Below are 143,215 nucleotides of genomic sequence, written 5' to 3' on the forward strand. Positions count from 1 at the left end.
GAATAGTGCTAGAAAAGCAATTACTGTGGATGCAGTGCCTGCTAAGACAAGCTTCAAGTAAGTTCAAGAAAAAGGGACAAGGGGGCGCTAGAGAGCGTGCTATGGAGTAGACGTGCTGTGCTAGAGCTCCGCTCAATTTTGAAACAAATTAGTATTTATCTTAACCTCTCACAACCTATAACTTCGAACAAATATGACAAAGGGGAAAGGCACCAAAAAAGGGGGCGCTAAACAAGATAATTGGAATGAGATAGACAACGAACCAATTTCAACGTCGCCGACCCACGAGGAGCTAGCTGAAGAGGCTAGCTTCCAAGAGTTCCCCACAGATCCTACTCAACGTGACATACTGGCTGCCATAAATGCACTAAGCAAGAAGGTGGACACAAGGTTGGCTGATATCTCAAAGAGTATTGGGACTTTGGCCGAAACTGTGAAGGCAACTACGAGAAGGGTGCACGAGGTTGAGCAGACGACAGTCGATCACGAGGCCAGACTACAGGACATAGAGAAACAGTGCGCAACGTTCAAAAATGACAACAAAACCCTGAAGGCCCGACTGGAAATGCTCGAATCGCATTCAAGACGCCAGAACATCCGAATATGTGGGATCCAGGAGGACACTGAGAAAGGGAAACCCACTGAATTTGTCTCGGAGCTGATACCGGCATTGCTGGGGAGTGAACACTTCAAAACGGCCATCCTGATCGACCGCGCACACAGATCACAGGCAACGAAGCCGGCCAAGGGCGGGCCACCAAGGCCATTCATTGTAAGGCTGCACTATCCCCACACCAGAGATCTCATCCTCAAGCTGGCTAGTCAAAAGTTCCCCCTTAACTACAACGGAGCCAGGGTGTCTTTCTACCCAGATCTTACCTTGGAGGTGAGGAACCAACGGAAAGAGTATGATGAGGTACGCAACAAATGCAGGGCGGCCAACATCCGATATGGATTCCTCTTCCCAGCCCGGTTTAAGGTGACAGTCGAGGGATCAACACGTACGTTTGACAACGCAAAAGAGGCCGATCTGTTCTTGACAAGCAAGCTCCCCGGCTGAGGATACAGAACGGCTGTGCCAGCCGGCTAAATGGCCAAATACAGGCCAGGAATGGGTTTGAATTGAATTTCCGGCCTATGTCTTTTCGATCAGAAGATCAGAAATTGGGACTTATAGGATAGGTGAGATGTTGTGGCTAATATAGCATTGTTTGGCATGTCATGTTTTGGCGCCACTCACCCCCTAACGTGAGAGTTAAGTTAAGTGTTATTTAATATTAGTTTATATGCGGAGCATCTATAGACGACGAGTTAGTTCAAGCTGTATGTCTAGACACCCTAAGGTTTGTGTGTTAGCCAAGGAGTGCTTCGTTTGGGGAAGTCACTCAGTAAAGGGATGGGAGGGGGGATGGGGTCTGTGTTTTATGTTCACGTTTATTAATACAGGTGGCATGACAAGCTCCCGTACGGCGGGACGTTTTTCTTCTGGGTTTTGTATGACAGCAGCAATTTGCTTTAAAATAAGAAATGCCACATAGTGACCGAGCACAGAGTAGACCAGGTGGAATAAAGATAGTCAGCTGGAACTGTAATGGATTAGGGCATGTCGTGAAACGAGCTAAGGTTTTTTCTCATCTTAAATCACTGGGTGCTGACATAGTGCTTCTTCAAGAAACTCATATTAAACGCTCGGCGCAGGCCAAGCTACGAGTCAGCTGGATCGGTCAGATATACCAGTCTAACTTTGATGCAAAAGCGAGAGGGGTAGCAATCCTGATAAGGAAAAACATTCCTTTTGTTTACTCAACCTCGATTTCAGATCCTAATGGTCGGTATATTATTGTTGCTGGTACACTGAATTCAAAACCAATAACCTTGGTCAATTTATATGGACCCAATTTCGATGATCCATTATTTTTTCAAAGGGTATTTAAGGCCATACCAAATATCTCGGATACAAGTGTTATTGTTGGAGGTGACTTTAACTGTACGTTAGATCCTCTTTTAGATAAACAGCTATCAAGGTCACTTCAACAATCAAATGCCAGTGTCTGTCTAAATACATTGATGACAAACCTTAACATTGTCGATATTTGGAGACTGACGCACCCAACAGACAGGGATTATTCTTTCTTTTCATCAGTTCATAAATCATATTCCAGAATTGACTATTTCTTGTTGGACTCCAAACTAATTTCAGCAGCTGAGTCGGTTACCTATCACCCCATTCTAATTACGGACCACTCTCCTCTGTCCATGGTGCTGAAACTCGACAATATGTCGACAGGTCGGCGACCGTGGCGCTTAGACGCATACCTGTTGAAAGATGAGGCTTTTTGTCAGTATTTGAAGGAGCAGATTGCCTTTTTCCTCAGAACTAACGACACGGGGGATGTTGACGACTCCACCCTTTGGGAATCTCTAAAGGCTGTGATTAGAGGTTACATTATTTCTTATACATCAGAGAGGAAGAAACGTGCCAATACTAGGCTGAGAGAAATTGAAAGAGAGTTAGGGGAACAGGAGAACGTTTTTAGGACAAATTCCTCATATACAGTCCTTGAGAAGATCACAAAGTTAAAATATGAATATAATACCATCCTTTCGAAACGGGTGGGCTCTTTACTTGCTAGGACGCAACAAAGTTATTTTGAACTGGGGGACAAACCACATAAATTATTAGCAAGACAGCTAAGGCATGTACAGGCATCTAGAGCTATTCACAAAATAAAAGACAAGAAGGGTAAAATAGTAACATATCCGCAGGACATTAATAAATGCTTTGCGCAGTTTTACTCAGAGCTATACCAATCAAAATGCGATGCTACTGATCCACAAACTATGGAACGCTTTCTCGCTGAATGTGAACTTCCTAAACTAGACAGGGGGGCAGCTGCTGCACTCGATGCAGGGATAACCTTAGAGGAAATTAACACAGCGATAGCACAATTTCCAAACAGCAAGGCCCCTGGGCCCGATGGATATGTAATAGAATTCTATAAGAAGTACTGCGCTAGTCTATCTCCACTTATGTTACGAATGTTTCAACAATCAAAAGAAAATGCCAAACTCCCGCAAACACTGTATGAGGCTACAATAGCCCTGATCTTGAAAAAAGATAGAGATTCCGTGGAGATGTCGTCGTATCGCCCCGTGTCGTTACTCCCCATAGAAAACAAGGTGTTGACAAAGATATTGGCAAACCGATTGAAAAAATATATTTCCGACATCATACACCCTGACCAGACAGGTTTTATCCCGGGCCGACATATATACTACAATTTGAGACGCCTTTTCAACGTAATGTATCATGATCATAAAGTTGAGGCAGTGGTAATAGCTCTTGATGCAGAGAAGGCGTTTGATCAGATTGAGTGGAAGTATATGATGTCGGTTCTGGAGCATTTTGGGTTTGGAAAGGAATTTATTAATTGGATAAGAATTATTTATGCACACCCAATGGCCTCCGTGGTGACCAATCAGGAAATGTCGCAGTCATTCCGCCTGTTCAAGGGGTGCCGACAGGGGTGCCCTATTTCGCCTGCTCTCTTCGCTATAGCCATGGAACCCCTTGCTACTCGCATTCGGGCATGTCCCGATATAGCTTCTGTTAAAATAAAAGACACACAGCACAAAATTTCCCTATATGCAGACGATGTTCTTTTGTTTTTGTCCAAGCCTAAAACTTCTATTCCACCCTTACTTAACTTGATAAACACATTCGGCTCCTTCTCTGGATACAAGATAAACTGGCAAAAAAGTGAGTTGATGCCAATATCACGGCCTGTGGATATGCAATTTCTGCAATCTACCCCGTTTAGAACAGTGAGGGACAAGTTCACAAGCCTTGGCATTGTAGTGACAAGAGACCTTGATCAGCTATTGAAAGCGAATTGGGACATGAAAATATATCAGCTTAAACAAAATATAGATTTTTGGAAAACTCTGCCTATTTCCTTGGTTGGTCGTATAAACGCTATTAAAATGGTTGTCCTACCCAGGTTTCTTTACCTCTTCCAATGTCTACCCAATTTCATACCACAAAGCTACTTTAAGAAACTGGATTCAATAGTAACTCCATTTTTATGGGATAACAAGGCAGCCAGAATTGCAAAGAAGCATTTATGCAAGTACAAGATAGAGGGGGGCTTTGGCCTTCCTCACTTCAAACTGTATTATTGGGCTGCTAATCTGAACATTGTGTCTTTCTGGAGGGAAAGTTTACCTGCGATGAGACAGAAGGATATGCCTTCATGGCTTTTGATTGAGCAGGCCTCCTGTCAACGTTCCTCACTCCCTGCACTTGTTAATAGCCCATCATATGTGAAAAAAGCCACTTATGACTCCAATCCAGTCATTTGTCATACGCTTAGGATCTGGAAACAGATTAGGGATTTTCTTAACATACCCACTGTTTACATAGACAGCCCGATTAGCCTGAATCATGCTTTCCACCCTGCATTGGATGATGTGGTGTTTTCACAGTGGAGGGAGAAGGGGCTCACAACAATTGGTAATCTATACATAGATGGTCAGTTAGCTTCATTTCAACAACTACAGGCAAAGTTCAACATGCCAACAACACATTTTTTCAGATACCTCCAAATCAGGAATTTCTTAAGGACACATATCCCACAGTATGGCATGAAGCCAAATAGTCCTACATTAGATAGCTTGATCCTTGTCAAACCCCATTCAAAAGGGTCGGTCTCTAGACTGTATGATGTGCTACAGGCCCACATAGAGGTATCCACAGACACCATTAAAAGGGCTTGGGAACAAGAACTTGGTTCAGAAATCTCAAATGAGGACTGGATAGAAGCTCTCAGGAATATAAACCACAGTTCAGTGAATGCCAGACACAACCTTGTACAGTTTAAGGTGATTCACAGGTTACACTACTCAAAGGTAAAACTGCATAAAATATTCCCGGACACCTCACCACTGTGTGAGAGGTGCAAGCAGGAGGAGGGGACGTTGACCCACTTATTCTGGACATGCCCTAAATTACATGCTTACTGGGCTCTCATTTTTGATTACTTATCTAAGGCCTTTGATAGAGTTCTAGCCCCAGACCCATTGATCGCTCTGTTTGGTACAGTTGATGGGAATAACCAGGAAGGGAAAGCTGTCTCTCTTTGTACTCTATTAGCCAAAAGGCTCATATTGCAATTTTGGAAATTGGAGACTGTACCTACCTTTGAAATGTGGTTACGGGATTTAGGGAATGTAATACATATGGAAAAGATTCGATACAACACCTCAAATAGAAGTCCATTATTTTACAAAATATGGCAGCCGATACTGGATAAATGGTCTAGTCCCGCTTCATAACTGGGCTGACGATCTGCTGCTACTCTGTGCTGTACTACACTCAATATTTATTTTTGGCTTAACTACACTGCTTGTAATGACTATATGCTGTCTTCTTATACATGTACCACCTAATAGGATTTTGTTTTATTTTGTGTATGTGTGAGTTAACTTTTGTTTTGTCCTCTAAAGTGGCCATCCCATTCAACTGTACAATGAATGTCATTGTTTGTATTGCGGTCTTTTTTACTTTATTTTTATTGGAAAATAATAAACATATTATAAAAATAAAAATAAAAAAAATTAAAAAAAAGGGACAAGCACACACACAGGAAAAAAAGTAAACAGGATGCACTTAGCGAGCAAGGACAGAAAATATGCTCCAATTGTGGGAAAACGCCTCATTCAGTGCCACAACTGTGGTAAGAGAGGGCATTATGGAAAAGTGTGTAAGTCAGGTAATGCAGTAAATGCTGTCTCAGAAGACAATAGTAGACTTTTCTTTGGCACAGTGAATGCAGGAGAAGACCCATGGTCCGTACGGATACAAATCAGGATTACCAATGTCAAGTTTAAGATCAATACAGGAGCTGACCTGACTGTTATACCAGAGGAGGTGTACAAAGAGATCACTAAAGAGGACAATATAGACAATCTAATCGCTGTCAACAAACCACGGTCTGGGCCAGGGGGAGCTTGACTTAGTGTAGTTGGGGTAGCAAACAAAGACATTTACGTAGTGAAAAACCTACACACAGCTTTAACTAAGCTGAAGTTAGTGGATAGGCTAGATAGCATAGACATGGACACAGTTAAAACTTCTTATGGCTGCGATCCCGTAATCGATATGACAACAGCCAGTGAAAGTGCAGGGCGCCAAATTCAAACAACAGAAATCTCATAATTAAAATTCCTCAAACATACAAGTATCTTATACCATTTTAAAGGTAATCTTGTTGTTAATCCCACCACAGTGTCCGATTTCAAAAAGGCTTTACAGCGAAAGCACCACAAACGATTATGTTAGGTCACCGCCAAATCACAGAAAAACACAGCCATTTTTCCAGCCAAAGACAGGAGTCACAAAAAGCAGAAATAGAGATAAAATGAATCACTAACCTTTGATGATCTTCATCAGATGACACTCATAGGACTTCATGTTACACAATACATGTATGTTTTGTTCGGTAAAGTTCATATTGTTATGTTCAGTAGTTCCAAAAACATCCGGTGATTTTGCAGAGAGCCACATCAATTTCCAGAAATACTCATAATAAACGTTGATCAAAGATACAAGTGTTATACATGAAATTTTAGATCCACTTCTCCTTATTGCAACCGCTGTGTCAGATTTTAAAAAAGCTTTACGGAAAAAGCAAACCATGCAATAATCTGAGGTCGGCGCTCAGAGCCCAATCAAGACAAAAAGATATCCGCCATATTGTGCAGTCAACAGAGTCAGAAATAACATTATAAATATTCACTTACCTTTGATGATCTTCATCAGAATGCACTCCCAGGAATCCCAGTTCCACAATAAATGTTTGATTTGTTCGATAATGTCCATCATTTATGTCCAAATACCTACTTTTGTTAGCGCGTTTGGTAAACAAATCAAAACTCACGAAGCGCGTTCACTAGTTGCAGACGAAATGTCAAAAAGTTCCGTTACAGTCCGTAGAAACATGTCAAGCGATGTATAGAATCAATCTTTAGGATGTTTTTAACATAAATCTTCAATAATGTTCCAACCGGAGAATTCCTTTGTCTTCAGAAAAAGCAAATGGAACGGGAGCTACCTCTCATGTGAATGCGCGTGACCAGCTCCTGGCACTCTGCCAGACCTCTGACTCAATCCCCTCTCATTCAGCCCCCCTTTACAGTAGAAGCCTCAAACAAGTTTCTAAAGACGGTTGACATCTAGTGGAAGCCTTATGAAGTGCAACATGACCAATATCCCACTGTATCTTCAATAGGGGCTGAGTTGAAAATCGACCAACCTCAGATTTCCCACTTCCTGGTTGGATTTTTTCTCAGGTTTTTGCCTGCCATATGAGTTCTGTTATACTCACAGACATCATTCAAACAGTTTTAGAAACTTCAGAGTGTTTTCTATCCAAAATAGCCTAATAATATGCATATATTAGCAACAGGGACTGAGGAGCAGGCAGTTTACTCTGGGCACCTCTGGGCACCTTATTCATCCAAGCTACTCAATACTGCCCCCAGCCATAAGAAGTTAAAGTAACTTACCCCAAGCTCTGTGGTGGTTTAGGTTTAGTGCAGCAGCCTTACACAACTAAACTCAAGCCAGATGCCAAATAGTTCTCACTCAAGGTGCCATGGAGAGTTCCCCTGCTGTTGTTCCCCTACCGTTGATGGAAAAGGTGAAGTAGGAATTGAAGCGAATGGAACAGTGGGACGTAACCACCAAGATAGAGGAGCCTACTGACTGGTGCTCAGGGATGGTTGTTGTTCCTGAGAAAGATGGCACGGTTCGCATCTGCGTGGATCTAACCTCGCTGAATGAGTTTGTGTGCCAACATCCTGCCAACATTGGAGCAAACACTGTGAATGTTTGCAGGAGTACAGATATTGACCAAGCTTGATGTTAACATGGGATTTTGGCAAATACCACTAACAAAGGAGTCGACACACTGCACTACGTTTATCATTCTATTCGGTAGGTATTTTTTCAACCGTCCATTTGGGATAGCCTCCGCCCCAGAACACTTCCAGAACTAGATGGGGACGGAGGTGACGGAGGGTCTCGATGGAGTGGTGTACCACATGGATGATGTGCTAGTCTGGGGGAGAGCTCAAGCTGAGTACGACGCGAGAGTACACACAGTCCTGGAAAAAGCCAAAAAAGCAGGCATCACAAAAGTGCGAGTTCGGGAAAAGAGAGGTGAAGTTCCTCAGTCATATCATCTCCACAGATGTTGTCAAAGACAAACCAGTGGTACTGGGGATGGGAGCAGCTGAAAGCGTTCCAAGGACTTTATCATAGGACAGTGGGAGCAGAGCCGATGGTGAACTGCTGGAGGATACAAACATCTATATCGACACAATAATAGAGAACTTACCCACGAGTGATCACTATCTGCCGGGTTCAGAAGTGATGAGACACTGCATAGAAGGATGGCCGGACATCTCCACAGATGTTGTCAAAGACAAACCAGTGGTACTGGGGATGTGAGCAGCTGAAAGCGTTCCAGTGACTTTATCATAGGACGAGAGATTCTGAATGTGGCTCATTAACTATTCTTACTTCATCACTCATGTTCCAGAGAAGAGCCTAACAACAGCGGATACGCTCTCACGCGCAACTGTGTTGAACAGTGGGAGCAGAGCCGATGGTGAACTGCTGGAGGATACAAACATCTATATCGACACAATAATAGAGAACTTACCCACGAGTGATCACCATCTGCCGGGTTCAGAAGTGATGAGACACTGCATAGAAGGATGGCCGGACCCAGACTGGACGGGGCACTAAAGCACTACTGGACTGAGAGAGCTCTGTTGATTGTGCATGAGGGTCTTCTGTTACAGTGCACTAGGTTAGTGATACCATCTACAATGAGAAACAGTGTGCTCGAGAAAATACATGAGGGACACCAGGGAGTAGTCTAATGCAGAGAACATGCTAGACAATCAGTATGGTTGCCAGGGCATAGCAGTCAGTTAAGCAAGTTAGTCTTGCACTGCAGGTTGTATGTCAAGGAGTGAACAAATGTGAGAGAGCCACTCATGCCAACCAAACTACCAGACCGACCATGGCAGAAACTAGGTGCAGACCTATTCACATTGAGCGGCACTAGCTACTTACTGGTGGTCGACTATTTCTCAAGATACTGTACGTAGATGTAGCTCAGCTCAGTCATTCGAGGTCCACAGATGTCATTGTATATTTGAAATCTATTTTTGCCCGTCACGGGATAGCAGAGACATTAGTCACAGATAATGGGCCACAGTTTTCAGGGAGAGAACTGCAAGCCTTCGCAACAGACTATGGTTTGAGCATGTGACGAGCAGCCTTCGGTTTCCCCAGAGCAACGGGGAGGCTGAACAAGCCATTCAGGGGGTCAAAAACCTGCTGAAGAAGTCTGCGGATCCATATCTGAAATTGCTTGCCTAGAGATCTACAGCTCTGAGCAATGGATACAGTCTAGCAGAGCTAGTCGCCTATGCATTACATTACCAGCCACATTAGAACCAGTACTTCCAGACTTCAGGAAAGTTCAACTCAAGGAAAGAGAGAAGAGGTGGATGGAAGCAAAATGCTACGTCAAGAGACATAGGGTGAGAGACCTTTCCAGACTGTCACCAGGAGACAATGAAGCAAAAGCACAGGGCACAGTGACATCTCCACATCGCAATCCCTGCTCTTACCTTATCAGCGAGCCACAAAGCACACTGGCACACCGCCATCATTTGGTGCCTATGCCTGCTACAAAGAACAACTGTGAAGAAAGCCAACAGCAGCTACCTGAGGTGGACATACTTCTGAAAACTGCCTTTGTGAGAACAAGATCAGGCAGAGAAGTGAATAACCCCTTATGACCTGCTGAGACAAAGGTACTACCACCCTTTGTTCTTCAGAAAGGGAGATGTGGTGTAATGTTAATGTTGAGCAGTAGGGGGGGCTGGAATGTCACGGGAAGAAGGCGGAAGCCTAGGTATGCTTTACATGCTGACAAGACCGGGCGTGCGTGTGTCCGCATGCCGCATTGCACGCAAATTCATTTTGTCCAGTCACACCAGACGCCATCAGGACACGAAGGTTTAAATATAAAACCAAACTGAACCAACTATATTCATTTGGGGACAGGTCGAAATGCATTAAATATTCATGGCAATTAAGCTAGCTAGCTTGCTGTTGCTAGCTAATTTGTCCTGGTATATAAACATTGGGTCATTATTATTATTATTACCACCACCAACTGGACTGGAGTGTGGACCTCAGTTCATTTTTTTAATCACCCACGTGGGTATATGCTGCTAAAAACCAATGAGGAGATGGGAGAGGCGGGACTTGCAGCACTTCAAGCGTCAAAAATAGAACCAAGTTATATTTTAGCGCCTGGCTACGCAGACTCTCGTTGACGCACGCAAGCAGTTTGGATTAAATGATTGAATAACATGTATGTGTGCATTTATTTTGCAACGCTTGCGCGCGTAACGCGAGTGGTGTGATCAGCATGTTAGCCAGCATGTGTGTTCAATAAAAGGCTTTTATTACTTTATATTAAACAGTATAAACGTACAGAAGTAGTCTGTGTCTTCATAAAGTAACTTACAAAAAATATATACAGTATCAGTCAAAAGTTTGGACACACCTCATTCAAGGGTTTTTCTTTATTTTTACTATTTTCTTCATTGTAGAATAATAGTGAAGACATCAAAACTATGAAATAACACATATGGAATCATGTAGTAACATAGAAAGTGTCAAACAAATCAAAATATATTTTATAGTTTAGATTCTTCAAAGTAGCCACCGTTGACCTTGATGACAGCTTTGCACACTCTTGGCATTCTCTCAACCAGCTTCATGAGGAATGCTTTTCCAACAGTCTTGAAGGAGTCCCCACATATGCTGAGCACTTGTTGGCTGCTTTTCCTTCACCCTGCGGTCCAACTCATCCCAAACCATCTCAATTGCGTTGAGGTCAGGTGATTGTGGAGGCCAGGTCATCTGATGCAGCACTCCATCACTCTCCTTCCTGGTCAAATAGCCCTTACACAGCCTGGAGGTGTGTTTTGGGTCATTGTCCTGTTGAAAAACAAATGATAGTACCACTACGCGCAAACCAGATGGGATGACATATCGCTGAACAAATGCTGTTGTAGCCATGCTGGTTAAGTGTGCCTTGAATTCTAAATAAATCACTAACAATGTCAACAGCAAAGCAACCCACACCCTCACACCTCCTCCTCCATGCTTCACGGTTGGAACCACACATGTGGAGATAATCCGTTCACCTACCCTGCGTCTCACAAAGACACGGCGGTTGGAACCAACAATCTCAAATTTGGACTCATCAGACAAAAGGACAGATTTCCACCGATCTAATGTCCATTGCTCATGTTTCTTGGCCCAAGCAAGTCTCTTCTTCTTATTGGTATCCTTTAGTAGTGGTTTCTTTGCAGCAATTCGACCATGAAGGCCTGATTCACGCAGTCTCCTCTGAACAGTTAATGTTGAGATGTGTCTGTTACTGGAACTCTGTGAAGCATTTATTTAGGCTGCAATCTGAGGTGCAGTTAACTCTAATGAACTTATCCTCTGCAGCAAAGGTAACTCTGGGTCTTCCTGTCCTGTGGAAGTCCTCATGAGAGCCAGTTTCATCATAGCGCTTGATGGTTTTTGCGACTGCACTTGAAGAAACTTGCAAAGTTCTTGAAATTTTCCTGATTGACTGACCTTAATAACCTTTTAGGGATAGCCCCCTTTTTTTCAATTTTCGCCTAAAATGAAATACCCAAATCTAACTGCCTGTAGCTCAGGCCCTGAAGCAAGGATATGCATATTCTTGGTACCATTTGAAAGGAAACACTTAAAAGTTTGTGGAAATGAGAATTGAATGTAGGAGAATATAACACAATAGATCTGGTAGAAGAAAATACAAAGAAAAAATCAACTGCTTATTTTCTACCACCTTCTTTGAAATGCAACAGAAAGGTCCTGTAACGGCAGTCTAAGTCGTCCTCCTCCTCAGACGAGGAGAGGCGAGAAGGATCTGAGGACCAATGTGCAGCGTGGTAATTTTCCATTATTTAATTAACACAAAACAAGACACTATACAAAATGACAAAACAAACTAACCGTCACAGTCCTAGCTGGTGCAGACAAAACACAAAGACAGGAAACAACCACCCACAATCCCCAACACAAAACAAGCCACCTATATATGATTCTCAATCAGGGACAACGATTGACAGCTGCCTCTGATTGAGAACCATATTAGGCTGGACACAGAAACAGACGAACTAGACACACAACATAGAATTCCCACCCAGCTCACGTCCTGACCAACCCTAAACAAGCAAAACACATAAGAACTCTGGTCAGGACGTTACAGGTCCCACTTCTAGCCTGGCATGTGATGTTTCTAGATGGCATGTGTATGTGCAAAGACGGATAACTTGAAGAATGAGTGAACTACATGACATTTAGTGTGAAGTCACCAGGTACATTTGGGCAAATCGTGAAGGAGACATTTGCATTCATATTACATTTTTCTGCAAGAATATCGTCAAATCTGTATACTTGGACTTTGATTTATCTTTTCCAGTATTCGTAGCCATATTGTAAGTTCAACATTTGCAAAACAACCAATTTTCATAACTTCATAACTCTGAATATTCTTATCATTTTTGTCCAAAAGGAAAAGGCATGATACAGGGTTTCCTCCCATAAAGCCCAGCTCATTGGCTATCTAGCTAGCTATGTTTGACCCCGATTGGTGCTTATTTGACAAAGTTAGAGTTGATCAAGTGAAGACTGCCCGCGTCATCGACGTTCCATGAAGGGTCGCTCTATGACCAAATTTGGTGTCCTATAGGATATACTACACCCCTAATTATATAGTGAAGTCTGGTTACGTTCTAGGATCTCTGAGGAATACATATGAACGTGATTTGACTGGTTGAAACAACGTTTATGGTTAGATTTTCACAGATTCCTTTCTTTGCAAATTGAACGAGGAAATACAAAATCGAAATACAAAATCGATCGTGCATACTATATGGACCTTTTTAGGATATGAAAAATGATTTTATCTAACAAAACGACACTTCATGTTATCTCTGGGACCCTTTGGATGATGAATCATAGCAAGATTCAGAATGTAAGTACACATTTCACCTTCAGAGGTGAATTTATCAAACCTATAGCGGTGAAAATCTGTTTTGTTGTTAGGAGCTCTCCTCAAACTATTTTTTCGCAGTAAAAGCTACTGTAAATTGGACAGTGCCGTTATATTAACAACAATTTAAGCTTACAGCCGATATAAGACATTTATACGTACATTTGTTGTTTCTCTAAAATCTGCGATCGTGACACAAGGCGCTGCAGAATTTACAACTGTCTTCTTTGCTTATTTGAGCTGTTCTTGCCATAATATGGACTTTGTCTTTTACCAAATAGGACTATCTTCTGTATACCACCCCTACCTTGTCACAACACAACTGATTGGCTCAAACACATTAAGAAGGAAATAGGGTTGGACCCCTAAGGACTTTTTACCTACGAAGGACTTCTTAGTAGGTAGGTCGCTCAGATGGGCATCTAGGATATAGGGTTGGGCCACGTTTCATCCTAATAGGACAATAAAAAACAATATATTTGTAATTAATTTTAAAATGTAAAGTTGAAGTCGGAAGTTTACATACACCTTAGCCAAATACTTTTAAACTCAGTTTTTCACAGTTCCTGACATTTATGTAAAAAAATTAAAAATAATCCCTGTCTTAGGTCAGTTAGGATCACCACTTTATTTTAAGAATGTAAAATGTCAGAATAATAGTAGAGATAATGATTTATTTCAGCTTTTATTTCTTTCATCACATTCCCAGTGGGTCAGAAGTTTACATACACTCAATTAGTATTTGGTAGCATTGCCTTTAAATTGTTTAACTTGGGTCAAACTTTTCGGGTAGCCTTCCACAAGCTTCCCACAATAAGTTGGGTGAAGTTGGGCCCATTCCTCCTGACAGAGCTGGTGTAACTGAATCACGTTTGTAGGCCTCCTTACTCGCACACGCTTTTTCAGTTCTGCCCACAAATCTTCTGTGGGATTGAGGTCAGGGCTTTGTGATGGCCACTCCAATACCTTGACTTTGTTGTCTTCAAGCCATTTTGCCACAACTTTGGAAGTATGCTTGGGGTCATTGTCCATTTAGAAGACCCATTTGCGACCAAGCTTTAACTTCCTGACTGATGTCTTGAGATGATGCTTCAATATATCCACATAATTTTCCTCCCTCCTGCAACAAAGCACCCCCACAACATGATGCTGCCACCCCCGTGCTTCACGGTTGGGATGGTGTTCTTCGGCTTGCCAGCCTCCCCCTTTTTCCTCCAAACATAACGATGGTCATTATGACCAAACAGTTCTATTTTTGTTTCCTCAGACCAGAGGACATTTCTCCAAAAAAGTACAATCTTTGTCCCCATGTGCAGTTGCAAACCGTAGTCAGGCTTTTTTATGGTGGTTTTGGAGCAGTGGCTTCTTACTTGCTGAGCGGCCTTTCAGGTTATGTCGATATTGGACTCGTTTTAGTGTGGATATAGATACTTTTGTACCGGTTTCCTCCAGCATCTTCACAAGGTCCTTTGCTGTTGTTCTGGGATTGATTTGCACTTTTCGCACCAAACTACATTAATCTCTAGGAGACAGAACGCGTCTCCTTCCTGAGCGGTATGACAGCTGCGTGGTCTCATGGTGTTTATACTTGCATACTATTGTTTGTACAGATGAACGTAGTACCTTCAGGCGTTTGGAAATTGCTCCCAATGATGAACCAAACTTGTGGAGGTCTACAATTTTTTTCTGAGGTCTTGGCTGATTTCTTTTGATTTTCCCATGATGTCAAGCAAAGAGGCACAGTTTGAAGGTAGGCCTTGAAATACATCCACAGGTATACCTCCAATTGACTCAAATGATGTCAATTAGCCTATAAGAAGCTTCTATAGCCATGACATAATTTTCTGGAATTTTCCAAGCTGTTTAAAGGCACAGTCAACTTAATGTATGTAAACTTCTGAACCACTGGAATTGTGATCCAGGGAATTATAAGTGAAATAATCTGTCTGTAAAAAATTGTTGGAAAATGACTTGTGTCATTCACAAAGTAGATGTCCTAACCGCCTTGCCAAAACTATAGTTTGTTAACAAGAAATTTGTGGAGTGGTTGAAAAACGAGTTTTAATGACTCCAACCTAAGTGCATGTAAACTTCCGACTTCAACTGTAATTTAGCTGTACATTGCTTTCATTTGCATCTCAGAGTTGTTATTTGTCTTTTCCTCTAAGGAAAGCTATACCTTGTTGGGTTTGAGTCGTAGCATCGCTTTACCCACAGATTGGTTTGCTGTTACATATAACAAAACACCCACTCGCTGCCAGTTGCTTTGGGATACAGTGCATTCGGAAAGTATTCAGACTCATTAACTTTTTCCACATTTAGTTAAGTTACAGCCTTATTCTAAAATATATATATTTTTAAATACCCTCATCAATCTACAATCTAATGACATAGCAAAAACAGGTTTATGGTTAAAATGTCAAACTGAAATATCACATGTGAAGGAACATTTTATATTTGTGCTTTTCTAATGACCAATTCGACTGGTATCATGCAAGTGACTGATTGATCGTGCCTGGAAGGAATCCTCACTATCAGTTTTAGCGATTTGGCAGTACGCCCAAAACAATGTTTTGAGAACCGAAATGGGTTTCTCAGTTTCAAGGTCTCAGCTTGGAGAGAAGAAGCCATGTGAAGTATTGGTCGGTCACATGCATGAACCAAATGTTAATGATTAATTAATTATGAATAAGGAATGAGCTAAGTCATGCAAATATAACTTGTATGTCTGTGTAAGCAGTATATAAGAAACCTAACGGGACTGCCCCGGCAGAGCTCAATTCAGATCGGTACTTTATGCATCTAAGTTTGACTGTTACCTCCAGCTTGCTGATAATAAAGAATTATTCATTTAAGATTGACTTCATGTGTACCTGGTGACAATTTCCACAACAATTAGCCAGCCGGTGGCGCATTTTAGGAAGTGTGAGGTGAAATTCCCGTCTGACCAAAAGACGACGAGGACCCGCCCAGACCAGACCCTTACTGTGAGCTGCCCAGGAGGACACACATCATCCGCGAACATTTGAGGGACACAGCGACTGAATTTCAGTAAGTACATTTAAATGAATTTGTATAAAAAAATTTTTTTAAATAAAACTAAACATAAAAAGGTACCACTTGTTTTAAGTTAAGTAATAGCATGAGGTGTTATTCTATATGTATGCGGTAAGACTATAGAGTCTTTAGAGACTGTAGCATCTAAGACTGCATAGATTACTGAGACAATAGACACTGAGATACTATAGATACGCAAGACTATAGATACTGTACTGAATATAGATACTGTAGATACTATGGCGACTGTAGAGAATATAGAGGCACCACAGAAGATACATATGACAGAAGAAGGCTAGAGCTATACCCCAACCAGATCCGCGAACATTTGAGGGACACGGCGACTGAATTTCAGTAAGTACATTTAAATGAATTTGTATAAAATATTTTTTTTAAATAAAACTAAACATGAAAAGGTACCACTTGTTTTAAGTTAAGTAATAGCATGAGGTGTTATTCTATATGTATGCGGTAAGACTATAGAGTCTGTAGAGACTGTAGCATCTAAGACTGCATAGATTACTGAGACAATAGACACTGAGATACTATAGATACGCAAGACTATAGATACTGTACTGAATATAGATACTGTAGATACTATGGCGACTGTAGAGAATATAGAGGCACCACAGAAGATACATATGACAGAAGAAGGCTAGAGCTAGTCTTATAGAGAAGACTAGAGCGAGGGCAAGTAACGGTACCATGAGAAAGTCCTGCTGACAGGTGTCTGTAGGCATTTATTTGAAGTGTCTACGTGGTCTGCAGGGGACTAGCTTCGGTGTGAAAGAGGTGCGTGTACCTCTCGGGAGGGCTGCGCTGTGATCGTTTTGCTGGTGGTGTGGATGTAAATACCTAAGTTGATTTATAACGTTATATAGGGAATCTGTGTATGTGAAGAGATGAAAGGAGAGAGTACTATTCCCGAATATGCTGTTGAATAGAATACTAGTGTAAAAATGTAAATGTCTGTATGAATAGAACACTAGTGTAAAGGAGGAATTTGTGAAGAAGAGTATAATGGGTTACTAGGGATTTGATCAAGTAACAATGGAAATAATAATAATATACAACTTGCACACCCACACGTAGGCGTACGTAAGGGGTGTAAAAGGTGTTCAGGGTGGTCCCTTTATGGTTAATTTGATAAAGATAAGGTTCAAGCATTGTATGACTGTCTAAAGGGTCTGGGAAATAAAGTCTCAGACAAAGATTGGCGCATATCCACTTTTGGTAAAGGAACTGACTTACTCCTAACCAATAAAACTATAAACGGTTATGAGATTTCCTCCACCCGGTAATACATTTTGAAACAAAACCAATGCCCTGTTAAAATGAACCAATGAATGTTGAACATGTAAAGACTTGTTAAAACCTCTAACACCTCCCAAACCCGGATCCGGGATCCCCCCCATCACAAAAGCTGACTAGCATAGCCTAGCCTAAAGCCACAGGGATATCATATAATAAAATGTTCATGAAATCACAAGTCCAAGACACCAAATGAAAGATACACATCTTGTGAATAAAGCCATCATTTCTGATTTTTAAAATGTTTTACAGGGAAGACAAAATATGTAAATCTATTAGCTAACCACGTTAGCAAAAGACACCACTCCCATACTCCACCATTTTCTTACTGCATCAGTAGCTATCACAAATTCGACCAAATAAAGATATAAATAGCCACTAACCAAGAAACAACCTCATCAGATGACAGTCTGATAACATATTTATTGTATAGCATAGGTTTTGTTAGAAAAATGTGCATATTTCAGGTATAAATCATAGTTTACAATTGCAGCCCCCATCACAACTCTCACTAAAATGACTAGAATAACTACAGAGACCATCGTGTATTAGCTAATTACTCATCATAAAACATTTCTTAAAAATACACAGCGTACAGCAATTGAAAGACACAGATCTTGTGAATCAAGACAATATTTCAGATTTTCTAAGTGTTTTACAGCGAAAACACAATATATCGTTATATTAGCTTACCACAATAGCAAACCAGACAACAGCATTGATTCCAGCCAAACATAGCGATAACGTATTCACCACCAAAATAAATAAATTTTTCACTAACCTTCTCAGAATTCTTCAGATGACAGTCCTGTAACATCATATTACACAATCCATATAGGTTTTGTTCGAAAATGTGCATATTTAGCAGCACAAATCGTGGTTATACAATGTGATCAGTGGCAACAGGTCATGCATTCTGGCCGGCGCCATCTTGGAAAGGCACCTAATCTAATCAATAAATAATCGTAAACTTGACTAAAAAATACAGGTTGGACATCAAATGAAAGATGCATTAGTTATTAATTCAACCGCTGAGTTAGATTTTTAAAATTAACGTTACTAGACATACAGTGTGCGTTACAGCCAGACTAGTGCCGCAATAATGGCGGACAAATCCGTTTACATTTTTCCACATAAATACGGAATAACATCATAAATAGCTCTTACTTTTGGACAAGCTTCCATCAGAATCTTGGGCAAGTGGTCCTTTGTCCAAAAGAATCGTTGCTTGGTTGTAAAACGTCGTCTTCAACTTCGGAATTAGCAGCTAACAATAGGTATGTGGCCACAACATGCCCAAATCCTCAAAACGCAATACTAAGGAAATTCCGAAAATAGCAATATACTCGCATAAACTGATATAACTCGGTTTAAAATAACTTCGTTATGATGTTTCTAACACCTATATCGAATTAAATTACAGACGGATATATCTAAGGTCGATAACTGAGCGTTTCAAAATGCCATCCTGAGGTCTTGCTTTGCGTAATGACGAACGTCGAAAAGAGAGCTCCCCTCGTTCCTTGGCCTTTTATAAGCTCTGAGAACTACGTAGAAACTCCATTCCACTTCTCATTGGTTACTGACATCCAGGGGAAGGCGGGTGCAGTTCATGTCGACCCATAGGATACATACAGAGCTTTAAACTGATCTGAGAACAGAGCCTCGTTTTCAGACCTTCGCAGTTCCTGTCATGGATTTCGCTGCAGAAAGAGTTCTGTTTCACCCACAGACATAATTCAAACGGTTTTAGAAACTAGAGAGTGTTTTCTATCCAATAGTAATAATAATATGCATATTGTACGAGCAAGAATTGAGTACGAGGCAGTTTAATTTGGATACGAATTTGTGCTATGTCGAAATGGCACCCCCCTAGTGGCAAGAAGTTTTAACTAACCTTAAGGCTACAAGTTATTATACTCCCGATGGAGTTTTCGTTGATATCCCAAGTAATGAAGTACTAAACCGATTCGTGAATAGGCTAAATCTAACCACTCCCCAAGACGGAGTCGGAAAACTGGCTCTGTTTCCCAGTCTAACCCGTCTCAGGTATCACAACCCAGATGCAGACACAGGAGGTGGATAGTACAGTTCTCATAATATGTATTATACAAGGGGACAGGCCAGGGCAGGCTCAGGGCAGGCAGAATGGTCAGTAGTCCAGGATAGAGTCAATGAGGTACAGCATGGCAGGCAGGGTCAGGACAGGCAGAATGGTCAGAACCGGGAAGACTAGAAAACAGTAACAAGACAGTCTCGAAAACGGGAAAGCACGCTGGTAAGACTTGACGGGACAAGACGAACTGGCAACAGACAAACAGAAAAGACTGGTATAAATACACAGGGGATAATGGGGACAAATGGGAGACACCTGGTGGGGGGTGGAGACAAGCACAAGACATGTGAAACAGATCAGGGTGAGACATCAGGTGCCAGACTTATTATGGGACAGCCCAGTGGACTGATAAACAGTGCCAGCCTTGTTCTAATACATGTTGATCTCAGAAAGTTTATCTCTTCCCTTCTGAATTGGCCGATGTATTTTTATAAATTCAGGACATTACATGTTAATTTTAAGATAGTATACATTTAACAAGTGTGAAGCAGAAAGTGAATATCCAACAGAAATTGGTAATAAATATATAGACTAACATTGCTAGGGTAGACTAAAATGCCTTCTAATATGGAGAAAGTTATCGTGTTTGTTTTGTTTTTAAACCTTACAATAGGGGTAAAAGCAGAACATTGTTTGAGAGTGATCCGTGTGTATTAGCAGTAGTGATTGCGAGGGTCTTGCTATTGGGAAGGCCTAGTTGAAAGAAACAGATATGGAGACTAGTGAAAGTAACAAAGTCAATGGTAATATTAGTGCATTTCAGATAGGACTCTAATAATGCAATATCTTAGTAATTTGAGGAAGTAAATGTTTCAATACAAGGTCACATGACAAACAGAAAGATTGAGTCTTGGGACATTATATTAGAGGCTGCCATCTGGTGTTTGGGTTAGAGAAACGCTTCCTGTGGACAAAAAGATAATAAAGAATAATAAAATAAGTGGTACTCACTGAACTCAAACAGTAAAGGACATAGTGGGACATTTGGGACAGAGGTATCAATAATTGAATAAGATACTTTTTTGACAATTTCCCTTACTCAATAGTTTGGGTAACACTAGTGATTTAAGTAAGAAGGTAATGTCATCTAAAACAATAATCTGTTTCCATCACGTGGAACTGTGTCCAAAATTGAAGTAGATCTCCAAGTAAATGTTTTTAGTAACGAATATTGAGCTGATAAGCCAGCGCCAACTTTTTGAAGGACCTAGCAGATTTGTTAAACAACAGGTTTCAAATAAAATCAAATAAAATTTTATTGGTCACATACAAATGGTTAGCAAATGTTAATGCGAGGAAAGCAAAATGCTTGTGCTTCTAGTTCCAACAATGCAGTAATATCTAACAAGTAATCTAACAATTCCCCAACAACTACCTAATACACACAACTCTAAATGGGTGGAATAAGAATATGTACATATTGATATTGATATATGGATGACCGATGGCCGAGCATCATAGGCAAGATGCAATAAATGGTATAAGATGCAGTATACACATATGAGATGAGTGATGTAAGATATGTAAACATTATTAATGTTGCATTGTAGTGACTATTAAGTCTCTATGTAGGCAGCAGCCTCTCTGAATTAGTGATTGCTGTTTAGCAGTCTGATTGCCTTGAGATAGAAGCTGTTTTTCGGTCTCTCGGTCCCAGCTTTGATACACCTGATTCTGACCTCGCCTTCTGGATGGCAGCGGGGTGAACAGGCAGTGGCTCGGGTGGTTGTTGTCCTTGATGATCTTTTTGGCCTTCCTTTTGGCCTTCCTTTCCAACCTCCCTTCGATGAGGATAGGGGTGCTCCCTCTGCTGTTTCCTGAAGTCCACGATCATCTCCTTTGTTTTGTTGATGTTGAGTGAGAGGTTGTTTTCCTGAGTACCCTCACCTCCTCCCTGAAGGCTGTCTCGTTGTTGTTGGTAATCAAGCCCACTACTGTTGTGCCGTCTGCAAACGTGATGAATGAGTTGGGGACGTGCATGGCCACGCAGTCATGGGTGAACAGGGAGTACAGGAGGGGGCTGAGCACGCACCCTTGTGGGGCCACAGTGTTGAGGGTCAGCGAAGTGAAGATGTTGTTTCCTACCTTCACCACCTGGTGGCGGCCTGTCAGAAAGTCCAGGACCCAATTGCACAAGGCGGGTTTGAGCCCCAGGGCCTCCAGCTTAATGATGAGCTTTGAGGGTACTATGGTGTTGAATGCTGAGCTGTTGTCGATGAACAGCATTCTTACATAGGTATTCCTCTTGTCCAGATGGGATAGGGCAGTGTGCAGTGTGATAGCGATTGCATCGTCTGTGGACCTGTTGGGGTGGTATGCAAGCTGAAGTGGGTCTAAGGTGGCAGGTAAGGTGGAGGTGATATGATCCTTGACTAGTTTCTCAAAGTACTTCATGATGACAGAAGTGAGTGCTACGGGCGATAGTCATTTAGTTCAGTTACCTTTACCTTCTTGGGTACAGGAATAATGGTGTCGATTGAAGGGAGCGATTGAATATGTCTGTAAACACACTAGCCAGCTGGTCTGCGCATGCTCTGAGGACGCGGCTAGGGATGCCATCTGGGCCAGCAGCCTTGCAAGGGTTAACACGTTTAAATGTCTTACTCACGTCGGCCACGTAGAAGAGGAATGAGGGCCCGCAGTCCTTGTTAGCGGGCAGAGTCGGTGGAACTGTATTTATTTACTATCCTCATAGAGGGCAAAGAAGGTGTTTAATTTGTCTGGAAGCAATACGTCGGTGTCCGTGACATGGCTGGTTTTGTTTTTGTAGTCCGTAATTGCCTGTAGACCCTGCCACATACGTCTTGTGGCTGAGCCGTTGAATTGCGACTCCACTTTGTCCCTATACCGACATTTCGCTTGTTTGATTGCCTTGGAAATAACTACACTGTTTATATTCTGCCATATTCCCAGTCCTCTTTCCATGGTTAAATACGGTGGTTCGCGCTTTCAGTTTTGCGCGAATGCCGCCATCCATAGTTTTTGGTTAGGGTAGGTTTTGATAGCCACAGTGGGCACAACATCTCCAATGCACTTCATTATAAACTCACTCACGAGTCAGCGTATAGATATATGTCATTCTCTGAGGCTGCCCAGAACATTTCCCAGTCCGCGTGATCAAAAGAATCTTGAAGCGTGGATTCCGATTGGTCAGACCAGCGTTGAATGGTTCTAGTCACGGGTACATCCTGTTTGAGTTTCTGCTTATAGCACGGTAGAAGCAAGATGGAGTCGTGGTCGGATTTCCCGAAGGGAGGGCGGGGGAGGGCCTTGTATGCATCACGGAAGTTAGAGTAGCAATGGTCCAGTGTATTGCCCGCGCGGGTGCTGCAATCAATATGCTGATAGATTTTTAGGTAGCCTAGTTCTCAAATTTGCTTTGTTAAAATCCCCAGCTAACATAAATGCAGTCTCAGGATATATGGTTTCCAGTTGACATAGAGTAGGGAAGTTCCTTGAGGGCCGTCGTGGTATCTGCTTGAGGGGTTATATATACAGCTGTGATGATAACAGACGAGAATGTTCTTTTGCGTGTAGATTGGCGAGGAAAATGTTTCATTTAATCCATTTTAGAATAAATCTGTAAGGTAACAAAATGTGGAAGAAGGAAAGAGGTCTGAATACTTTCCGAATGCACTGTATAGTGTATAATACAACAGCAACATGTGCACAGACATACACACATGATCTCTCTAACACACTCCACCATGCACTCACCATGGTCTCAGTGGTCTCTTTCGGAATTTCCAAGGGCTAGTTGCTAGGCAACCAGGGCAACTTCTAAAATCACCGGTAACTCCACTGCAGATGGGGGGGGGGCACACCGTTTGGGTGAGTGTTCTCTTCTTTCCCATTCCTCTAAACCAGTTGATGTGACGATGCACAAGTCATGCAACAATCTGACAAATGGTTTATATTTCTGCCTTTCTATGCATATTTTTAACCCCTGATTTTATATAAGCCTAAATCCTATTGGCACCTATATCATGAGTGAGTGGAGGGGAGTAGTGAATTTGTGATTTCTCCTGTCGTTACACATCGAGCCTGAATAACTGACAAGTCAATGCATAGGCTATGTATTGAACAACTCGTATTGAACAACAATGGGATCTGGATCTGGCATGACAATGACAAGTTGGCTGAAGCAGAAACAGACTATAGCATCCAGACCATTGGATGTTTATCTTCTGTTAGCTGTAACTTATTTATGTATGTATGTATGCCAGAAACATCTATAATTCATCAACAAACCAATCACTTGTCCCAGACTATGGTTGCGTTTACACAGGCAGTCAAATTCTGATATTTTTCCCAATGGCAAAACAGCTGATCTGACCAATTAGCGAAAAAAAGAACAGAATTGGGCTGCCTGTGTAAATGCAGCCTTGTCTTCTGTTTTGATCAGCTGTTAAGTACGAACATGAAATGAGCTAACATCTGTCTGTTTGTTGACAATATCTCTGTTTGTTTGATGATGCAAGTGTGTGTGTGTGTGTGTCTATGTTCAAGAGGACATGATGGGGTGATTTATATAATCCGATTAGTTCGTGTTACGCTGAGGTACACTCTCCGAAGACAGCAGGGGGAATTTGACAACGGTGGGTGTGCATGTACATGCAGAAGAAGGCTACATTGTGTGTATATGAATGTATATTCCCTTGTGTTTCATGTATACGTTTTCATTACATGATCATGTTTTCATTTCTGCTAATGGTTCTTTTTATAAATATAATGGGGCCAATGTGTGACACTGGGACCAACATTTTAATATGGTTTGAAACAAAAAATAAAAAGCATTGTCATGCAGTTAGACATGTGTACTTACAGGAATTAAAATGAATATATGCAAATTGGCCCATAACTCTACCTATACAACAACATAGGCCTAGGACTATACATTCTTTAAGCAGGGTTCATACAGACATTGTCAAGTCAAATTCAAGGACTTTAAGGGACTTTTTCAAGCACTTAATTGTAATTTTCAAGGACCTCAATGTTATACAATTGTATAATTTATAGGGCCTAATATAGAACCTCACCTCCCCCAAAAAATAATGCAAAAAGTATAAAAAAAGAAATAAAACAGGTTCCTATTTTAATGGAAGAATTTGTATGGAAAGCCAAGTTGAAGCCAGCGTTAGATGTTGTCATCCACATAATAACCACATGTGGTTTTACCGCAACAGAGGAGCACAACATCCTTCAATTGAAGCGGCGGGAAACAAACGAAAGTGACCATATCACTCACAGAAACTGATCAAAAATGAAATCACGGATAACTATAAGGAGAACTTCTAAATTGGCAACAATAATTACAATGACTTTAAGTACCGAATTGAGGAAATGTCTGATTTTAAAGGTAGGCCTATTCCAGTGCTTGCATTTCTGAGCTCCAAATTCAAGTTCAATTAGGCTACTTCAAGCCCCTTGTATTGTTTAAAATTGCAGGTGTAACATGGAAAACAAAATGTATTTGACATGTTCTTTCATTACCGGATCATATTGTGAAGAAACCCACTAAGCTATGTAATTTGTCATTATATCCAGAATAATTCATAGGAAAAGCGTTGGGTGTTGCACAATAGTTTATCTGATATTCACCCCCAGTAGACTCGTGTCCAATCCAAGGCACAAAAACATGAAAAATCTGTTAAATCTGTTAAATTCTGTTAAATCTAACGAGACCCTGCTGTAAATCAACAACAGATGGACACCAAATGCACATCCAACAAGTATTATGCATATTTTTTGAACCACAATGACAGTATCGATTTAGGTTTTAAGTATCAAGCAGTGGAGGCTTCTCGGAGGAGGGAGAGGACCATCCTCCTCAGTGTATTTAATAAAAATAAAAATAGTTAAACATTTAAAAAGTTAGATAAAACTATACTAAATATATTCACATCACCAAATAATTGAATAAAACACACTGTTTTTCTATGAAGGTCTACAGTAGCCTCAACAGCACTCGGTATCAAATCAAAAATCAAAGTTTATTTGTCACACTTGTGAGTGCATTTGACAGCAAATTTTTTTTCAATTTAGAAATAGGGAATTACTTTCAAAACAAGACAAACTGCCATGTAGGCTATGCCGCCTTGAAGGACACGTGAAACTAACCTAATATAAAAACCCTGTCCAACATCAACTAATTTCAGTTCAAGGGTAGCCTACATTTTCAGATGAAGAGATGCAAAGCACCAGACTTAAGTTATTCTCATTATCCATTTAGTTTAAACAGTTGAATGAGCAGTCATACAAATTGCTATTCTTTTGCATTTTCTGTTATGTCAAGGGCTCTTCAAATTGTCAATTTCTTGACAGTAATCCCTTAATTCTTTGGCAGAAATTTTCTAAACTAGAGCATTCCCAAAGAGGACTGTAATTTGACACAAATCTATTACTGCCACCTATTGGCTTGTTTGAAGATTGCAGCCCATGACACCTTCCACGAAGACAAATTCATAAGACATCCTCCAGGGATGTTGGAAAAGTAATATCCCAAGTATATAGACAGTAAAGTACACACACCAAAATATAAAAATAGGTTAAGCAAAATAGTGTTTATACAACTGCAAACTTCAAGGAATAGGGCATTCAAAGAGTTGGTTGGATGGGAAGTTGTGATGTCAGCCATAGGAGTCACATTTGAATATTACTAGCTAGGTAGCTATTTATTTATCATATAACCGTCCTCCACTGTGGTCCCTGAGTCACTGGTCAGTGGTGTTACCTGGACCACCTATTGAGATGTGCCTTTTGTTAAGTAAATTGGGTTAAATGGATGTGAAAAGGAGACTGGAGTACCACTTTAAACCAAGACTTTTAATATATTTTATGAAAGCATTTATTTTCAATACACTTTTTGGTTTATAAAAACATTAAGTGACAAGCATCGTCAATGAAGACTTAAAAACAAAACCACATTGATACTGAAAAGAGATGCATCCTGCCACCACCCCCATTACTCCCAACTTGCGTGGGAAGGTCGTTCAGAAAACACTTGCACAAGTGGTCTACATCATCTTCAGTGGAGATCTACCCATGACTGAGGTGAACAACCAATATGGGGGCCACTCCCACCGACCGTACCATCAGCTCTATGAAGGAGGTCTGAAATCTCCCTTCACTGAAGATACAGTCAGACTCATTGGCAGCATGTGACTCGTCCTCATATTCACCCCCCTCTACATTGGAGTTCACCGTCTGCCCATCTTGTTTTGTCGCCAAGGCGGCCATGGTCGGTTGCCAGGGTTAGCCGTCCGATTTGTCCTGAACGGAAAGACAAATGCACTTTGGTTACGTTCTGCCTACTTGACCGTTTGCTACATGAGGGTGGTAGGAACAGAGTACTGAGATAGGATCAAAACAATGCCTTAAAATAGTATTTAGTAGGACAATAAGCCTACAAAAAAAGAATTCACTGTAGATCAAATGTTGAATATTCACTCTCAAACTTTATATTTAGTCCCACACCTGAGCCCCAGATGTGGGAGTTCGTTTAAAATTGTGAAGTGTATACAAAGATTGTGGGGGGGGGCTTACCTCCATTTACTCACACCTTGGCCTTCTTTTCAGTGTTCTGAAGTTTCTCTACGAGCTTGCGCTCGTGGCCTCCGGGGTTGGGGCGGTTGGTATTGTCGCTGGCTTCCTTCTTTGACCTCCCCTTGCGGCTAGCGCCACCTGGAAACAGTGAGTGTTCACAGTTCAGATTGTGAGACTTTGAAAACAATAAAACATACCCACTTGCCCCCAATGCAACGTCATAGCAGTCAACATGGGCCACTTACGACACGTTGAGGAGTTAGACATTTATTTTTCAATTCTTTGCGGTGACCATTATTTGGTGGTCATAACTTGATAATTCATTGCACAAACAAGCATAATAATTATTTATACTTACATGTGTATTTTTCTGAAAGGTTATAGTATTCATATTCGTCGTAGTGTTGTTCTTCAAAGTGGGTTGGCTCAACATTCTTCACGTCTACGAAGCTTGACATAGCGACTCTTCTATTGAACAGATAAAAAGTAACTGTAAACTAACTTTTCGCTGGACAGCAACAAAAACAACTTTAGAAAGCAGTTATTTTCCACGGGTGTTTCTTTTTCTTTCAACTCTCAAAATGAGTGGTTTATGCGCTTGCCCATGTGCTTTATAAAGCATGGTCGCTCCTCCCTTTCTCCATGTCTCCCAGTTTTGTTGAGTCCTCCTCCCAGTTTTGTTATGAGTCATTGGCCCTTGCCTGAGTCAGTGAACGTTGCATGAGTTTTTGGTAAATGTTTGACGCCAACTTTCAATAACATATGTCACTGTAGTTTAAGGTCAACCATGTTTGTTTATTTTAATCAGGTGCCCTTTATTGATTTAATTTGCTCTACATCTCGTGGTACATGTCGTCTTTCTCTCTCTTTATTAGTAGCCTGTTTGTATTTGTGTAATCTATTCCATTGCACAATTATGCTTTATCCTTTCTTTCTATTGGTCATCTTCCAATAGTCATTTATTTTACATGGGCAATTAACTAATTTCTTAATTCTAAATGCACCTAGTTTCCTTCACCGACGTGGTTTCTCTGCCCTATCAACTCCTCCCTCCTCGGAGACAAAGATTAGATTAACAATGTTTTTCTTTCAGTCTTATCAACACCTGTGGTTCAAAGCTTACACTTCTCACGTTTTCTAACAGCCCCCCCCTTTTCTTTGTATGACCTCCATTTGTCTGTCAAGGCCAATCCAAAGGGTGCTTTAAGGTGAGGTGCGTGAATGTGAGCAGGGTGAACCAACTTTTGGTGACAATGCTAAGTTGTTAGACAGATTTTGATTGTTCAGTAGGCATTGAACCCATTTTGATCGCAGTTCTATAGCACCCATGAAATCCCATTGTGTGTGTGTGTTCTCACGTGTGCATGTTAATAGAGAGGAAATTAAATGTATGTTGTACTGTAGGCCTACATAAAGGAATATATAAACATATATATATGTCCTAGATAGAATGATTCAGACTGTAGTCATGACAAATAAACACATGACTGTCTGTATCTGTGAAAACGATGAGGAAAGGCCCTTCCCTCACATAAATATACTCATGTTCTGACGCTGTCAAATAAATTACAGGCCTTGAACCAGGAGCTATGAGTAAAACGTCTCAAAGTAGCCTCTTCTCCTAAAGCCTGGCTTGAATATTCCACAAACCAGTCCTTTTGGATATGACCTAATTGTTTTTGAGCAAGGAAGGTTTGACGCAGGCGTACTGAAGCAGGGAGAGAGTTCTTGGCATGTTTTACTTCCCTCGCTGCCTCCATAAACAGTCATAAACAGTCCTGTACTGGCCATAAACTGGAGTCAGAGCTGAGAGGGGCGGGGTGACATGTTTAGGCTTCACTCTCTCTTTCTCCCAGTCTCTCTTATCTCTCTTTCACTCCCACGATTCATATTTCTTACATTTGTGCTTGTTTCCTTTCAACGGCTATCTCTCAGTTGTCTAATAACATTCCTGTTTTTTATTTCACTGTTTTCTCCCTCTCCCCTTACTCTTTCTGTGACTCCTCCTTCCACACTTTCTTGGCATTTCTCAGTCATGTGGGCACTCTGTTCAATAAATATTTGCTGAAATATGAGCTTACCCATATGAGCTGTGACTAAGCCTACTCTCAACAAACACACTGAACACACAAATACTCACACACACACACACACACACACACACACACACACACACACACACACACACACACACACACACACACACACACACACACACACACACACACACACACACACACACACACACACACACACACACACACACACACACAATTATAAACAGCACAGAGTGTCCCAGACAGTTTAGACACATGGCAGATAAGCCAACACTTATCTGTGTCTGTCTATGGTCCATTTTACGACCTCATTTTCTCCATGACAGCGTTGAATATTAACTTTTCGGTATCTCCACCTCACCACCCTTTGCCCCCCTTCCACACACACCCAACTAGTAATATCAAATAGATACAATATATTGCTTTACATTAGGGCACTGTCTACCTAGCTTTACATTCATATTAGTTGTCTATTGAGTTTTGTTCTTAGTGATTGTTTTGCTCTTTATGTAGCTGTTTTCTTCACCATAGTGTTTATAGCTGGTGTTTGTTTCCAGAGGCCAAACCTCCCTCCACTCCCTCGCAGAATTCTGCTGACGGAACATTTTACACAAGCTTCAGAAAAAGAACAGAACATTACAGTCCGATTTAATGTGTTTACTAGAGAACGCCTCAAAAGAACTGTCTGTATGTTTCAATATGTAAACATTGAGGAGAGATGTTTGGAAGATGGAATGTAAGTGGTGAAGTAAATTACATGGGTTGTAAACATTTGCTAAACGAATTCAAACAATTATATTTACGTGTGATTATTATATTTATTTATTTATTTTACATTGGAACACCCATATGGTAAAGAGAGACCTTATTTATATACAGTCTATGGCCGAGATGCCATATTGAAAGACGCGTAAGACAAACGTTTGGGGTAGTACGGTTTGTCCTCGCTGCCAGTCCGTAGTAGGCCTTGAAACGAATGAAAGCTAACAAGCTACCTAACTACCAAAGGTAAAGGTAGGGAATGTATAGTTCTAAACATGTTGTATAACAATTTATCAAAATGTAACTTTACTCCACAAAATAAACTGCGTTTGGTGGTTGATAAAAAGGAAAGATCACGTTTAAGTCATCATAGAAGCTAGCTAGCTATTTAGCCAGCGAAGCTAGCTTGCTAGATTTTTACAATTTAGCTGGCTAGTTTCCTGCAATATGTTTGTTCTGACCACGTTAGCTAACTTTTGCAGACAACTTGCAAGTACAAAGTAAATGTGACGTACGTTGCGAACAATACAACTACCTAGTAATGTAACCTTACTGTTAGCTAGCTAGCCAGAAGATTCCAACACTACCGTTACGCTTGTTTACGTTGAGCTGCACTGGGTTCAGAACGCAATCACGGTTAGATTAAATGCCCATTGCTGTCAAAAACGTGATTTCCTGAGTTGTGTATATATATTGTAACGTCCCAGGGTCGTTACAATATATTCCCACACGTTGTAGTTGGAATAATATTGTGAAAATTATGATAATGCCTTTAGTGTAAGAGCTCTTTCAAAATACCTCCTGAAATTTCAGATTGTTTTGGTGGGATGGAGTTTTTGCCTGCCTGGTGACATCACCAGGTGGTAAATGAGTTAATAGACCAATGGGCGGTATTAGATTATGTTGAGCTGCAGGGCACGTTTCTATGGCACGTGACATGAATGGGGAAAGCGGTGAGGGAGGAGAACCCTTCTAAAATTGAGTAGTGATCTATGCCGGTCATGTTGTCAACAAGGCAGCATGGTACATCATCCAGTAACATACAACACCTCTTTTCCATAAAATCTATGTTTGAATTTTCAAACTAGTTTTTATTGGAAAGGCAGATAATGTGTTTTTATCAAAAGCAATCACTTTTGAATGTGAAAATACAGAATCCTACTCATTACTCCACGTGCTTAAAATACGTCACTTTTGTTTTGAGCCAACTTCGCCGTAGGCTTTGAACGGGGCACCATGGCTCAGGCAGCTCGGTTCAAAAACAAATGCAATCAACATTCAGCCGTTGAATAACACACCTATCCAGGCGCCCAGGTCAGATAAATCGAATCCTATCAGTAAGCGACTGCGTTCCAAACCTCCCTGCCAATAACAGCTAGTTTTCCATTTTCCCCTCCCCACATAGACCATTCTCAGACAGTCCTAACAAAAGCCCGGTTCCAAAACAAATCAAATAAACTTCCCCCGTTGCAAAACACGCCTATCCGGGCGCCCAGGCCAGATTAATTGAATCCCCTCAGAAAGCGAGTGAGTTCCAAACCTCTCTGCCAATAACAGATAGTTTCCTTTTTCCCCGCCCCACATAGACCACTCCCAGACAGTCCTAATAGTTCTTGCCTGAGAATTTGCTAAGAAGCTATTTTTGTTTCTTGACCATTTTAATTGAAAACAGTCACAATAAGGTACTTAATTGTTACCCAGAAGTAATTTGATATTTAGAGAAAAACTGCAGCATTGGACCAAACTGATACATCAAGAAGATTGAAATCTGCTAGCTTTCTGGGAAAACTGCCCTTTTTGTCCTCATGCTAGCTAGCAGTAGCCACCGCCACCATTTTGGAATGGCAGTGTCAGCCAATCAGCTCCTTTGTTGTCTAACGCAACATGTCATTCCATAATGGCTACTGCTGGATAGCATGAGGACGAAAAGGGCAGCTTTCCGGAAAGAAAAGCAGTCGTTCATTCTTCCCGGTGTAACAGAGCAGTCGTTCATTCTTCCCGGTGTAACAGTTGGGATAATGGGGTAATTCGGAGTACAACACAATTTCTCATCCCCAGAGTCTTAATCTAACCATGATGATGTTCCGACCCCAGTGCAACTCAGTGTAAACAAGCGTAACGGTAGGGTTGGAATCTGCTGGCTAGCTATCATGTCTGCAAGGCATGTCTATCATGTTGCTGCTTAAACTCAAGTGAAACTAATTTGATGAATGCATTTTGGACATCTCGTTACCACAGGCAAAATCATGCCGGCAGACACCATAATCGCAGACCTTTTAACAGAGCTCCATCAACTCATCAAGCAGACACAGGTAAGTCTCAACCAATGATTGCTACGCCCAAGTGATGTTGTCATCGGGAGCACTGACCAGTGACTCAGGGACCACAGTGGAGGACGGTTATATGATAAATAAATAGCTACCTAGCAAGTAATATTTAAATGTGACTCCTATGGCTCTTATTTTTACATCATGCCATCATAGGGATTGCAGTCACATTTGGGAGTAATGTAATACCTATCAAAATTTCCCTGAAAACTCTTTAGTCATATCCCAGTTTATCTATTTGCTTATGGTCTTGCCTACACCTAGCGAACAGTTTTTAAATTATATGAGGAAAAAAATATTCAATTTTATTTGGAACGGCAAGCCGGACAAAATTAAACGGGCCTATTTATATAATGAATATGAATTTGGAGGGCAGAAATGATTAAATATTAAAGCATTAGACCTCTCAATAAAGGCTGCAGTCATACAAAAGTTATACTTAAATCCGAACGGGTTCTCTAGCAAATTAGTAAGAATGTCTCACACTATATTCAAGAAAGGCCGTTTTGCCATTATTCAGATTTCAACCTCGCACTTTCAGTTATTTGAAAAGGAAATCATCTCCCAAATATTGCTATTTTTAAAACAAGCCATAGAAAGTTGGTTGCAATTTCAATTTAATCTACCAGAAAAGACAGAACAAATAATACTACAAGTATTGTTGTTAAACTCAAATATACTAATTGATTAAAAAAACATACTTTTTAGATTTAAAAAAAATAAAAAGTATGATCTTCATAAATTATATCATAAATACGACTGGTGGAGTTATGTCATACATGCAGCTAACTAAAACACAGCAAAAATGGAAGAGGAAAGTGGAAGGGGGGAAAAGTAAGGAACTTGTCTGTCGGACTTGCATTAAAGACCATCATTGCTTAAAGAAAATTGTGATAAATAAAAAAGTATATCCGTTTCATTTAAGGACCAAAAAATGTACAGCTGTGCCATATAGATTGCAAAAGAGATTTTTGACGTACCGATTCCATGGCGTATGGTTTATGAACTGATACGCAAAACAACGCCGGATTCAAAACTTTGAATTTTTCCATTTCAATTATTTTACAGAATTCTTGCAACCAACAGAATGTTATTTATATGGGGGATACAACCTTCCCAGCTCTGCAGATTTTGGTGCGAAGAGGCAGAATCATTAGATCATTTGTTTTGGTACTGTCCATATGTAGCTTGTTTTGGGACTAATAACAAGATAACTAATATAAAACATACTGTGCCCGTAAAACGTATATAGGTTAAGAACTTTTTTGAAAGAGCACAGTTTGAAAGATATGGCAAATAGAAATCAAACCGGATGGACATCAGAAATATATGGGAGAGGTTGAGGGTAGAGGAATGACAAGTTAAAAACAAAATAAAATGTATAAAATAGACTGTGTCCATGAAATCTATATAGTATGTATAAGCTGGAAAGACAGGCCTAAGGCACCAACGTTGCACCAACATGGTTTAAATTAATCTAGGATTAACCCACCCATGTGTTGTTCACTCGTTTGCTCCAATTGGGGGAGGGGTGGTAGGGTTGGAGGGTAATAAAGGAAATATATATTTTTTAAAGATGTGTGTATGTCTGTATATATATATATATATATATATATATATATATATATATATATATATATACTGCTCAAAAAAATAAAGGGAACACTTAAACAACACAATGTAACTCCAAGTCAATCACACTTCTGTGAAATCAAACTGTCCACTTAGGAAGCAACACTGATTGACAATAAATTTCACATGCTGTTGTGCAAATGGAATAGACAAAAGGTGGAAATTATAGGCAATTAGCAAGACACCCCCAATAACGGAGTGATTCTGCAGGTGGTGACCACAGACCACTTCTCAGTTCCTATGCTTCCTGGCTGATGTTTTGGTCACTTTTGAATGCTGGCGGTGCTTTCACTCTAGTGGTAGCATGAGACGGAGTCTACAACCCACACAAGTGGCTCAGGTAGTGCAGCTCATCCAGGATGGCACATCAATGCGAGCTGTGGCAAGAAGGTTTGCTGTGTCTGTCAGCGTAGTGTCCAGAGCATGGAGGCGCTACCAGGAGACAGGCCAGTACATCAGGAGACGTGGAGGAGGCCGTAGGAGGGCAACAACCCAGCAGCAGGACCGCTACCTCCGCCTTTGTGCAAAGAGGAGCACTGCCAGAGCCCTGCAAAATGACCTCCAGCAGGCCACAATTTAGTCAATTGGAGGTGTACCTGTGGATGTATTTCAAGACCTACCTTCAAACTCAGTGCCTCCTTGCTTGACATTATGGGACAAGCAAAAATAAATCAGCCAAGACCTCAGAAAAAAAATTGTGGACCTCCACAAGTCTGGTTCATCCTTGGAAGCAATTTCCAAACGCCTGAAGGTACCACCTTCATCTGTACAAACACTAGTACGCAAGTATAAACACCATGGACCACGCAGCCGTCATATCGCACAGCAAGGAGACGCATTCTGTCTCCTAGAGATGAATGTACTTTGGTGCGAAAAGTGCAAATTAATCCCAGAACAACAGCAAAGGACCTTGTGAAGATGCTGGAGGAAACCGGTACAAAAGTATCTATATCCACAGTAAAACGAGTCCTATATCGACACAACTTGAAAGGCCGCTCAGCAAGGAAGAAGCCACTGCTCCAAAACCGCCATAAAAAAGGCAGACTACGGTTTGCAACTGCACATGGGGACAAAGATCGTACTTTTTTGGAGAAATGTCCTCTGGTCTGATGAAACAAAAATAGAACTGTTTGGCCATAATGACCATCGTTATGTTTGGAGGAAAAAGGGGGAGGCTTGCAAGCTGAAGAAACCATCCCAACCTCGAAGCACGGGGGTGGCAGCATCATGTTGTGGGTGTGCTTTGCTGGAGGAGGGACTGGTGCACTTCACAAAATAGATGGCAGGAAAATTATGTGGATATATTGAAGCAACATCTCAAGACATCAGTCAGGAAGTTAAAGATTGGTCGCAAATGAACATTGACCCAAAGCATACTTCCAAAGTTGTGGCAAATGGCTTAAGGACAACAAAGTCAAGGTATTGGAGTGGCCATCACAAAGCCCTGACCTCAATCCTATAGAAAATTTGTGGGCAGAACTGAAAAGGTGTGTGCGAGCAAGGAGGCCTACAAACCTAACTCAGTTACAACAGCTCTGTCAGGAGGAATGGCCAAAATTCACCCAACATATTGTGGGAAGCTTGTGGAAGGCTACCTAAACCGTTTGACCCAAGTTAAACAATTTAAAGGCAATGCTACCGAATACTAATTGAGTGTATGTAAACTTCTGACCCACTGGGAATGTGAAAAATAAAAGAAATAAAAGTTGAAATAAATCATTCTCTCTACTGTTATTCTGACATTTCATATTCTTAAAATAAAGTGGTGATCCTAACTGACCTAAGACGGAATTTTTACTAGGATTAAATGTCAGGAATTGTGAAAAACTGAGTTTAAATGTATTTGGCTAAGGTGTATGTACATTTCCGACTTCAACTGTGTGTGTATTTATTTGCAAAAAGATATATGGGCGATTGGAAGTGATGCAGACAATTACATTGATGGAAGCTACAATCTATCTTCAATATTAATGCTGATCTACCCTCAAAAATATTTAATTTATTTAAATAAATTGCCAAAACATAACCTCAATGTATTACACTGACTTTTGTGTGCACATGACATGTTATTCTTGCTGATATACTGCGTCAGGTTGCACCTATGCAACAACCACTTTGTAATACTAATCCCTTTCCTTCTCTTTTTCAGGAGGAGCGGTCGCGCAGTGAACACAACCTGCTCAACATCCAGAAAACACACGAGAGGATGCAGACTGAGAACAAGAGTGAGCCTCTACCTCGCCTTCCCACATTCCCCTTTTGTCCATCAACACTGCAACACTATTTTAGAACTCTTCATATTACAATTACACACTGTTTCTATTCATGTGTCGTCTGGCTAACTCTTTACCCCACACACACACATTATGTTCTTCTAACATCGTGGGGACCTAAAATTTATTTCCATTCAAAATCTTATTTTCCCTAACCCCTAAACCTAACCCTTACTTGTAACCCTAAACCTTACCACTAACCTCTTATCCTAACCCTAAACCCTAAGATTAAAATAGCCTTTGTCCTCATGGGGACGTGGGGAAATGTCCCCACGAGGGAGAATGTTCTTTATTATACTATCCTTGTGGGGACTTTTGGGGATTTTAGATCCCCACAAGGATAGACAAACCCACACACACACACACACACACACACACACACACACACACACACACACACACACACACACACACACACACACACACACACACACACACACACACACAGTGTAATAAGGTGTTATTCTTGTCCCCATCTCCCCCAGCCTCCCCTTATTACCGGACTAAGCTGAGGGGACTCTACACCACAGCCAGAGCAGACGCTGAGGCAGAGTGCAGGTCGGTAGCCTACACTTGAAAAAGAAAAGGCGAGCCGCCCACTCTCGGAGCTCAGATGCAATAATTTAATAACCAACGTTTCGACAGACAAGCTGTCTTCATCAGGGTAGCCTACACTGACATCCCTATGCCGCTTGCACTATGCCACTTGGAGTGTCTGCTGATCTGACATGATAGGTTTGGTGTAAGCCATTTAATGTAATGTTTCCTTTCACCTATGCAACTGTGGTAGTTCAGTGATTAGATGTGTTTTTGTCTTGCGTTCAGAAATCATCGCCACCATGTGGAGTAAGTAAGTACACCTCCATTCCAAAGTAATAACTCGGACACCACTCTCTCTCCCACAGTATTCTTCGTCATGCCCTCGACAAAATTGCAGAGATCAAATCCTTATTGGAGGAGAGGCGAATAGGTAAGGAGAGTATGGCTGTGACTGAATTCTCATAATAGCCTATATCCTATTTAAGAAGGAGAGGAGACGAACTGAGAAGAAGCCACTGTATACTATTGAGATGCAGCCCATGCCTCACTATCTTCTCTCTCCTCTCCCCCAGCGGCTAAGATGGCAGGGGTGAACAGCGACAATGACCCCCCCAGGAAGACCATGCGGAGGGGGGTGCTGATGACACTGCTCCAACAGTCAGCCATGACGCTCCCGCTGTGGATCGGCAAGCCAGGAGACAGGTAGGGTCTGATGATTCAGTCTCTCTCCTGAGCCCTGTTCAGTACTGCACAACATAGCAACATTTTTTACAACGGTAAATGAAAATCTGTGTTCTTATTGTGCACAGTTCAAGTTCTGTACCTCCCCCACTTTTCTTCCACCTGCCCCTTTTTTCTGTCCTCCATTACTATATTACTCCCCCCACTCCTAAAACCCTCCACCCTTCCCTGTATCCCCCTCTCCTCCTCCTCTCCAGTCCTCCTCCCCTGTGTGGGGCGATGCCAGCCAGCAGTGACTACGTGGCCAAGCAGGGGGACAAGGTGGCAGCGCGGGTCAAGGCCGTGGACGGAGACGAACAGTGGATCCTGGCCGAGGTGGTCAGCTACAGCCACTCCACCAACAAGTAACTATCAGCAAATCAGCTCCAGCCACTGCTAGCCAATCAAGTACAGCCATATCCCACTGTTACCAATCAACTACAGCCTTTAACACTTTTAGCCAATCAGCTACAACACAGACTGTTTTGAGTTGTATTCTTCTGCTCTGTCCTTCAGGTACGAAGTGGATGACATTGATGAGGAAGGAAAAGAGTAAGTCATTGTCTTCATTTTCTTTATTTCTCTTCCTACTATTTTGTCTTGTAGTACATTATATTTTATGCCCTGAAATTCTTACCTCGGATGTAATGACAATTATCTACTCTACTTCTCCCCCCCAATCTCCCATCCTCCTCCTCCAGGAGACACACCCTGAGCAGGCGGCGTATCATCCCCCTGCCCCAGTGGAAGGCCAACCCAGAGACGGACCCGGAGGCCCTGTTCAGTAAAGACCAGCTGGTGCTGGCCCTCTACCCCCAGACCACCTGCTTCTACAGAGCCCTCATCCACACACACCCACACCGGGTGAGACAAGGAAAGGGAGAGGAGGGGAGGGGGGGACTGATTGATGTCATTTGAATACATTTTATTTGATGACGAAACTACACGAAGCTGGTTCAGTTGGAGTTAATGTTACTGTACACCAAACCCTGCATCCAGGCTGGCCCCTTGCTTGGCAGCTTCCCCTCCATCAATCCTAACCTTAACCATTAGTGGGGAAAATGCTAAACTGACCCCAAATCAGTGAACCCTGTTCTCTCCACTAACCACCATGTTCTCTCTGCCCTCTCAGCCCCAGGACGACTACTCAGTGCTGTTTGAGGACACGTCGTACGCAGACGGCTACTCCCCGCCCCTCAACGTAGCTCAGAGATACGTGGTGGCCTGCAAAGAGAACAAAAAAAAGTAAAGAAGAGAAGAGGGAGTCAGTCGAAATCAAGGGGACTGAAGATGCTGTGTAGACAAGTGTTCCAAGACAAGTGTTTCCAACCACCCCTCTCCCCAGAATAACAATGGGTTCCATACCCTAGCCACACGTATGGACACACTGAGGGCAGGTTTGGGCAGCTATCTGTGGGGCTCAGTCAATCTAGGGAGTTGTATTGATATCCAACGGTGTGTTATCATGGCTCATCTGTATGATCATCGTGAGACGTGCAGGATGTTCTGTGCTCTGTTCTGTCTGTATTGGCCTGGTGGTGACATGACTATGCTTCTTGTGGAACGGGCTATGCTGCATGTGTGATGTAAAAAAACAAAAATGTTAACAAAAAAAAATGTTTTTTAAATTTGTATGTTGACTATGGACACTGAGTAAGAATAAATGTTTTTTTATATACAGTACCAGTCAAAAGTTTGGACATAGCTACTCATTCAAGGGTTTTTCTTTATTTGTACTATTTTCTACATTGTAGAATAATGAAATAACACATGGAATGTATGTAACCAAAAAAGTGTTAAACAAATGAAAATATATGACATATTTGAGATTCTTCAAAGTAGCCACCCTTTGCCTTGATGACAGCTTTGCACACTCTTGGCATTCTCTCAACCAGCTTCATGAGTAACCTGTAATGCATTTCAATTAACAGGTGTGCCTTGGTAAAAGTTAATTTGTAAAATGTCTCCTTAATGCGTTTCAGCCAATCAAGGTAGGGGTGGTATACAGAAGATAGCCATATTTGGTAAAAGACCAAGTCCATATTATGGCAAGAACCGCTCAAATAAGCGAAGAGAAACAACAGTCCATCATTACTTTAAGACATGAAGGTCAGTCAATCTGGAAAATCTCAAGAACTTTGAAAGTTTCTTCAAGTGCAGTCACAGAAACCATCAAGCACTATGATGAAACTGGCTCTTCATGAGGACCGCCACAGGAAGACCCAGAGTTACCTCTGCTGCAGAGGATAAGTTCATTGGAGCAGAAATTGCAGCCCAAATAAATGCTTCATGTAGTTCAAGTAACAGACACATCTCAACATCAACTGTTCAGAGGAGACTGCATGAATCAGGCCTTCATGGTAAAATTTCTGAAAAGAAACGACTAAAAAAAGGATACCAATAAGAAAAAGAGACTTCCTTGGGCCAAGAAACATGAGCAATAGACCGGTGGAAATCTGTAATTTGGTCTGATGAGTCCAAATTTTAGATTTTTGGGTCCAACCGCCGTGTCTTTGTGAGATGCAGAGTAGGTGAACGGATGATCTCCGCATGTGTGGTTCCCACCGTGAAGTGTGGAGGTGTGGTGGTGTGGCGATGCTTTGCTGGTAAAACTGATTTATTTAGAATTCAAGGCACACTTAACCAGCATGGCTACCACAGCATTCTGCAGCGATACGCCATCCCATCGGGTTTGCGCTTTGTGGGACTATCATTTGTTTTTCAACAGGACAATGACCCAACACACCTCCAGGCTATGTAAGGGCTATTTGACCAAGAAGGAGAGTGATGGAGTGCTGCATCAGATGATCTGGCCTCCACAATCACCCGACCTCAACCCAATTGAAATGGTTTGGGATGAGTTGGACCGCAGAGTGAAGGAAAAGCACCCAACAAGTGCTCAGCATATGTGGGAACTCCTTCAAGACTGCTGGAAAAGCATTCCAGGTGAAGCTGGTTGAGAGAATGCCAAGAGTGTGCAAATCTGTCGTCAAGGCAAAGGTGTCCAAACTTTTGACTGGTACTGTACACATACATAAACTCAGCAAAAAAAGAATTGTCCTCACTGTCAACTGCATAAATTTTCAGCAAACTTAACATGTGTAAATATTTGTATGAACATAATGTGTCCCTAAACAAAGGGGGGTCAAAATCAAAAGTAACAGTCAGTATCTGGTGTGGCCACCAGCTGCATTAAGTACTGCAGTGCATCTCCTCCTCATGGACTGCACCAGATTTGCCAGTTCTTGCTGTGAGATGTTACTCCACTCTTCCACCAAGGCACCTGCAAGTTCCCAGACATTTCTGGGGGGAATGGCCCTAGCCCTCACCCTCCGATCAAACAGGTCCCAGACGTGCTCAATGGGATTGAAATCCGGGCTCTTCGCTGCCCATGGCAGAACACTGACATTCCTGTCTTGCAGGAAATCACGCACAGAACGAGCAGTATGGCTGGTGGCATTGTCATGCTGGAGGGTCATGTCAGGATGAGCCTGCAGGAAGGGTACTACATGAGGGAGGAGGATGTCTTCCCTGTAACGCACAGCGTTGAGATTGCCTGCAATGACAACAAGCTCAGTCCGATGATGCTGTGACACACCGCCCCAGACCATGACGGACCCTCCAACTCCAAATCGATCCCGCTCCAGAGTACTGGCCTCGGTGTAATGCTCATTCCTTCGACGATAAACCGAATCCGACCATCACCCCTGGTGAGACAAAACCACGACTCGTTTTGTCAGTCCTGTCTGGTCTAGCGACGGTGGGTTTGTGCCCATAGGTGATGTTGTAGCCGGTGATTTCTGGTGAGGACCTGCCTTACAACAGGCCTACAAGCCCTCAGTCCAGCCTCTCTCAGCCTATTGCGGACAGTCTGAGCACTGATGGAGGGATTGTGCGTTCCTGGTGTAACTCGGGCAGTTGTTGTTGCCATCCTGTACCTGTCCCGCAAGTGTGATGTTCGGATGTATTGATCCTGTGCAGGTGGTGTTACACGTGGTCTGCCACTATGAGGACAATCAGCTGTCCGTCCGGTCTCCCTGTAGCGCTGTCTTAGGCGTCTCACAGTACAGACATTGCAATTTATTGCCCTAGCCACATCTGCAGTCCTCATGCCTTCTTGCAGCATGCCCAAGGCACGTTCACGCAGATGAGCAGGGACCCTGGGCATCTGTCTTTTGGTGTTTTCCAGAGTAAGTAGAAAGGCCTCTTTAGTGTCCTAAGTTTTCATAACTGTGACCTTAATTGCCTACCGTCTGTAAGCTGTTAGTGTCTTAACGACCGTTCCACAGGTGCATGTTCATTAATTGTTTATGGTTCATGGGAAACAGTGTGGGAAACAGTGTTTGGGAAACAGTGTTTAAACCCTTTACAATAAAACTCTGTGAAGCTATTTTTACGAATTATCTTTGAAAGACAGGGTCCTGAAGAAGGGATGTTTATTTTTTTGCTGAGTTTACATACAGTTGAAGTCGGAAGTTTACATACACCTTAGCCAAATACATTTAAACTCAGTTTTTCACAATTCCTGACATTTAATCCTAGTAAAAATTCCGTTTTAGGTCAGTTAGGATCACCACTTTATTTTAAGAATGTGAAATGTCAGAATAACAGTAGAGATAATGATTTATTTCAGCTTTTACTTCTTTCATCACATTCCCAGTGGTCAGAATTTTACATACACTCAATTAGTATTTGGTAGCATTGCCTTTAAATTGTTTAACTTGGGTCAAACGTTTTGGGTAGCCTTCCACAAGCTTCCCATAATAAGTTGGGTGAATTTTGGCCCATTCCTCCTGACAGAGCTGGTGTAACTGAATCAGGTTTGTAAGGTCTCCTTGCTCAGGCATGCTTTTTCAGTTCTAACCCACACATTTTCTATGGGATTGAGGTCAGGGCTTTGTGATGGCCACTCCAATACCTTGACTTTGTTGTCCTTAAGCCATTTTGCCACAACTTTGGAAGTATGTTTGGGGTCATTGACCATTTGGAAGACCCATTTGCGACCAAGCTTTAACTTCCTGACTTATGTCTTGAGATGTTGCTTCAATATATCCAGATCATTTTCCTGCCTCATGATGCCATCTATTTTGTGAAGTGCACCAGTCCCTCCTGCAGCAAAGCACCCCCACAACATGATGCTGCCACCCCTGTGCTTCATGGTTGGGATAATATTCTTCAGCTTGCAAGCTTCCCCTTTTTTTCTACAAACATAACGATGGTCATTATCACAAAATAGTTTCTGTTTGGCCACATTTCTCCAAAAAGTACGATCTTTGTCCCCATGTGCAGTTGCAAACCGTAGTCTGGCTTTTTTATGGCGGTTTTAGAGCAGTGGCTTCTTCCTTGCTGAGCGGCCTTTCAGGTTATGTCAATATAAGACTTGTTTTACTGTGGATATAGATACTTTTGTACCTGTTTCCTCCAGCATCTTCACAAGGTCCTTTGCTGTTGTTCTGAGATTGATTTGCACTTTTCGCACCAAAGTACGTTCATCGCTAGGAGACAGAACGCGTCTCCTTCCTGAGCAGTATGACAGCTGCGTGGTCCCATGGTGTTTATACTTGTGTACTATTGTTTGTACAGACGAACGTGGTACCTTCAGGCATTTGGAAATTGCTCCCAAGGATGAACCAGACTTGTGGAGGTCTAGAATTTTGTTTCTGAGGTGTTGGCTGAGTTCTTTTGATTTTCCCATGATGTCAAGCAAAAAGGCACTGAGTTTGAAGATAGGCCTTGAAATACATGCACATGTACACCTCCAATTGGCTCAAATGATGTCAATTAGCCTATCAGAAGATTCTAAAGCCATGACATCATTTTCTGGAATTTTCCAAGCTGTTTAAAGGCACAGTCAACTTAGTGTATGTAAACTTCTGACCCACTGGAATTGTGATACAGTGAATTATAAATGAAATAATCTGTCTGTAAACAATTGTTGGAAAAATTACTTGTGTCATTCACAAAGTAGATGTCCTGACCGACTTGCCAAAACTATAGTTTGTTAACAAGAATTTTGTGGTGGTTGAAAAACGAGTTTAATTGACTCCAACCTAAGTGTATGTAAACTTCTGACTTCAACTGTATATAAATATACACACACACACACACACACACACTACCGTTCAAAAGTTTGGGGTCACTTAGACATTTTCCGGAGTCGCCTCTTCACTGTTGACGTTGAGACTGGTGTTTTGCGGGTACTGATGCGAGAAATGCCAGTGAAAACTCCTTTATGCACAAATATTGATAAGAAGAAACGATGCATTTTATTAGGCTACAGATGAAATTTTATGATGAACTTCACAGGGTGGTGAAAGTGTATGGTGATGAGCTTGATGCTCCTTTCCAATAACCACAGAGTAGGCATATTTGCTAGTTAATGCAACAATTTTTTGCCAGTTGAGGACTTGTGAGGGGTCTGTTTCTCAAACTAATATACTTGTCCTCTTGCTCAGTTGTGCACCGGGGCCTCCCACTCCTCTTTCTATTCTGGTTAGACCAGTTTGCGCTGTTCTGTGAAGGGAGTAGTCACAGCGTTGTACGAGATCTTCAGTTTCTTGGCAATTTCTCACATGGAATAGTCTTCATTTCTCAGAACAAGAATAGACTGACGAGTTTCAGAATAAATTTCTTTGTTTCTGGACATTTTGAGCCTGTAATCGGAACAAATGCTTTTGCTCCAGATACTCAACTAGTCTGAAGAAGGCCAGTTTTATTGCTTCTTTAATCAGAACAACAGTTTTCAGCTGTGCTAACATAATTGCAAAAGGGTTTTCAAATGATCAATTGGCCTTTTAAAATTATAAACTTGTATTAGCTAACAAAACGTGCCATTGGAACACAGGAGTGATGTATTCTGATAATGGGCCTCTGTACGCCTAAGTAGATATTCCATAAAACAATCAGTCGTTTCCAGCTCCTATAGTAATTTCTGATCAATTTGATGTTATTTTAAATGGACAAAGAAATTGCTTTTATTTCAAAAACAAGGAAAATTCTAAGTGACCCCAAACTTTTGAACAGTAGTGTATATCAATCAATCCCTTTTTACATCAGCCAATGGCACTAAGTGCTGTACAGAGACCCAGCCTAAAACGCCAAACAGCAAGCAATATAGAAGTACGGTGGCTAGGAAAAACTCCCTAGAAAGGCCGGAACCTAGGAAGAAGCTTAGAGAGGAACCAGACTCTGAGGGGTGGCCAGTCCTCTTCTGGTTTTGCTGGGTGGAGATTATAACAGAACATGGCCAAGATGTTCAAACGTTCATAGATGACCAGCAGGGTCAGATAATAATAATAACAGTGGTTGTAGAGGGTGCAACAGGTCAGCACCTCAGGAGTAAATGTCAGTTGGCTTTTCATAGCCGATCATTCAGATTTAGAGACAGCAGGTGCGGTAGAGAGAGAGTCCAAAACAGCAGGTCCGGGACAAGGTAGCACGTCCAGTGAACAGGTCAGGGTTCCATAGCCGCAGGCAGAACAGTTGAAACTGGAGCAGCATGACCAGGTGGACTGGGGACAGCAAGGAGTCATCAGGCCAGGTAGTCCTGAGGCATGGTCCTAAGGCTCAGGTCCTCCAAGAGAAGAGAGAGAAGGAGAACGAGAGAAAAGGAGAGAGAGAGAATTAGAGGGAATTAAATTCACACAGGACACAGGATAAGACAGGAGAAATACTCCAGATATAACAGACTGACCCTAGCCCCCCGACACATAAACTATTGCAGCATAAATACTGGGCTCTATTTGGGTACACATGAAAAGTGTTTTTAACATTTAGTTGGATTTACTAACGAGTGGTGAGTGGCTGGGAATCTTACACAAATCTTGTACAACCGTATTGTTAGAATATAGAGTAGACTGTTCAATCTCTTTCAAGAAATCAATCATTTTTTCTTAAATTATTGAAGATGAAATATAGTAGTGTTTTTCCTTTCCCCGGAAAGCAAGCACATCATTTGGTTCTAAGATGAAGCATATTAATTAGGCTTAGACTTAAGATGTTTTTGGGAAACCAGGCCCAGAACAGAACAAAAGACAGTACAGCATAAAGAAGCACATTTGTAGGCAATGTCATAGCGACGTTGGCTAGTTAAAGCTCATGCATAGAAACACGTCACCGGGTCTAGCGATCGTCTCGCGCCAAACTGAGCATGTGCAGGCATTCAAATCAATGGCAGTCCTTCGATATAAAGTTGTTTTTGACAAAAAATGTCAGTTTGCACATTTCACGAGGTTGGAGAAATAACATGCGGTGGTGTAAAGTACTTTAAGTAAAAATACTTTAAAGCAGGGGCGCAACTTTGGTTTTAAAAGTAGGGGGAGACATAGTTATTACATAATTATTACTCCAAACAGCCTACCCGACCACTCGGAGGCGTCCGCATGGTCCTAAACCACACAATTGCCTTCGTTTTGTATTACATTCCAATGACAAAACTAGGGGGGACAAAGATGAATTTTCGGAATGTGGGGGGGAAATGTCCCCAGTGAAAGTTATGCCCCTGCTTTAAAGTACTACTTAAGTAGTTTTTTGGGTATCTGTACTTTACTATTTATATTTTTTGACAACTTTTACTTCACTACATTCCTAAAGAAAACGATGTACTTCTTACTCCATACATTTTCCCTGACACCCAAAAGTATTCGTTACATTTTGAATGCTTAGCAGGACAGAAATGGACCAATTCACACACTTATCAAGAGAACATCCCTGGTCATCTATACTGCCTCTGATTTGGTGACTCACTAAACACAAATGCTTTGTTTCTGAATAATGTCTGAGTGTTGGAGTGTGCCCCTGGCTATCCGTAAATGTAAAAAATACAAACAATGGGAAACCAGGCCCAGAACAAAACAGTTGCCATCTGGTTTGCTTAATATAAGGAATTTGAAATGTATTTATTTAATTTTTATTTAACATGGCAAGTCAATTAAGAACCAATTCTTATTTACAATGACGGCCTTCCCCGGCCAAACCGTAACCCGGACGACGCTGGGCCAATTGTGCGCCGCCCTCATGGCTGGTTGTGATACAGCCTGGAATCCAACCAGGGTCTGTAGTGACGCCTCTAGCACTGAGATGCAGTGCCTTAGACCTGCAATCTGGTTTCCGCTCAGGTTATGGATGTGTCACTGCAACCTTAAAGGTCCTCAATGATGTCACCATTGCACTTGATTTTAAGCAATGTTGTGCTGCTAATTTTAATTGACCAAAGCTTTTTGATATGGTAGACCATTCCATTCTTGTGGGCCGGCTAAGGAGTCTTGGTGTCTCTGAGGGGTCTTTGGCCTGGTTTGCTAACTACCTCTCTCAAAGAATGCAGTGTATAAAGTCAGAAAATCTGCTGTCTCAGCCACTACCTGTCACCAAGGGAGTACCCCAAGGCTTGATCCTAGGCCCCACGCTCTTCTCAGTTTACATCAACAACATAGCTCAGGCAGTAGGAAGCTCTCTCATCCATTTATATGCAGATGATACAGTCTTATACTCAGCTGGCCCCTCCCCGGATTTTGTGTTAAATGCTCTACAACAAAGCTGTCTTAGTGTCCAACAAGCTTTCTCTACCCTTCACCTTGTTCTGAACACCTCCAAAACAAACGTCCTGGGGTTTGGTAAGAAGAATGCCCCTCTCCCCACCGGTGTGATTACTACCTCTGAGGGTTTAGAGCTTGAGGTAGTCACCTCATACAAATACTTGGGAGAATGGCTAGACGGTACACTGTCCTTCTCTCAGCACATATCAAAGCTGCAGGCTAAAGTTACATCTAGACTTGGTTTCCTCTATCGTAATCGCTCCTTTTTCACCCCAGCTGCCAAACTAACCCTGATTCAGATGACCATCCTTCCCATGCTAGATTACAGAGATATAATTTATAGATCGGCAGGTAAGGGTGCTCTTGAGCGGCTAGATGTTCTTTACCATTCGGCCATCAGATTTGCCACCAATGCTCCTTATAGGACATATCACTGCACTCTATAATCCTCTGTAAACTGGTCATCTCTGTATACCCGTCGCAAGACCCACTCCACTGGTTGATGCTTATTTATAAAACCCTCTTAAGCCTCACTCCCCCCTGTCTGAGATATCTACTGCAGCCCTCATCCTTCACATACAACAACCGTTCTGCCAGTCACGTTAAAGGTCCCCAAAGCACACACATCCCTAGGTCGCTCCTCTTTTCAGTTCGCTGCAGCTAGCGACTGGAAGGAGCTGCAACAAACACTCAAACTGGGCAGTTTTATCTCAATCTCTTCATTCAAAGACTCAATCATGGACACTCTTAATGACATTTGTGGCTGCTTTGTGTGATGTATTATTGTCTCTACCTTCTTGCCCTTTGTGCTGTTGTCTGTGCCAAATAATGTTTGTACCGTGTTTTGTGCTACTACCATGTTGTGTTGCTACCATGTTGTTGTTATGTTGCTACCATGCTGTGTTGTCATGTGTTGCTTCCTTGCTATGTTTTTGTCTTAGGTCTCTCTTTATGTAGTGTTGTGTTTCTCTTGTCGTGATGTGTGTTTTGTCCTATATTTATATTTTTTACGTTTTATCCGCAGGAGGCCTTTTGCCGGGTTTGGCCAGGGTAGGCCGTCATTGTAAATAAGAATTTGTTCTTAACTGACTTGCCTAGTTAAATAAAGGTTAAATAATCAAAAATAAAAAAGACCGCTGCAGCACTCTGGAAATGATGTATACTATTACTTTTGATACTTAAGTACATTTTTTCAATTACATTTACCTTTGATACTTAAGTTTATTTAAAACCAAATACTTTTAGACTTTTTCTCAAGTAGTATGTTACTGGGTGACTTTCACTTTTGAGTAATTTCCTATCAAGTATGACAATTGGGTAATTTTTCCACCACTGATAACATGTTCAACTACCTAGGACATTGGCTCGAATCTAGGTTGTGCCTTTAGATTTTGAGAAAACGAACAACTAAGGAATAACGTTTCACCTCTCTTATGGACTTCTCATACCCCGGCCTAGTCTGCTTGGTCTGTTTCGTAAGCGTTCTCAGAAGTCTTGCGATATTGCGCCTATGGGTTTAGAAACTCTGTGACACGCGATGATGCGTCCCTGGGTTTAGAAAAACTACGACAACATCTTCTTCCCAGAGATGATTGGTCCAGAATGAGGTCACAACCTCCCCCCAGAAAACACTGCGATTGGTTGGTGAAATCATCACATTGGAGGGAAACAATGGCTGAAGTGGTAATTATTTTCCAGGACGTCCAAAATAAAAGTTCTCACCGATAAGCTCGTTTAGTGTAGAAAGCAATCTAGCACAAAAGTATGCAAACGAGTCTTTACTCAAGTAGCCAGCTAGCTAAAAACAATAGCGCGATATGTGCTAGCATAAGCTAGCTAGGTTTACTGGTGCTGCTAGCGTCAATGTTTATTTTCATTATTTACTTGCATAATATGCTATGCTTATGCTAAGTTCTAACCAAGCCAGCCGTCCCCAACCGGCTGTGATAGAGCCGATCAAACTAGACATGCTGAGTGAGATGGTTGGTGTATGGCAGGGCTATTCAAATCTTACCTTACGAGGTCCGGACTACTGTTTGTTTTCTGTTCTACCTGATAATTAATTGCACCCATATCAGTCGCTGATTAGATGGGAAGAATGGGAAAAAAGCAAGAGAACTGGCTTCGAGGTCCATATTTTAATTTGAAGGGTGTATGGTGTCATCGATGAAAGTTTGCTAGTTTGTCAAATATTTACAAGTTTATCCAACTTACAGTAACGTTAATTCAGCATGTAAAACATGGATCAAAGCTTACTGCGTGTGTGTGATCTCCCCCCTTCGTTCAGATTTCTGACAGTGACAGCGACCTTGAGTCGACCGCCCCCGTGAAGCCTCAACCCAAACGGCGTCGTATCATCGACCCCTCGTCTATTACCACCGTGCCTATCTACTCTAACAAGGTGTGGCCCATAGAGATCCTATTAAATGAGTCATATTCCTGTTCCTATTTAATTATTCTAATTCTATGGTGTGAAGTTATTTACTACTCTGCTACTGGCATAGTCAATTCTATTTAAATTTGCTTTAATTATTTTATTGACTGGCAAAGTCTATTTGTCTGTGATTCTCTGTATCAGTGTGTTGCCTGAGTGTATCAAAGTAGATTGATCCATCCACACAAATATTTGGATATGTACATCAACTGCTTTAGATGAACAATTGCAAAACTCCCACACAGGTTTTTTGCCTTGCCAAAGCAATGGGGCTGGGCTATTTGTAAAATCTATTTCATTACCAAATACTGGTCATTTTGTATTTATGTTTGTAGGTGAACAGCAGCTTACAGCTGAATCCAACTCTCTTCGCCTGTGATGTTAACGCAGGTATGAACTACAGTCAGACCACAGACTGACAGAGGTCTGGTCTGCTACTAGTTAATTCCTGTTCAATCCCTGTCTATTGAACTGAACATGGAGTTTGATGGGTGGGTATAATTTGTGGAACGTTCCAACAAGAATCTGTTACAAAAACTTTGTCAAGTAGCATGATCAATTCACCTAGCTAACTAGCTGCCGAATAGGCATCAACTCACCACGTAGCTTATTCTTAATGTTTGTCCATAGACATTTTTCAGAATAAATGTGGTGAGTAAAAACTTTATGAAATAGCCCACTCCCTACCCGGTATCTTATTTGGCCGCTATACAACTTTCTATGTGTTATTTGTTGACAACCTTGTTATTTACAAAGTTTTTGGAACAGATTCCTGTTGGAACGTTCCACAAATTATACCCACCCAAATTTGATTTCTCTACCTAGGTGACAGTGCAGAGGAGGTCAGTTTGTGGGCCAAGTCTCCACCCTCAAAGAAAAAGAAGCCAATCATCATTGCCTTGAATGACTCAGAGGATGAGTCTGAGCCAGAGGACAAAGATCTGTGAGTTACTTGCTGCTAAAGGTGTACTCTGTTCTGCTTTCATTTACTGTGTTAACTGTATATGTAGCATGTTTTTGTACTACCCCAGGCAACCAGAAGGTGACAGTAGTGTATTTCATTTGTATTTATGTACAATATTTCAAGTATGGTTTTAAAGCTGCAATATTGAACTTTTTGGGGGACCTGACCAAATTCACATGTAAATGTGTGTTATAGAGCCGTCATTTTTATGGAAAGCATGTCTAAGAAGTGCTAAATCTGTTCTATGTGAGCTATTTCTATGCTCCCCATTCTTAAGTTTTGTTTTTGCATCTTTTACTTTCAGTTTTGTACACCAACTTCAAACTGCTAAAAATACAATATTTTTGGTTATGGAAAGATATTTCACAGCGGTTTAGATGGTACAATGATTCTCTACACTATACTTGCTTCTTTTGTCACACAAACTGAAATTAGGCAAACTAATTAGAGTTTTAGTAACCAGGCAATGGTGGGTGATTTCTGCGTTGATGCATCTTTGACAAATTCTTAGTTTAAGTAAGTAGCCTTGCATGAGCTTTGGCTTGTGCGAGCCAGAGCGGCTCACAATTCTTAGTGTAGTAACGTCTTCCCCCCCTAAAATGCTCTCTCTCTCAGGGTAGACATCCGTACCCCCTCTCCACCCCCACCTCCAGGCAGCCCTTTTGTCAAAGTATCCAATCGGGCCAATCGAAAGATTCTGTGAGTTGACGTTTTGTCTATGTCTGAGACAGAAATGCAATGCCCTTTCAGTAATGCAATTACAATATCATCACCAGTCACTTTATCGGTCTGTCTACGCCTGTCCCTGGTGGCTCTCTCTCTCTTTATTTCTCTCTCTCTTTCTTTCTTTCTCTCTATCTCTCTCTCTCTCAGAGAGATCAACAGGAAGCTAAAGGCTGTGGGCTCTAACCTCTCTCCCGAGGCCAAGGGGCGGTCCGGACGCCGTGGATGCCACTCCCCTCCTCTCACTGAGTACGACGATGATGACATCATCCACATGTCCCCAAACTCCCGGCCCAGGAGCCAGCCCCTCGCCCCCTCCCAAGACCACAGCCCACTGACATCCAGAGAGATCGCCCTCAAGTTCCGCAGCCGGACAGACCTCTACAAGATCCCTGTGTTAACCGTAAGAATCAGGAAGAGCACCACTTCTTGTTGTGTCATAGTGATGCTCAAGTGAGTGTGTCGTGATTCGGGTTAAAGATGTAGGTTGTCATTAACTGGTGGTCCAGGGTCGGTTTTGGACATTAACTTCTAGAGGCCAGTTTACCAGATTCAGAGTAAATGTATTCCTGGACTAAAAATCTCCTTTAACAGAGACTTCATCTAGAGGATCAAAGAGGGCTTTTGTGTTCAATTCAGGCTGAATGTATGCTGAACAAAAATATAAATGCAACATGCAGAGTGTTCGTCCCATGTTTCATAGAAGTAAAAGATCCCAGAATTGTTTTATACGCACAAAAAGCTTATTTCTCTCAAATGTTGTACACAAATTTGTTTACATCCCTGTTAGTGAACTTTTCTCCTTTGCCAAGATAATCCATCCACCTGACAGGTGTGGCATATCAAGAAGCTGATTAAACAGCATGATCATTACACAGGTGCACTTTGTGCTGGGGGCAATAAAAAGCCACTCTAAAATGTGCAATTTTGTCACACAACACAATGCCACAGATGTCTCAAGCTTTGAGGGAGTGTGCAATTGGCATGGTGACTGCAGGAATGTCCACCAGAGCTTTTGCCAGAGAATGTAATGTTACTTTCTCTACCATAAGCTGCCTCCAACTTTGTTTTAGTGAATTTGGCAGTATGTCAAACAAACCTCCCAACCACAGACCATGTGTAAACATGCCAGCCCAGGACCTTCACATCTGGCTTCTTCACCTGTGGGATCGTCTGAGATCAGCCACCCGGACAGTTGATGAAACTGAGGAGAATTTCTGTCTGTAATAAAGGCCTTTTGTGGAGAAAAACTCATTCTGATTGACTGGACCTGGTTCGCCAGTGGGTGGGCCTGGCTCTAAAGTGGGTGTGCCTATGCCCTTCCAGGCTGCACCCCTACCCAGTCGGGAAATCCATAGTTTAGGGCTTAGTTAATTTATTTCAATTGACTAATGTCCTTAAATGAACTGTAACTCAGTGAAATTGTTGCATGTTGTGTTTATATTTTTGTTCAGTATAGTTATGAAATTCAATTAGGAAAACTGTTACCTTGGCGACAGTGTAATTTTTATTGCAAGAATCAGGAGACTTCTGAGTGTGCCAGAACTGAGACCAGTCGCATTATGTATTTTTAAAATTGTATTTATCCTTTCTTTAACTAAGAAAGTTAAGAACACATTTTTATTTACAATAACGGCCTACCCCGGCCAAACCCAGGCGACACTGGGCCAATTGTGCACCGCCCTATGGGACTCCCAATCACGGCCGATTGTGATGAGTGTGACTGCTTTTGAACCCAGGTAGTCTGTGCGCCACAAGACTCTCAAAGCCTACTAAGCTAAAGCCTTTGGCGTTATTAACTCAGGGGGCGCTAACACAAGTTTTCTGGTGTCAGGCAAGGTTACTCATCATCATGTTAGCTTAGCTCAGTGACCCACCGCTACTACACAAGTACACTGGAGGTTTCTTCTAGTTCCTAACTTGAGGCTCTTCATTCCCAGACGGTGCCTCTGAGCAAAGCGGTGGAGCAGCTGTCAGTCAAGCTCAAAGTACCGCCCTCCCGCATCCTGTTACTGAGGAGAGACATAGAGCTTCCTGTCCACTCCACAGCCAATGAGCTGGGCCTGGGCATCGCTGACATCATAGGTGAGATGACTCATAGTGGCGTACATTAGTGGGATGCACACTTGGATGTCTCACACAGTCGTTACAACAGGGAAAGTGTCGCACCTCACCTTCTAATGCAGTGGTTCACAACTGGTGTTGCCTCTGGAAACAAATTGAACCAGGTTGTCTGAGTGACAACCCAATATTAGCATCGCGTAAAAAGAGTGCTTTTGTGCTAGATTGCTTTCTACACTAAACGCTAGTCACCAAATCTGGAAAACAATTTTTATGCTATATTGTATGTAAATGTAGCAATTATATGACAAGGGAACAACATTCCCACCTGTTTCATTGTCAATGATAAAATGTTGCCCATATTCTTGATGAAGAATGATAATAAACTGGTTTGAGACTCAAAAATCTACCAAAATAGTGCTGCTAATAGCTCTATATTGAAAATACTGTGATTGGAAGAAAAAAAATCTGAGATTGAATTATATATATTTTAAAATTCATGATCATTTCTATGTACTTTCTAGCTGATTTAAGTCGTTTAAGTTCAGACTGGAGTATTATTTTTTTTATTTTTTTTACAGCCACCAGTTGAGAATTGGTGTTCTAATGTATTGCTTCATAATTTAAGGCAGCAACTCCACTCTCAATGTTTGATCACAAACCCTCTTTTCTGTTCTGTTCTTTTAACACTACCCTCCCTTCTGTCAGACTGTGTTGTCATAGCAGCAGATGATAAACACGAGCCCGAGCATGGTGACATGCTCACTGTGCGACTGCAGGCCAAGGAGAAAGGCTCAGCACAGGAATATTCCCTACACAAAGTGAGCATTACCCAATGTTTCTCACAATTAAGAATTTGGGGTTGAGCACAAATGTGTAAGGATAAGGTTCAAGGGCAGAGGGAACGAAGCTGTTTGGAGAACAGCCTTGGTCTTAAACTCACCTTTTCTTCTCAACTGTTCATAAAGAATAGAAAGAACTGAGTTCATCCTAATTCCCTTACTCTCATTTTCCCCTTCTCTCACATCTCTCATTCTTCTCTCGCTCCCTCCCTCTCTCTCTTCCTCAGGATGCCCCCCTGGGCTCCATTCTCTCCCAGTATGTGTCCAGTATGTCTGTGGATGCCAGACGCAAGGTGCGCTTCCAGTTTGACGGGTCAAAGGTTGTCCACAGCCAGACGCCCTCCCAGTTGGACATGGAGGACGGTGATGTCATTGAGGTGTGGGTGTAAACACCTGTGGTATTTTCATGGAGCTGTGGTTTTCAAACCTCTCCTCTGGGATCCCCAGACATTTCAAAATTGTGTTGTAGCCCTATACTAACTCACCTGATTCACCTAGTCAAGGACTTGATTAGTTAACCATTTTAATCAGGTGTGCTAGCTGATATAGTTAAAATACATGAAACGGCTGGAGGTCCCTAAGGAAATGTTTGAGAACTCGTCATAGATTATTTTGTTGTATATACGATGGACACAACAAACAAAAAAGGATAGAAAGATGTCCCAGTGCTATGTTTTTTTTAAGATGCACTTACTGCACTTGGTCCAAATAAGACTCTTCAATATTGTCACTGTCAATTTATGATTGTGTTTATTTACAAGATGTGTTTTGAACCGATTTTGAAATAAAAATGTCTCTGTTCAAATGAATGCACTGTAATGTTGTATATGAATTGTTTTTAAATGGACCTGTACACTGGTGTGGTGAGAACTCAATCCGTTGGTATATGACGATACGAGCGCTTATTTCAAAGAGCGTTCCGTAATCATTCCCCAGTGAGCTGAGCTAGGCATGTTTCACTGACATGTTTTAATATGGAGAAATGCCTCTTGTGGTTATGCCTAGTATGTAGCTTAGTTATGCTAAAATATTTCAGACCAGTGTATTGCAGTTAATTTCGTCTTTGACTTAACCACTCAAAAATATTTTACCTATTAACAGTGAAACAACAACCAGTCCCAGACATTTCACAATAGAACATACCAGAGGGGGGCATCGTAGTAGGTAGGCTACCTACATTATTGGGATTATATGGTTACCACCAGTGTTCGGAATACATTGAGTTTGTTGATTTAAAAAAAAAAATGCCATGGGACACCTTTTCACACAGATTTATTTGTCAAAGGTCTGTGCTGGGTCTGTGTAAACTATGCGATTATATTGGAGACGGGTTTATAGCAGTGAATGTCATCTATTAATTTACTGTTATAGTATTTCTAAGTAGCAGCCATATAACGGCAAGGGAAACTAATTGTTCTCACTTTGTGATAGAACATTCAAATTTGTCTGCCTGACTGCCGCTCTTTACCTGAATTGTTAGGATTTTCTTGTGATCACAACGAAACTTATTTTGCTCAAATAAAGATGGAAATAAATTGTGTTTCTTTAAAAAGATGGGCTTGGTTGACATGGACTCTTTCCTAGCCTTATTCTCCTTGTGGTTACCCAGCATTGTTGCTTATTTACCAGGTAATAATAAGAGAAAACAAAACAAGGACTGAAGCATTAGACTCAACCAGAGCTTTAAATAAATGCTGTATCTTTGAAAAGCTGGGCCTGGCTGACATGAAATGTACATTAAGGGGAAAGGATCCAGACACAAGAGGCTGATTATCTTTCTGCACATATCTTTATTTACAATGCTGGCTGCCATGGTTAACACAAATGCAAAACATTGAATGCTACCTGAATTGACTCATTGAAGTAACATAAGTAGGCCTACAGTATCACAGCGAGGTTAAACAGGTTGTTTGTGTTAGTCAGATTATCCAGTGTCCACAACACTGTGGGTTATTCTCTAACCCCAGTGCATGTGGTGTACTATGGTCTTAGCCATGCTCTCACTAACCCGCATCTTTTCTCTTTCTCCCTTTCCGGAGGCCCTGAGACCGTCGGTGTGATCGAAGCGTTGGACCGTGACTGATGACACCCTGGGCCCAATCTCCCCTGCCCCCCCTCTACCTGCCTGTTGCTGCCTCCACTGGTTCTTTCTTTGTGGATGTATTATTAAACTATTTACTATTTGCCAATTAAAGGTATTTTGGTTTAGCTATCTATTTAGTGTTCAGTCTCTGGTATCAGTTTCATTGTTGGTCGATTTCCAAGGGAGGTGGTGTTGTAATAAGTCATGTGAGTAAGGGGCGGAAGTTGGATACAATTTCAACATGGCTGCGCCGCGATGATTAAGAGTACCTAGTTGCGCCTCACAAAAACAGCGGTTTACCTTCGTCCGACCAGTTTTTCAGAAATGTTGACGCTAGTGTGTTTAAGCTAATGCCATAAGTCCCAAGAGCAGATCTGACATCAACACAGGACCCGAGACAGATATAAATTCGCGAAGACGCATCAATCCCGACTCATCACTGCGTTCACCAGGTAAACAATGACAAACAGTAGCTTTGACTCACACAGCCACAAAGCTATTATGGTCATCTGTTACAAAGTATATGAGAGTCGGTATGATTACACTACTGGGCTGCTAGCTATGGAATACAGTTGTTACATATTATTAGCTAGCTAGCTAAAGTACTGACATTGATGAATGACCAAATATGTTAGGTAGCTTTAGTTTTGTAGCTAACTAGCCAGCTAACAAGGCGATTGGTAATTGTTTACGGTGCCACTGGTTGCAAGCAACAAGATAACCAACCAAGGTCCCATGACTATAGGGTCGGAATAGCTAACTAACTACATAATTTGCTGTCCAGCAATCACGTAACGACAGCCAGCTAACTTAACTACATAATGTATACTTCTGCAACCTTACAAAGACAATGGAACCCTGCTCAAACTAGATAAAATTAATATAGTCAACCATAGTTGAAAGAACATCCATGATTTCTTGCAATCACTGTGTGTGTGTTTGTAAACAGTCTGAAATTATCTAGTTTAACATGCTAACGTTAAGTATTTTATTTAGCCATCTGTAAACAGACGATGCATTTTAACCCTCTACCCTAGACATCGTTTTGTGGTTAATTATGCACAGTTTAGCTTGTTGTTTTGAAGAGGATGTTTGTGTATTAGCCTGCCTGTCAGCACAACTTGACCCGACAGTCTGTTGACCAGCTAGAGTTCGTCTTTGTGTGACGTTAAAAAACACGAGGAAATGGGGAAACCAGTTAAGTCGTAACTCATGGTTCTATCTATGGTATCTTTCATTACCTGGGTTTCCTCATATACTCTTTCTAAAAAGAGTCCATTCTTGCTGAAACAAATGCTGATACTAATACACACTAAGTCTTAACACTGCACACACACATTCAGACACGTGCTGTCCATGTTCACATGACAGTAAGCTAGTTTCGTTAACGTACATCACAAGACTACATCTCTATACTCCCCCCTTCTCCCACATTATCTCTGACTGTCTTGTTCCCCTGGCTCTAAATTACATTACTTTCCCTTTAGCTAAATAACACAACCAAACCACTCACATTAGCTTTGGTTTTACAATGACACGCTTTTGAAATGCAATTTGTGTGTCTGCCATTCATTTAGGTATTTTTCCTCATATTTTCCCTCTCCTTTGTTTTTGCCAGAACTCTTTGCACGTGAGTTCAATTTAACTCAAGGTGCCTACTTTGTTGACCCAAAATGACCTCCTCGTCATTCTGTTTCCTTCCTTGTTCTCTCCAGCAGCTGTGATGTCTCTAGCCGACCCCACCTCGGACACCACGCCCTTCTTCTCTGATGACAGCGAGGCAGAGGGTTCAGAAGAGCCTGGTGCAGGGCCTAGCCAGCGCCGGGAAGAGGAAGAGCCAGCCAGCGGAGTGTCCAGCATGAGAGCTGTGTTCACTGTTATTGTCCTGTGTTTCATCAACCTGCTCAACTACATGGACAGGTTCACTGTGGCTGGTATTAACAATCTAACGTTACACCAACATTTACCTAACCCAACGCTCACCTAACATTTCTTTAAAGGGGAGCTACATATCATAAGTGTTTAGAAATTGATCCTCACCTTAAATCCCCCAAACAGTCATTCTGATTCCCATGTAAAATAGCTTTATGTGTGACTTAAACATCAGTCATAATATTTTTTCACAGATTCAATTATACATTTTTTTAAAGTAGTTTTTCTCTCATGTCAAACTACAAGGAAGTCTGAAGAGACTGAGAGGGCGGGGAGCTAGTAGGCTGTAGGCGGGGAGCTCACCTTGACTGGTGGTTCTTTGAAAACACCTATGTCAAGCAGTGTTGCAGTGAGATTATCTCAAACAAATTTGCTGAAACACAAAGCAACTCAAACAACATTGAAATTGCATACAACATCCAATCCAGTCATACATCATGGTTTCACTTTGGTTATTGTAACAGAGCATCAATATAATTGTTGGCTATATAATTCATCTAGCTAGCCCGAAGGGAATTGTCAGCACTGTTTATAAAGCTAGCTAGCTAATTAATCTTGGACAATTTCAGTTGAAACTTTACAGGGTGAGGTCTAGGCAGAGTTGCAAAGAAAAATACATATCTCAGACTGGCCAATAAAAATAAAAGATTAAGATGGGCAAAAGAACACAGACACTGGACAGAGAGACACTGGACAGAGAGACACTGGACAGAGAGACACTGGACAGAGAGACACTGGACAGAGGGACACTGGACAGAGGAACTCTGCCTAGAAGGCCAGCATCCCAGAGTCACCTCTTCACTGTTGACGTTGAGACTAGTGTTTTGAAGGGTACTATTTAATGAAGCTAACAGTAAAGGACTTGTGAGGCGTCTGTTTCTCAAACTAGACACTCTAATATACTTGTCCTCTTGCTCGGTTTTGCACCGGGGCCTCCCACTCCTCTTTCTATTCTGGTTAGAGCCAGTCTGCGCTGTTCTATGAAGGGACTAGTACACAGTGTTGTACGAGATCTTCAGTTTCTTGACAATTCCGCGTATGGAATAGCCTTCATTTCTCAGAACAAGAATAGACTGACTAGTTTCAGAAGAAAGTTCTTTGTTTCTAGCCATTTTGAGCCTGTAATTGAACCCACAAATGCTGATGCTCCAGATACTCAACTAGTCTAAAGAAGGCCAGTTTTATGCTTCTTTAATCAGAACAACAATTTTCAGCTGTGCTAACATAATTGCAAAAGCGTTTTCTAATCATCAATTAGCCTTTTAAAATGATAAACTTGGATTAGCTAACACAACGTGCCACTGGAACACAGGAGCGATGGTTGCTGATAATGGGCCTCTGTACGCCTATGTAGATATTCCATTAAAAACCAGCCGTTTCCAGCTACAATAGTCATTTACAACATTAACAATGTCTACACTGTATTTCTGATCAATTTGATGTTATTTTAATGGACAAAAAAATTGCTTTTCTTTCAAAAACAAGGACATTTCTAAGTGACCACAAACTTAGAATGGTAGTGTGTATATTATGATAATTTCACACAAAGAACAATCATGAATCTGTTTGCTACGGAAGCATATGCTACTCCTAAAAAGCATGTTGGATTAGACTATCATAACCACAAGAAATGCTATGGATAAGTCATTTCTCATATGCCGTATAACACAGGTCTGTCTCTGTCCTGTTTAGGTGTTCTGCCTGACATTGAGCAGTACTTTGGGATCAATGATGGGAAGTCAGGGCTGCTCCAAACAGTCTTCATCTGCAGCTACATGTTCCTGGCTCCTGTCTTTGGTTACCTGGGCGACAGGTACAACAGGAAGATAATCATGAGTGTGGGCATAGGCTTCTGGTCCATCGTGACACTCGCCAGCTCCTACACGCCCAAAGAAGTGAGGGACACTCCCTAACTATCATTTTCAGCAGGGGTTGGAACAAATTATTTCCCAATCGTTTCGTTCTGAACAGAATCATAATATTTAGCAAAATAAAACCGTGTTGAACCCTAAAGAAGTTACGGTTTATATCGTTCCTTTCGGTAGATTTTTTGTTTTTAAATTGCAGAGCAGCACAAGGAATTAGAAATAAAAACACATCTTACCTTTTTGTAGTTAATAAATCCAATGTGAAACGTGACCTATAGTATCCTTAACTAGCATTAAATGTTAACGTTACTCAATTCTTCACTGTGGTATGGCTATTATTAGGCATAGCTACAGCAGGCATATGAAGGCAGTGCACACAGACACTCCAACTGACTGACAGTTGAACTTGAGATGAGGAAGAATGTTTTAGGCTTACCAGAGTTACTCCTTTAATCAGAAAATGTAATACTTCTATAGAATAGATTTGGCTCGAAAATGAACGAATTAGCCTCCTTCTGTACGCCTATATCTGTATAGCAGTAGTAGCCAATTGACAAGTATAAAGAAGTCGATGTCGGAAACATGGGGTCGGCAATTCTCTCTTTCTCCCTGTCTCTCTAGGGCTAAGCCTAAGCTTGGCTCCTTCAAATAATATATTTTTAAAATATATAGTACTGTGGACACCTAGGCCTATATGCATGCAATGGCCAGATGCATCTATTGCTCAAATCTCCGACCCATGAGGTAGACAACTATTGTTTTAGGAAAGTAAAAAATAATAGACTATCAAGTTTGGAATATGCTACACATCGAAACACAACAAATTGTTTGTTTGTAATTTGTTATAGGCAGTTTAAGGACATGTAACTGTGGATGGTTTGGCCAATATTGCTTGTTTATATGATGGTGCAGGCTGGAGATTTCTTTCTCTTGCTCTCTTTCTCTTGGATCTGAACCAGCATGGGTCTGTTTTCCTCAGTACTTTTCAGAATGGGTCCGACTGACCTTTGGTCCATTCGGAAGGGGTCTCCGTTTTTGTAAAATAAATTGATGCTTATTGGGTCGGGTGGGAAAGCCACGGATCCATTTCGGGACGAATCCAACTGTTTGGACATGTGAAGACCTCTAGTTCCAAGCCCTGGTTCTCAGACAGTGTATATGAATTGACATCAAACTATAAGTGTGTGTGTGGCAACTCCTAAGCTCTCTCTGTCTGCCTGCTTGTCTGTCTGTCTCCGTGTGTGAAGAGATGTGAGCTAGAGTAAAGCTTGAGTACATTTTAAAGCTCCCGTCTCCACCGAATTAGGTAAACTCGCCATCAGATTTAAAGCAGCCCATTTTTTTGAATAACCTGCATCTTGATTACCTGGTGGCAGTTTGAGTTTAATGTTGAATATGTTAAATAAGAATGGCATTTTTAAATGTAAAAAGTGGCGCAGTGGTCTAAGGCACTGCATCGCAGTGTTTAAGGCGTCACTACAGACCTGGGTTCGATCCCAGGCTATGTCAGAACCGGCCTTGACCGTGAGTCCCATAGGGCACCCACAATTGGCCCAGCGTCGTCTGGGTTAGGGGAGAGTTTGGCCTGGGGGTCTTTACTTTGCTCATCGCGCTCTAGCAATTCCTTGTGGCGGGCCGGGCGCAGGCTGACTCGGTAGTCAGTTGTATGGTGTTTCTTCCGACACATTGGTACTGCTGGCCTCCGGGTAAAGCGGGTGGGTATTAAGAAGCGTGGTTTGGCGGGTCATGATGCAGAGGACGCATGACTCGACCTTCGCCTCTCCCGAGCCCTTTGGGGAGTTGCAGCGATGAGACAAGATCGCAATTGGATATCAAGAAAAAGGGGGTAAAAAAATGTGTTGTTGAAAAATGTACCTGCATTTATTTACATTTTTTGAATGTTTTGAATGTTTGTGTTGAATTTGTTGTCCTCAGGGCACTATTGAAAATGAGACCCTGGTCTCAATAAGCTCCCCTAATTTTAAATAAAAGTTAAATCTTAACCTGAAGGCATGTTCTTTTCTTCCCCCTCTCCACCCATCTCTCCTCCCCTCTTCCCCTCTCTTCTTCCTCCTCTCCCACATTCCTCCTGTCAGTATTTCTGGCTCCTGTTGTTGACGCGTGGCCTGGTGGGGGTCGGGGAGGCCAGTTACTCCACTATCGCCCCAACCATCATCGCTGACCTGTACATCAAGGAGAGGAGGACGCAGATGCTCTCTGTCTTCTATTTCGCCATTCCAGTGGGCAGGTGGGGGGTCATAGAAAATAATAATGAATACATCTGTGTCCATCTTTGTTATCTGTCTTGGCTTATGGGATAGGAGGAGCGAAATGTGTGGTGAATGTTTGTTCCATTGTCCTTCCTTCCTCAGTGGTCTGGGCTACATCGTGGGGTCAAAGGTTGATGACTTGGCAGGGGACTGGCATTGGGCCCTGCGGGTGAGTTAACTAATCCCTGAGTTGTTGGATATTATACTTCTCAACACAAAAGTTACTCGAAATACATGCACTCTCAACCATAAAGGGAATAATACACTGTAATACAAACATGCACAAAAGCATGGTCTTTCATCTGACTCTTAAATTCAATGTGTCCATGTTTTAGTTATATCTGTCAGATAGATCAATTATGCCATTTAAAACTGTCCCCCCCCCCCCCCCCCCAGGTGACTCCTGCATTAGGACTGGTAGCGGTGGTGTTGCTGCTGTTCGTGGTGAAAGAGCCAAAGAGGGGTGCTATCGAGGCCCGACCGGAGCACACTCTCCAAAGGACCAGCTGGCTGGGTGACATGAAGGCTCTTTGCAGGAAGTATGTCCACCATCACAAGCCCAGTGTCAAATGATATCCCTCTGTAGAGCACTACTTTTGACCAGAGCTGAGTATCATATCACATCCTATTTTCTATATTGTGCACTACTTTTGACTGGAGTTGAGTCTGAAATGACACCCATGTTCCCTATAATAGTCCACTATGTTTTGACCCATATCTCTATAGCTCTGTATTCATTGCACAATTCTAATGCATCTTTGGTCCTATAGAATAGTTATCAACCCAATATCTTTGTGTGTGTCTGTGTGCAGCCCCAGTTTTGTGCTGTCTACGTTTGGCTTCACGGCAGTGGCCTTTGTGACTGGCTCCTTGGCACTCTGGGCACCGGCCTTCCTTTTCAGAGCTGCTGTCTTCACCGAAGGGAGGCCCCCCTGCGTTAAGGGGCCATGCGACACCTCCGACAGGTAACACACAGACATCTGATAGGTAACACATAAACACACAGACAAACACACACCGACATCCAACAGGTGACACACAGGAACTAGGCGCTGAACAATGACACTTTATAATCAGTCAGAATGTTAAGGGATCATCAGACTCCTCTGTAATCACAGGATAAGATTGAATCATCACAACATCGTTGCCACTACTACACTCGACTCCTGATAACTGCAACGGCTTGGGATGACAGTAGGAGTCAGTGAATAGAGCGCAGCAGTAGAGAATAGACATCAAACTGGATTCCTTTTAAAGCAAAAGTTTATCAGGAAATAGTCAATTGTCAAAACATCAAAAAAAACACACAGATGAGTCAGCAAGGGTAAACAAATGTCTCCTGTGGAATGAATTGTTATAAACCTTCTCTCACTCTCTCCCTTCCCAGCCTGTACTTTGGCATCATCACAGTTGTGTCGGGGATCCTGGGCGTGGCCAGTGGTGCAGAGGTCAGTAGGAGACTGAGGTTGAGGACACCGAGGGCTGACCCCCTGGTGTGTGCTCTAGGACTCCTCCTCTCAGCTCCCTTCCTCTACCTCGCCATCGTCTTTGCTCAGGCCAGCCCCATCGCCACATACGTAAGTCAACACCCATCTCTCTGTGTGGCTGTGTCCGAATACTTGCGTTCTAAATAGTAGGCATTTTGGGTATGGACAATTCCACTGAGACTTAGATTTGAGTTGCCTTTTATTATCCCCAGTACAAGGTGTAATGAACATGCTGTTTATTCAGCTTATTCATATGCCACACCAGTCAGGTGGATGGATTATCTTGGCAAAGGAGAAATGCTCATTAACAGCTATGTAAACAAATTTGTGCACCAAATTTGAGAGAAATAAGCTTTTTGTACGTCAGGAACATTTCTGGGATCTTTTATTTCAGCTGATGAAAGATGGGACCAGCACTTTACATGTTGCGTTTATATTTTTGTTCAGTATACATGCTTTACTTTCTCGGACAATTAGCTTTCATTTTGACACCTACTTTGATATGCTCCTAGGAACTTCACGTTGGTCCTTTTACCTGGAAATGACCATGTGCTAAGATAGAATGTCTTTATAGTACGTGAAATTTATAAAATCTAGTTTGGTTTAAATGTCAGGGGTGTTATACTCATTTCGGCTTTTCATCGAGTAGAATTTGCTACACAATATTGAGGGAGAGAATCGCTAGTGTTTGACAACAGCTGATACTCAGATATAGTGCCAAAATAAACGAATGGCGGTAATCAATGCATTTGCGCATTAGATGACTCATTCTCAGTATGGCTGAGCCAATTTTGTTATATTGAACCTTTATTTAACTAGGCAAGTCATTTAAGAACAAATTCTTATTTACAATGACTGCCTACCCCGGCCAAACCCTCCCCTGACCCGGACGACGCTGGGCCAATTGTGCACCGCGCTATGGGACTCCCGATCACGGCCGGTTGTGATAAAGCCCAGGGTTGAACCAGGGTCTGTAGTGATGCCTCTAGCACTGAGATGCAGTGCCTCAGACCACAGCGCCACTCGGGAGCACGTGTTGCTGTCGGCATACGATTTTACTGAACAGTACGTAAATAGAATGTATGCAGTTTTAGTAAGACAGATTTTGGACACAGCCTCTGTCTTTCTCACACACACACGCTTTCCTCTCTGTTGGCGTTGTATCCCCATTGAATGGTAATAGTAATGGTGGTCTAACCAGTTTTTCTGTGGGATCAGGTGTTTATCTTCCTGGGAGAGACCTTCCTGTCTATGAACTGGGCCATCGTAGCTGACATCCTGCTGGTGAGATCAGATGCATAACAATCCCCTATCTCGCACTATCAAAACGCAAGGTGGTTGTGCCCTATTCAATCAATGTCCATATACAGGTGTTTGTAGTCAAATTAGCGTAATCTGTCTAGAGCCGTGTTTCCCAACTCCAGTCCTCGAGTACCCCCAACAGTACACATTTTTGTTGAAGCCCCAGACAAACTCACCTGGTGTGCTTGTCTGGGGCTACAACAAAAATGTGTACTAGCAGGATAATATGGAATCGGTTTCTGTTGAAGAATTTAGATAGTGGCATTTTTCAACACTTTTCAAGTAATGTAACTCTTTAGTGCACATGTTTGACCTTCCAACCTCAAGGTTACTTTTGTATTGTGCCGATTTGATAAGAAATGAAAAAACGTTTGCTAATTATCTTCTACCTCCCCTCTACCTATCCCCCCACTCTCACGCCATCTTTCTCAGTACGTGGTTGTCCCCACGCGTCGCTCCACGGCTGAGGCCTTCCAGATCGTTCTCTCTCACCTGCTTGGAGATGCTGGGAGTCCTTATCTCATAGGCGTGGTATGTCTCGTGATTGTTATCTCTCACACACACTCTCCGTTCAAAAGTTTGGGGAGTAGTACACAGCGTTGTACCAGATGTTCAGTTTCTTGTCAATTTCTCGCATTGAATAACCTTCATTTCTCAGAACAAGAATAGACTGACGAGTTTCAGAAGAAAGTTCTTTGTTTCTGGCCATTTTGAGCCTGTAATCGAACCCACAAATGCTGACGCTCCAAATACTCAACTAGTCTAAAGAAGGCCAGTTTTATTGCTTCTTTAATGAGCACAACAGTTTTCAGCTGTGCTAACATAATTGCACAAGGGTTTTCTAATGATCAATTAGCCTTTTTAAAATGAAACTTGGATTAGCTAACACAACGTGCCATTGGAACACAGGAGTGATGGTTGCTGATAATGGGCCTATGTAGATATTCCATAAAAAATCGGATGTTTCCAGCTACAATAGTCATTTACAACTTTACCACTGTATTTCTGATCAATTTGATGTTATTTTAATGGACAAAAACAAGGACATTTCTAAGTGACCCCAGACTTTTGAACGGAGATATATATATATATATATATATATATATATATATATATATATATATATATATATATATATATATATATATATATATATACACACACGCATACCTAAAAATTTGATACACGCACACTTTGTCTAAAGAAACAGAGTACGGTCCTCATTTACTGTGTAATATCCCTCCCTCCCTCCATCCATCCATCCATCAGGTGTCAGACTCTCTGAAGCAGACTGACTCGTACCTATGGCAGTTCCGCTCCCTGCAGCTCTCCCTCCTCACCTGCTCTTTTGTGGCAGTTGGGGGCGGGGCTTTCTTCCTGGCTACCGCCCTCTTCATCGAGAAGGACCGCCAAAATGCCACAAACTACGCACCCTCAGGTGAGAGACAAAACGTGAAGCTATGTTTTCGCACATGGGCCTCAGGTGAAGCTATGAATGCATGCAAAGTAGTAAAATTCAATGAGGGGCCTTTCAAAAAAACTAAAATCTCTTATTTTACCAGGTAAGTTGACTGAGAAGACATTTCCATTTACAGCAATGACCTGGGGAATAGTTCTAGGGGATGAATGAGCCAATTGAAAGCTGGGGATGATTTGGTGGCCATGATGGTATGAGGTCCAGATTGGGAATTTAGTCAGGACACCAGGGTTTACAACCCTACAGTAAGTACCATGGGATCTTTACTGACCACATGGAGTCAGGACACCCATTTAATGTCCCATCTGACAGACGGCACCCTACACAGGGCAATGTCCCCAACCAGTGCCCTGGGGCATTATATTTTTTTAGACCAGAGGAAAGTGTGCCTCCTACTGGCTCGCCAACACCACTTCCAGCAGCATCTGGTATCCCATTACGGGGCTGACCAGGGCTAACCCCGCTTAGCTTCAGAGGCAAGCCTGCAGTGGGATGCAGGGTGCTATGCTGCTGGCCCAACACTGTTGCTCCTGCTAACTACAGATATGTCTGAGTGAGCATTGAGAGACTAACAATAGTTGAGAGCAACCACAGATGAGACCGGTCGTGATGAGTCTACAGACCACATGTGATGTTAGCAGAGAGAGGCTAGCAACAGTTATAAGAAACTGCCAGGGCACATTCTGCTCATCTTGATAATTAATATACAATGCTTTAATTGTACTGTCCTGCATGTTCTTTCCTTGACAGATGATGAACCAATTGTTGTACCCAAGAGCGGCAGGTCCACGAGGGTGCCAGTGTCCAGTGTTTTGATTTGAGGAGATAGAAGGGGTGTTGGAGGCTCCTGTGGAAGATGCTGTGCCCTGATTGGTCCCTGTTTGTGACCATTCGCGCAGCAGTGTTTTTACGACTAGGGTCTTTGATTGGACAATACCCTATACAGAGACTTTTATTTATTATTTTTAACATTTGATGTGATATGGTTTTTAATACCTTTATCTGCTGAGGAACATGGCAGAGTCATAGCTGCCAAACCTTCCGCTCATAATTTCCTGGTGTTTTTGTAGTCAACAACAAGATATTCCACTTCTGATTGGCGTCACATGTTGGCATGACAACATGAGACATAGTGACTTATGAGAGATGTATGCAGACTAGTAAACAGGAAGTCAAAGAGCCACATCAGTGGAAGGTTAACCTCTGTGGCTGGAAGAGGTGACCGGATAGAAGAAAGAGGGAACTTCAGAGGAGAAACAACTTCTTTACCTGAGGGAAAGAAGGAAGCAGAAAAGCCTTTTTGCGTTCTGATGTGTGCACCCCCGTTATATATCCTGTTGAAGCCAATGTGTCACAGGGTCACAGATAGGGGTGTCACTCTTAGACAGACACTCATCCGTTACTCCACAGGGACCATATCTCGACGGTAGAGACCTCTGGAAAACCGCCAGGATATTTTTCACCCAGCGCTCTGATTGAGTGGTAACCACTACATCCCTACTACTGCTGCTGTGCTTATTGCTTGGGTCTGAAACACAGCGCTCCGATTGGCCACGGAATAACTACGGCCGGCCCATTTCAAAGCCATTCCAACCAGTGCTATCATCCTCCCGTCAACAAACGAAGACTGTAAATATGATGCTTGTCCGTTCAGTGTAACCACACACTACTTACTACATACAGTATCAGACTGAAAAAAAGGGAGTTGGCAGGCACAGGCCAGTGGTACCCGCATTGGACTCCAAACCCACCGATCGGTTGTGGGATGTTGCATTTTTAACAGATTAAGCCTAATCATGCTTGTTCTGTTTTTAGACCCATTTGGTATATTATAATAATAACACTAGATTTGTCCCTCAGTGACCTAGAACGCGGTGGAGGGACAAATGTATGTTCCAGAAGGTAATCTATGGTTTTTAAGACCTTTTTTTATTTTATTTATTTTTATTAGCAATTACTGGTGTTTTTATGGAATGATCTTGGAGGTCAGGTGTACTTTGGGTTTTTGTGACCTCATATAGAGGCACTGATGTCACAACGACCAGGAGATCAAATCAGGTCTATTACAGAGTACATTTCTTAGTTGTCTGAGGAAAATGAATATCCCTTTTTTAATGAAGGCGATTGTTACGTTATAAAAATAAAAAAGGGTTATTTTGGAAAGTGAAGCCTTAAAATAATTAGTTAAAGTTGCTAGTTTTTAACCTGAATTTCATTTGATGTAACCTTTCGTTGAAACATTAAACGATGAGAATGGACTGTTGATGAGATGACTCCTGGAATGATTTCTCTATGTATCTGCGCAGATGTCAATTAGTGCTTTGCAGAGGTGATAAATGTGTGTCTTTGAAGCTTGGATCCTGTAAGCCCATAGCCACGCTTTAATGAGGGGTTGTATACTCTGCTGCACAAATACACCAAGTGCAGCTGTAACCTCTCATTCAGCCTTTCTACACCTTTCCCTCTCTTGTCTCCTCTGACCTCCCTCTCCTCTGCCCCTCTCACTTATTCAGGAATTCCTCCTCTACCCTTGTTTTTTCAGTTGTCTACACAGTCTCTCTCTTTGATGGAGAGTGAGAGAGGAGCTCACGGCTTCCTTCCGTTGGTGTGGTTTCCTGGGGGGAGGGGGAGCGAGGTAAAGCAAGTCGCTTGTGCAACGTTCACACTATTCAATCGTTACTCTGCTGCGAAACTGTGTGTGTGTCCAGAGCAGTTTGACATTTTGTGTTCTTCTGTGAACTAGCATCTTCTCAGAGGCTCTGGCAGTTAAACCAGGATGGTAACACTAAACGCTACCACAGAGGCACCTGGCAGCCATTTTATATGTGTGGGTGCCATGCCAACCAGCTTTTCTGATGGCGGTCTGCTAGAGGATCATCTATAGTGGTGGAAACATTTCCCCTAAAATGATTGTCTGGAGAGAATAATAATGAGTACACTGATGAAGATGGGAACACACACAGCGCTATAGGAGGCACCTGTCATGATTTGCCATTCCATGTCTGTCGTACACTTTATCTAACTGACATTTGAGTTGACTTTCAGATTCTACATCCCTGATTCAAAAAAATAAAGCATTATTGCTGACAGCTCAATTATTAGTTGATGGTAACTGATTATTGACTCGCATGGACCAGATGATAGCCAAGTGTCTGAATGTTGGCCACTTCTTATGCTGTTCTCACGGTTCCCTCTACAGCATAAACATTGGTCCAAATACAGACACTTGGGGTACCTCGGCGTAGGATTTTGATTTGGATCTATAGGATGGTCCATCTTTTGAACCATGAACTGAACATTGTCAGTCCCTGTATTTTAATGTGCCTTTCAGGTCTCTCCAAGGTAGCGAGAAGGAGGCGATAAGATCAGAGGTACGGTGGTGGGGAGAGGTGATCTGAAACAACACTGTGAGAATGATAGAAAAAAAGACACTTTGGGGGAGGCTGAGATGACAGTGGGGTAGGAGAGTTGATGAGAAGAGTGAGGGAGGAAGGGAAGGAAGGAGGAGGCGACTGAACAGGTCATACAGACCAAAGGGTGCATCGAGGAAGGCACCTAATGTCAAGCTGCTATAGTCAAGGTTCCTTACAGTTAACTGAAAGGGAGGGAAAACTCAAAAGAGTGAACAAAAAGAACAGCTAGGGAGAGTTGCATGTGGTAGGATAGGGATTTGAGCAACAGACAGAAGATTAGATGCATCCAAAATGGCGCATCTCAGTGTAGCTGACGACTGAGCTGGTCTGGGGATTGGATTGGGGTCAACTCGGCCGGAACTCGACCTCCGGTTTAGAACCAGTCTCATTGACCACCTGGCAGATCATCAGCGACCTACGACCTAACGCTCTGTTGGAAATCTACACAACACGTGCTGGTAAGAACTCCCTCCACTGATTGACTCCTACTTTATGCCTAGTTTCTTAACCTCTAGGTTAGTAGAGAATAAGCTAGAAGTGAAGAAGTAACTTGTTGATTTATTCACCTGGGTTGGGGTCAGTTCTATTTCAATTCAGAAAGTAAACCAAATTCCAAATTTTCCCCAAGTGAAAAGCATTTCAGTGTACTTCCAGAATTGACTGGAATTGACCCCATCCCTGGTACTCAGCAATGTTGATTAACCCATGATGAATTCAGAATGGAGACATGTTCACAATGTTACAGATATAAATTACTTTCTGACAATCTGAATGTTCTTCAACGTAATCGCCACCTGCACAGGGCCCAGGTTTTCTGAACCCCTCAGGTTCAGCAGCTCTGTACTATACCACCTAACTGGGTCTAAGCTAGCCCTTCAGATCAGCCGTCCCTCACCCCCCCCTCTCTCTCTCTACCAAATGTAGACCAGTCTGAATTTGGCAGAAATGTCACCACTCGTGACACAAAATAGACACCATTTGTCACAATGATGGGCCCTTTTGAGTTCAACTCACTACCTATTAAACGGTTTGGAGGGAGCAAGGTTCTGCAAATTAGTAAATGCCAGCCCTATGGTACCACACCGTAGTGTCATTGTAGTCATGTCCTTGAGGTAGTCTTATTTTATGTGTCAGTTTTGCATGGAGTTTTATGTGCCACGGTACTGTAGATATTATGTGACATACAGAAAGGTGTGTGATTTACACATACAGTGTGTTAAGAGTGTGCTGGTAATTTTCTTTAACTTTAAAATGCAGGAAATCCGTTTCCTGGCATTAGGAAGCTGAACTGAACCGCTGATAGTGATAGTTAGCAAGAAAGGCATGTGTGAAATGGAGAATCAAAAACCACAAGGAAGGAAAATGACATGATGATTTAACAATGACAACCACATTCCTATTCAGAGGTGATATTTTTCAAAAAGGTTTTAACATTCGGGGCCATTATTTTGTCTAGGACAAAAAAAATCACTTTAAATTGAGAATCTCCATTTAACTTGCTTCTTAGTCCAAGACTAGTCTTAAACTGGGTCAGAGAGGACAGCATAATTATGCTTTAATAGTGTCGTGTCAAAAGTGTCATCTGACTGGATGAGTTTGTATGCTTGTGTTATTCCTGCAGACAGTGATGGAGGTGTCTGTGCAGCTGTATGCGTTGCTGTTGAGTGGAGCGGTCATCCTGTCACTCATCCTGTTGACTGGCCTGTGTCTCAGCTGCAGAAGACACAACCTGCCTAGTAATACCAAGGCTTCGTTACTGTACCTTTTGAGGGAATCAATAAAGTTGTATTGAATTAAATTGGGCTCTATGTAGTAAATGTTGTCGCTGTAAATGAAAGTGTTCTCAGTCAGCTTAACTGGTAAAATAAGGGTTAAATGTCAATAATTAGAAATAAAGAACGCATTTTACAGAACATCATTTTCTTACTCCGCAGCGTCCATTCAGCAGCGTTACAGTGAGGATTACACTCAGCAGTAAGCACTTTTTCATTAAACAACTATTCAGTGCCTATTTAATAAAAATGAAACCAAATATTCAAAAGTTTGTGTGGCACTTGTAATATATGTCCGGTGCACTGTGTAAGTGTACCAGACGGGATGACCAGAAGTGGGCCTGAATGTTTGCACACATCTCCAATTGATATCCGTGCATGTACAAACATCTACCAACACTCTTATTTCTTCCCCACTCAGCACCCCAGGATTTGGCTTGGCCCGCCCACCATGTGAGTATGTGTGTGATGACTAAAGTTCTACCCAAATCTTTTCATGAAACGTCTTCAGAAAAATGGATGATGATGATGATGTTGATGAACCTTCGTCCTCAGACAACCCCTCTGCTGCCACAAGCTGGGGTGCTCCCCCTTCCAGCCTTCTTTCACCCATGTGAGCTACTACACACACAAACACACACACACACACACACACACACACACACACACACACACACACACACACACACACACACACACACACACACACACAGACAATGACTCATATTACCCGTCAAGTGAAATGTACCTGCCTTTCTATCCCACAGTTCACCACAGATCGCTCTGAGACCGAACTCTGTCACACCGACTGAAAAGGGTGAGATGTCTCGCTCTTCCTCTACATCAAATGTCTATTTTCTCCACTTGTTTTCCTCCTTCTTCCGCCACTATCTCGATAACGTCACAGTTCAGTTCCTTCTTAATAGTTTGCTTTTTTTCTTGCAGAGAGTAATGACGGCTATGAGAGTCCGAGAGATGGTAATGTGAACGTTAAATACCCTACCATGTTCAATAACACTGATCCCCCTCAAACTTGTGTGTACAGTAACTGCTGAAGAAGTTTAGAAAAATGGCACATTGCCCCTTAGGTGAAAATGTGTGTGTTTTATTGTCACATACACCAAATAGGTGCAGTGAAATGTATTGTTTTACAGGGTCAGCCATATGGAGCCAGGGTTAAGTGTCTTGCTCAAGGGCACATCAACACATTTTTCACCTTGTTGCCTTGGGTGTTTGAACCAGCAACCTTTTGGTTACGGGCCCAATGCTCTAACTGCTAGGCTACTGTACCTGCCTACATGTGCACCTACTCACATTCATTCAGATATTTGGACATTAAACCATTCATACAGTGCCTTCGGAAAGTATTCAGACCCCTTGACTTTTTCCACATTTTGTTAGGTTTTCAGTCTTATTCTAAAATTGATTAAATAGTTTTTTCCCTCATCAATCTATATACAATACCCCATAATGACAAAGCATTTAAATAAGTATTCAGACCCTTTACTCAGTACTTTGTTGAAGCACCTTTTGCAGCGATTACAGCCTCGAGGCTTCTTGGGTATGACATTACAAGCTTGGCACACCTGTATTTTGGGAGTTTCTCCCATTCGTCTCTGCAGATCTTCTAAAGCTGTATCATGTTGGATGGGGAGTGTTACTGCACAGCTATTGTCAGGTCTCTCCAGAGATGTTAGATTGGGTTGAAATCCGGGTTCTGGCTGGGCCACTCAAGGACATTGAGACTTGTCCCGAAGCCACTCCTGCGTTGTCTTGGCTGTGTGCTTAGGGTTGTTGTCCTGTTTGAAGGTGAACCTTCGCCCCAGTCTGAGGTCCTGAGCACTCTGGAGCAGGTTTTCATCAAGGATCTCTGTACTTTGCTCCATTCATCTTTGCCTGGATCCTGCTAGTCTCCCAGTCCCTGCCGCTGAAAAACATCCCCACAGAATGATGCTGCCACCACCATGCTTCACCGTAGGGAATGGTGCCAGGTTTTCTCCAGATGTGACGTTTGACGTTCAGGCCAAAGTGTTCAATCTTGGTTTCATCAGACCAGAGAATTTTGTTTCTCATGGTCAGAGTCCTTTTACGTGCCTTTTGGCAAACTCCAAGCGGCCTGTCATGTGCCTTTTACTGAGGAGTGGCCTGATTGGTGGAGTGCTGCAGAGGTGGTTGTCCTTCTGGAAGGTTCTCCCATCTCCACAGAGGAACTCTAGAGCTCTGTCATTGACCATCGGGTTCTTGGTCACCTCCCTGATGGTCACTTTTCCCCAATTGCTCAGTTTGGCCGGGCGGCCAGCTCTATCTAGGAAGAGTTTTGGTGGTTCCAAACTTCTTCCATTTAAGAATGATGGAAGCCACTGTGTTCTTGGGGACCTTCAATGCTACAGAAATGTTTTGGTACCCTTCCCCAGATCTGTGCCTCGACACAATCCTGTCTCGGAGCTCTATGGACAATTCCTTTGACCTCATGGCTTGGTTTTTGCTCTGACATGCATTGTGAACTGTGGGACCTTATATAGACACGTGTGAGCCTTTCCAAATCATGTCCAATCAATTGAATTTATCACAGGTGGACTCCAAGATGTAGAAACATCTCAAGGATGAGCAATGGAAACAGGATGCACCTGAGCTCAATTTTGAGTCTCATAGCAAAGGGACTGAATACTTATGTAAATAAGGTATTTCGGTTTTTTATTTTTAATACATTTGCAAAAATGTCTATAAACCTGTTTTTTTGCTTTGTCTTTATGGGGTACTGTGTGTAGATTGCTGAGCTTATTTTTCTATTTAATCAATTTTAGAGTAAGGCTGTAATCTAACAAAATGTGGAAAAAGTCAAGGGGTCTGAATACTTTCCAAAGGCACTTTATTTTCTGACATGATTGATTGACAGCCGTGTGTGTGTCTCCTATCTCTGTTCTATAGAGTATGTCAACGAGGACAGCTATGAACAAGGATCAGGCTACCTGTGAGTTTTAATTTAAACAAAATACACTGAGTATACCAAACATTAGGAAGACCTTCCATATATTGAGTTGTACCCCCCCCCCCCTTTTCCTTCAGAAGAGCCTCAATTCGTTGGGGCATGGACTCTACAAGGTGTTGAAAGTGTTCCACAAGGATACTGGCCCATGTTGACTCCAATGCTTCCCACAGATTGTGTCAAGTTGTCTGGATGTTCTTTGGGTGGGTGATCATTCTTGAATCACACACAACTGTTGAGCGTGAAAAACCCAGCAGCATTGCAGTTCTTGACAGAAACAGGTGTGCCTGGCACCTACTACCATGCCCCATTCGAAATGGCACTTAAATATTTTGTCTTGCCCATTCACCCTCTGAATGGCACTCATACACAATCCATGTCTCAGTTGGCTCAAGGCTTAAAAATCCTTCTTTAACCTGTCTCTCCCCTTCATCCACACTGATTTGAATTGGATTTAACAAGTGACATCAATAAGGAATCATGGGATTCACCTGGTCAGTCTGTGTCATGGAAAGAGCAGGTGCTCTTAATGTTTTTTATACTCAGTGTATACTGTATGTCAGTGCCTCACTGTGAATGTTACACTTTGCATTTCCAGGACTTCCTGGAAAAAGTGGCAATTGTTACTGTGTAGACTGTCTTCTGTGGCTATAGAGTACTGGGGTCTCTTGGGTTTTGTGTAACCTCTCTCTCGCTCCTTTATAGAATGGTGTTACCATCAGTTCTTCCTGGGACTGGGTCTCTGTGTCATTCCAACCAATGTCTAAGCTCCCAAAGCACAGGTAGGTAACGTAGGATGGAGAGATGACTCATTACTATAGCCCTTTTCGGACGTGATCCATTTTAATGGGGGAGCTCAGGTAATGTAATTATGTGCAGGAGCCCAAATCACCACATCCGTAATTTGGTAAAACTAATCCCGTCCAAATAGTCCACTGGAAAAACTGACATTCTGTGGTAATAATTACATATCCGACGTTCTATAGTAACACTAGTCCCGTGCGAATAGGACTTTTGTGAGGTATTGGTGGTTGAATTATATATATACATTTTTATTTTGTGATATCCACATGGCATTACTATTCGGAGGGATACGTTTTAATTGGGGAGCTCAGGTAATGTAATTGTGCAGGAGCACAAATCACCACATCCGTAATTTTAGTCCCATCCGAATCTGCCATGTCAGTCATTTTTACTTGGCAGGAAGTTTATTGTCCCAGCCCTAAAAACGTCCTGTTTATCGGCAAACTCACAGGTCATCTCTGTGTTTTGAGGGATATTACAGAGTTTAACAGGTGCTGCACCTAGTTTGGGTAAGAACATGGGAACAAGTGCATGCTTAAAACAAAGTGCTATGCACGTAGCCCACAGGTGAAGGATCTGTTTTGTCACATATCAACTTTCCTAGTGCCGTACTTCTCATTTTAAAAGATGGAGTGGACGATATTGTCAATGGATTAATAATTTGCCAACTATGTCAGGTAATTAAATGTCTGCATAGGTTACAGTTCATGGTTCTTATTGATATGCATTAATATTTTGACTTTCTCCGAACTGAAGGCCATTAGGTCCATATTAGGCTATCCCTAGACGTGAAATATTTTCATGCCTAGAAGAGCCTCCAGGCTTCGGTCATAACGGTCCATTTTGAATGAGGGGGGGAAAAAATAATTACAGGGGCAGTTTGGTAACGTCCGAATCGTCCACTGGAAAAAATGCTGGGGTAATGGTTACTTAACCAGTGGTGTAAAATTACTTTAAAGTACCACTTAAGTCGTTTTTTGGGGTATCTGTACTTTACTATTTTATATTTTTGACAACTTTTACTTCATTCCTAAATAAAATGATGTACTTTATACTCCATACAATTTCCCTGACACACAAAAGTACTCGTTACATTTTGAATGCTTAAAATGACCGGAAAATTGTCCAATTCACACACTTATCAAGAGAACATCCCAACTGCCTCTGATCTGGCGGACTCACTAAACACACGTGCTTCGTTTGTAAATTATGTTGGAGTGTGGCCCATGCTATGCAAAAATCAAATGGTGCCGCCTGGTTTGCTTATTATAAAGAATTTGGAAGAATTTATACTTTTACTTTTGTACTTAAGTATATTTTAGCAATTACATTTACTTTTGATACTTAAGTATAGTTAAAATCAAATACTTTTACTCAAGTAGTATTTTACTGGGTGACTTTTACTTGAGCAATTTTCTATTTACTTTTACTGAAGTATGACAATGTATACTTTGTCCACATAAATGACATTCTATAGTAATACTAGTCCCGTGCGAATAGGGCTTTAAAGACACTTAAACACATGGATATTACACAATACATACACAATAAAACATTTCAGTTGAAATCACAAGTCCAATTCATGACAATATGTAGATTTAGGAGACTGAGTTTTTGTTGATTTAAGGCTGTATTCAAACCTTATCGCAGAAGTTCAGCTTTACAGTGTGATTGAAATGTAAAGGCTATGTTCCCGCTTTGGCGAAAACTGCATTCAAGGTGAACGCTTCAAATGACCTTAACATTTCTAGTGCCCAATCTGGACCGCTTCAGCGATGCAGCTTGAATAGAGCACTCATTTGCATGTATATGTTGCCAGCAGTAGCACATTTATTTCCTCATTCAAGTTTTTGTGAAGCACATGTGCAGAACATTAGAAATCAGGAAAAGGCATCTTGATGGGCCATGAAATATTATTAATAAAATGCTGTCTGGAGTATTCACATCGCGTTCATATGATATGTCAATGTGGAATCAGTGGAGGACAAAGATCAGGTGAGTGATGCAATAGAAATCCGTCGTGAAGGTTTATCAGTATAAACATCACAATGGTTTTAGACTGGAGTGTACATATACAGTATATACCTCAATCCCGTGTGTGTTTGTGTGTTCACAGAAAACAGTGGCGCGGTTGGCAATATGAAAATCAATATGAATGTCGACGTGGAAAAGAGTGCTGACAGTGATGACGGCAGCAACGACTATGTCAATATTAAAGGTATGGCCCACATTGGCACATTGAATAGAATACAACTTTTCAGGGATGTTCCTGATTTTAAATCAGGAATCCCTGCTTTTTTGACAGTTGTAATAACCCATGGAACTCTTTATGCCTTGGAAGGAGTGAGCTCTTTAAAACTGATTGCTAACCCGGATTGTCATCCCTGTGTTTTTGAGCGATATTAGAGAGTTTAACAGGTGCTGCATCCAGTTTGGGTATGAACATGGGAACAAATTGATGCTTAAAACAAAGTGCTATGCATGTAGCCTCAAGATAAATGATCTGTTTTGTCACATATCAACTTTCTTTGTGCCATACTTCTCTTTTAAAAGATGAAGTGGACGATATTGTGCCAATGAATTGATAAATTGACAACTTCGTCAGGTAATTAAATGTCTGCATAGGTTACAGTTCATGGTTCTTATAGACCCTTTTCCGGTACACGACACATTGACGTCACGCAAAGATGCTCGCGACTCTTGGTGACAGTAAGAAAGTCATCGCCATCTCTGCGCCCATTCAACACAGCCTAGCTTTAAGTTTATTACTTTTAAACAAATAAACTGTTTGGGGTTCTCATACTCTTACAATTATGTTTTGATTTTTGCTTGAACAGTCACTAAGATTATGTTTGGTTGTGATCTTGGCTAGAATGCTAATGCTCATTGATGTAGGCTGTAGCAAAAGCTAGCCAAAGAGCCATTTTACTGGCTGAAGTGTTTTTTTAAAAGTATAATGCAGTTGATTTGCGATGATTACACAAACATTATATTAAGCGGGACATTCAAAGGAGCCTTAAAATCCAATTATAATATAAAAGTAGTGTGAAATGCACTCGTAAGCAACATGTAAATAGAGGCATTTTTTTTTGCTGGCGTTCTATAAGAACTCCCCTTTTGTTCTGCTACCAAATTGCGTCCACCGCCCTCGTGCGGCAATGTTTGTAAACACATAAAGGGGTCTATAGATATGCATTATTGTTTAAACTGAAGGCCGTTAGGTCAATATTAGGCTATCCCTAGACATTTGAAATATTTTCATGCCTAGAAGAGCCTCCAGGCTTCCGTCATAACGGTCCATTTTGAATGAGGGAAAAAATGATTACAGGTGCAGTTTGGTAAAACTAATCCCATCCCAATCGTCCTCTGGAAAAACTGACATGCTGGGGTAATAATTACAGAACTGACATTCTATAGTAATACTAGTCCCGTGCGAATAGAGCTTTAAAGACACTTAAACCCATGGATATTACACAACAAAACATTTCAGTTGAGATCACAAGTCCAATGCATGACAAATATGTATGTTTAGGACACTGAGTTTTGTTAATTTTAAGGGCTGTATCCATCCTTATCGCAGAAGTGAAGTTTTGCAGCGTGATTGCGCAGCCTTTACATTTCAATCTGGAACGCTTCAGCGATGCAGCTTGAATAGAGCACTCATTTGCATGTATATGTTGCCACCAGCAGCAGATTTATTTCCTCATTCGTGTTTTTGTGAAACATGTGCAGAACATTATAGAGGTTTAGAAATCAGGAAAAGGTGTATTGATGGGCAATTAAATATTATTGATAAAATGCTGTCTGGAGTATTCACATATGATATGTCAATGTGGTGCAATAAAAATCTGTCCTGTAGGCTTATCAGTATAAACATCACATGGGTTGTGGACTGGAGTGTACATGTACAGTGCATTCGGAAAGTATTCAGACCCCAGCACTTTTTACACATTTTGTTACGTTACAGCCTTACTCTAAAATTGATGAGGATTTTTTGTTTTTAATCCATCTACACACAATACCCATAATGACAAAGCGAACCCAGGTTTTTAGAAATTTTTGCAAAATTATTACAAATAAAAAAACATACCTTATTTACATAAGTATTTATACCCTTTGCTATGAGACTCGAAATTAAGCTCAGGTGCATCATGTTTGCATTGATCATCCTTGAGACGTTTCTACAACTTCATTGGAGTCCACCTGTGGTAAATTCCATTGATTGGACATTATTTGGAAAGGCACACACATGTCTATATAAGGTCCCACAGTTGACAGTGCGTGTCAGAGTAAAAACCAAGCCATGAGGTCGAAGGAATTGTACGTAGAGCTCCAAGACAGGATTGTGTCGAGGCACAGATCTGGGGAAGGGTACCAAAGAAATTCTGTAGCATTGAAGGTCCCCAAGAACACAGTGGCTTCCATCATTCTTAAATGGAAGAAATGTAGAACCCCCAAGACTCTTCCTAGAGCTGGCCGTCCAGCCAAACTGAGCAATCGGGGAAAAAATGGTCTTGGTCAAGGAGGTGACCAAGAACCTGATGGTCACTCTGACAGAGCTCTAGAGTTCCTCTGTGGAGATGGGAGAACCTTCCAGAAGGACAAGTCCACCTATCTGTGCTGCTGTTCCAGTTTCAACTGTTCTGCCTGCGGCTATGGAACCCTGACCTGTTCACCGGACGTGCTACCTGTCCCAGACCTGCTGTTTTCAACTCTCTAGAGACAGGAGGAGCGGTAGAGATACTCTTAATGATCAGCTATGAAAAGCCAACTGACATTTACTCCTGAGGTGCTGACTTGTTGCACCCTCGACAACTACTGTGATTATTATTATTTGACCATGCTGGTCATTTATGAACATTTGAACATCTTGGCCATGTTCTGTTATAATCTCCACCCGGCACAGCCAGAAGAGGACTGGCCACCCCTCATAGCCTGGTTCCTCTCTAGGTTTCTTCCTAGGTTTTGGCCTTTCTAGGGAGTTTTTCCTAGCCACCGTGCTTCTACACCTGCATTGCTTGCTGTTTGGGGTTTTAGGCTGGGTTTCTGTACAGCACTTTGAGATATCAGCTGATGTAAGAAGGGCTATATAAATCAATTTGATTTGACAACCATCTCTGCAGCACTCCACCAATCAGGCCTTTATGGTGGAGTGGCCAGACGGAAGCCTCTCCTCAGTAAAAGGCACTTGACAGGTCGCTTGGAGTTTGCCAAAATCACGTAAAGGACTCTCAGACCATGAGAAACAAGTTTCTCTGGTCTGATGAAACCAAGATGAAACTCTTTAGCCTGAATGCCAAGGGTCACGTCTGGAGGAAACCAGGCAGCGCTCATCACTTGGGCAATACCATCCCTACGGTGAAGCATGGTGGTGGCAGCATCATGCTGTGGGGATGTTTTTCAGTGGCAGGGACTGGGAGACTAGTCAGGGTTGAGGCAAAGATGAACGGAGCAAAGTACAGAGAGATCCTTGATGAAAACCTGCCCCAGAGCACTCAGGACCTCAGACTGGTGCGACGGTTCACCTTCCAACAGGACAACGACCCAAAGCACACAGCCAAGACAACGCAGGAGTGGCTTCGGGACAAGTCTCAATGTCCTTGAGTGGCCCAGCCAGTCTGGACTTGAACCCGATCGAACATCTCTGGAGAGAGACCTGAAAATAGCTGTACAGCGACGCTCCCCATCCAACCTGACAGAGCTTGAGAGGAGTAATCGGTGCCAAAGGTGCTTCAACAAAGTACTGGGTCTGAATACTTACGTCAATGTGATATTTAAATTTTTATTTTTTAATACATTTGTAAAATTTTCTAATAACCAGTTTCTGCTCTGTCATTATGGGATATTGTGTGTAGATTGATTGGGGGGGGGGGGGGGGGGGACTATTTAATCCATGCTAGAATAAGGCTGTAACGTAACAAAATGTGGAAAAAGTGAAGGTCTGAATACAATTTCGAATGCACTCTATACCTCAATCCTGTTTGTGTTCTCACAGAAAACAGTGACGAGGAGGGCAATATGAATGTCGACGTGGGAAAGAGTGACGACAGTGATGAAGGCAGCAACGACTATGTCAATACTAAAGGTATGGCCCACATTGGCACATTGAATAGAATACAACTTTTTAGGGATGTTCCTGATTTAATCAAGAATCCCTGCCTTTTTGACAGTTATAATAACCCATGGAACTCTTTATGCCTTGGAAGGAGTGAGCTCTTTATAAACGGATTACTTTATTACTAACCTGGATCGTCATCCCTGTGTTTTGAGGGACATTAGAGTTTTAACAGATGCTGCACCTAGTTTAGGTAAAAACATGGAAACAAGTTCATGCTTAAAACAAAGTGCTATGCACGTAGCCCACGGGTGAAGGATCTGTTTTGTCACATATCAACCTTCCAAGTGCCATACTTCTCTTTTTTAAAAGATAAGGTGGACAATATTGTGCCGATAAATTGGCAAATATGTCCGGTAATTAAATGACTGCATAGGTTACAGTTCATGGTTCTTATTGATATGCATGATTATTTTGACTTTCTCCGAACTGAAGGCCGTTAGGTCAATATTAGGCTATCCCTAGACATTTGAAATATCTTTATGTCTAGCAGAGCCTTCAGACTACTGTCATAACGGTCAATTTTGAATGAGGGAAAAAAAACAATTACAAGGGCAGTTTGGTAAAACTAATCCCGTCCGAATTGTCCACTGGAAACACTGAAATTCTGGGGTAATAATTACATAACCAACGTTCTCTAGTAATACTAGTCCCTTGCGAATAGGGCTTTTGTGACATCTTGTGGTTGAATGCTTTTGAATTTTTTTATTGATATCCAAATAACACTTAAACACATGGATATTGCAATATATAAATAATTTTTAAAAAATTCAGTTGAAGTCATAAGTGAAATGGATGACAATACAGTGCCTTCGGAAAGTATTTAGACCCCTTGACTTTTTCCACATTTTGTTACGTTACAGCATTCTAAAATTGATTAAATTGTGTTTTTTCCTCATCAATCTACACACAATACTCCATAATGACAAAGCAAAAACAGGTTTTAGAATTTTTTTGCTAAATTATTTAAAAAATCTAATACTTTTGTAAAAAGACCCTTTACTCAGTACTTTGTTGAAGCGCCTTTGGCAGCGATTACAGCTTTGAGTCTTCTTGGGTATGACACTACAAGCTCGGCACACCTGTATTTGGGGAGTTTCTCCCATGCTTCTCTGCAGATCCTCTCAAGCTCTGTCAGATTGGATGGGGAGCGTCGCTGCACAGCTATTTTCAGGTCTCCAGAGATGTTAGATCTAGTTGAAGTTCGGGCTCTGGTTCTCCAATCTCCACAGAGGAACTCTGGAGCTCTATCATTGACCATTGGGTTCTTGGTCACCTCCCTGACCAAGACCCTTCTCCCCAATTGCTCAGTTTGGCAAGGCAGCCAGCTCTAGGAAGAGTCTTGGTGGTTCTAAACTTCTTCCATTTAAGAATGGTGGAGGTCACTGTGTTCTTGGGGACCTTCAATGCTGCAGAATATTTTTGGTACCCATACCTAGATCTGTGCCTCGACACAATCCTGTCTCGGAGCTCTACGGACAATTCCTTCAACCTCATAGCTTAGTTTTTGCTCTGACATGCACTGTCAACTTTGGGACCTTTTATATAGACAGGTGTGTGCCTTTCCAAATCATGTCCAATATATTGAATGCACCACCAGTGGACTCCAATCAAGTTGTAGAAACATCTCAAGGATGGTCAATGGAAACAGGATGCTCCTGAGCTCAATTTCAAGTCTCATAGCAAAGGGTCTGTACTTATGTAAATAAGGTATTTCTGTTTATTGTTTATAAATTTGCAAACATTTCTACAAACCTGTTTTCGCTTTGTCATTATGGGGTATTGTGTTTAGATTGAGGAATTTATTAATTATTTTATCCATTTTAGAATAAGGCTGTACGGTAACAAAATGTGGAACAAGGGAAGGGGCCTGAATACTTTCCGAATGCACTGTGTATATACCTCAATCCTGTGTTTGTGTTCACAGAAAACAGTGGAGCAGAGGGCAACATGAATATCGATGTGGAAAAGAGTGATGACAGTGAAGAAGAAGGCAACGACTATGTCAATACTAAAGGTATGGCCCACATTGGTACATTGAATAGAATATAACTTTTCAGGGATGTGATCTTTCCTGATTAATCAGGAATCCCTGCTTTTTTTTGACAACCCATGGAACTCTTTATGCCTTGGGAGAGGAGTAAGCTAGTAGCCCTTTATGAGTTGATTACTTTATTACTAACCCGGAGCATGATGTAACAGGCAGGTAGTCACAGCTCCACTCAGTGTGTATTGTGGCGCATTCCAATACTCTAATAATGATACCAATAGGTAGTCAAGTGCTACACCACCTGGTAATGTGTATGTGTAATGACGTTAATACCACATTACCACATTCCTTCCCGCTTAAGATTTCAATACAAATATAGATTTCAATACAAATAAACAAAATCTGAAATGGTTATATTAACTGAAACAATGATTTTAAACTTGTTATGTACTCTACTGATCTAAACAAGTCAGTCATTTAAAAAAATAAACATGACATTTCACAAGTTCACTTTTATTTTCACATGCTTGGGTAACTAAGTATTTAACTCATGAGTCTCTTTTACTGTGAGTCTTTTAAAAACAATTTATCACAGTTTTCTTTTTCTTTTCTTGTTCAGAGTTCAGTCTTTTAAGCAGCTTGGAAGCTTTGCGTGCCTCTGTGGATGATGTATACTAGGGGTAGTGTTCAGTATTTGACTCTGAAACTAGATTCTCCTCTTGGTGAACTGTTTCCTCTGTTACGGTCTCTGTCTGTGGAATGTGCACCACAGAAGCACTTGGATAGCTAGAGAACAGCCTGTCCTCTGCCATCACAACTGGTCACTCACTTGTTGTTCCATCCCGTCTGGCAAGAATCTGATCGACATGTCTGCGAACCACCTTACCTTGTCGGAAACAGGACAAGTCACTGAGTCTATGAATCCAATTTCCCACAACTGAAATTTCTGATAAAGACAAGGTCTCCCTCCAAAATTTCAGCCCTTGGTATGTTTGTCATGGTTCTTTTTCTGTCGTAGGCCATCTATAGTAGTGGTGGATGAAGCAGAACTAACCGGATACACATCCATCCGTTTTGAATATGCATCAATGATTATCAGGAACATTTTCCCCATGAATGGCCCTGTGTAATTTATGTGCAATCTTCTCCAATGTTTCTCTGGAAACTCCCATGGGTGGAGTGGAGCTGCTGCTGGTGCCTTTCTGTGTCCCTGACACGTGTTACATGTCTTGACTAGATTGTCTATCTCCTGATCTAGTTTTGGCCACCATAAATAACTCAGAGCCAAGGCTTTATACGCGAGACCCCCTGCTGTAGGATAGCCTGGAGTGCTGGCTGTGGAATAATCACTAGTGCTCCCCACAAAACGCAACCATCCTGTACACTCAACACTGTTTTCCTGACACTGTATGGTGTCACTTCAGTCCTTCTGTTTGTTGTGGCCATCCCCTTACTACATAGTCTTTAACTCTCGACAGTACTGTGTCTTTACTTGTCCAGGATCTCCCTGGCTCTGCAGTCACGAGTGCCGTGTCCACGCACATCAGCACTCTGTCCTCTTGAGCTGTTATGGTGGGTGTGTATCGCAGCGGAAGACTGCTCAAGGCATCTGCATTCCCATGGTACTTTCCTGAAAAAGCTCAAAAGCAATCACTTTTGCATGTGAAAACACAGAATCCTACTCATTACTTCAAATGCTCCTACGTCAATTTGTTTTGAGCCAACCATGCTTTGGGACTTGAACGGGGCACCTGGCTCATGCCGGGAGGCAGCCCGGTTTCAAAACGAATGCAATCAACTTTCACCTGGTGCAAAACACGCCTACACGGGCGCCCGGGCGAGATTAATCTAACCCCGCCACCGTAGCTAAATCTAACCCCTTTCCTAACCTTAACCTCAGTCTCCTAACTTGCCACATTAATTATCCTAACCTGCTATGTAAACAAATCTGTGTCCATAAACCATCAGTTTCATAACACCGGAACTGACCAATGGCAGTTATCATTTGGCATTTCCTGATATCAGGGAACACCCACATCAAGAAACACCCCGAGTTGTGGTCTGCAATTACACCCTATGGACCCTGGTCAAAAGTAGTTCACTATAAAGGAATTAGGATGCCGTTTGGGACACAACCTTATTCTCTACTCATATTTGATAGAAACTGACCTATCCTCCCATAGCAATTACTGTATGTGGTCCTGATCACATCCCTGATATTATTAAAGTGGAACTGACAGCGTTTTAACTACTTTGCAGATATGAAAAAAGCAGAGTATCATAATATCAGTAAAAAATATCAGATTCCCAGTGTGTGCTTCAAAACCAACTTTGAAAAGAGGTTATATTTAACTCAAAATTCCATGACATACAGTAAGGCGTTGTTGGCAGAATAGATGGATGCAGTTCAATGCATCCATCTATTCTTATTGTTGTCTATCAACAATGACAAGCCACTGGGGTCTGACAACTTGGATGGAAAATTACTGAAAATAGCGGACATTATTGCCACTCCTATTTGCCATATTTTCAATTTAAGCATAATAGAAAGTGTGTGCCCTCAGGCCTGGAGGGAAGCAAAGTTTTTTCCCTACCTAAGGATAGTAAAGCCCCCTTTGGTCGGTTATTTGAGCCAGTAATCAGCCTGTTACCAACCCTTTGTAAACGTTTGGGGAAAAATGGTGTTTGACCAGATACAATGCTTTTTCACAGTAAACGAATTGACACCAGGATTTCAGCACACTTATCGGGAAGGACATTCAACAAGCACAGCACTTACACAAATGGCTGAGAGAAATTGATGATAAAAAGATTGGGGGGCTGTTTTGTTGGACTTCAGTGTGGCTTTTGACATTATCGATCATAGTCTGTTTCTGGAAAAACATATGCGTTATGGCTTTACACACCCTACTATATTGTGGATAAAGAGTTACCTGTCTAACAGAACACAGACGGGGCTCTTTAATGGAAGCCTCTCCAACAAAATCTAAGTATAATCAGGAATTCCCCAGGGCAGCTGTCTAGGCCCCTTTTTTCAATCTTTACTATCAGCATGCCACTTTGATGAAAGTCAGTGTGTCTATGTATGCGGTTGACTCAACATTATACACGTCAGCTACCACAGCGACTGAAATGACTGCAACACTTAACAAAGAGCTGCAGTTAGTTTCAGAATGGGTGGCAAGGAAAAAGTTAGTACTAAATATTTCAAAAACTAAAAGCATTGTATTTGGGACAAGTCATTCACTAAACCTTGTAATGACTGTGGTCATCTTGTAACCCTGGATTGTAAACTGTCATGGTCAAAACATATTGATACAACAGTAGCTAGGATGGGGAGAACTCTGTCCATAATAAAGCATTGCTCTGCATTCTTAACAGAACTAGCAACGAGGCAGGTCCTTCAGGCCCTAGTTTTGTCGCACCTGGACTACTTTTCAGTCATGTGGTCAAGTACCACAAAGAGGGCCTGAGGAAAATTACAATTGGCTCAGAACAGGGTAGCACGGCTGGCCCTTGGATGTGTACAGGGAGCTAACATTAATAATATGTATGTCAATCTCTCCTGGCTCAAAGTGGAGGAGAGATCGACTTCATCACTACTTATATTTGTGAGGTATTGACATGTTGAATACACCGAGCTGACGGTTTGAACTACTGGCACACAGCTCGGACACCCATGTATACTCTACAAGACATGCCACCAGAGGTCTCTTCACAGTCCCCAAGTCCAGAACAGACTATGGGAGGCGTACAGTACTGCATAGAGTCATGACTACATGGAACTCTATTCCACATCAAATAACTCATGCAAGCAGTAAAATTTGATTTAAAAAACAGATAAAAATACACCTTATGGAACAGCAGGGACTGTGAAGAAACACAAACATAGGCACAGAGACACATGCATACAAACACACGATAACATACACACTATGCACACGTACACATGGATTTTGTGGTAATAGAGTAGGGGCCTGAGGGCACACAATATGTTGTAAATGTAATGTTTTAAAAAAGGTAGAACTGCCTTAATGTTGCTGTTCCCCAGGAAGAGTAGCTAATAGGGATTTATAATAAATACAATTCACCAATACACTTCTTGGTAGTCCAAAAAAGATTGTTATCAGGTTGTAAATCACAGCTGGCCTGACATTGTTTGCTGCCTCCACCCATTTGGGATGCACTGTTTCATCTTCAATTACTAAATATTTGGAATGAAAACGGACGACTGTAACTAAGGCTTGGAATGTTAATACAATCAAACTAGCAAGGGCAATAATCACATGTCAGTCATAACGTGGCTAATCGGCTAGCACACAAGGCCCGCGGGCCGAAAAGGTCTCACAGGCAAGTATAAATGAATCAACAATTGAGTCATTTACTTGATGAAATTACAGCGTGATGTGCTCACATTAGTGAATTCAACTTAAATTGCGCTGCTTTCGTGTGTCCCGTTCACAGCGCGCAGTGGATGGGAAGTGTACGGACACATGCTACAGTGTACACATGCCACTAGCTAGGCAACTAAAATGCTGCAGTCTGGCTTCGGTATTTAAAGCTTAATGATTAACCAAAAACAAAACCTGCAATAAATGCATCCACACGTCACTTGTATGTTGAAAAATACAATAATTTTCGTGACATTTGACCTTATACAGTATGTATAATACTTATGCTCATATGTGATACATGTAGTATTCACATGTTACCTTATGCTCATGTGTGACACACAGTATTCACATGTTTATTACATATGTCATTTGTCACAATACATGTTACGGGAGCATAATTTCAGTTCTACTAGTAGTGATGGTAATAAAATTGAACAAAAACAAAACTGAATTTAATCCTATTCATTTTCTTTCATCGCTTCTCAATTCAGCCATTTTACTGTTTTAAGCCGTTTCCACTTGTCCCTTTGTTGCACCTGGGAAGTGCTTCATGACAGCGTCTGTGGAGGTAAAGCAACAAATAAGATAAAGAGCACATAGAACAGGGGTTGAGTTAATAAAATTACATTTTTTTTTTTTAAATACATAAAACCCCTGTGAAAAGCTTTTCAGATTTAGTTTAATAAGAAATTGACCAATAATGCCCTGTTTGCAATGATACTAGCATTTCGCTACAACCGCAATACCATCTGCTAAATATGTGTATGCGACCACTAAAATTTGAATGGTGCTGCACATATAACATAATGAGACGGATAAAACGCTGCGATCTCTCCGAAAACAGGAAAGAGAATAATCTTGTTTATGATTATCAGTCAAATTAACAAATGTATAAGAAAATCGAGTATACTCAACGACAATACATTGAGTGCACCATACAGGAATGCTGCATTCAACCGCACCGGTGATCCATGCAGTGGCAAAAACAATATTTGGAGTTAAATACCTTTTCAATAGGGTCGCAGCGTATTATGCATGGCAGCAAAGGCTGGACAAATATTTATCTTCTGTTTTAATGTTAATGCTATATGTATCCTATGTACATAAGTGGACATTTTATAAAAGTTCCACTCAGTTGTAAAAACGCGGGTTGGGACAAGCATGCATGCTGCGGAAGGGCAAGCAGGCTACTATTCCCCATTTATCAGTACGATTCTGATGCCCAACTAGCTGAAAAAGTTTGAGGGTTCATCTAATGTTCTCTCGTTAGATTTTAGCTCAGGCTAGCAGTTGTTGTGCATAGGCAACTGAGGGAGCGAGCCTACCTTTTTCATCAATAGGGCTATGAAGTTCGCAACTGTAGGAGGACTCCCGTAGTATTTACACATTTGCAGAAATCCAGTCAGGTGGCTTTTGGCAAATGCGTTCTAATGATCTAAAGGCACACTGTTGCTACGGCCTGTAATCACACAGTCCATTTTAAAGTGAATGATGGCAGGCCAGTGTTGAAAATTGATTTGCCTACTGTATCTGATTGGCTATGGTGCACGGTCTGCATAGACTCAGGTCCTGAACAGGACAGATGTTTAATTTACTGCAGTGACTTAATTGTCCAAAACGTAAGGCCGCTTCCCCACTATATTGCTATACAATTTTCACAAATGCCTTACTATGTCATTCCCATACATTCTATGAAAGAAGTGCTCCATTGTCAGAAAATTTACAACAAAGTCTCATTCCTGGGGGTGTATATGAACCGATTTTAATAAGATTGTTTCAAAAACAGCGTGTTACATTTTAAACTGCTAGACCATCTAATAACCAAGCAGGTGGGTGATACCATTCTGAAACTCAGCTTTACATAACAAATAAACTTTTTTTTCTCTTAGATATGTGAAGCCTCCCCCATCATGTAGCTGATTCCGACGGGGAGGAAATTGATGAGTCACTCGACTGCTGGATTTGAGTGCAACCAAGTTTCAGTCAAAGGGAAGACTACACAGTGTAACTTACATCTACATAGGGGTTCTGCAATATGGACAAGAGCACTGTGAAACTCACTGCTGTGGCTGAAACTTTTCAAAATACCTTAATCTCATCCACCAGCCATCTCTCTCCGAACTATGCGGTAATAAGGCCCAGGGAGGACATGTTGTAAAATTTATTGTATGGCGTAGGGCAAATGCCTTCGAACACCTCTCTTGGTGCCCCAGCTGCTTGTGTGAGCTACCAGCTATAACCATAATGATTTTTTTTCTTATCTCTAAGCTCTTTCCTGACTATTAAAGAGAGGATGTCAGTGGGGAAAGAAAGGTGGTGTCGAAGGGCAGTAGGCCAGATTTGAACCCATGCCGACGGCTGCGACATTACCGTTTTCAATGTATGGATTTGCTGACGACTCCTGAGAATGTTCGTTCTAGTTTACCCATTTTCTCTTAGCTGTATTTATATATTTTTCTTTACTGTGGAGTCATGTTAACTACATTCAAATCTGGTTTTATAGTTGAAGTTACTTTTGTCACTATATAAGAAATGCTTTGCCATAATCTATAGCCCTATTCGGACAGGATACGTTTCACTGGGGGGGGGGCTCAGTTAGTGTAATTTGCATGAGCACAAATCACATCTAATTTCAGTCCCATATTATTAATACTTTTTTTTCATAATCCCATCCAAGGTTGGGTCCTCTGATAGTGTTTTGAGGGATATTACAGTTTAACAGGTGCTGCACTTGGGAACAAATTGATGCTTAAAACAGTGCTATGCATGTAGCCCAACAAATTATGTTTTGTCACAACTTTCCTAGTGCCATATTTCTTTTAAAAGATTAAGTGGTTGATATTGTGCCATATACATCCGGTAATTAAAAGTCTGCATAGGTTAGTTCGTGATTCTTATTGCTATGACTTTCTCTGAACTGAAGGCCATTAGGTCAATATTAGGCTGTTCCAAGATGTGAAATATCTTCATGCCTTGAAGAGCCTACAGTCATAATGGTCAATTTTGAATGAGGAAAAAATTATTACAGGGGCAGTTTGGTAAAAATGAATCCCATCTGGAAAAACTGACATGCCGTGGTAAATTATAGCCGCCTTTCTATACTAATCCTGTGCAAATAGGGCTTAAACCATTTGTGTGGTGATGCGTGGCATAGTTTACTATTAAAGATTAGTGGTTCAAATCAGTTTATGGTGAAATTCACATGCTTGTCATACCTTTAAATAAATCTAAATGAACAAGATTCCTTTTCAATCATTTCACCTTCGCTCTTGCACAGAAAATAAGAGTTCTGGCGGCATGAGGTTGAGTTTAAAACTTTATTTTTGTATGATTTTTCAATTTTTTTTGTATTTTAATAGTTTCATTATTTATTAATGGTTACCTGTAAAAGGAGGAGATGGGGAGGAAGTGGGTCAGGTTAAAAGGGAGCCAGTTTCATTGATAACTCCTATAATTCTCTGCAGAGTCTCTTCAGTCTACTGTGAGACGATGCTTTCGCCATGTCAATCCTCTCAACTTAAAAATGGATCCAGCTAGCGAGGACGACTTAGTCTTTCTAGGCTTGAATAAAAACAAAATAAGTCAATTTTTTTCTCCGTCCCAAACAGAGTAGCAGAAAGGGAGCCTTTGATGGGCTCTCTTTAACTAAAAGGACTCTAGGGAAAAAAAACAAGTTGCTTATTTTGTGGGCGAGAGGGAAGTGTGGCTGCGGTGGTTCCAGAAGGGTGCTTCAGTTCTCAGACCAGTTTAGCCGATCAGAGAACAACTTGATTGGGTCAGTCAAAGACTCAGTGAGGGACTGGAGGCCTCAGCTCCCCTCTTCCATCCTGTGTCCTGCTTCTTCTGTGGTCCTCATGGGGTAGGTAGGGGTGTCAGTTTCCAGGGGGGTGGAAGGAGAGCTGCTGGGTGGGGTGAGCCTGCACCTGTACAGCTAGAACACAGAACAACAGTCACTGACAAAGATCTGTAAATGTAAAGCTAATTTCTATTGGAGATGTAGTTTCATGACTTGAAGTTACTTACCCTGTGGGTGTTGGATGTAGTAGTGTTGGTGCGCCCCCTGCTGGGGGGGAGGGCCGTGCTGCTGGGCAGAGCCTGGGCCTTGCTGTGGCGGCGGGGCGTAGTGCAGCATCATCTGGGGCGGGCCGTGGCCTCCTTGGTGGTGGGGGCCAGACATACCTTGGGCAACATGGGCCTGGAGAAAGAGCGAGATGGTGTCATCCCTTTCTAAAAAACATTTAAATTCAAGATTTTCCGTCAAAATGGGTGGTTCCTTGTAGAACGCCGACTTTTTGGAGCTCCAAATCTGACTAAGATCATGACATGGTGCCAGAAGTGCTTCAACATCAAATATAAGACAGGAGTGATTATTTCACAGAATATAATGTTCCGAGCTGTCAGTTTAGAGTGAACAAAAGTAGCTAACAGTGCTCTCCTGTCTCGTCATTGAGCAGAGCAGCCCCAGCTGAGCCGTAGTTATTGATACCCAGACTTAGAGCCACCATAAGCTGTGCGCAGGGAGCGAGTGACAGGAGCAGCTAATGGATTTACTAATGGAGGTTATTTCGGGCAGGGCCGGGGCCTTACATTTGGCAGAAGCAATCGGGCCTGGGTAGGGCCTGAACGTCACGGGCTCTGGCTTAAAGTTATGCAGGGAATGAAGCTGTTGCTTGGTTCCTTGATCTGATCTACATAGGCTACGCAAAGTAGCATTGATAACCAACTACAATCTCAGTGACTGTTTAAAAAAAACATTGTTGCCTTAAACAAAATACCTTTGTGTGAATTCTATTAAGTAATAACTGATTCCAGGCTATTTTGAAACAGTAAAAACAGCTCGTAGCCATGTGCCTTTCCTCTGATATACCACTATTTTAGGCTGATATGGGAGCAAGTCTCACTAGTCTTGAACTTTAAAGCAGCATATCAAATTGAGATAATGTTGTAGGTTACACTGGCAAGTATAACAACTATAATATACTATCAAGGGAAGACTAACGTAACTTCACCACAAATGGGAGTCTAGGAAACACGGACTGGTGAGGAAATCCTGTTACCCACTGCTCCCCCCCAAAAAATTTGGAATAAAAATCTGACTCCACCCACGCACGTAGATCAACGGCGTGAATCAGCCTTACGTAATTGAAACAAAAGTGCTACATATATTGTTGTATCATTGTTTGCTTAGATCTGTTACTCTCTGGCGAGTTGAATGTATGTGGGCTGTGGGTCCAGAGTAGTCTGGTGTTTTACCTGTGTGAGCTGTCCCAGGCCGGGGTAGTGTTGGGCCATGGGCTGGTGGGTGGGCAGGCTGTAGCCCTGCATGGGGTAAGAGGCCTGGGGAGAGCTGTGGCCAGGGGGCATGTTAGGAGGTGTGGGTGCTGGCAGGGGCCCAGCGTGGTACATGGACTGGGGCTGGGGGCCTCCCTGGCCCGACTGAAGAGGGGAAGACAAATGTGTTAGGAAATCACATACGTGAGACAAACACTATATTCACACACACAGGAACAAACAGTAGACTAAAAACAGGTTGGTCAGGATATATGGTCAGGACTATTTAAGGAGAACATTCAACTTTAAACATTTTGCATCTTGAGATTAAAGTTATTCACGGTTTTACTGCAAGATATGAATTGCCACACCAATCTTAATTTAAATGACATTTTATTAAAAACAGAAATTAAGTAAATACCCCACATTAACATAAATTACAAGGTAAACTCAGTGTTTCGTAATCCTGGTCCTGGGGACCCAAAGGGGTGAACATTTGTTTTTGCTCTAGCAGTAGACAATCTTTGATGATTTGAGTCAATACATTTCGGAATATTGTTTGATTCCATGAGGGTCCTATATCATATTTGGACCAGAATGAGGCTCCCCACTACCTATTGCTGCAGTAATGATTCACCATCTTCAGATGTTTTCATAATTTACAGTATCTGCAGTAATCACAAAAAAGCCTAGGCAAATTAGGGAGCCAAATGAACTGTTGCAATTTGATAGTATACACATATTGACAAGAGTCCATCAGTCTGGCAAGCCCCGACATCCTACGAAAGGAAATATTTTGTTTTACTTGTCCCGATGCGATACCATGTACATATGGTATCATACTTTGCATGATTTATGAATGACAAACGGATATAGATCGACTTTATTCAGTCAGTTCGACACCTTTTTATAAACTAGTCAACACTTGTTCAGTTGTCAACCAAAGCACACTAGGCTAAATAGCCTATGCGCCATGACGCTGCGTGGCTGGCTACGTAAACAAAAATGCAAAGAAAACAATAATTAGGCGAAGTGGATTTCAACTCATCGTTACCACTTACATTATATGGGACGTGTAAAGACATTTGAATGCAACCAACCACAGCGCACACAAGTTGTAAAGGCAGGCGGGACAGACAGCAGACTGCGTTTACCCGTTATCGCTCGCTTTGACTGACTGGCGCCTATCCTATCAATAGATCGCTAGAAGATCCATATTGTTCATTCTAGCGGGACAGGGCTCGACGGACAAGTAGCCTAGTTAATGAAGTGGAAAAAGTAGAGTGTTAAATGAGTCTAACCGGCTGATTAGCCGACGGCCGGTGCTAATGGAAAACACTGAACAGGGGCCTTACAGTGATTTTTGAACTTTTCCTGTTGAAAATAAATATTCCAAGTATAAATACTGTAAAGTACCCACAACTAAAGGGTAAATATGTTGAGCAAAATAGTTTTTTTTTTACACTGCAAAGGAGTAGGGCATTGAAGGAGTCGGTCTGATAGGAATTTGTGATGTCATCGGCCTCCCCCTTGCTTGTGGAGCAATAGAGAACAAAAAGAGGGAAGCCCACCCTGCCACTTGTGCCATGTCATGAGGAAAGCTGGACCACCTATTGAGATGTGCCTTTTTGTTTTTTATTTAACAAGGCAAGTCAGTTAAGAACAAATTCTTATTTACAATGACGGCCTAGGAACAGTGGGTTAAATGCCATGTTCAGGGGCAGAACGACAGATATTTACCTTGTCAGCTCGGGGATTTGATCTAGCAACCTTTCGGTTACTGGCTCTAACCACTAGGCTACCCGCCGCCCCTTTAAATTTTTTTTTTTTTTTTAAACCTTTATTTAACCAGGTAGGCCAGTTGAGAACAAGTTCTCATTTACAACTGCGACCTGGCCAAGATAAAGCAAAGCAGTGCGACACAAACAGCTACACATGGAACAAACAAACGTACAGTCAACACAGAAAAATAGTCTATATACAGTGTGTGCAAATGGCGTGAGGTGGTAAGGCAATAAATAGGCCATAGTAGCGAAGCAATTACAATTTAGCAATTTACCTGCCGCTCCTGTTAAGAGGTGAAAAGATTAGTGGACTATTGGGGACTAAGATTAGGATTAGGCACAATAGTGGATTTTGCGGTTCGCCTTCAAAATAAAAGTACGACAATTCTACTATATGTATTCATTTGCATCACTGTCAATGACATACTTTTATTTTGAAGGCAAACCGCAAATTCAACTATTGTGCCTAATCCTTATCGTGGCTAGCTTCATAACACATCACCCGGTCCGGTTGAGCCTCACTAGCCAGATGAAGCTAGCTGGCTGCTTATAACGTTTTCTTTGGGTAACTGGCTGCTATTTATTTTCATGACCTGAAGTTCAATTTCAATAGGCGAACAGCAAGTGGCTACCTAGCTAACACTTACAAGGATCCCTAAATCATTGCTAAGAATAATGAAAATAACTGCAGTTTCTACTGGTCATTGTTGTATTGGTGCTAGCCAGGTACCAAGCTAAAGCTAGCTATCCCAGAAGTTGCGTTTGAACAAATTATGCTTTATTACCAACGCGGTATTGTAAACACATCGTTCGTGGCCGGTGTTGGCAGACTTTTTTGTACAGCTTGGACACGCAAAAACCCAAACGGCGTTCCATAGTATGCATGTCGTGGAGCTAATAACAGTGACTCTATTACTGTGTAACTCCGGTAGGGCAACATCTGAAAAATAGCGCACTTGGTAGTGTGTACCGGTGCTCGACCAGTCGGCGAAAGCCAACATCACCCACGACAGAGAACGGTTGATTGTCAAGGGCAATGAATTCCATTATCATGGATTTCGCCTTTGTTGTCTCGCTGAAATTTTGTTCCTCTTTCAAATGACTGATCGACCCACACAGCAGACATGGTGGGCTAGTTTTGGAATGCTATTTTGCAAGTATAGCGCAAAATGTTACGTGGCGTCACATGTACCTACGTTATATACAGTGGGGAGAACAAGTATTTGATACACTGCAGGTTTTCCTACAGTATGTAGAGGTCTGTAATTTTTTATCATAGGTACACTTCAACTGTGAGAGACGGAATCTAAAACAAAAAAAAAAACACCTACCAACCAGTAAGAATTCCAGCTCTCACAGACCTGTTAGTTTTTCTTTAAGAAGCCCTCCTGTTCTCCACTCATTACCTGTATTTACTGCACCTGTTTGAACTCGTTACCTGTATAAAAGACACCTGTCCACACACTCAATCAAACAGACTCCAACCTCTCCACAATGGCCAAGACCAGAGAGCTGTGTAAGCACATCAGGGATAAAATTGTAGACCCGCACAAGGCTGGGATGGGCTACAGGACAATAGGCAAGCAGCTTGGTGAGAAGGCAACAACTGTTGGCGCAATTATTAGAAAATGGAAGAAGTTCAAGATGACGGTCAATCACCCTCGGTCTGGGGCTCCATGCAAGATCTCACCTCGTGGGCCATCAATGATCATGAGGAAGGTGAGGGATCAGCCCAGAACTACACGACAGGACCTGGTCAATGACCTGAAGAGAGCTGGGACCACAGTCTCAAAGAAAACCATTAGTAACACACTACGCCGTCATGGATTGAAATCCTGCAGCGCACGCAAGGTCCCCCTGCTCAAGCCAACGCATGTCCAGGCCCGTCTGAAGTTTGCCAATGACCATCTGGATGATCCAGAGGAGGAATGGGAGAAGGTCATGTGGTCTGATTAGACCAAAAAGCTCTATTTTTGTCTCAACTCCACTCGCCGTGTTTGGAGGAAGAAGGATGAGTACAACCCCAAGAACACCATCCCAACCGTGAAGCATGGAGGTGGAAACATCATTCTTTGGGGATGCTTTTCTGCAAAGGGGACAGGACGACTGCACCGTATTGAGGGGAGGATGGATGGGGCCATGTATCGCAAGATCTTGGCCAACAACCTCCTTCCCTCAGTAAGAGCATTGAAGATGGGTCGTGGCTGGGTCTTCCAGCATGACAAGGACCCGAAACACACAGCCAGGGCAACTAAGGAGTGGCTCTGTAAGAAGCATCTCAAGGTCCTGGAGTGGCCTAGCCAGTCTCCAGACCTGAACCCAATAGAAAATCTTTGGAGGGAGCTGAAAGTCCGTATTGCCCAGCGACAGCCCCGAAACCTGAAGGATCTGGAGAAGGTCTGTATGGAGGAGTGGGCCAAAATCCCTGCTGCAGTGTGTGCAAACCTGGTCAAGAACTACAGGAAACGTATGATCTCTGTAATTGCAAACATTAAGTTCTGCTTTTCTGATGTATCAAATACTTATGTCATGCAATAAAATGCAAATTAATTACTTAAATCATACAATGTGATTTTCTGGATTTGATTTTTTTTTTTGGATTCCGTCTCACAGTTGAAGTGATAAAAATTACAGACCTATACATGCTTTGTAAGTAGGAAAACCTGCAAAATCGGCAGTGTATCAAATATTTCTCACCACTGTACGTATGCACGTCAGCTTTGACATCGGTTTTGCACATCGCATAAACTCAACATTGGCAGATACCGATGTTGGCATTTTTAGCTAATATTGTCCGATTCCGATATCGTGTATCCCTACTACTTTACTTTCATGAAAACAAATCTAAATCTCAGAGGAGGGAACAAGGCGAGCCATGCGGCTCTACCAAAAAGATGCTACTTACTAAATAAATCACGTGGTTAATCCAAAATCTGAATTAAAATTATAATCTAAAAGTTACAATTCAGCTAATGCAAAAGCACTAGCCTCTGTCACATGGACACAGATATACCGTGATCCATTGGCAGCTAAAGAAATGAGCGCATGGAATTCAGATAGGTCCACTTGCTGCATTGGCCTGTAAGCTATAACTTTCATCGTCAACTAAGTAAAATACATAGTCCTAAAGCCGACAAATAAAAACAGGAAGAAATATCCTGATGAGAATGCAGGTTCTTTCAATCGCATTAATCTCTCTACTCCGCCTTTCTATCGGTCTTGACTTGAGCTATCACTAGTGAAGTGTAACAATGTATCAACTACTCTATTCCGGGCCCAGAGCTCGGGACAGACAGACTTTTTTTTGAATGTTTCCACTGGATATATGAGATCATGATAAGCAGACTTACAGAAGCGCAGCTTATTAGTGGTGTAAGGGGTGAGTTAAGACAATCAGACATCCTCAACTGGGCACTTTCCTACATTTGCGGGCAGCAGGCCAGGTAGGCCTACTTCTGTGTGTGCTCAACATCATCAGGACAGAGAAACCAGACATGCTCACATGGAGCACTCCAAACAAAAGACAAAATGCTTACTAAACTTTCTCACAAGTGTAGCAGGTTGTGAAAAGTAAATGACTAATGCATAACAAAAATGTATGTAACCAAATGACGGGGATTAACGGTACATTTACTAGGCTCACTGGTTACATATGTAACGGGGAATTGATCAAAATAAACTAAGGGCCAACAATTCACACAATTTGCAAGAATTGGCGGGAGACAGCTGAGCGCATGCATTCTGGAGAGAGACGCCCATATCGGCACCACACAGCCCTCCCCTTGTCTCAACATTTTAAATGATACTCTAGACACATCATCTTTACACATTTTAGCTATTCACTGACAGCCGCAACTTAATAATCATCTAGTTCTACCACGCTTGCAACCCAAATAGCCATAGCCCTACACACTCCACAGATAAAAAAAAAAAAGAAAAAAAAAAGAAGCTAACGATACTCTGTGGCTAAGTCATGCTCTCTGGTGAAGTATTTTTTAGTATTTTATTTAGAATGGAGTAACTATATAATTTTTGCAAAACATCAATTTAGGGGTACAGTGCACCCACAAACTTTCTTTTCCAATTGGCTTGGAACCAGAAATGTTTATATAATGATGCACATGTCTCCGCTCTAACGATGGGAGTTGTCCCAAAGGTGGGAATAGAGAAGCACTGTATTTTTATTGAACCTTTATTTAACTAGGCAAGTCAGTTAAGAACAAATTCTTATTTACAATGACAGCCTAGCCCAGACGACACTGGGCCAATTGTCCGCCGCCCTATGGGACTCCCAATCACGGCCGGTTGTGATACAGCCTGAAATCGAACCAGGGTCTGTAGTGACGCCTCTAGCACTGAGATGCAGTGCCTTAAAACGCTGCGCCACTTGGGAGCCCCTGCATGAGTCAACATACCCTGAAAACCTTGCGGTCAAACAGGGAAATGGTTGTTTTTCCACCATTCATTTTTTCCATAATGCTATTTAGAAATACTTAAAATAACATTGACGTTTTGATAACTGAAAATCTCTCTAGGACAAGGCGACTTTTTTCTAAACCAATATATTCGCCTGTATTTACCCCCGGCAAAATAAAATGCGGCTATCATTAAAAACTACAAATGCCATGATGATCTGGTCCAGACTGCCGAATCGAGGCAAAGGTAAAAATCTCTGGATTAACTATCTAATGTTAGCTAAATGTAATAATGAATAGGCTACATTTCTTTAAATTGACAATTCTGTGAACCGTCTTGTGCAAGTTTCACATTGACACAATACCGGTTAGCAAAGGTGTCAGCTAGAGATGACATGCAGGAGCTTGCAGGGATTTGTAATCTTGCATGATGTCTACTTTAATGTTTATTAGCATTTTCCAATCAGTGTAAAGAGAGCTGAATATATTGATAAAAGTCACCTTGTACGAGAGAAAAGTCATGTCAGGTTAAGCAAAAGAAAAGCGATTGGAACCATTTCCCTGTTTGACCGCTAGGTTTTATGGGTATTATGACACTGTGGGGCTCTATGCAGTCGACAACACATACTGAGACAGAGGGGCGCCGTTTCGCTCGCTTGGATGCTATATCTGAGATTGATGCGTCTCTGTCGGCGTGCGTCTCGGTGAAATAAAATATCAATATTTAATTTGGATTGGCGAGGTGGTACGGGGTAGGGTGGGCCAGGCCCACTAAGGCCTGCCCATAACACCAGCCCTGACTAAGCCAAACATCTGAACAGATTCTCTCTTCAATCAAAATCTCTCTCAAGCCACCAGTTCTGGTTATAGATCGCACGTTCACGACCCATAGAGATGTATAAAAGGGCACACGTTCTACTAGATGGGAAAAACCCTCTATGGGCTTTGCTATCACAGAAGCGATCAATAGCAAAGATCAGAGGTGCGCCCTCTATACATTTCTGTGGACAGCAGCAGTCATGACATTTCTCTAAAAACAGCCTTTCTCCGCTTGCTTGAGAACTAAATGAGGGAACAGGTCAAGATCGGATCATGGAAACACGTGCCCGATTCTGAAAGTAACGTGTAAAAAGACTACTCATTAAAGTAATCTGATTATGTAACAAGTTACTTTACTTAAAGCATAACGCCCTACACTGCTGGAGTGCCACATTATTTACAGGTTCCTCACAGGAAACATGCAGCAAAGACACCGACAAGACAGAATCTGTCCTACACCATTACGTGAATTGCTCCCCCCCCCCCTACACACACACACACACACAGCCTAGCGGTTAAAGCGTTGGGCCAGTAAGCGAAAGATAGCTGGTTTGAATACTCGAGCTGACAAAGTGAAATCTGTTGATGTGACCCTGCTTCAGGGGCGCCGTACTACCATGGCTGACCCAGTAAAATAACACATTTTACTGCACCTATCCGGTGTATGTGACAAAACAAACACACAGCTGGGCCTGTTGGTTTACCTGTCCGTGCCCAGGGCTGGGGGCAGTGTGCTGGGGAGGGGGCTGGCTCCCAGTAGGTGTGCTGGAGGGCTGCGGAGGGTGCATGGAGCTAGAATGGTGGGAGAACTGCTGGGGAGCTAAGAGAAAGATGAAAGACTAACTTGAACCTGAAGAATGTGGATTCAAACCAAAGAGCCTTGAACAATGACAGTCTTAGAATAAATGAATTGTATTGATGCGACTGCCTGTAAGCAGGACGTTGTCCTGTACACGACTAAAATGATGAAGTCTTGCTGAGTGTACTTTTAAACAGAGATGGTGTGTTATCTTACCATACATGGCCGGTTGTGGTCCCGGGGGCCCCTCTGTCTGTCCGGGGTACTGAGGGCCTGGGGGGCCCAGAGCCTGGGGGTGGCCCGCCTGAGTCAACATCCTGGCCCCACCCTGCAGCATGGAGTACATCGGCTATAGAGCGAGCAAGCGAGCGAGAGGGAGAGGATAAAGAACGAAAGGAGGAAAAAGAGTGCGATAAGAACATTTAATTATATGAACAAAACATATATATTTAAAAAAATCCTATGCAGGTCAGGCTTCTATTGAAACAAAACTTCCATCCACAACACACATTTGGGTCTCCGGACCTACGCTGTTATAAGCGTGGATAAGTATTAGCGCCAGCACCACTAGCACAATAGTTACCTGTCCGGGGTAGTGGGGCATGCCCTGGATGACCTGACTGTACTGCAGGTAGGCCTGGGGGTAGGGGGAGGCCACCAGGGGAGGGCCTGCTGCAGACGCTGCAGCCTGGAGCATCTGGGGCTGAGAAGAGCCGTGGTGGTCCGGACGAGGGCCTACCACCTGGCCTGGGGGGGGAGAGAGGGTTATTAATTCTTTACTTGTTGATTTCAAAATGTTCCCCAGTTGCTAAATTAAAAAAGAGAAAGGTTAGGACAGTGTTGCGACCAACCTATTGATTAGGCAACAAAATGGTGTGAGTGTGTGTACCTTTAGCTCTGGGATACTTCCCCTGCTGGACTGTGGACATGGTGTACTGATACATCTGGGGAGGCTGGGAAACAAAAGGACGGTTAGACCCCAACATCAAGTTTATACACACGCCATTTGTTTTTTTTACACCCCAGACACACTAATGCTTATTTTTCACAGAGACCAAAGTCAAACACAGCCTCAGTCTTACCTGTACAGAGTGTCCCTGTATCTGTACGGGGGAGAGGTAGGACAGGTAGGGGGTGCTGTAGATGGCCTGTTGTCCCGGGGGGGGCTGGAGCACCACGGAGGGGCTGAGAGGAGTGGGCCGTGGGGGGGTGGGGGCTGGGGACGGCTTCACCTGGGGAGGAGAGAAGGTGCACAGTTTAGGTTGGTTTGTGAGATAATGTGTGTGTTTAGTTGAACAAATCACGCACAGTTACATTTGGTGTGTGAGTTGGCGTGAACATAGTTGAACTCCTGGCCAAACAGGTTGTTGTGAGAGAATTTGTTCTCAACTACTTCCCTGTGTGTGTGTGTGTGTGTGTGTGCGTGTGCGTGTGCGTGTGCGTGAGAGAGAGACAGACCAGGGTCATGGGTGCCTTGAAGACGAACTCTTTGGCGTTGGGGTTCAGCGTCGACTTCTTCACCTGGCTAAAAACACACAGAAGGAGAGCGAGATGACTACTCCAAATCATCTTTCAAATCCCTTTTCCATACACAACACGGCGACTACCGTGCCCACCTGAGCATGGGGCTCACTTTTGACTTAACACTGTATCAACATATTGTTATGTACGGTATTGTAAGATCCAGATCCTGCATAATACCTACAGATAAGTGTGTCAACACATCTTATCAACACTAGGGGTGTAAAGGTACTATAGGGGTGTAAGGGTACTATAGGGGTGTACAGGGACCTCGGTTCGGTCCGCACTGTGAACCTGTACCTTTCTTTGTGCGTTTGCAACCAAGAGGGAAAGGGGAATTTACCACATACGACTGGGAAAAACCCACTTGAACAGTCCTCAAGCTGGTAATTACTAGTGGGGAAACTCATCTATCATCCTGAGCACCCACTTCTCCCACATGTTGACCTCTGACATCACTTATTAAGGAAATGGTCTCTAAAACAGCATTTTCGGCAGTTAAATGCAACAAAACATTATTTATAAAAAGCAATTTACTCATGTGTTTAAACTCTACCATTTGTTTACAAGCACGATAGCTGTACTTTTAGTTTATGGTTGACAGTTTGTTGGCCATTGGCCGTTTGGCAGTTTGCAACGAGTTCAAATTACATGAATGCATCCAACTAGTATTTACGACTTCACAACGGGTAACTTCCCACCTCCCACATGGTTACAAACGCAGCATCGGAGTAGAAACTTGAGACCCAACACAACAATCCAGTCAAAACAGACAATGCAAGGAACATTGTGAATGACATTACATTTTTCCTGTGACCCAACAACCGTAATATGTACCGAACCGTGGGTTTGGTGAACCGTTAAACCCCCTAATCAACACTACTACATATAACAGATGAACTGTAGGTATTAGGTTGACTTAGGAGTAGACTATTGTACTACACTGTGGAATAATGTACTGTAATGTACTGTACTTACTCAGCCACGCCCTCCACTCGCTCGCCGCCCTCCTCGCTGCCAGGGGTCCTGGCTGGCTGGGGTGTCCCCGCAGCCTGTCTGTCTTGACCTGATGACTGAGAGGTGGTGTTGGGGGCTGGAGAGGGGGTAGGGGTAGTGGGGTTCGGGGTGAAGGAGGACCCCTCTCCAGTCTGGGGGTCCTGGGAGGGGGTGTGGCCTGGGGCGGGTATAGACTCGGCTGTGGTGGCGGAGTCTGATGGGGAGGGCTGGGCGGGATCTGAGGAAGTGGGGCCAGCAGAAGGGGAGGAGCTGGGCTGGAGCTGTGGAAGAGAGCGAGAGTGTCAGAATCAGATAAGACACATGGGGTCACACACAGGCACGCATGGACACGAGACACACACTTACCCTGAACTCTTTACCAAATTTCCGGAGCTCCTCCAACTGTGTTCTCTGCAGGACTGAGGGAACTGAGGGGGAGAGAAAATCATGGAAAGAAAAATCTACTTTTCAAAAGACCTGAGATGAGGGGAAGGACAGGGACCAGTCAAATGGAGAGGAAGTGAGAGAGCTAACCTTTGCCGCTCTTGCCGTCCTGAGGGCTGACTGGGCCTTCTGTCCTCTCCTTAGCCGCTGAGCTCAGGATCTCATTCACTGAGAGTGAGAGAAAAAGATAGCAAGAGACAGATGGAGAAATATTGATGTAGAAAAAGGAACAGAAATCATTAAATTATTCACAAAATTAACTTCAATAGAACAATAAATAAGAATAATAGTGTAGTAATCCTCCTCCTCACCATCCACAGTGAACAGAGGGGTGGGGCCAGAGGACTTGGGTGTTGCCGAGGCGATCGAGGAGGAGGAAGTGTCCAGGTAGGCAGGGCCAGCCAGAACGGGGTCGTCTAGTTTTGGAGAGCGAGAGACTGGGGGGAGAGGGAAAGAAGGGAAAAGGAGAGGGATGTGAATAGTCTAGAATATGAGTGGTGGAAATGTGTGTTTGTGTGCACTTTCAGATGAGGTATGTGTGTGTACCTGCAGGTGAGGACTGGGAACTTGGGTTGCGCAGAGTTCTATTGGTCTGTACAGCTCTCTGGGCTTTGGGAGAAGTTCTGGATGACACTGATGCACAGAAAGAGCACACTTAAAACTCAATATACACAAAAACGCACACTCCCTCCCTCAAAATACCCAAACAGACAGAGGCCTTACCTCCGTTGACAGAAGAGCGTGAAGCATCGGCTAGAGCTTGTGGGTGAGAGATGGAGTGAGGGATCGGGTGAGAGGAGGAAGAGGAGGGGGTAGGGCTACTGGGCTGGGCCGGGGGGCTGGCTTGGGACTGGTGGGGAGAATAGGCGCCCCTGACGGACAGCGGGCTGCTCCTATCAGAACCCTGGGAGGGCCTAGAGGAGCCGGGGACTCCTGTTCGATTGGGTATTGGACCAGAGGCTCCGCCCCTCAGGCTGCTGGGGGACACACCCATCTCCCTGGCCCTCTGGGGAAGAGGAATGTATTTACCCTCCCTAGAGAGAGAGAGAAGTATAAACGCAACAATTTCAAAGATTTTACTGAGTAACAGTCAATTTAAATAAATTAGGCCCCAATCTATGGATTTCACATAACTGGGAATAGAGATATGCATCTGTTGGTCACAGATAACATAAATAAAAAGGTAGAGGCGTGGATCAAAAAAAACTCAGTGTCTGGTGTGACCACCATTTGCCTCATATCCTTCGCATAGAGTTGATCAGGCTGTTGATTGTGGCCTGTGGAATGTTGTCCTACTCCTCTTCAATGGCTGTGCGAAGTTGCTGGATATTGGCAGCAACTGGAACACACTGTCATACACGTTGATCCAGAACATCGCAAACATGTTCAATGGTTGACATGTCTGGTGAGTATGCAGGCCAAGAAAGAACCGGGATATTTTTTTTACCCCCTTTTCTCCCCAATTGCATGGTATTCAATGGGTAGTTACAGTCTTGTCTCATTGCTGCAACTCCCGTACGGACTCGGGAGGGGCGAAGGTCGAGAGCCATGCGTCCTCCGAAACACGACCCAGCCAAGCCGCACTGCTTCATGACATAATGCCCGCTTAACCCGGAAGCCAGACGCACCAATGTGTCGGAGGGAACACTGTACACCTGGCGACCGTGTCAGCGTGCATGCGCCCTGCCTGCCACAGGAGTCGCTAGAGCGCGATGGGACAAAGACATCCCGGCCAGCCAAACCCTCCCCTAACCCGGACGAAGCTGGGCCAATTGTGCGCCGCCACATGGGTCTCCCAGTCGCGGTCGGCTGCGACGAAGCCTGGACTCGAACCAGGATCTCTAGTGGCACAGCTAGCGCTGCGATGCAGTGCCTTGCGTCACTCGGGAGGCCTCCTGAACTGGGACATTTCAACTTCCAAGAATTGTGTACAGATCCTTGTGACATGGGGCCTTGCATTATCCTGCTGAAATATGAGGTGATGGTGGAGTAAGAATGGCATGACAATGGGCCTCAGGATCTCATCACAGTATCTCTGTGCATTCAAATTGCAATCGATAAAATGCAGTTGTGTTCATTGTCAATAGCTTATACCTGCCCATACCATAACCACACCACAACCGGGCACTCTGTTCACAATGTTGACATCAGCAGACCGCTCGCCCACACAAAGCCATACATGCTTTCTGCTATCTGCCCGGTTTAGTTGGAACCGGGATTCATCCGTGAAGAGCACACTTCTCCAGCGTGTTAGGGGCCAACAACTCTGGTGAACATCCCTGCAGTCAGCATGCCAATTGCACGCACCCTGAAAACTTGAGACACCTGTGGCATTGTGATGTGTGACAAAACTGCACATTTTAGAAATGCTCACTAACAGGGATGTAAACAAATTTGTGTACAACATTTGAGCAAAATAAGCTTCTGGTGCACATGGAAAAAAGCTCATGAAACCAACACATGCACTGAACGAAAATATAACTGCAACATGTAGAGTGTTGTGTCTGTCTGTATACAACTGATTGAGTAGCCTACATCCTCACACAGATACAGTTCTGCCAACTGTGTTTATGCATCAATGTATTGAGTGTACAACTAAGTGCCTGTACACTACCGTTCAAAAGTTTGGGGTCACTTAGAAATGTCCTTGATTTAGAAGGAAAAGCACATTTTTTGTCCATTAAAATAAACATCAAATTGATCAGAAATACAGTGTAGACATTAGTAATGCTGTAAATGACTATTGTAGCTGGAAACGGCTGTTTTTTAATGGAAAATCTACATAGGCGTACAGAGGCCCATTATCAGCTACCATCACTCCTGTGTTCCAGTGCAGCGTTGTGTTAGCTAATCCAAGTTTATCATTTTAAAAGGCTAATTGATCATTAGAAAACACTTTTGCAATTATGTTAGCACAGCTGAAAATTGTTGTTCTAATTAAAGAAGCAATAAAACTGGGCTTGAGTATCTGGAGCATCAGCATTTGTGGGTTCGATTACAGGCTCAAAACGGCCAGAAACAAATAACTTTCTTCTGAAACTCGTCAGTCTATTCTTGTTCTGAGAAATGAAGGCTATTCCATGTGAGAAATTGCCAAGAAACTGAAGATCTCATACAACGCTGTGTACTAGTCCCTTCACAGAACAGTGCAAACTGGCTCTAACCAGAATAGAAAGAGGAATGGGAGGCCCCGGTGCACAACTGAGCAAGAAGACAAGTATATTAGAGTGTCTAGTTTGAGAAATAGACGCCTCACAAGTTCTCAACTGGCAGCTTCATTAAATAGTACCCGCAAAACACCAGTCTCAACGTCAACAGTGAAGAGGCAACTCCAGGATGCTGGCCTTCTAGGCAGAGTTCCTCTGTCCAGTGTCTGTGTTCTTTTGCCCATCTTAATCTTTTATTTTTATTGGCCAGTCTGATATATGTATTTTTCTTTGCAACTCTGCCTAGAAAGCCAGCATCCCGGAGTCGCCTCGTCACTTAACGTTGAGACTGGTGGTTTGCGGGTACTATTTAATGAAGCTGCCAGTTGAGGACTTGTGAGGCGTCTGACACGTGCCATTGGAACACAGGAGTGATGGTTGCTGAAAAATGGGCCTCTGTACGCCTATGTAGATATTCCATTAAAAACCAGCCATTTCCAGCTACAAGTCATTTACAACATTAATGTCTACACTGTATTTCTGATCAATCTGATATTTCAATGGACAAAAAAATAAGTGCTTTTCTTTCCAAAACAAGGACATTTCTAAGTGACCCCAAACTTTGAACGGTAGTGTATGTCTGAGATTCCCTTACGGTCTCACCTGCTCCCGGCACTACTCTGGAATCCAGGGCTGCCCCTCTCCCTCCCCTCATCTCTCTCTCGGACCACGGCGCTGTACTTGTCCTCCTCGCTCTTATCATCGTTCTCCAGGTTGGTGCGGTGACGGTACTGGGGGCTTCCCTCGATCTCATTCGCTAGGCGAGCCGCACGTGCCTCCCGCTGCCGGAAGCCATCCGAGCTGCCCCTTTCCAGGGGAACACTGAAGAGGGAGAAAGACAGAGATAAGGCTTCCAAGGTCATTCAAAAACGTGTGAGAGAAAGGGAGATGTGAGTGAATAAGGCTGTGTTCACACAGGAAGCCCAATTCTGAACTTTTTTTCACTAATTGGTCTTTTGACCAATCAGCTCTGCCATTATAAAATAAAATTGGTCAAAAGACCAATCACATGGGAAAAAAACAACACAGAATGATACTGAGCTATATAGACAGAGTGACCTGAGCATATTCCACAATCAGAATAAAGAGCTGAGGGGAGAACACTCACGTGTACATGGAGAGGCTGGAATCATAGGTGGACGTGACGCCATACGTCTCCTCGTTAAACTTGAACATTTCGCTGGCATCCCAGCCATTAGACTGACAGAGACAGAAGAACCGTACGGTAAGTGTGTGCCTATGTCTCACCAAGTGTGTGTGTGTGAGCGCGGCAGTAACCAGGTTTCCATCCAACCATTTCATGCAGATTAATTACTTGACAAAAATTATTAAATAAAAACTCAAAAGGCCTGATATCGACAATAGAAACAGCTAATTTGTCCTAACACCATTTTTTGGTCGGTGAAATAGATTATGCCATAATTGCGATGGAAACGCTGCGATGTGCAACTATTGAAATAATAACCATCATGTCGAAATAAACTTGGGAGTCACGCAATGATATGTTACGTTCTTGTAACCCACTACCGCCACGACGTGTGAAAGCATAAAGACTTTACAGGCAGATGAAATAAGTTATGAACTTCCCGTTGTGGGTAAGTGCACGGTGAGATTCATGAAAATGTCCAATAAATATGGAGGGTGTTATTTGAACACTGGTGACATGATGATTGGCTGCCATTATAAAATAAAAATATTCTTGCTCTTATCTATATCATCATATAACCCCGTCAACTTTATCAGCAAACTTGTCTAGAGAGCATGCACTAAAACCAGATTGGGATAGTTTGCTATTTATCACAACAGTTTGTGTGACAAAACCATCGGTAGAGTAAAACATGTGATGGAAACCCACTGAACTTCTGTTTACATGGTAAATGAAGCGCAAGTGTTCATGTGCACTAGGTCATCACACAGTTGTTTTTTTTTAATCAGCAACAAGTCTGTTTGATAGAAACCCAAATGAGGTTGGATTTTTTTTATACTGCAGATTAGAATCTGTTACAAATTGGATGGAAACCTAGCTACTGTGTCTATGCATTTCTCTGCGTGTGTGAGCGCGCCTCACCGTGTCCGTCTCCAGGTCGAAGCCTTCTCCGTTGCTGTCGCCTCCGTCCCACCGCTGCAGCACCTTCTCCCGGTGTTCCCCGTTCACCCGCGATGAGCTGATTGCTGTATCTGTGAAAGCATCTACAAAGCCCCAACTTGAAGGTATAATGTGTCATCTACTAGTGGTACATAATGATACACACACACTTGGCTCACCCTCCCATCTGTCTCATTCAGTTCCACTGCTTACTTAAACACACATCCTTATCTTGAATCAGTTTCAGTCACACTGACATCGCACTCTCTCACACACACTTACCTCTGATGGCGTAGTTGAGATCCACATCTCGGCAAGTCATTGTGACCAGGTCGCTGGGGCTGAAGATCATGGTGTCTGTGATCTCCTCGATCCTGGGCAGAGAGGGGGGCAAGCCTCCCCCTCCGTCTCCATTCGCCTCTCCTCCCTCACTCCGCTTGTGGACCGCGTCGACCACCAGCTCACACTGGAGAAAAACACATTAGAACCACAGAGGTTAAGTGAAGAGCGGCTGCAGGCAGTGGTCAATGTGACCTGTGGGTGTATTCCTTACGCTGATTCTATTGCAAAACATTTTGCAACGGAATCCATTTACTCCAAACGTAAGACGTTTTGCAACGACAAGTTTCTATTGGACAATTTCAGGTCCCTCCTGGTGTTGCATGGTATACCGAAACTTCAGTAGTTTTTCGATACTAAAACATGAAAAACTGTTTGGTACTAGATTTTTTGTTACTTACGGTACTTCTGTCAAATGTGTCTCCGGATCAAGCGTCTATCAGCACAGCCGACCTCTTATTATAGTGTGCACTGTGCCTGCTCCACTTACTCATTGCTAGCCTGCACTGGGAGTCTGGGCTGCATCATGTTAGCTCCTCACTCATGCTGCACACAAGTTAACACACTTTAATAACGCGACACGATGGCATGTAGAAATGTTGAAACTGTTGCTTACTGTTCGTAAAACAATGTTAATATAGGCTAGAACACTTTACAATGCAAGATGATACCAGTAGCTTCCAGCTATTGCAGGCCAACTTTCCTTGCTAGCTGACAGGTAAAGCTAACATCAATTCACTACCCTAGTACTTTATGAACTATAGCGCCAACCATAACGCAAAATATGCTGATTTCAAAGTTGATTGCCACAAAAAACGTTATCCATTCTCATATTTCGGTCTCTCTCACAAAGATGATCTATTGCCTCGGCGAACTGACTGTGCGCCTACGGGCCGTCCCCCTCTTGCCTCGTGAATGATGTCATTCCTGGTAGACAGCGCACATTTTTATAAAATAAGCTACTTCAATGCAAATGTTGATCGGTACAATAAAATAAGTCCAAAAATGTAAGAGAAACAGATCGTCACCTGTAGCCCCATGAAATCAGCCAAAATAAGCTCAATAACTCAATGCATGCACACTCCTTTTGAATATGCATTGACCTTGTTTTTGGATAGGCCTAGGCTACATCTTAAATTTACCCAGTTTATCAAGAGATTTACCATTCAAATAAATTACCATTATGTTGTTAAGTAGTTAGATTGTTTTTACCAAAGTCAAATTGATTGTAGGATTGTGAAATTGATTCATTAATGCATACACATGGCTGTGCCTAAAAGAAAGTGTCAAAATATTTTGCTCAAAAGATGCCCAACGGTTGAATAGAACAGTAGCTGAGTTTATCGGTCTAGATCAGGTGCCATTCTGTGACTTTGGCTAATATGCTTTCTTTTCTTTTCTTTGCTGTGGTATCACTTTGGCATCTATCGTGATATATCGAGTAAACATGGTATCGAAGTTTTAAAAAATCTGGTATCATGATAACACTAGTCCCTAGAGTAAACGGTGAAAGGGGTAGCACGTAGCCTAACGGTTAAGAGCAGTGGGCCAGTAACTGAAAGGTCGCTGGTTCAAATCCCAGAGCCTATGAACAACTGCTCCCAGGGTGCCGATGACGTGAACGTTGATTAAAGCAAACCCCCGCACCCTTCTGATTCAGAGGGGTTGGGTTAAATGCGGAAGACATTTCGGTTGAATGCATTCAGATGTGCAACTGACTAGGTTTTGTAACGAATCCGACTAATGAATACACCAGAGCTCAAGGTGAACATCTGACCACAACCATGTTTCTAGGAGCGGTCTATAACGTGTCGGTATGCAGAACACCCCTGTATGGTCTAATACAAGGTAGTATACAATTACCCTTGAGCTGAGGGTCTTGAAGATGCCTTCATACACATTTCCACTCTTCACTCGGACGTCACAGGTAGAGCCCTTGAGGGATAATAATAATAATAATAATATGGTTATTGGTCATTTCATGACGATATACATTAGACAGTTGTCGACAACTTAAATAGTGGAAATAGTGCACATTAGGGCATAGTGTATGTGCTGCATCAAAGTAAGGCACCATGGTGGACCAGGCCTATTTGACAAAATGAACACTCACCACTACAGCTGTGAGATAGTGAAGCATCCTGGTGTTGTTGTAGACACCTTCAAATACCTGTTGTAAACAAGCATGTCTGACTTCAGTATGGCATGGACCTCTATGTCAAAGCTCCAAAAAATGTGACTTTACTCTAGACGCAATTTCCTTTCAACATTTTAGAGTTTACACTTTATACAATAGTGCACTAGTACGGAAGCAAACAAAGAGAAAGACAACCTACATTATGTCATCAAAAGGGTACTAGGCTATGCACTTCTGTAATACATGCTGGATAGCCTACATTTCATGATATATGACTTACGGGAGAGGACTGAGATGGCGGCTTCATTGTATTTCTTGTCCTGAATGTGAAGAGAGAACATTAGCAACAGACAAGACAAATGGGTGTAGCTGGCTCCGGGGCAAAATGCTGCAACGCAAGAAACAGGCCGGCAGCTGCACCACTTTCAATGTAGCTAACTAACATGCAAACTTGCGAAGCATTATGGACACGGGACATTTTGCGTTGATCAAATGTGGACTTTTTAGCCTGGTGGTTCTCTATCTGTCATAGGACTGCATGAAGCTAGCTAGATGATCTAGAAGACCCGTCTATGCAGCCGTAGAGCAAAAGACTTATCACCGTCACGAATCCGTGCCGACGCCGGTGATCTACGTTAGCTAGCCTTGACATTTCGTGGGGGGAGGGGGAAACAAGCTAGCCCCGTAGCGGATCATGTTCTGTTCTCTATTACAGTGCCGTACGACATTGTTTGCAAAGCTTAACCAAAACAATTGTGTTGACACAAGCTGGCTAACTAGGGTTAGCTAAAACCGAAGGTAACGTTAAAGCGATGTGGCTAACAATGTAGCTCACGTTACCTAGCGGTAGCCAGCTAACGTGCAACTATTTTAGCTAAAGTAATATAGTAACTGGCTAACAATTGAGTAACTGGCGAGATTGTCAAAAGATCAAAAATCTAAACATTAGCTAGTTTAGGTACAATACAATAGCTAGCTGTTTGTTGTCTAGTTAACGTTAGCTAGCAAGCTAAACAAGACAGCTAGTAAGGAGGAAACCAACTGCAAACTGGTAAATAATTTAAGAATGTATAGATATCGAGAGAGACCTTGAATACAATAAATAATGAACACGTATTAATACTTTTTAGTCATGTGCATCCCTGTTACTCCGCAGTCTTGTTGATTCTGTGAAAAATCACACGACTTGACAGGCCAAACAAAATCTAAAGCAAATGCTTAAAAACACAACAAAACACGGATAATCCCCTCCCCACAGAAAGTGAATGGGCATATTGGCGTCAATCAAAATGTATCGTCTATCCCATTGGTTCGGACACCGGTCAATCATAGCAATGTCGATTTAGCAGAACCTCTGTGGCCATTGGCCGCAACCCACATCAATTATATTTACTTGGTTACAATTGGCTTAAAACGACGATTTAAAGCCTCAATTTGACATGGGCACGCCCACTGTAATCCTCGTATTGACCGGTAAACCTCTATGGATATGTGGCAGATCCCCGGACTTGCTTGACGTCTGTGGCCGAACATGTGCTTACCTTCCAGGCACAGCTCTGTTGGTATTGCTCCCGCTGATATGAGGGTGCAAACCGGCTGGCCCTGCTGTTCCATTGGAGGTTTTTCGTCCGCCTGAACCGGGTTGTTGCTGGTGTGACACGTGCCAATAATTACACCTCAAGTAACAGTTATACGGATAAAATATGTCTTTAGTCTACTAAATAGTATTTGACATTACCAGATTGACTTAATTGTACACTAGCGAGGTAGCCAATGAGGACACCATCGATAAAGATCACGTTTGCTAGCCAACTTTTAGCTAGCTGCTAACAAATATCGAACCAGCTAGCTAGAATGCATACACACAGAAACCAATACATGTTGCAGCAAGTGACCATTAGCAACTTGACACAACTACAACTCACGTTCTGTCGACGAAAAGACATTGCCTCTTCGGAACTCAATCGATAGTTTATCTGGCTACTGTAGTACAGCCCTGCACGTTATAGCTAGCTAGAAGAACAAGCAATGTCCCTTCTGTAGCTAAAACTTTTAGCACGTCGTTTTCGTTTCCTCTCCGTAGATATACTCTTGCGTGTGGCTTACTCCGATTGCATGTCATTTGTAACTTGAACAAATTCTAAAACTCGGGGAAAACAAATTCGCCGGTTTGGCACCACAAAGATGCTGTAGTCTGCGCGTGGCTGACTGGGTTGATGGGGGCGTGTACGTGCGCATTCACAAATTAAGAACGTGCACGCGATAAACAGACCCCAAAACTGCGGTCATCACTAGTTTCCAGCCAAACCCCGCCTATATCTAAAATGTATCTTCTTAAAATTTGATTTTAAACCTAACCCGAACCTTAACCACATTGCTAACCATATGCCTAACCTTAAAATATGACCCAAAAACTAATTTTTGTTTTCATGAATTTTTATGACATAGCCATTGGACTTTGTGGCAACACAAAACTGCAAGAATTACTGTAACATTCCTTTACATCCTTCCCCTTTATTCAGTAAGAAACAATAACAGTGAACCAAAGCAACAACACACGAGGCCAAAATGTTTCAGTATAATTATATTGTATCATATCATCATTTAATTCAATGTAGTACCTGAAACTAACCACACAGGTTGGACAAAACCCTGCCCACCGTCAACACAAGGTCCCAGCAAAAGAGAGAGCGACAGAGACAGAAAGGCACAAATAGAGATCAGCATTTGAAACGGGTGAACAGGGGGGGGGGGGGGGGGGGGGGGGGGGGGGGGTAAGATGTGTAAAAGATGACAAAGCTCGGAGTAGAGGACAAACAGAAGAAGTGAAGGTATAAACAAAGAGAGGAAGGAGGGGGGATACAAAGAGAAAGAAAGAGGCACTGAACTGAATGGCAGAAAGACGGACATGGCCACACAACCCAGGAGTACGAGGTTGAAGGAGTACGACAGAGGTGACAACAAAGAAAGGCACAAGTAGAAAAATGTCCCCCCCCATTATATTTATCTTATTTTCTATTTCTGCACATTAAAATTAAATTTGGATGAGGTCCAGGAGGAGAGGACTGTATGAGCGTGAGGGAAAGACTGAGTATGAGGCTTAGGAATATTTTAAAAAGGCAAACAAATTTCAACTGAAATAACCGAATGGGGGCAGGAACAAGTGTTACGCATTACATGGAGTAAACAACATACAATAAAAGGCATTTTAAAAATAAAATTAATACTATTATTTCCAACCATCATCATTATTTCCTTTATCATTATTGTTAATCATATCATTATTATCAATAATAAAGTTTTTTTTTTAATCTGAAGGATAGATATAATCGCTCTCTCTACCTCTGGCCACTTCTCTACCATTAAAGAAAACCAGAAAATGAGTGGAGAGAAAAAGAGACGGAGAGAAAGAGTGAGGTTGAAAGAGTGACTGAGGTATATGTATCCTGCCTGCCAGTTCTAGCCTAGTCTCTTTGCCACCTTGTAAGTATATGGTTGTCCTCCATCTCTACCTCTGTGAAAGTGTACTGTTGGCCATTAGAATGTCTGCAGGATATTGAGGTATGGTACTGCTGGGTTCAGAGGATATCTCTCACTACCTACATCCATAAATGGATTCAAAAGTCTACAAAAAGCGTACCAAGAGGTGTACCGGCAAAAAAGCTTATCTCGCTAAACATTAGTGTACCTGTACTTAGTGTTGTAAGGTGCTCCCATCCCTCTCTCTTCTCTTTCACCCGTTTTCTCCTTCTCTCCATCTTGCTAAATCTCCCAGAATGCTTGTGTTTTAATAGTGTTAGTACATCCTTCTAACCCCTTCCCCTCACAGTCTCGTAATAAAATACAAATACTGGTTATGAATGGCTATGACTCCCGCCTCCTCCACTCTCCCTTTCGCACAAACACCCCCCTCCCTCCTCAGAAGAAGGAGTACTGGTTGTCAATGGCTCTTGCCCTCCCTCCTTCCCGCTCTTCGCCCTCCACCCCCTCCAGTTGGCGAAGAGGAGCTTCCCTCTCCTCCCAGTCCTCCGCTCCTTCACCTCCTCCTGCAGTTGCTGCAGTTCCTCCTCCACCTCCTCCCAGCTCGGTCTCGTTCCCTCGTTCCTGGGGTGGGGTTGGGGGTGGCGGCCGGCCGGGGGGCAGGGGTGGAGGAGGAGGCTGGGGGGGGCTACGGGGTCTGCTGGTCAAGTCTGGTGGGAGGAAAGAACAGCCGAGAGAGAAAAGCAGAGAAAGAAAGAGTGGTAAAAGGTGTAAATAAAGGAGGGGCGGGCGGGCGGGGCGGGGGACAAGATAAAAAGGTGACATTTCCAGAGAGCGAGTGGTGAGAAGGGAGAAGAGGAGGAGGAAGAGGGGGAGAAACAGAGTGAGTGTCATGGCCGCGACGTCTGTGTGACAGGTCCATGTCATGGAATCAGTCGAGACACACACAAACACACTGTGTGCTCACACACACACCTTGATCCCGTCTATTAAATACATTTCATGTAAAACACAAAACAACGCATCGTCTGAAAATGTTCTATGAAGATTCTACATGACCCTAAACTTTTTAGCAGATATAACATTCTATAGCAGAGGTGGTCTCTCAAGTCATTGCTCTAGGAGTGATCTGTGTTCTCAAAAAGACTCTATGGTAGGTCCAGTTCTAGATAAGGTTAGTACAGACTAACTTCACTGGAAGACTGAGCAGTACACTGAGGTGAATGGCCACTAGCTAGCTCTACACTCACGCTATGGTGCGTTCCATCGCTTTCTCTCTCTCGCCGGCCGTCTCTCTCTCTCTAGGTCCCTCTCGCTCTCTCGCCCTAGGTCCCTCTCGCCCTAGGTCCCTCTCGCCCTAGGTCCCTCTCGCCCTAGGTCCCTCTCGCCCTAGGTCCCTCTCGCCCTAGGTCCCTCTCGCCCTAGGTCCCTCTCGCTCCCTCTTGCTCTAGGTCTTTCTCTCGGTCTCTCTCTCATGCTGCCTCTCTCTCGCCATCATTCTCTCTCGGTCTCTCGCTAGGTCACTGTCTCGCTCTCGCCATCTTTCCCTCACTAGGTCTCTCCCAGTAGGCCCCTCTCGCTCTAGGTCCCTCTCGCTCTTTCTCTTGGTTTCCTAAATTGCTGTCTCTCTCACTCTAGATATCTCTCTCTCTCTCGCCGTCTTTCCCTCACTAGGTTTCTCCTCTCTCTAGGTCTCTCACGCTGCCTCTCTCTCTTTCTTGCCGTCCCTCGCTCTGGGATCTCTCTCAGTCTCGCTCTGGGTCCCTCTCTCGCTCTGGGTCCCTAGGTGTCTCTCGCTCTAGGTCTTTCTCTCGGTTTCTCTCCCTCTCTGTCTCTCTCTCATGCTGGCTCTCTTTCGCCGTTTTTCCCTCACTAGGTCTCTCCCAGTCTAGGTTTCTCACGCTGCCTCTCTCTTTCTTGCCGTTCTTCGCTCTGGGTCTCTCTCTCCCCTCCTCTCCTCTCGCTCTGGGTCTCTCTCTGGGTCTCGCTCGCTCTGGGTCTCTCTCTCGCTCGCTCTGGGTCTCTCGCTCGCTCGCTCTGGGTCTCTCGCTCGCTCGCTCTGGGTCTCTCGCTCGCTCGCTCTGGGTCTCTCTCTCTCTCTCTCGCTCTGGGTCTCTCTCTCTCTCTCTCGCTCTGGGTCTCTCTCTCTCTCTCTCGCTCTGGGTCTCTCTCTCTCGCTCTGGGTCTCTCTCTCTCGCTCTGGGTCTCTCTCTCTCTCTCGCTCTGGGTCTCTCTCTCTCTCTCGCTCTGGGTCTCTCTCTCTCGCTCTGGGTCTCTCTCTCTCGCTCTGGGTCTCTCTCTCTCTCTCTCTCTCGCTCTGGGTCTCTCTCTCTCTCGCTCTGGGTCTCTCTCTCTCTCTCTCTCGCTCTGGGTCTCTCTCTCTCTCTCTCTCGCTCTGGGTCTCTCTCTCTCTCTCTCTCGCTCTGGGTCTCTCTCTCTCTCTCTCTCTCGCTCTGGGTCTCTCTCTCTCTCTCTCTCTCGCTCTGGGTCTCTCTCTCTCGCTCTGGGTCTCTCTCTCTCGCTCTGGGTCTCTCTCTCTCGCTCTGGGTCTCTCTCTCTCTCGCTCTGGGTCTCTCTCTCTCTCGCTCTGGGTCTCTCTCTCTCTCGCTCTGGGTCTCTCTCGCTCTCTCGCTCTGGGTCTCTCTCTCGCTCTGGGTCTCTCTCTCGCTCTCTCGCTCTGGGTCTCTCTCTCGCTCTCTCGCTCTGGGTCTCTCTCTCGCTCTCTCGCTCTCGCTCTGGGTCTCTCTCTCGCTCTCGCTCGCTCGCTCTGGGTCTCTCTCTCGCTCGCTCGCTCTGGGTCTCTCTCTCTCTCTCTCTCTCTCTCGCTCTGGGTCTCTCTCTCTCTCGCTCTGGGTCTCTCTCTCTCTCTCTCTCTCTCTCTCGCTCTGGGTCTCCCTCTCTCTCTCGCTCTGGGTCTCCCTCTCTCTCTCGCTCTGGGTCTCCCTCTCTCTCTCTCGCTCTGGGTCTCGGTCTCTCTCTCTCTCGCTCTGGGTCTCTCTCTCTCTCTCTCGCTCTGGGTCTCTCTCTCTCTCTCGCTCTGGGTCTCTCTCTCTCTCTCTCGCTCTGGGTCTCTCTCTCTCTCGCTCTGGGTCTCTCTCTCTCTCTCTCTCGCTCTGGGTCTCTCTCTCTCTCTCTCTCTCGCTCTGGGTCTCTCTCTCTCTCTCTCTCGCTCTGGGTCTCTCTCTCTCTCTCTCTCGCTCTGGGTCTCTCTCTCTCTCTCTCTCTCTCTCGCTCTGGGTCTCTCTCTCTCTCTCTCTCTCTCTCGCTCTGGGTCTCTCTCTCTCTCTCTCTCTCGCTCTGGGTCTCTCTCTCTCTCTCTCGCTCTGGGTCTCTCTCTCTCTCGCTCTGGGTCTCTCTCTCTCTCGCTCTGGGTCTCTCTCTCTCTCGCTCTGGGTCTCTCTCTCTCTCTCGCTCTGGGTCTCTCTCTCTCTCTCTCTCTGGGTCTCTCTCTCTCTCTCTCTCTCTCTCTCGCTCTGGGTCTCTCTCTCTCTCTCGCTCTGGGTCTCTCTCTCTCTCTCGCTCTGGGTCTCTCTCTCTCTCTCTCGCTCTGGGTCTCTCTCTCTCTCTCTCTCGCTCTGGGTCTCTCTCTCTCTCTCTCTCGCTCTGGGTCTCTCTCTCTCTCTCTCTCTCGCTCTGGGTCTCTCTCTCTCTCTCTCTCGCTCTGGGTCTCTCTCTCTCTCTCTCTCGCTCTGGGTCTCTCTCTCTCTCTCTCTCGCTCTGGGTCTCTCTCTCTCTCTCTCTCGCTCTGGGTCTCTCTCTCTCTCTCTCTCGCTCTGGGTCTCTCTCTCTCTCTCTCTCGCTCTGGGTCTCTCTCTCTCTCTCTCGCTCTGGGTCTCTCTCTCTCTCTCTCTCGCTCTGGGTCTCTCTCTCTCTCTCTCGCTCTGGGTCTCTCTCTCTCTCTCTCGCTCTGGGTCTCTCTCTCTCTCGCTCTGGGTCTCTCTCTCTCTCGCTCTGGGTCTCTCTCTCTCTCGCTCTGGGTCTCTCTCTCTCTCGCTCTGGGTCTCTCTCTCTCTCGCTCTGGGTCTCTCTCTCTCTCGCTCTGGGTCTCTCTCTCTCTCTCGCTCTGGGTCTCTCTCTCTCTCACGCTCTGGGTCTCTCTCTCTCTCTCTCTCGCTCTGGGTCTCTCTCTCTCTCTCTCTCTCTCGCTCTGGGTCTCTCTCTCTCTCTCGCTCTGGGTCTCTCTCTCTCTCTCTCTCGCTCTGGGTCTCTCTCTCTCTCTCTCTCTCTCGCTCTGGGTCTCTCTCTCTCTCTCGCTCTGGGTCTCTCTCGCTCTGGGTCTCTCTCTCTCTCGCTCTGGGTCTCTCTCTCTCTCGCTCTGGGTCTCTCTCTCTCTCGCTCTGGGTCTCTCTCTCTCTCTCTCTCGCTCTGGGTCTCTCTCTCTCTCTCTCGCTCTGGGTCTCTCTCTCTCTCTCTCGCTCTGGGTCTCTCTCTCTCTCTCTCGCTCTGGGTCTCTCTCTCTCTCGCTCTGGGTCTCTCTCTCTCTCTCGCTCTGGGTCTCTCTCGCTCTGGGTCTCTCTCGCTCTGGGTCTCTCTCTCTCTCTCTCGCTCTGGGTCTCTCTCTCTCTCTCTCGCTCTGGGTCTCTCTCTCTCTCTCTCGCTCTGGGTCTCTCTCTCTCTCTCTCGCTCTGGGTCTCTCTCTCTCACGCTCTGGGTCTCTCTCTCTCTCTCGCTCTGGGTCTCTCTCTCTCTCTCGCTCTGGGTCTCTCTCTCTCTCTCGCTCTGGGTCTCTCTCTCTCTCTCTCTCGCTCTGGGTCTCTCTCTCTCTCTCTCTCGCTCTGGGTCTCTCTCTCTCTCTCTCTCTCTCTCGCTCTGGGTCTCTCTCTCTCTCTCGCTCTGGGTCTCTCTCGCTCTGGGTCTCTCTCTCTCTCGCTCTGGGTCTCTCTCTCTCTCGCTCTGGGTCTCTCTCTCTCTCTCTCGCTCTGGGTCTCTCTCTCTCTGGGTCTCTCTCGCTCTGGGTCTCTCTCGCTCTGGGTCTCTCTCGCTCTGGGTCTCTCTCGCTCTGGGTCTCTCTCGCTCTGGGTCTCTCTCTCTCTCTCGCTCTGGGTCTCTCTCTCTCTCTCTCGCTCTGGGTCTCTCTCGCTCTGGGTCTCTCTCTCTCTGGGTCTCTCTCTCTCTGGGTCTCTCTCGCTCTGGGTCTCTCTCGCTCTGGGTCTCTCTCGCTCTGGGTCTCTCTCGCTCTGGGTCTCTCTCGCTCTGGGTCTCTCTCTCTCTCTCTCGCTCTGGGTCTCTCTCTCTCTCTCTCGCTCTGGGTCTCTCTCTCTCTCTCTCTCTCGCTCTGGGTCTCTCTCGCTCTGGGTCTCTCTCTCTCTGGGTCTCTCTCGCTCTGGGTCTCTCTCTCTCTGGGTCTCTCTCGCTCTGGGTCTCTCTCGCTCTCTCGCTCTGGGTCTCTCTCTCTCTCTCTCTCTCGCTCTGGGTCTCTCTCGCTCTGGGTCTCTCTCTCTCTGGGTCTCTCTCTCTCTGGGTCTCTCTCGCTCTGGGTCTCTCTCGCTCTGGGTCTCTCTCGCTCTGGGTCTCTCTCGCTCTGGGTCTCTCTCGCTCTGGGTCTCTCTCGCTCTGGGTCTCTCTCGCTCTGGGTCTCTCTCGCTCTGGGTCTCTCTCTCTCTGGGTCTCTCTCTCTCTCTCTCGCTCTGGGTCTCTCTCTCTCTCTCTCTGGGTCTCTCTCTCTCTGGGTCTCTCTCGCTCTGGGTCTCTCTCTCGCTCTGGGTCTCTCTCGCTCTGGGTCTCTCTCGCTCTGGGTCTCTCTCGCTCTGGGTCTCTCTCGCTCTGGGTCTCTCTCTCTCTCTCTCTCGCTCTGGGTCTCTCTCTCTCTCTCTCGCTCTGGGTCTCTCTCTCTCTCTCTCGCTCTGGGTCTCTCTCTCTCTCTCTCGCTCTGGGTCTCTCTCTCTCTCTCTCGCTCTGGGTCTCTCTCTCTCTCGCTCTGCGTCTCTCTCTCTCTCGCTCTGGGTCTCTCTCGCTCTGGGTCTCTCTCGCTCTGGGTCTCTCTCGCTCTGGGTCTCTCTCGCTCTGGGTCTCTCTCGCTCTGGGTCTCTCTCGCTCTGGGTCTCTCTCGCTCTGGGTCTCTCTCGCTCTGGGTCTCTCTCTCGCTCTGGGTCTCTCTCTCGCTCTGGGTCTCTCTCTCTCTCGCTCTGGGTCTCTCTCGCTCTGGGTCTCTCTCGCTCTGGGTCTCTCTCGCTCTGGGTCTCTCTCTCTCTCGCTCTGGGTCTCTCTCTCTCTCGCTCTGGGTCTCTCTCTCTCTCGCTCTGGGTCTCTCTCTCTCTCGCTCTGGGTCTCTCTCTCTCTCGCTCTGGGTCTCTCTCTCTCTCGCTCTGGGTCTCTCTCTCTCTCGCTCTGGGTCTCTCTCTCTCTCGCTCTGGGTCTCTCTCTCTCTCTCGCTCTGGGTCTCTCTCTCTCTCGCTCTGGGTCTCTCTCTCTCTCGCTCTGGGTCTCTCTCTCTCTCGCTCTGGGTCTCTCTCTCTCTCGCTCTGGGTCTCTCTCTCTCTCGCTCTGGGTCTCTCTCTCTCTCGCTCTGGGTCTCTCGCTCTCTCGCTCTGGGTCTCTCGCTCTCTCGCTCTGGGTCTCTCGCTCTCTCGCTCTGGGTCTCTCGCTCTCTCGCTCTGGGTCTCTCTCTCTCGCTCTGGGTCTCTCTCTCACGCAAGGTCTCTCTCTCACGCAAGGTCTCTCTCTCACGCAAGGTCTCTCTCTCACGCAAGGTCTCTCTCTCACGCAAGGTCTCTCTCTCACGCAAGGTCTCTCTCTCACGCAAGGTCTCTCTCTCACGCAAGGTCTCTCTCTCACGCAAGGTCTCTCTCTCACGCAAGGTCTCTCTCTCACGCAAGGTCTCGGTCTGTCTCTCTCGCTAGGTCTCGGTCTGTCTCTCTCGCTAGGTCTCGGTCTGTCTCTCTCGCTAGGTCTCGGTCTGTCTCTCTTGCTAGGTCTCGGTCTGTCTCTCTTGCTAGGTCTCGGTCTGTCTCTCTCTCTCTCCCCCTCTCGGTCTCTCTCTCTCACCACCTCTCCCTCTTGCCGTCTCTCTCTCCAGGTCTCCCTCTTGCCGTCTCTCTCTCCCGGTCTCTCGCGCTACGTCTCCCTCTCTCTCTAACTCGGTGTCTCTCTCTCTGTGGAGTCTGGTCTCACTTACACACAGTCAGAGATGGGGGTTGATGGAGAGTCAGGGTGGCGCGTGGTGATGACATCACAGACTGTGGGCCGGCTGCCTGCCCTGTCCCGGCCTGCGAAGAATGACCCAACGAAAAATCACAATAAGAGACAGCCAATCAGAGCTCTGGAAGGCACGGGGGTGGGGGGGTGGAAAGAAGGGTGTAGAAGGAAAGGAGGTAGAGTGCTAGGGCCTAGGGACAGAGAGGGTAGTAGGGGCTAGGGGTTGATTTGGAATTGTGTGTGGGGGGGAAGTTGTAAGAGGCAGGGGTGTATGGGAGGGAGCATCAGTGCAAATTGATGGGACCAAGCCATGCAGAGCCACTCCAGTGTGTGCTGTAATGGACACAGAATGAGGATGCAAAGCAGCCAGTCTTATGTTATAATGACATTGACAGAAACATCATGTAGTGGCCATGTTTTAGCACACACAACATTACTTATGGCCTGTACACATATTTTCAATGGGATGATACACACGCACACTATATTGATTCACTGACGTAATAGCATAGTGTAACCCAATCATAATGCATAAAACACATACACCAGACATACAACGTACATACAACACCCAAGAATTGCCTTTAGAGGCCAGTGTAAAACCAATGTAGTTTCATCCTAGTGGAATATCCGGTGACCTTTCACCCCTGACCTGTTACCTGGCTGCCGGACGGCGGTGGCGCCCACAAAGCTGATGAGAGTGACGTCCGAGGCACCCCCAGACTCCAGGGGGATTGGGTGGACGCGGAAGTGCTCCAGCATGTCGAATATGGACTGGAACCACAGGTGCTGCACCCGGCACTGGCCGTCCTCGTTCAGAGACAGACGCAGGTGCTGCAGCGGACAGAGAAGGGAGAGAGAGAGAGAAGGGGATAGAGAGAAGGAGCAGAAACAAAAGAAGGGAGAAGAGAGGGGGATATGGGTTAGCTTTGGACGCTACTTAGCAGGTATATCTCCTAACGTGGTATAGATGTTTCCGCTACCATTTCACATACAAACACACTGGTACTTTCCAACACACACGTAAACATCAATACTGTCTTACTCTCTTTCACACAAGGACAATATAGGAGGAAAGTGGAATAATATTCCACCATCTCCAACGCTCGTCGTATGTGGCAAGGCTGGCAGACGATAATGGATTACAAAGGGAAACCCAGCCATGAGTTACCCAGCGATGCAGAACTCCAAAACGAGCTAAATTCCTTTTATGCTCGCTTTGAGGAACATAACACTGTGCCTTGCGTGAAAGACACTGTTTTTCCAGATAACTGTGTGATCTCGCTCTCTGTGGCCGATGTGAGCAAAACGTTTAAACAGGTTAACAATCACGAGGCCGATGGGCCAGATGAAATACCACGGCGCATTCTCAAAGCATGCGCAGACCTCGTCCCAGTCTGTCATCCCAACATGTTTCATGCAGACCACCATTTTCACCATTCCAAAGAGCTCCAAAGTAACCTGCCTAAATGACTATCACCCTGTAGCACTCGCATCTGTAATTATGAAGTGCTTTGAAAGGCTGGTGATGACACACAACACCACCACCATCCCAGACACCCTAAACCCACTCCAATTCGCATACCACCCAAACAGATTCACAGATGAAGCAATCTCAATTGCACTTCAAACTGCCCTCTTCCACCTGGACAAGAGGGGAAATAACTATGAGAGAATGGGCTACAGCTCAGCGTTCAACACCATAGTCCCATCCAAGCTCATCACCAAGGTAAAGACTCTGGGACTGGACCCCTCCCTCTGCAACTGGATCCTGGACTTCCAGACGGGTCGGCCCCAGGTGGTGAGGTTAGGCAACAACACCTCTGCCACGCTGACCCTCAACACGGGGGCCCCTCAGGGGTGTGTACTTAGTCCCCTCCTGTACTCCCTGTTCAACCACGACTACATGGCCACGCGCGATTAAAACACCAACAAGTTTGCTGATGACACAGCGGTGGTAGACCTGATCACCGACAGCGGTGAGTCAGCCTACAAGGAGGTCAGAGACCTGCAGGACAACAACCTCTCCCTCGACGTCAGTAAGACCATGGAGCTGATCGTGGACTATAGGAGAAAGAGGAGTGAGCACGCCCCCCATTCACAGGGCTGTTGTGGAGTGGGTCGAGAGTTTCAAGTTCCTTTGTGCCATCGAGAGTATTTTGAATGGCTGCATCACCACTTGGTATGGCAAATGCGCAAAGCGCTACAGAGGATGGTGCGGACAGCCTAGTACATCACTGGAGCCAAGCTCCCTGCCATCCAGGACCTCTACATCAGGCGGTGTCCGAGGAAGGCCAGAGAAATTGCTAAAGACTCCAGCCACCAAAGTCAGACTGTTCACTCTGCTACCATCCTGCAAACAGTACCAGAGCATTGGCTCTCAGAGGAACAGGCTCAGAGACAGCTTCTTCCCCCAAGCCATAAGACTGCTAAATAGTCAAATAATGGTACCCATACTAACTGCAATGCCTGTATCTTGCACTGACCCACATGTGTGTATGTAAACTCCGCAAAAAAATAAACGTCCTCACTGTCAACTGTGTATATTTTCAGCAAACTTAACATGTGTAAATATTTGTATGAACATAACAAGATTCTACAACTGAGACATAAACTGAACAAGTTCCACAGACATGTGACTAACAGAAATGGAATAATGTGTCCCTGAACAAAGGGGCAGGGGGGGGGGTCAAAATCAAAAGTAACAGTCAATGCAGCGGGTGGCCACACCAGATACTAAGTACTGCAGTGCATCTCCTCCTCATGGACTGCACCAGATTTGCCAGTTCTTGCTGTGAGATATGTTACCCCACTCTTCCACCAAGGCACCTGCAAGTTCCCGGACATTTCTGGGGGGAGTGGCCCTAGCCCTCAACCTCCGATCCAACAGGTCCCAGACGTGCTCAATGGGATTGAGCTCCGGGCTCTTCGCTGGCCATGGCAGAACACTGACATTCCTGTCTTGCAGGAAATCACGCACAGAACGAGCAGTATGGCTGGTGACATTGTCATGCTGCAGGGTCATGTCAGGATGAGCCTGCAGGAAGGGAACCACATGAGGGAGGAGGATGTATTCCCTGTAACGCACAGCGTTGAGATTGCCTGCAATGACAACAAGCTCAGTCCGATGATGCTGTGACACACCGCCGCCACAGACCATGACGGACCCTCCACCTCCAAATTGATCCCGCTCCAGAATACAGGCCTCGGTGTAACACTAAATTCATTCGACGATAAACACGAATCTGACCATCACCCTTGTATGTAGCCTCGCTACTGTATGTAGCCTCGCTACTTTTATAGCCTCGCTACTGTAGATAGCCCGTCTTTTTACTGATGTTTTATTTCTTTACCTACCTATTGTTTACCTAGCACTATTGGTTAGAGCCTGTAAGTAAGCATTTCACTCTAAGGTCTACACCTGTTGTATTCAGCGCACGTGACAAATAAACTTTGATTTGATGAGACAAAACTGTGACTCGTTAGTGAACAGCACTTTTTGCCAGTCCTGTCTGGTCCAGCGACGGTGGGTTTGTGCCCATAGGCGACGTCGTTGCCGGTGATGTCTGGTGAGGACCTGCCTTACAACAGGCCTACAAGCCCTCAATCCAGCCTCTCTCAGCCTATTGCGAACAGTCTGAGCACTGATGGAGGGATTGTGGGTTCCTGGTGTAACTCGGGCAGTTGTTGTTGCCATCATGTACCTGTCCCCGCAGGTGTGATGTTCGGATGTACCGATCCAGTGCAGGTGTTGTTACACATGGTCTGCCACAGCGAGGACGATCAGCTGTCCGTCCGGTCTCCCTGTAGCGCTATTTTAGGCGTCTCAGTACAGACATTGCAATTTATTGCCCTGGCCACATCTGCAGTCCTCATGCCTCCTTGCAGCATGCCTAAGGCACATTCACGCAGATGAGCAGGGACCCTGGGCATCTTTCTTTTGGTGTTTTCCAGAGTCAGTAGAAAGGCCTCTTTAGTGTCCTAAGTTTTCATAACTGTGACCTTAATTGCCTACCGTCTGTAAGCTGTTAGTGTCTTAACGACCGTTCCACAGGTGCATGTTCATTAATTGTTTATGGTTCATTGAACAAGCATGGGAAACAGTGTTTAAACCCTTTACATTGAAGATCTGTGAAGTTATTTGGATTTTTACAAATTATCTTTGAGGGTCCTGAAAAAGGGACGTTTGTTTTTTGCATGTATACACACACACACACACAACCAAAACCCACACACACACACAGAACACCTACACGCAGACTGACAACACAAACATAATTTGCTGCTGCTGCTCTGTTCTTTATTTTACTCTTATTATCTATCCTGATGCCTAGTCACTTTACACTGCCTTCATGTATATATCTAATACACCAGGTGTATTCGGCGCATGTGACAAATAAAATGTGATTTGATTTGACACACACTCTCCCTCTCCCGTCTCGTGTACCTTGGCCTTGCCCTGGAAGTTGAAGGTGAGGACGTACTCCCCGCGGCGTGTCTCGCTCTGGCGCACAAGGAAGACGCCGTGGCTGGCCGTACCCCCTGCCAGCACCAGCTGGGCCGCCTTCAGGCGCGACAACGTCCCGTGGAACCACTGGCACTCGCTCAGAGGGTGCTCCACCGCCTCCGCCACGTCTGAGAACAGGAAGGAACCTGGGGAGGTGAGGAGGGATGAGGGGATGGATGGATGAGAGGGATTGATGAAAAGATTAGACCCCAAAAAAAGGTGTCGCCAGACTTGCTCTGTACATTCTGGTGTGTATGCGTGTTTGTTTGTGAGTGCGTTTGCATGTGTGCTAATGCGTAAGTAACAGGCTTAACCTGTGGCATCTGGTGTCTCCGCAAATGGTGTGCCCAGGCCGGCTCCACCCACACGTCCGTCTGATTCGTCCAGAGGGGCGCGGGGCGGTAACTCTGGGGGGAGAGGGTCCATCAGCGGGGAGGAGCCGCCCACACCTCCATAACACACTGCAACAGGACAGGAGCAAAAACATCAGTCTTATTATTTATTTAACCAGATTTCTTTTACTTTCAAACAGCAACGAAACGTTGGACTCATAGTTAAAACAACTTTTTTCGTCTCGCTTTCTGCATCAGGTGTTAAGTGATCTAACTGTATAATTGTAAAGCTGCAAAAAATAGTGAAACAGGGAAATCGTCACACAACAATCCCAAATGGGCTCTTCGATCCTATCCTGTGCAGTCATATTTGAAAAGAGTGGATAGGTAAGGAATATGGTAGTAGCTCCTCCTTACCTTATGCTACGTGTCTGCTGTTTGTAGATTCTTACAGATTAAGTGTCTAGGGCAGTGGTCGCCAACCTTTTCTGAGCCACGTTCACTTTCAAAATGCAAGCCGAGATCTACAGCTCAGAACTGTTTCTGAACCGCCGGAAAACTGTACACTATGTACAATCAAAAATAACAAACATAACAATAACTGGACAGGAACATAAACTGGAAAATTAATCAAATAATAAGTTGAGCTCCAAAGAAACCAAGCTTCAATCAATAGCTGAAAATATAGCGTTCAGCCAGCATGGCAACCAATGAAATGACAGGGTTTCAAATACAATTCCCATCAGGCCTCACCTTGGACTGTACAATTTTAGACTAATCACAAATCAATGGTAACAATTACGTTACATAAAGGCCTGAACAGCACAATAAACATGCACTGAACAAAAATATAAAACGCGTTAAGTGTTGGTCCCATTTCTTGAGCTGAAATAAAAGATCCCAGAAATGTTTCATACGCACAAAAAGCTTATTTCTCGAAATGTTGTGGACAATTAGTACCCTGTTAGTGAGCATTTCTCCTTTGCCAAGATAATCCATCCACTTGACAGGTGTGGCATATCAAGAAGCTGATTAAACAGCAGGATCATTACACAGGTGAACCTTGTGCTGGGGACAATAAAAGGCCACCCTAAAATGTGCAGTTTTGTCACACAACACAATGCCACAGCTGTCGCAAGTTGAGGGAGCGTGCAATTGGCTTGCTGACCGCAGGAATGTCCACCAGAGCTGTTGCCAGATAATTTAATGCTCATTTCTCTACCATAAGCCGCCTCCAACACCTCTACATCCAGCTTCTTCACCTGCGGGTGAAACCAGCCACCCGAAATGAGGGTTAGTACAACCAAAGAATTTCTGCACAAACTGTCAGAACCCGTCTAAGGGAAGCTCATCTGCGTGCTCGTTGTCCTCACCAGGGTCTTGACCCAACTGCAGTTCAGTGTCGTAACCGACTTCAGTGGGCAAATGCTCACCTTCGATGGCCACTGGAGAAGTGTGCTCTTCACGGATGAATCCCAGTTTCAACTGTACCGGGCAGATGGCAAACAGCGTGTATGGCGTCGTGTGGCCGAGCAGTTTGCTGAACGTTGTGTGCCCCATGGTGAGTGCCCCATGGAGTGCCCCATGGAAATTGAAGGTGATGAGAATGAGGATGAATTAACTGTGGTGGCAGGTGCATTGCTGACTGCTGAGAAGAAGTTGAATATAGAGGAGAAGTGGTATGGTGAGGAAGGTCGGCGTGAAGTCCATCCGAGATGGAACCTTGGCGAGAGTGAGGACCGCCGAATTCGGGCCTTGTCCTGAGGATGATTCTGGCCCAGTGGGAGTGAGATTTGTAGAGCGAATGTATCCTTGTATTTTGGCTGATCCATATGTGGTGTCAGGTTGGGGACTGTTGAGTTGGTGAAGTTAACTCGGAGTGGACTCGTAATGATTTATTGTGTTACATTCACCCAGAGGGAGTGGGTGCTCCGCATTACGCGATTAGGGACAACAATTATGACTTGCTTTGCAGAGCAGGGTGCCGTTGAAAGGAGTGATAACGGGGATGGCATTAAGTGTTGAGGAGGAGCAGTTGAAATGGAAGATTCCCGCCGTTTGGTGAGTTGTAGATTTGGTGGAGAGCAACGGAGAAGACATTCTTTGCCAGATAAGGTCATGGTAGGAAGTGTCAATTACCCCGTGAGAGCTTTTGTTCCAAAAATAAAATAGTGTTTTAGGTGTCAAGTTTATGGGCATGTTGCAGCAGTGTGTCGGAGGGAGATGCCTTGATGTGAGAAAGGAGGGCATGAGACGAAGGAATGTGTGGTATCGGAGGAGAAAGTAATACATGTTAGTTGTGGGGGTTCCCATGGAACTGGAGTTTGGAGGTGTCCGGTGAGAGAAAGGGACATTGAGGTAGCCTTAGAGTAGTACAGAAAGTGTCATATGCCGAAGCAGTGAAGAGAGTGGTAGAGGAAGATGGGGACCGGGTGAGGGATCCTGAGAGATGGGAAGAATATGTGCTTCAGTACAGTGGACCTTTTAGCATTTATAGCCTTGGTTGTTAATTGTACTGCAGAAAATCATAGAAAATAGAGGTGGCAGAGAAGCACTTTTGCAGAACAGTTGAGGGGGGTGTTGAGTGGTAGTGTTCTGTCCTCTCAGACCATTGGTCAGAACTAGGACTTGATAGGGTTAAATAGTGGAATGGGGTGGTGGGTTTTGTAGAGAGGGCTAATAGTTGGCTGGGCAATTTCCCTTTGTCTCAATTGTATATATTACCGTATCAAATAATTGAATGTAGGTAGGCCGTGAATGGCCTTACACCAGTACAGTAGGTGGCGGTGTATGCACCTAAAAGTTGGATGCGATTTGACAACCAAATCCCAAAGAAGAAGAAGCTCCGTTTGACCCACCTCCCGTCTCAGCAGGAGCATGACAGAGGAACAAACAATTCACAGGTAGGCTACGTTTTTTAAATTATTACTTTACTTCACATAGTGATTACCGAACTCTGTGCACTTGAATTGTAACACTGATAAGAAAAGGCATGATAAGAAACATTAAATGCAGTGCAACAAACAAATGGCTGCTGCCAAAAACAAATTAATTGCCCGGCGAACTCACAACCTGCGTTTCGCTCTACAGGCTACGTCGACGGCGCCGAAGGACAAGGCATCATACACATATTATATTCAATAAAGGAATGTGCATTTCATAAACCCACAAACCGTTTCCATGTCTGGTTGTATCTGCATCTGATGGTCAGTCTCAGCGGATGGAGGGAGAGAGCGAGCAGCAGACGGTCCGCCTCTCACGGTCCCCGATCTCTCCTTTTTCCAGTGAGACTGACCAGAGAGAGGGGAGACAGTCTGATGACCATACTCGAGTCACACCGCATTATTTCTGCCTCATGCACAAATTCATGTTGCTCCTATGACCAGAGAAAGTGAATTATTAGTCGACATTAAAATAGACACGACGAGCCGTTAATAATAATAAAAACGCAGGCCCATCGATACACGTTTTTTATGTTTTGAAAAGTGTTGAATCGTAAAAGCAGCAGCTATTTGCTGTATTCTTTGGCAGTCTCTCTGGCCAGGGTTTTAAAAGTCATTAAAATCCCATTTAGGCTAGTATCAAACTTTGCTGTGGGGTAGTGGAAGCTACTGGCACGGTGATTTGAGCTATCCGATTGGCCAGCGCAGTAGGCGCACTTGATTTAGCTCTACCGGGTAGGCAGAGTTTGTTCCTTCCGACAAATTAAATGGTTAAAAATGGGAACACTTTGCCTACCCGGCGCACAGGGCTGCCGAATCAAGTGCATCTACCACCAACGGTTCAAGGCAACAAAAATACATTTAAAAAAAAGAGGAGCGCAAAGAAATGTTCGGCGATTGACTAGGAATGCCTAGTTGACTAGGACTGTGATTGACTGGTTGGTATATACTGGTCTAAGAGTAGTAGCTTGGAGGTGTCGTAGCTTGGGATTTGGCATGCCCCACTCACCTTGAGAGAGGCGGTCACTGAATTCTGGCATTCCACTGATGTCCATGGGTCCCCCACACACAGCTTCTATGTCCTCCTGTTCACTGTAGAGTCAAGATACACAAAGCTTGTTCTACAGTAGCTGGGGCGTCGCTTCTTCTTCTGTTGACCTCATCAATATTTGACAGTCAGTGAATACAAGCATATATATGGTCCCTCTTAACTCTCACTCACTGCCCCCCCCCCCCCCCCCCTAATCACTGACTTGAAAGAAAACTCTTCACTTAACACACACAATTTGCTTACCTGATACATATACCGTTCCTGATGTCACTCAACCAGGCTCTCATCTGCACAGCGTCTCGCGTCTCAATCACATACTGCACCTGTCCCTCCAACTGACAGAGAGAAAGATAGGGTTAGCGAGAGTGACAAAGGGGTGAGAGAGAGGGGGGATGAGAGAGAGAGGGGGGATGAGAGAGAGGGGGTGAGAGGAAGGGGTAAGAGGAAGGGGTGAGAGAGAGGAGGCGGGAGAGAGAGGGTGTGAGAGAGCGAGCGAAATACAAGTCAGTCTACAGATGCAAGCTGAACAGGAGCTGACTACCTGAACAAAATGAACTGAGAGAGAACAAGAAAGGGGAAATTAAAGGATGGACAGAGCAGAGCATCACCTGGAGGAGGAAGGTGTTCTCCTTGTCAGGCACCTCCAGGGCTGTGGTGCTCCTCACATCCACAATAGAGCAGCATGGGATAGTCAGCCTGGGCTTGGAGGACTGAGACAGGGGGACAGAGAAGAACATTGAATAAGACACATCTGTGCACTCAGAGAAAGTGTAATTTTCACAATGCCTGCCAATGACATCATTCATCTCCAAGCATTCCAAATGAGCATGTTGATAGGTTGTCATGGCTCAGTGTTACATCAAAGATACACAATCTACTGATGGCCCCCACCCACTGGGGAGCCAGGCCCAGCCAATCAGAATTAGTTTTCCCTACAAAAAGAGTTTTATTATAGACAGATATACACCTCAGCACCCCCCCCCCCCCCAGATGTGGAGGTCCTGAGGTGGTCTGCGGTTGTGAGGTCGGTTGGACATACTACCAAATTACCTAAAACGAGGATCTCTAGCAACAGCTCTGGTGGACATTCCTGCAGTCAGCAAGCCAATTGCCTGCACCCTCAAAGCTTGAGACATCTGTGGCATTGTGTTGTGGCAAAACTGCACATCTTAAAGTGGCCTTCTATTGTTCCCAGCACAAGGTGCACCTGTGTAATGATCATGCTGTTTAATCAGCTTCTTGATATGCCACACCTGTCAGGTTGATGGATTATCTTGGAAATGCTCACTAAAAGGGACGTAAACAAATTTGTGTACAAAATTTTAGAGAAATAATTGTTTTGTGCGTATGGAACATTTCTGGTATCTTTTATGTACATGTTAAGTTTATATTTTTGTTTAGCATATTGTTCTTAGGTTTTGCAACAAATTATATTGAAAAAGTGTTTTAATGACTCAATTACTAATCTACTCCCTTCCCTGAATTCCTTAACAGGTCTGAAAACCCTACCAACCCTGTGACTCTCACAAATATCCAGGTCCTCCCCTGACAATCCCAGCCACAGTGATCGATTGCCAGGCTAAACTGTTAACGTGGCCAGGATAACAAATGACTATGAGGAAATTAAATCGAAAATGGGAGGAATAACATAGTTTTACCCAATAAAGATTTGAATTAAAATGTTGTACTTTGTAGGTTAAGAATAAGCATTGTTAAATTGCGCATTAAGTTTTCATCTTTTTGTCACAAATAATGCGATCAGTATAATGTAGTACAATTACAAATGTGAACTTTATCTTCCAATAATTTTACTTCTCAATATGGCAGTGTTATCTGGTAGGAAATTAAACAAAAACTGTGAAACATGAAAATGCAAACTGGAGTATTGCGTTTAAATTTCATCATTGATTATGTTCACATGAAAATAAAATTGCAAACGTATTATTAATGTATCATTATCAAATATGATTTTTTTTGGCAGCTATATACTCCAAACATTTAGAACACCTTCCTAATATTGAGTTGCACTGAACAGGTCTCTCACTCACTTTAGGCGGGATGAAGAACTCCAGATAGTACTCCTCGCCCCGCTCCCCCTCCTTGTCCCTCTCCCTCAGGACCAGTCGACACTTGTGCCACCGACCACCCCTCCAGCCCACAGTGCCCCCGGGGACGAGAGGCTGCACTGCGGCTGTCTGAGCGGCGTTAGCGGTGGACGAGGTGTTGTTTAAGCCAGTACCAGCGTTGTTGTGTTCTTGTGTGCCGTGGTGCAGCAGGCCGAAGGAAAAGCCAGGGAAACCACCGTGGCTCCCGGCAAACTCATCTGGCATGGAGGAGCTGACGCTGACTCCTCCCTCCCTCACCAGCCGGCCCGTCTTCCTCGGGGTGGCGCTGCTGCTGCTGCTGGGGGGCAGGCCGGAAGAAGGTGACACCACGGCCGAAGTGGGTGCCGAAGAGAGAACGGGGGGCGGGGAGCGAGACAGACGCAGCTTCTCCAGCCGGTGGCTCCACTTCTCCTTCTCTCCCCCCTCACCATTGCTCCGCCGGCGGTCCCGTGCCTCCGATAGCGAGAGGGAGGTGGCACTACTGGAGGAAGACGGGGGCAGGGAGGAGGAGGAGGAGTGGGGGAGGGAAAGGGGCAGGGAGAGGGAGACAGGCATGGAGGAGGTGGGTGTAGGGGGCTGAGTGCCAGAGTTCCTCTTGGAGGAAGAGCCGGTGGCAGCGTCCTGGACCCCCATTGTGTAGCTGTAGCTGGAGGGCAGCTGGGAGGAGCTCTGGGGGGAGTCGCTGGACGAGCTGCGCCAGTGCAGGATGCCCCGGACACTACCCCGCACGCTGCGCCCAACACTCCGCAGAGAGAAGCGCTTCTTCAGTTTGGTTTTGGACTGGCTTCCTGCCGAGGCCGGGGTGCCATTACCCTTGGAGCGGGGAGGAGTTGTGTCGGAGCAAGGGGAGGCAGGCGTTTGGGGCATATGGGAGGGGTCTTCATTGTCCAAGCAAACTTCCAGCTCCGCCTCCCCCTCATCTGGCTCCACCTCCTCCTCCATGACCGTTACGCCCGCCCAGCTTTCCTCCTCTTCCTCGGCTGTCGTTTCTCCGTTGCCTGTGCCGACGCCAGTGAAGTGTTTAACAGTAACTGGGGCACCCCTCTCTTCCCGCCTGCCGTTGTTTCCTCCTCCCACTGAGGAGGAGCAGGAGGAGGAGGAGGATGGGGGGAGGACTGTTGTGACAGCATAGGAGTCTTGAAATTGGTCCCCACTTCTGGTTTCCAACACCAGTCGTGTGGAGGCAGGCTTGGGCAGGGCTCTCACCGGGTTGGCTGGGGCACAGGAGTGGTAGGAGGCTCCCTCGGTGACGGGAGGGGGAGAGACCGCCTCCTCTTCCAGGGAGGTGGCGTCTGATTGGGGGGCCCAGCTCCCCGCCTCCATCCCAGGTGCTGTACCCGGCGCCCCTGCCACTCCCTCCAGTTCGCTCTGGAAATGTCGGACAAAGCGGTCAGTGAAGCGGCGACAGAAGGCAGCAGCAGAGTCGGGGGAGTAGTGAGGGTTCTCCAGGAGGAACGCCCGGAAGTGGCGGGCAAAGTCCCCGGCCGCCATGCGGGCATGCAGCTCACAGAACTCCGTCCAGCTCAGGCAGGGGGAGGGTGTGGGGGTGTCCGACAGCGAGGTTGGGTGAGGCTGGGCCAAGGGAGGGGGCAGGGGGGGTGGCCGAGGGAACATGGGCAACAGGGAGGGGGATGGAGGGGACGGAGAAGGGGAGGGTGAAAGGGGCAGCGGGGAGGAGTTGGCTGCCCGCGGGCTAGGTGGGGTTAAAAGAGAGCCGTTCATTCTACCAGGGGGGCGTGGGGGGGGGGGGCTGATTGGCCAACTAGCTGGCTGCTATTTGGTTTATCACTTAAGGTTAATTAATGAAACCTGCACAGCTCATCAGGGCTAATTTACAAACGGGTGGGAATTCAAGTACCGTACTATGCCAGGCATAGAGTAGATTCACCCCCATTTAAAACCTTCAGCTAAAAGACTACTGTAACACACTGATGAGCACAGACTGCGAAGAGGTAGAAATATAGGGGGTCTGTCTCTGTGCAACATGCTTTCACACATTTAAAAATATTTATGATAAAAGACAGGGTAAAATCGGTGTCAGGGAGGAGGTATAAGACAAAGAGGCGAGGTAAATAGGTGAGGTTCACAAGTGGCCGCCCTGCTTACGGTCCACCACACATCCACAAGAACACAACTGCAGCCTGTGAAAACAATACAAGCACAATCAATGGTGATACATCACATTACCTGTTACATATATTTTCCAGAGACATAACCAACTCTAATATGATCTACAATATCTAATCAACTCTAACTAATACAAATACCCCTAGCACCGGTTGCCACCTGTAGTTGTCTGTTGGACTAGTGGTCACAACAGTTGTGTCAAGTATTGATTTAAATTGAGTCAATGCTTTACATCCACAAAAACAAATTGATAAGCAACCCGTTTTACTAACAACCCATTCAATTAGCTAGCTAGATATCTTCACATAACGGTACTTAGGTAGCTAGATGTGGTGAAGATCCAAATGGTTGCTTGTGAGACACCAACTGATTTGTCAGTGTTCAGATAACTAGTGGCTTAATCACTTTCACACACTGTAGCAAAGCCAAATATAGTGTGGCATAGCTAACTAACCCCCTTACTGGCAACAAAATAAATAAAATACCTTGTTGGCTAGATTATTGTAGCTAAACAACTGACTGCGTATGAAACCAGTTAGCTCGCTAACAACATTACCCAGCTAGTGTGCAAACTGGCGCTGGATGTAAACAATCCAGAGAGCCTGGTTAGTACTGGCGTTACTGGCTAACGAGGTTAGCTGGAATTCACAAACCATTGTCGGCCTAGTCAGATACTCGAGGCCAGTGCTTGATGGCTAAAATAACCTAAAGGAGAGGAGGAGAGACAGTTAACTAGATAGTTGATATTACAGAGTAATGATAGTGCATGGACATGGCAAAATGACACACAGTGAGGTCATGTTAGCTTAACTAACGTTAACTAGCAACATGAGCCAGCACATCGCGTGATAAACAATCTAGTTAGCGTAAGCGTTACTGAGCTAGCTAGTTAACGGTCGCTAACTAGCGACCCATCACAGCTAACTAGTAACGCCATCCATCTTAACAGAACCATGTTAGCTAGCTAAATAAAAAAGCACCAGCTTGAAGCAGTTAGCTAAGTAGCTAACTAGCCAATATTCAACAATGTAGCTAAAATGTAAGCCTAGCTAACGTTAGCTGTTTTAATTAAATAACAGCGGTTTAGTCAGCTAATAGTAGCGAGCTATCATTTGTTATAGTAGCTACCTAGACTATGGCTATTATCGTTGAATAAGGGGTGCTAGCTAATTGAAGTAATGTTATGTTTACCCACTTGTACACGCTTGTCTTGAAAATAGTGTCCACTTACAGTTAGCTAGCCTCCCATACGTACTACAGACAACAGGCGAATCGCTAGCTAGCTACCTAGATATTATTATTAGCTAGCCAGCTATTAATAAAACAACGAATTTAGTAATCTTGCGTTGGCTTACATTAGAATTGTAATTGATACGCTCCAGCGTTTTATACAATTCGTTCATATATCCGCGATATAAATATAATTTTATAATAGTTGATGCTAACATGAATATTTCTGTGCTCCCTATCTCTCGCGATATAGTGGGAGAGAGAGGATGGGAAGGGAAAGTAGACTAGCGAAGAGGGTGGCAGCAGGAGGAGTTGCAGGGACGACGTTTGCATTCAGGGTACTTGGATGGTGGGAAAATGGAGGGGCACTAAAAACATTTTGAAAAACAATCACCACCGTCTGTGAATTGTGTGAGGAGTAAATTACTCCCAGGGAAGGGAGTAGAACTACTAGATTTTCTATTTAAAAATGCATGAATGTTTACAACAAGCCTATATAATTGCATATAATTTAAAATGTTTTTGTAATTAAAATATATCCTTATGGAGATTAGTAAATCATTTATTTCAAACTAGCTGAATAGATCCGTGATTACTGTAGTCTATAGTATACCTACATGCAGCCTTTCTGTATCAGTGACCATATGAGCACATAGACCTACTACTGTGTTTGGTGTTGGTGTTGTCTCTATAGCTTGCTTATAGTATTGTGTTGTTTATACACAGTGTGTACTTACTGTCAATTCAGGTTCCACCTTTCTCTTCATCCTCTATGGCATTTCTCTTTCATTTCACCAGCATGTGTTTAAAGGTCCAATGCAGATGTTTTTTTTATCTCAATATTGATCCTTTCCAGGTAACAATTAAGTTCCTTACTGTGATTGTTTTCAAATAAAGTTTTCTAAAATAGATGAATGGACTACAATAGAATAGCATTGAATAGACTAAAATAGAATAGAGAAGGATTAGCCGGTGTGATCATAATTTGGCTTTCATTTAAAAAATGTATACTGGAAATCTTAAATACAAAAATAAACAGTATATCCCCTGGAATCTGGCGAGAAGTAAGGAGGGACCTAACTAGTGGTTGTTTGTAGAAAAAATTACTTTCAATGCCATTTGCACTGTAGGTTCTCTTTCTATCGCCCACTCTCTGTGTCACATACACTCACTCAATTATCTTCCAATAAATATACAGTTGAAGTCAGAAGTTTACATAAACTTAGCATGAAGTCATTAAGGCTAGTTTTTCAACCACTCCACAAATGTCTTGTTAACAAACTATAGATTTAGCAAGTCGGTTAGGACATCTACTTTGTGCATGACACAAGTAAATTTTCCAACAATTGTTTACAGACAGATTATTTCACTTATAAATCACGGTATCACAATTCCAGTGGTCAGAAGTTTACATACACTAAGTTGACTGTGCCTTTAAACAACTTGGAAAATTCCAGAAATTATGTCATGGCTATAGAAGCTTCTGATAGGCTAATTGACATAATTTGAGTCAATTGGAGGTGTATCTGTGGATGTATTTCAAGGCCTTCCTTCAAACTCAGTGCCTCTTTGCTTGACATCATGGGAAAATCTAAAGAAATCAGCCAAGACCTCAGAAACAAATTGTAGACCTCCACAAGTCTGGTTCATCCTTGGGAGCAATTTCCAAGCGCATGAAGGTACCACGTTCATCTGTACAAACAATAGTAAGCAAGTATAAACACCATGGGACCATGCAGCCGTCATACCGCTCAGGAAGGAGACGCGTTCTGTCTCCTAGAGATTAACGTATTTCGGTGTGAAAAGTGCAAATCAATCCCAGAACAACAGCAAAGGACCTTGAAGATGCTGGAAGAAGCAGGTACAAAAGTATCTATATCCACAGTAAAACGAGTCCTATATCGACATAACCTGAATGGCAGCTCAGCAAGGAAGCCACTGCTCAAAAACCGCCATACAAAAGCTAGACTACGGTTTGCAACTGGACATGAGGACGAATATCGTACTTTTCGGAGAAATGTCCTCTGGTCTGATGTAACAAAAATAGAACTGTTTGGCCATAATGACCATCGTTATGTTTGGAGGAAAAGGGGGGAGGCTTGCAAGCCGAAGAACACCATCCCAACCGTGAAGCACGGGGGTGGCGGCATCATGTTGTGGGGGTGCTTTGTTGCAGGAGGGACTGGTGCTCTTCCCAAAATAGATGGCATCATGAGGAAAGAAAATTATGTGGATATATTGAAGCAACATCTCAAGACATCAGTCAGGAAGTTTAAGCTTGGTCGCAAATGGGTCTTCCAAATGGACAATGACCCCAAGCATACTTCCAAAGTTGTAGCAAAATGGCTTAAGGACAACAAAGTCAAGGTATTGGAGTGGCCATCACAAAGCCCTGACCTAAATCCTATAGAAAATAGAACATTTGTGGGCAGAACTGAAAAAGCGTGTGCGTGCAAGGAGGCCTACACACCTGACTCAGTTACAACAGCTCTGTCAGGAGGAATTGGCCAAAATTCACCCAACGTATTGTGGGAAGCTTGTGGAAGGCTACCCAAAACGTTTGACCCAAGTTAAACAATTTAAAGGCAATGCTACCAAATACTAATTGAGTGTATGTAAACTTCTGACCCACTGGGAATGTGATGAAAGAAATAAAAGCTGAAATAAATCATTCTTTCTACTATTATTCTGACATTTCACCTTCTTTAAATAAAGTGGTGATCCTAACTGACCTAAGACAGGGCATTTTTACTAGGAATAAATGTCAGGAATTGTGGAATAAATGTCAGGAATTGTGAAAAACTGAGTTTAAATGTATTTAGCTGTGTATATAAACTTCTGACTTCAACTGTATATAATTCATTAGTGAGAAGAAATGCATAGACTGACATCTCGTGCACTGTTGAGGAACTACAATGTATAGACGGAACTTTCGACTAAAGTTGAACCGCATGCTGTTTCATTTGTGTTGAAATTTGAATTATTAACTTTTTTATCCTTTTAATCAACACAAGGGAATGTAGGAAACAGGCTAGCTACACTACTGAACTTCTGGTTTCATTATTTGTGTGCGTTCTGGGCATGAGAAACATTCGAGAAATGTCTAGAAATCAGCGATAGTATATATTCTGGTGACGTTCATTCATTAAAACATCGACTGAGCGAGAATACTAAAGGGTGAAGAAAGCAAGAAAAGAGCAGAGCGACTTTATAGGCTACTGCCCTATTTCTTTCAACGATGTCACGCCCTGACCTTAGAGAGCCTTTTTATGTCTCTATTTGGTTTGGTCAGGGTGTGATTTGGGGTGGGCATTCTATGTTTTGTTTTCTATGTTTCTTTATTTCAGTTTCTTTATTTCTATGTTTTGGCCGGGTATGGTTCTCAATCAGGGACAGCTGTCTATCGTTGTCTCTAATTGGGAACCATACTTAGGTAGCCCTTTTCCCTCCTTTCAGTGTGGGTAGTTAACTTTGTTTGCGGCACTATGCCTTTGTAAGCTTCACGGTTGTTTCTTTCGTTTGTTGTCTTGTTGGCGACATTTTAAATAAAAAGGAAAATGTACGCTTACCACGCTGCACCTTGGTCCACTTCTTTCAACGGCCGTAACAAACGAGACCTCTACAATCGTAAGTAAGTAACTTTCAGTAGCCTGTTTTTATATGCATGACTGTTGTAAACTTTATGGAAATAGAAAATTATGCTATGTCGGTTGTGTAGACAGCCGGTTTAACTATAACATTATATGCCAAAAGATTTGGTTAACTAATACCGAAATAATATAATTGAACTGTTACTGAAATAATATTACTACTGAAATAATCATCCATTTATTATGTTGTTATTTCTGTGAAAAGACTAGGGCTATATTCACCATATTATTAATAGGTATTTATTATTTTTAAGAATCTGCTCTAATTATGTGAACATATTATTCAGGAGGGTGCAGTTCATAAAAATGTAGGACTCTGTCAAAGATTAGCAGAAATGATTGTGTCTGCCATTAGGCTATATACTGTAGCACAATGAAATACATTGACAACAGTGTTGTTCTGAGACGCATTCAAATACTATTTATTTTATTTCAATTACTTTCAAATACAGGTGCATTTAGAAGTATTTTGGTATTTTTTCTTTGAAATACAACTAGTTGTATATTGGAATTCATGTAACGGCTTTCTTCCAGGGGTGAAGGAGAGGACCAAAGTGCAGCGTGGCTAGTGTTCAACATGCTTAATTAAAGAACAAGTGAAACACTACAAACAACATACAAAATAACAAATGTGAAAAAACCGAGACAGACCTATCTGGTGCAGACAAAACACAGAGACAGGAAACAACCACCCACAATCCCCAACACAAAACAAGCCACCTATATATGATTCTCAATCAGGGACAACGATTGACAGCTGTCTCTGATTGAGAACCATATTAGGCTGAACACAGAAACAGACGAACTAGACACACAACATAGAATTCCCACCCAGCTCACGTCCTGACCAACACTAAACAAGCAAAACACATAAGAACTCTGGTCAGGACGTTACAGTACCCCCCCCCCCCCCGAGGTGCGGACTCCGAACGCACCCCTAAAACTCAAGGGGAGGGTCTGGGTGGGCATCTGTCCGCGGTGGCGGCTCCGGCGGTGGACGAGGACACCACTCCACCACTGTCTTTGTCCCCCTCCTTAGCGTCCTTTGAGTGGCGACCCTCGCCCACGACCTTGGCCTAAGAATCCTCCCCAAGGCCCCCACATGATTTAGGAGGTAGCTCAGGACAGAGAGGTAGCTCAGGACAGAGAGGTAGCTCAGGACAGAGAGGTAGCTCAGGACAGAGAGGTAGCTCAGGACAGAGGGGCAACTCCGGACAGAGAGGCAGCTCCGGACGAATGGCAGCTCCGGACTGAATGGCAGCTCCGGACTGAATGGCAGCTCCGGACTGAATGGCAGCTCCGGACTGAATGGCAGCTCCGGACTGAGTGGCAGCTCCGGACTGAATGGCAGCTCCGGACTGAATGGCAGCTCCGGACTGAGTGGCAGCTTCGGACTGAGTGGCAGCTCCGGACTGGAGGGCAGCTCATGACTGGAGGGCAGCTCATGACTGGCGGGCAGCTCATGACTGGCGGGCAGCTCATGACTGGAGGGCAGCTCATGACTGGAGGGCAGCTCATGACTGGAAGGCAGCTCATGACTGGAGGGCAGCTCATGACTGGAGGGCAGCTCATGACTGGAGGGCAGCTCATGACTGGAGGGCAGCTCATGACTGGAAGGCAGCTCATGACTGGAGGGCAGCTCATGACTGGAAGGCAGCTCATGACTGGAGGGCAGCTCATGACTGGAGGGCAGCTCATGACTGGCTGGCGGCTCCTGACTGGTTGGCGGCTCTGGCAGCTCCTGACTGGCTGGCGGCTCTGGCAGCTCCTGACTGGCTGGCGGCTCTGGCAGCTCCTGACTGGCTGGCGGCTCTGGCGGCTCCTGACTGGCTGGCGGCTCTGGCGGCTCCTGACTGGCTGGCGGCTCTGGCGGCTCCTGACTGACGGACGGCTCTAGCGGCTCCTGACTGACGGACGGCTCTAATGGCTCGGGACAGACGGGCGGCTCTAATGGCTCGGGGCAGACGGATGGCTCAGATGGCGCTGGGCAGACGGATGGCTCAGATGGCGCTGGGCAGACGGATGGCTCAGACGGCGCTGGGCAGACGGATGGCTCAGACGGCGCTGGGCAGACGGATGGCTCAGACGGCGCTGGGCAGACGGATGGCTCAGACGGCGCTGGGCAGACGGATGACTCAGACGGCGCTGGGCAGGCAGATGGCTCAGACGGCGCTGGGCAGGCAGATGGCTCAGACGGCGCTGGGCAGGCAGATGGCTCAGACGGCGCTGGGCAGGCAGATGGCTCAGACGGCGCTGGGCAGGCGAGCAGTGCAGGCGGCGTTGGGCAGACGGCCGACTCTGACCTGCTGAGGCGCACAGTAGGCCTGGTGCGTGGTGCCGGAACTGGTGGTACCGGACTGGAGACACGCACCTCAAGGCTAGTGCGTGGAGCAGGAACAGGGCACACTGAATTCTCAAAGCGCACTATAGGCCTGGTGCGTGGTACCGGCACTGGTGGTACCGGGCTGAGGGCACGCACCTCAGGGCGAGTGCGGGGAGAAGGAACAGTGCGTACAGGGCTCTGGAGACGCACAGGAGGCTTGATGCGTGGTGCCGGAACTGGAGGTACTGGGCTGGAGACACGCACCATAGGGAGAGTGCGTGGAGGAGGAACAGGGCTCTGGAGACGCACAGGAGGCTTGGTGCGTGGTGCCGGAACTGGTGGTACCGGGCTGAAGACACGCACCATAGGGCTAGTGCGTGGAGGAGGAACAGGGCTCTGGAGACGCACAGGAAGCCTGGTGCGTGGTGTAGGCACTGATGGTACTGGGCTGGGGCGGAAAGGTGGCGCCGGATATACCGGACCGTGCAGGCGTACTGGCTCCCTTGAGCACTGAGCCTGCCCAACCTTACCTGGTTGTAT

At 43.9% G+C, this 143,215-nt stretch overlaps 6 protein-coding genes across 15 annotated transcripts; 3 read left to right on the plus strand and 3 right to left on the minus strand.

Moving 5' to 3' along the window:
* Positions 1–26,475: 26,475 nt before the first annotated feature.
* Positions 26,476–27,817, minus strand: nupr1b (nuclear protein 1b). Its single transcript, XM_038979643.1, has 3 exons — positions 27,575–27,817; positions 27,217–27,354; positions 26,476–26,943 (listed from the first exon to the last, which is right to left on the minus strand). The coding sequence occupies exons 1-2, from the start codon at positions 27,672–27,674 to the stop codon at positions 27,227–27,229; spliced, it is 228 nt and encodes a 75-aa protein (XP_038835571.1). The 5' UTR covers positions 27,675–27,817; the 3' UTR covers positions 26,476–26,943; positions 27,217–27,226.
* Positions 27,818–29,698: 1,881 nt separating this feature from the next.
* LOC120033226 (SAGA-associated factor 29-like) lies at positions 29,699–39,213 on the plus strand. 3 transcript variants are annotated; one of them, XM_038979509.1, is made up of 10 exons: positions 29,699–30,009; positions 32,274–32,347; positions 36,144–36,219; positions 36,753–36,825; positions 37,173–37,237; positions 37,380–37,509; positions 37,746–37,892; positions 38,044–38,079; positions 38,229–38,391; positions 38,660–39,213. In XM_038979509.1, the coding sequence occupies exons 1-10, from the start codon at positions 30,003–30,005 to the stop codon at positions 38,774–38,776; spliced, it is 888 nt and encodes a 295-aa protein (XP_038835437.1). In that variant the 5' UTR covers positions 29,699–30,002; the 3' UTR covers positions 38,777–39,213. The 3 variants fall into 3 exon arrangements, with proteins under 3 accessions (XP_038835437.1, XP_038835450.1, XP_038835444.1); XM_038979522.1 differs by lacking the exon at positions 29,699–30,009 and adding an exon at positions 30,041–30,287; XM_038979516.1 differs by lacking the exon at positions 29,699–30,009 and adding an exon at positions 30,042–30,281.
* A 9,423-nt stretch (positions 39,214–48,636) lies between these two features.
* On the plus strand, positions 48,637–54,893 carry LOC120033100 (nuclear factor of activated T cells 2 interacting protein). Of its 3 annotated transcripts, none has more exons than XM_038979366.1 (9): positions 48,637–48,743; positions 49,348–49,461; positions 49,830–49,884; positions 50,320–50,437; positions 51,074–51,157; positions 51,332–51,584; positions 53,122–53,266; positions 53,951–54,063; positions 54,312–54,893. In XM_038979366.1, the coding sequence occupies exons 1-9, from the start codon at positions 48,663–48,665 to the stop codon at positions 54,471–54,473; spliced, it is 1,125 nt and encodes a 374-aa protein (XP_038835294.1). In that variant the 5' UTR covers positions 48,637–48,662; the 3' UTR covers positions 54,474–54,893. The 3 variants fall into 3 exon arrangements, with proteins under 3 accessions (XP_038835294.1, XP_038835302.1, XP_038835286.1); XM_038979358.1 differs by lacking the exon at positions 48,637–48,743 and adding an exon at positions 48,761–49,042; XM_038979374.1 differs by lacking the exons at positions 48,637–48,743; positions 51,074–51,157 and adding an exon at positions 48,759–49,042.
* A 1,434-nt stretch (positions 54,894–56,327) lies between these two features.
* On the plus strand, positions 56,328–68,768 carry spns1 (spinster homolog 1 (Drosophila)). 2 transcript variants are annotated; one of them, XM_038979245.1, is made up of 12 exons: positions 56,328–56,619; positions 57,886–58,101; positions 59,792–59,994; positions 62,064–62,215; positions 62,340–62,406; positions 62,634–62,776; positions 63,050–63,202; positions 63,625–63,814; positions 64,943–65,008; positions 65,459–65,557; positions 66,296–66,464; positions 67,254–68,768. In XM_038979245.1, the coding sequence occupies exons 2-12, from the start codon at positions 57,891–57,893 to the stop codon at positions 67,322–67,324; spliced, it is 1,524 nt and encodes a 507-aa protein (XP_038835173.1). In that variant the 5' UTR covers positions 56,328–56,619; positions 57,886–57,890; the 3' UTR covers positions 67,325–68,768. The 2 variants fall into 2 exon arrangements, with proteins under 2 accessions (XP_038835173.1, XP_038835166.1); XM_038979238.1 differs by having other exon boundaries at positions 56,329–56,619; positions 57,883–58,101.
* A 22,512-nt stretch (positions 68,769–91,280) lies between these two features.
* On the minus strand, positions 91,281–114,007 carry atxn2l (ataxin 2-like). 2 transcript variants are annotated; one of them, XM_038979107.1, is made up of 24 exons: positions 113,720–114,007; positions 113,336–113,442; positions 112,075–112,114; positions 111,771–111,827; positions 111,521–111,592; positions 109,601–109,784; positions 109,301–109,422; positions 108,341–108,432; positions 107,836–108,054; positions 104,750–105,060; positions 104,573–104,659; positions 104,338–104,463; positions 104,117–104,194; positions 103,949–104,010; positions 103,565–103,863; positions 102,524–102,590; positions 102,148–102,297; positions 101,955–102,018; positions 101,649–101,812; positions 101,282–101,414; positions 100,971–101,086; positions 93,231–93,413; positions 92,001–92,172; positions 91,281–91,908 (listed from the first exon to the last, which is right to left on the minus strand). In XM_038979107.1, the coding sequence occupies exons 1-24, from the start codon at positions 113,738–113,740 to the stop codon at positions 91,850–91,852; spliced, it is 2,985 nt and encodes a 994-aa protein (XP_038835035.1). In that variant the 5' UTR covers positions 113,741–114,007; the 3' UTR covers positions 91,281–91,849. The 2 variants fall into 2 exon arrangements, with proteins under 2 accessions (XP_038835035.1, XP_038835044.1); XM_038979116.1 differs by lacking the exons at positions 113,336–113,442; positions 113,720–114,007 and adding an exon at positions 112,918–113,036.
* A 1,846-nt stretch (positions 114,008–115,853) lies between these two features.
* Positions 115,854–136,962, minus strand: sh2b1 (SH2B adaptor protein 1). Of its 4 annotated transcripts, none has more exons than XM_038979136.1 (11): positions 136,828–136,962; positions 136,126–136,177; positions 133,289–135,486; positions 131,849–131,950; positions 131,484–131,575; positions 131,199–131,281; positions 127,230–127,376; positions 126,856–127,061; positions 123,068–123,242; positions 122,389–122,479; positions 115,854–115,984 (listed from the first exon to the last, which is right to left on the minus strand). In XM_038979136.1, the coding sequence occupies exons 3-11, from the start codon at positions 135,065–135,067 to the stop codon at positions 115,963–115,965; spliced, it is 2,697 nt and encodes an 898-aa protein (XP_038835064.1). In that variant the 5' UTR covers positions 135,068–135,486; positions 136,126–136,177; positions 136,828–136,962; the 3' UTR covers positions 115,854–115,962. The 4 variants fall into 4 exon arrangements, with proteins under 4 accessions (XP_038835064.1, XP_038835055.1, XP_038835084.1 ...); XM_038979127.1 differs by having other exon boundaries at positions 136,029–136,177; XM_038979156.1 differs by lacking the exon at positions 136,828–136,962 and adding an exon at positions 136,668–136,817.
* Between the last annotated feature and the right edge of the window lie 6,253 nt (positions 136,963–143,215).

Source organism: Salvelinus namaycush, chromosome 3 (assembly GCF_016432855.1).
Source record: "Salvelinus namaycush isolate Seneca chromosome 3, SaNama_1.0, whole genome shotgun sequence".
Lineage (NCBI taxonomy): Eukaryota > Metazoa > Chordata > Actinopteri > Salmoniformes > Salmonidae > Salvelinus > Salvelinus namaycush.

What these genes read in the sequence shown, in the direction of transcription:
- nupr1b (XM_038979643.1), bottom strand. Translation starts at nt 27,674, where the DNA reads ATGTCAAGCTTCGTAGACGTGAAGAATGTTGAGCCAACCCACTTTGAA. An exon ending in CCTTTCAGAAAAATACACAT is followed by an intron (nt 27,355 to 27,574) that starts GTAAGTATAAAT and finishes CACTGTTTCCAG; the next exon opens with GTGGCGCTAGCCGCAAGGGG.
- LOC120033226 (XM_038979509.1), top strand. An exon ending in TACAGCCACTCCACCAACAA is followed by an intron (nt 37,893 to 38,043) that starts GTAACTATCAGC and finishes TCTGTCCTTCAG; the next exon opens with GTACGAAGTGGATGACATTG. An exon ending in ATTGATGAGGAAGGAAAAGA is followed by an intron (nt 38,080 to 38,228) that starts GTAAGTCATTGT and finishes CTCCTCCTCCAG; the next exon opens with GAGACACACCCTGAGCAGGC.
- LOC120033100 (XM_038979358.1), top strand. Translation starts at nt 48,959, where the DNA reads ATGCTTATGCTAAGTTCTAACCAAGCCAGCCGTCCCCAACCGGCTGTG. An exon ending in CGGGCCAATCGAAAGATTCT is followed by an intron (nt 51,158 to 51,331) that starts GTGAGTTGACGT and finishes TCTCTCTCTCAG; the next exon opens with AGAGATCAACAGGAAGCTAA. An exon ending in ACAAGATCCCTGTGTTAACC is followed by an intron (nt 51,585 to 53,121) that starts GTAAGAATCAGG and finishes CTTCATTCCCAG; the next exon opens with ACGGTGCCTCTGAGCAAAGC.
- spns1 (XM_038979245.1), top strand. Translation starts at nt 57,891, where the DNA reads ATGTCTCTAGCCGACCCCACCTCGGACACCACGCCCTTCTTCTCTGAT. An exon ending in ATGAAGGCTCTTTGCAGGAA is followed by an intron (nt 62,777 to 63,049) that starts GTATGTCCACCA and finishes GTCTGTGTGCAG; the next exon opens with CCCCAGTTTTGTGCTGTCTA. An exon ending in CCATGCGACACCTCCGACAG is followed by an intron (nt 63,203 to 63,624) that starts GTAACACACAGA and finishes CTCCCTTCCCAG; the next exon opens with CCTGTACTTTGGCATCATCA.
- atxn2l (XM_038979107.1), bottom strand. Translation starts at nt 113,740, where the DNA reads ATGTCTTTTCGTCGACAGAAC. An exon ending in TCCAGCCTCTCCATGTACAC is followed by an intron (nt 108,055 to 108,340) that starts GTGAGTGTTCTC and finishes CTCCCTCTTCAG; the next exon opens with TGTTCCCCTGGAAAGGGGCA. An exon ending in CCCTCTGTTCACTGTGGATG is followed by an intron (nt 104,195 to 104,337) that starts GTGAGGAGGAGG and finishes TCTCACTCTCAG; the next exon opens with TGAATGAGATCCTGAGCTCA.
- sh2b1 (XM_038979136.1), bottom strand. Translation starts at nt 135,067, where the DNA reads ATGAACGGCTCTCTTTTAACCCCACCTAGCCCGCGGGCAGCCAACTCC. An exon ending in AGGAACGGTATATGTATCAG is followed by an intron (nt 131,282 to 131,483) that starts GTAAGCAAATTG and finishes TTGACTCTACAG; the next exon opens with TGAACAGGAGGACATAGAAG. An exon ending in CAGTGACCGCCTCTCTCAAG is followed by an intron (nt 127,377 to 131,198) that starts GTGAGTGGGGCA and finishes GTCCTGTTGCAG; the next exon opens with TGTGTTATGGAGGTGTGGGC.